The sequence below is a fragment of the Miniopterus schreibersii genome (assembly GCF_964146895.1).
Source record: "Miniopterus schreibersii genome assembly, chromosome: 1".
Taxonomy (NCBI): domain Eukaryota; kingdom Metazoa; phylum Chordata; class Mammalia; order Chiroptera; family Miniopteridae; genus Miniopterus; species Miniopterus schreibersii.
The window spans coordinates 196,375,177-196,518,994 of NC_138101.1; the positions used below are offsets into that span (position 1 = coordinate 196,375,177).

General features: G+C 46.2%; 1 protein-coding gene across 3 annotated transcripts; it reads left to right on the top strand.

The window, feature by feature from the left end:
- Nucleotides 1-3,186: 3,186 nt before the first annotated feature.
- VRK1 (VRK serine/threonine kinase 1) lies at nucleotides 3,187-72,804 on the top strand. Of its 3 annotated transcripts, none has more exons than XM_081143263.1 (13): nucleotides 3,187-3,305; nucleotides 29,108-29,272; nucleotides 34,256-34,311; nucleotides 42,303-42,372; nucleotides 43,286-43,373; nucleotides 48,156-48,264; nucleotides 48,380-48,472; nucleotides 50,429-50,561; nucleotides 51,341-51,461; nucleotides 51,751-51,809; nucleotides 55,544-55,722; nucleotides 67,036-67,123; nucleotides 72,391-72,804. In XM_081143263.1, exons 2-13 carry the CDS (start codon nucleotides 29,113-29,115, stop codon nucleotides 72,420-72,422), a joined length of 1,188 nt encoding a protein of 395 aa, XP_080999389.1. In that variant the 5' UTR covers nucleotides 3,187-3,305; nucleotides 29,108-29,112; the 3' UTR covers nucleotides 72,423-72,804. The 3 variants fall into 3 exon arrangements, with proteins under 3 accessions (XP_080999389.1, XP_080999391.1, XP_080999390.1); XM_081143265.1 differs by lacking the exon at nucleotides 3,187-3,305 and adding an exon at nucleotides 3,622-3,641; XM_081143264.1 differs by lacking the exon at nucleotides 3,187-3,305 and adding an exon at nucleotides 6,850-6,995.
- Nucleotides 72,805-143,818: the final 71,014 nt, after the last annotated feature.

A 143,818-nucleotide genomic window follows, 5' to 3' on the forward strand; every position in this document is an offset into this window, starting at 1 on the left:
CCAAAGTCCTTCCTGAAAGAGAAATAAGGGCTCTGGGCATCTGGGGTGAGATGTGACATCAAAAGGGGACGGATGGAGGAGCAGAAAGCAGGGGCAGGGTCCTCAGAAGACCCCCAGATACATTCTGCTGCTCACGCTCTGTTTTCCCTCCTCCCAGGAGGTCATATTTTCTTGGGTCAGTGTGAGGTTGCCAACACCCAGTAATGACACCCTAGCAGCTTTGTTCCAGGAAGATCAAAGCTCTTCTCACACATTACCTCGCCCACCTCCCATCACCTGGGCGGGCAGAGAACTGGTTGGGCCAGAGTGATTGCTCCCATTCTACAGATGAAAGCAACAAGGCCTGGGCTGACTCATGCGCGTAGGCAGGCTCTGCAGGGCAGTGCCGTTTGCTAGTGACTGCCACGTTTGTTTGAATTTCACAGACTGAGCTTGTGCCGTGGTCCAGCCTATACCAGCCTCTTCCCTCTTCCCCAGACTCCCTGTACTACTGTGGCCTTTCCGAGCTTTTGCGATAGGGTTACGGGGATTGGAGGGGCTCTGGAAATAAAACGGGAAAACCCATACAGATCCCATGTATAGATTTTGGGCTGGTCTGCCCTTGCTAGGCGGCGGGAAACTTTTATTCCTTGCATCAGACCTACTCGTGGGTCACCCTGTTTTATCCATGATGATCTGTTCGCCAGGAACCCCATTACCTGACTGTGGCAGTATTTACATACCTCTATAACAGCACTGAAATTACTTCTTTATAAGAAGTCTCCTCATGTACTGAAGATGTGCATAAAGGGGCAGCAACAACAAGATTTGGAAGTAGATTCAGGGGGCCTGGAATCATTTAAACTCTTTGAGATTTTTTTCACTTTAGGAATTGAGGTATTATATATATGTGGAAAAGCATAGTGTCTAACACATCGTAGGGCCTCCTTAAACATTAGTTTAACCAGAATCCCAGAGTCCACAGCCCGAATCCCTGGTTCACAGTAGGTGCTCAGTAAACATTTGGGTGGAGTGTAGGGATATTTTTGAATATAAGGCAGGACTATCGTCATGCACCTGTCCTTCCTGGTTCAGTGCTGAACTTCTAAAGCCCAGCCACAGCCAGTCCTCACCGGTCAACCTTCTGCACCACCCCGATCTCGACCCCAAGCTATCAACTCATTAACCTTCGCTGAGGATCTCCTGTGTCCCAGAGCTGTATCCTCACCTGCAGCACTTGAGAAGGGCTGTCTCCGCGCCGGCAGCTTGCACCGGTGTCCTGCCACACTCTGCACTGGGAATACATTCCAGCATGTGTGGGTGGCATTGGAGGTGTTGGCGGCTGCCTTGGAACACAGCTGCATTTAAGCAGCGTTTAAACAGTAAGCATCCGACCGAGGGTGAGGGAGCATGAGCTCTTACCTTGGAATACATTTTGCACTGTTGCTGATCTAATTGTGCTTTAAGGCCAGCCAGTTGTCACCCCAGTGTGGAAGCAGGGACAGTTTTCTGCATGTGTGCGGTGAGGTTAAGGAAACACGGTCACACAATGTGACATATACGTTCTGTTCCAAGGCTTCTTAGCATGTGTGTGAGTGTGCTCGTGTGTGCAGAACGTCTTTCTCGCAATGGATTCTGATCACAGTCTCGCTGGGGAATTCCATGCCCATAAGATGTGTGAATCTGGAGGCCTCTTTGCTGACAAATGTTCATCAAGTGCTCACCTTGTGCATGTTGTGTTTCCGTCAGGGTCTCAACGGGAAGCAGATGACACATTTGAAAGAGAATAATTTGAGGAAGGTTTATTTGCAGTGAGATTACTAGCAAAGATGTTGGGGTGGAAACCATAAGAATGGAACAGGAACTTGAATTTCAGCAGCAGCCCTGTGGTTTTTCATCTGAAGATCTGAGGCACAAAGGGAGGGCGGCGCTGTCACTGTGAGCTGGAGGGAGAGCCAGGGAGCAGTAGCCTTCAGCTAAGGGACCCAGCCAACTGGAGGTGAACTTACCGAGGATCCAGGGGAACACCTACCCTCAGAAACCTTTGTCTTTCTCTCCAGTCTTCTGGGAGAGGGGAGTGCTGGTTCTCCACTGGCCAAATCCAACAGAAGCCAGGGGTCAAAGGAACCTTGGAGAGGTTTGTCTAGCTTAGCCTCCTGGGGTGAAGGGCAGGCTGGAGAAGTATCGAGCAGGTGAGAGGATCTGGAGAGGCCAATACATCATCATGCACAATGCTGCACTGTCCAATGGACGGAGTGACTCAGGTTTTGTGGGGACTAAAGCTCGCACCGTTTTGGAGGCCTTCTTTAAGAAAAATCTTATGAACATATTTTACATGGCAAGTACAAAATCCAACCAACCAACCAACCAACCAAACAACATGTAACCACATTGTTAAGGCCCTTCCCAGGGTTTTAGAAGGAACTTGTACAAATGAGGCTCTGAAGCTTGTGTTTCATCAGCTTCATTGTAAATCTCCCTCTGCCCATGGCTTTGGTGATTCTGACCTAGAACACTGTCCCAGTCCACTCGCGCGGGCGATGGAGGCTTAGACAACTGATTATAAGTACAAAGCTAATTGTGGCATAAGAGAATTACAGATAAAATACTAGAAAAGGTTAGGTGGACACTGTAAGAGGCTTTGAAAGGCAGGTATGATTTAGACACATGGCAATGGGTGGGCAGAATAATATAATACTATTTACTACCCGTCACCTATTATGTACAAAGCACTGTCTATAGATTATTTTATTTAATCCTGACACAAACAGGAAACTGAGAATCCTAGGGGTTAAGTAACTTAGGTCACAAAGCTACAAAGAGCTAGGACTTGAACTAGTGGCTGGGCTGCCTTGCCTGCTCCCAGAGGCAGGCCCTTGTACAGGCAAGCAAGCTGCTGTGGCACACGCACGCCAGGATGGTGCACCAGCGTGGGAAAGCGCAAGGGCAAGTAGGCAGAGGAGATGCTCAGCCCACGGGAACATAGGACAATTTTTACGTCCAACCCGTTGGCCTTGAGGGGTACAGCGTGGGAGCAACACTGACTCAGAGCCTATAAACTACACTTCCCAGAAGCCCACGGGGGCAGAGGGACTGTGAAAGACTCCATTTCCCAGCATGCAGCGGGAGCGCGGGCCCACGGCTCCCGGCGTCCCGAGAGAGGCAGCGGGGCCCGCGCAGGCTCCGTCCCTCCCGCTCGCCGCCGAGCCAATGGGAAGGCTCCATACTGCGGGGTGTGCCGGGGCCGGTGCCTCGGAGGAGTTGCGAGTCGGCGTCAGCGGCGGGAAGTTCGTACTGGCTGGAAGGCGACGGCTCTGCGGCTCCGGGTACGGGGGCTGCGGGCGGCGCGGTTCCAGAGCGCGGGCGCCGAGCGGTGGCCACGCAGGGGGCTGCTGGGAGCTGGGCAAGGCGCGGGGTGGCCGTGACCTCCGGCGGCTGCGACGGGGGCCGCGGGCGGCTCGGCGCCGGCGTCCGGTCCAGCCCGGGCTCCCTCAGGCCGGGCGGCGGCCCCGGCTGCCCGCACGGGCCAGGCCGCACCCCCGGCTGGCCCCCAGACTCGGCTGCGCGTCCCGGGCGCTCGGGGCCCGGCCCGAGAGACGGGGTCTGTGCCCGCCCTGGCCGGACGAGGCCCCTCTGCTGTCCCGGCGCCAGCGTCCCGGAGGGTAAACACCACAGACGCCAACACGGTCCCCCGCAGATGCTGAGAAGCTTCTTGACGGGGTGGCCGGGCGATCGCGGGCGCGGGTGTTGGGGCGCCTCGGAGGGGGTGACGTTTGACTTGAGACCTGAGAGGGGAGAAGGAGCCCGAGTCCCTGAGGACGCCTCCAGGCCCGCCCTTTGCGTCCCCGCCCCGCCCCGGGGACGCGGCGCCGGGGGCAGCGCCCGCGGGAGTGTGACGAGGGCCCCCGGCGTCCCTCCGACTGCCCCTCCCGGTCGCCTCCCGCCCCGGCCGGCAGGGCGGCGCCCGTGGCTCAGGCCGCCGAGTTCGGGGGCCACGCACAGCTTCTCCCCTCCGTCCAAACAGTGTTTGGCCCTGGCCTCAAAACCCCCAGGGCATTCAGTTAATTAGCTTCGACCAGCGGCACCGGGGTCGCTGGGTAGCGACGGAGACAGACCAGGTTCCCGTTTTTTCTTATCAAGTCAACCGTTTTTTGTGTTTTCTCTGTATCCACCGCTCCGTTCCCTCCCCACCGCCCCTTTTTTGGGAACAACTTGGAAATAGCCAGTTTTGCTCTTGGGAGGGTGGTTGCTTTTAGGGGAACTGTTGAAGAGCATCTCTAATTGTTTTCTCTTTTTTTTTTTTAAAACGAATTGCCCATCTGTTGAGTCTGAAATTTACAAGACTAAAAAAAATAAAAACAAAAATCGTAGAGCAGCATTTATTTTTAAGAGTCGTGGATAAAGACACCTTAGGTTTTTGGACATGCCGAGCATGATACTTTTGGGGGCGAGTTCAGTCTACAATGGGAATCCGGCAACTTCAGAGGGAAGTAAGGGCTCTTGGTATAATCATTTTATTCAGACTGTGCTTGTGCTGTTCAAAATGGCAGGGAGCAATTGGAGTTAAACTTCTGGGGAGATAAGGCACCTAGAGAAGGGGTGTAACCCCGGCGGCCAGGGAGGGCTTTCCCCGCAGACGCTGCCGGGGTGGTGGTCTCTGCATCTCAGCGTTGCCCATGGTGCTGCTTTCATACAGTAGAACTACCTCGAATTTAATAACAATAAACTTGTGTTAAGCGTTACTGTCAATTCAGCACTAGTGTCTCATAGGAATCGAATCACGTTTCTCGTGTATGTTGGCTTCTTGTGCTCAGTGCTGCAGAAATTAGGAGAGGATATTTGTTAAACACATGCGAGGGTGCAGTAACGTGTCAAGCGCGGAACCTGGCGGACAGGGAGGTAGTAAGTGCCCAGGAAATGGTTATGGTTGTATGAAAAGCTTACGCTAAGTTTTATTCCAGGATGCAAGTGTGTCTTTTTAAAAATAACAGCAAGGCATCCAAAATGATGACAGCTCCTAAAATTAAATTTCTTGAAGAGGCCAGCTTTTTTTCTTTTTTTAAGAACTAATGTGAAATAATAATATATAAGTGAAGATCCCAGATGTCTACAAAAGGAAAAAACCCAAGATTTTTCTTTTGACAACTATATTTTTTTCCTTAAAGCCATCCCTGTTAAGATATATAATTTACTATGAATAGAATTTTGATTTGAAGACTAAAACTTACTGAAAATGAAGCAAAGCTTTACAATTTACCTTACATCAAATGAAGGATGACTCCTGAATTTATACAAATGTGCAAATGTTGGTATCTCCATATATCAAGCAGTGAACTTAATGGGAATTAAATTCTGTGTGTGTGTGTGTGTGTGTGTGTGTGTGTGAGGCTTTCAGGAAAATTGGTCTTAATGGGTTTTGCGAATGGATTGGTAACTGAATAGGACTGGAGAATATTTTTCAAACTGGTTGGATATTTTACGTGCTTGCTGAGGTCATTTTTCAGAGTGAGCAAAAATGGACTCATTTATTCAGCAGGTATCACATGCCTACTGTGTGTCTATTCTTGCAGTCAGTGCAGTCTATTGCTATCGCAGTGCTTTGTTGAAGCAAGTTTTCTTTGTTTTAAATTAATACAGGTTATTCTTTTTTGCTTTAGTTATTTAGCATTCAGCACACAAGAAGTCAATGAATGTGTAAGACACATTCGAAAAACTAGACTATTACTGATAAAATATAGCAAATATGGAATTTTTAATAAGAGGTGATAGAATCCTGACAAAGCACTTAGCTAGGCGGTATAACCAAGACATGTTTGTACTCTGTGATCAAAACTTTTAACCAAAACTCCTACTGATATGTACTAACTGACCATTATAAAGATGCAAAGAGGGCTATGCCCTTTGTTTCCCCCTCTGGGCTCCTGAATAATATTCAGGTATCTAGCATTCTGAGGTTGCTGTTTTGAAGTAATTTCATGCACTTTCCCAATTATTCCTGCTTCATCTCTCCCAATGTTGTTGTAAGTTTTTGCACTCAAACACAAACACTTTCTGTTATTCTTGGTCTGGGTGACATGTGGACAACACTAAAAACAAAAAAGCTCTCTAGAGAGCCTAGAGCTAATAGGAGTTAGATTTTTAATATTCACTAATAAATACTAATGACAAGAAACTACTTTTAGAAATATTCTTCGGTAAACTTATTAAGAATTTTGTTTGCCACAGTATCAACTTTGTCAGCTGGGAAAAATACATTGTGAATCATTTATTTAAGTCTTCATGTAGGTACATGGATGTTGATGATTCTTTGCAGAAACTCCTATCAGTCCATGGGTCTCTGGCCCATAGGAAGGGAACCAGTACTCTAGGATTTGAAAATCAAGATAGACACTGCTCACACTGGCAAATACAGGGTGTCCCCGCAAAAATGTATACACACTTTGGCTACCATTATAATTCCAATGGGTTAAATCTGAAAAGAAAAAACCAGTTGAGCTATCAGTTGTTAAAGTGTGTATACATTTTTGGGAGGGGACACCGTATATTTATGATGAACGTTAAACACACACTAAAATGTTTGTCAGTAAGCCATATACACTAAGTGCGAAAATATACTAGATGGAAGTCATATAATTAAATTGCCAGGTTATTGCCTTGCAATTTGGGAGTGTTCTGTCATATACTTTTTAAGCAAATGCATACTTATTGGAAGGGCACATTTGTCTTGTGGAGCTCAATATCTGGAACAATATAGTTGGTCCAGAACTCACTGAGAACTGGAAAGTCACTAGGATCAAGGGCGGCACCATCCCACTCTGTTGGGGGCCTTATAATTTCTTCCTGTGTACTTATTTTATTCTCTCTTTGCAGACTGGTGGTCTTGCTGCTGTTTGCATGTGGGGCAGATAGATTTGCTCTAGACCTAGCTCCTAGCTTCAAGAACCCAAGAGAGACTCTGTTACCTAATTGCCAGTTATATCTAAAATTTTAAAAGATCATGAAGTTAGAAATCTAAGGTAACTACAGCTTTATTTCAGGTTAATTACTTTTCTCAAATTGTTTTTGCAAGTAACAGCCGAACAAATGTCATTGTTTGATGGTATTATGTATAAATGCATTGTGGTCACATTTCACAATGCTAGGTGTTAGAAACTGCTGTTAAACTTTTAATTTTCATAGACTGCAAGACATAGAAACTTTTTCTACTGGCAGTGCTGCTTTTTTTCACTTCTTATTACAGTTGACTATATTACATGGCAACAGTCATCAACATAGAGATTATATCTCATAAATTCTTTGTTAGAGGTAATAAAAAAGAAATCTATTATTTGCAAGTCAGAAAAAAAATTTAAAAATACATTTTTTAAAAACTAAGGTTAGGTTATAACATTTAAGGCTTAACCTTAAAGTTTTTTCAGGCTTTTAGAAAATATTTTAGAAACTGACTTTCAAGTTTATATTACTTCTCATGTTGCTGTTAGGAATGTAAAATGGTACAGCCACTCTGGAAATTAGATTGGCAGTTTCTTAAAAAGGTAAACATACACTTCACATACAACCCAGCATTCTACCCCTGGACACTTATTCTGGAGGAGTAAAAAGTTTTATTAACACTAAGACCTATATGTGATGTTCATAGGGGTTTTGTTTATAATAGCGAGAAACCAGAAACACCCACACCACCACACATCCTCCAGTGGGTGAGTGGGTTAAATAAAATGTGGAATAACCATGTAATGAAACACCACTCATAACAGAAAGGAACAAACCAGTGACCCATGCACCAGTTTGGATGGAGCTCAGGGACATTGTACTGAGTGAAAAAAGCTAATTTCAAAAGTTGTATGAATGTATGATTCCATATGTATGCCATTCTCGAAATGACACAATTATGGAGATGAAGGATGGGTTAGTTTTTGCTGGGCTGGGGGTGAGGTGTAACTATAAAAGGGTAGCATGAGGGTTTTTCTTAGGGGTCGTAGAACAGTTCTGTATCCTGATTGTTGGGATGGTTACATGAATTTTTACACATGATAAAATGCCTTAGCACTATACACAATACAAACAAAAAGAATGTAAAAACTGAAATTAAAATAAGTAGTATAATTACTAATGTATCAATGCAATTAAGTTTTGATAATTGTGCTATGCTTGTCCATTGATGTCTTTACCACATTTTATTTAACCATTCACCCATTGAAGGACATGCGGGTTGTTTCTAGTTTTTGGCTATAACAAATAAAGCTGCTATGAACACTCACGTACAGGTTTCCATGTGAATATGTCTTCATTTTTCTAGGATAAATGCCCAGGAATACAGCTGTAGGGTTGTAGGGTAGGTGTATGCTTAACTTACTAAGAAACTGCCAGACTTTCCCAGAGTAGCTGTATCATTTTACAGTCCTATCATCACTATTTGAGGCATCCAATTTCCCTGAATCTTTGTCAGCATTTGGTGTTGGCGATATTTTTTGTTAACTATTATAATAGGTGTGTAGCGGTATCTCATCATGGCTTTAATTTTTACTTCTCTAATGGCTAATGATGTTGAACATTTTTTCATGTGTTTATTTGCCATCAATATCTTATTTGGTGACTTGTCTGTTCACATCTTTTGCCCATTTTGTAACTGGATTGTTTACTTCCTTATTTTTGGTTTTAGAGTGTCCTTTATGTCTGCCAAATACAAGTCCTTTGCCAGATGTATGATCTGTAAATACATTGTCTCAGTCTGTGGCTTGTCTTTTCATTCTCTTACAATGTCTTTTGCAGCACAAAAATAAATGTGGAATGTGTTTTTGGTGTCATGCATGTCTCAGAACTCTGCCTAACTCTAGATCAGGAAGATGTTCTATGTTCTCGTCTAAGTGCTTTGCAATTTTATGACTTACATTTAGATCTAGGATCATTTTGGGTTAATTTTTACATAGGATATGAGGCTTAGATCTTGGTTCTTCCTTTCCCTTTTGCCTGTGGATGTCCAGCTATTGTGAAATCATTTGTTGAAAAGATTACCCTTTCTCTGCTAAATTATTTTACTTTTATAAAAAAATCAGTTGGCCATACACTGTAAACTGCATGCCAGGATAAAGACAGGAAATGAGTAAGCAATTATGAAAATTAATGTAGATTTATGAAGGTATGACGTGGCTTGAGTCTTGGTAAAACTAAATGTATTTTTGAGATGAAGTGGGAAAACATTTAGAGAATTGCATGAGCAAAGATAGGTCCTAGAGAAAACAGGTAAGAACTGGCTGTTTTGGGGAGTCATCGAGTGAAGGGGGAGGGAAGTAAAGGAAGGGTAGTTGGTTCATGAGTATGGAGAACTGCTGGTTAGACAGTAGAGGTTATAATCAGTTTCCTTGGCTACCAGGAAGGATATTCAAGAGAAGTTGTTTTAGGGCCATGTCTGGCAATAATAGTTTGGTTGGCAAAACAGGATGTAACCAGGACCCTTAAGTTGACGTACCACTTTGTGTAACATATGCTTTTTAGAAAGTTAAAAAACTGGTGCCACTTCAGAATATTAAGTCCCTAGTATCTCATGGAAGAGTAATGGTAGCTTTTAGACTTTCAGATGGATACTGAGAACACTACTGGACTTTCTGACTCCTTCATACGAATGTTGCTTTTAGTAAGTTGTGCCTGTGGGAAGAAGAGCAGGTTTTGTTGTTTTTGTTTTGTTTGTTGGTGTGGATGACATTTCTTATCAGGCCTAATAAGGGTCTAAGGTGAGCAACATGAAATGATAAATTGCTCCAAAGGGGAAAAGTTAAAGGAATCACTCTTTTTTATTATGGCAGAGGGGCGACTCGGGGGTTATTTAATCAGCGTGTCCTGATACTTGTGTGTGAAGAACTACGCAGAAAATGATGACGACCAGCTGTTCCTCAGAACCACTGAGGGCCGAATAAGGACAAATGGCTCGGACAGCAGTACCAGGGAGCATCTGCAGGCAGTAAGGACATCAGATACTTCACTCCAGTGATCTAAAAGGGCGCAGCTTAGGAACATTGTAGTCAGGGGGACATGACAGGTGACAGTTCTCTAGTCGTAATTTATTGTGACCAAAAATACTCAGTTTCTTTTTCTTAGTACCCCAGAACTAATTATACTTTTCTTCTGTTTATCTGTGGGAATCTCATTTGGTTCCTGCTTTCTTTTGTTCATTTAAATGACTATCTTATATAGATTAGACTTCTGTCACTTAAAAAATAGAACTTATTTAATGTCAGACAGACTACTAAATATCAGTACATTTCTACTTTTTAATTTGGAGCATGGAAAAGTGTATTATCCCATTAAAAAAAATCAGTGACGACTTGATGAACAAAGGATTTTACTGCATAAGAGATTGCCATGACATATATTAATGGAAGATTGGCAGTGTGAAAAGTTTTAGGGCAACCACTTATTTGTCTTCAAAGTACCTTTTCTGTTTAATTTCCGTAGTGATTCTTTTCTACCAGTCTAGATCTTTTTTCCACCGAAATGTTGAGATTGACCAAGAATATTTCATTTGTGATTGCAACGCTTCAGTATTATCACAGAGAATTTATTTTTCTGTGGAAGAGCAAGCTCTTACAGTGCTATGTAAGCTGCCCATTTAAAACTATCATTGCTTGGCACCTATGCCCTGGTGACAGTTTGACCAACATGTGAGCAGGCTCAGTGCCATCCTGACAGATGGCCGTGAGCGTAGGCAGCCAAGAAACCATGTATCTGCATCTAGTGTATTTGTTAAGGGCAGGATTCCCAGTCGGGGATGTTCAAACGTCTGTCCACCCTGAGCTTTCACGCCTATGGATAAAGGGATGTCATCATTAATCTCAGCTTCTGACTGAGAGTCCATGGGTATATAAGAGCTACTTGGCTCTTACAGAAGTAGGCAGTTGGGGACAATCAGGATGATTGTTCTCTTCTTCATCACAGGACTACTTCAAATAACCCTTTCCCCTTTCTCCTAGCCAGCTAGGTTTGCAGTGAGTGCAGACCTGTTCAGACATTGTTCCACTATGTCTAGGATATGTGTGGCTTCACTTGCTGTCTAGAGTACAAAAGCTTTGACAGTTAATATGTATGGTTTGGACAGTGATGTATATAATTGGAGTTAGGTAGATCTGAGTTCAGATACTGATTGCTGTATGACATTAGGGCAACCTAATTTTACGATTAAATCAAGGTAAAATAATACCTATTTCATAGGGTAGTTGTGAGAGTTAACAGAAATATGTACATTAGTCACTTTATATAATATCTGACCCACAGTCAGTGTTCAATAACTGTTTATCATCACCACCACCATCATCATCACTTTAACATTCCTGTTTTTCTCTGGAGAGTTATCTGAAACAAGTAATCTTTTTAAAAAAACTCTTTTCCCATTATTCTTGAAAGTCATGTACTAGATATTATGACGTTACCTGGTCTACAATGGAATACCTCCAGTGACAGGGAACTCTGTTTCTAGAGTTTTTCAGCCCTGAGACTAGTGACATTTTAGACAGATTGTTCTTTGTTCTGGGGGGTTCTCTGAATTTTAGGATGTTCGGCATCATCCCTGGCTGGGGGACAAAATCATCTCCTGTTGAGAACCACTTTCTCTAGAGATAGCCTATCCTACTTTTAATAAAATTTTGACTGTTAGTAAGTTCTTACATTAGTGGACGTCAGCTTTCTTATTATCCCTCCCAATTCTGTCTTTTGGAGACATGTAGAACAAGGTGAGTCCCTGTTCCACACGTCCTTGCAAATATGTGAAGACAGTTACCAGGTCTTCTCAGTGTTCTTGAGCTGAAGCATCTCCATCAGTTATGCAGCTTTCCTTAGAAAGCATGATTTCTTGTCTGTTTACCACATTAGCAGCTTTCCTTCGATTAAATTCCATTTTTAAACTGTAGTGCTTAGAATTGAGTGCAGTACTTAGGCATGGCTCTTGTTCTAGTTATAGCCCTTTTCTTCTATGAATATAGGAAAGAATATTACCTTTCTTCTGCATACTGTGTTCTTAATATCAGCTGTATCCTTCTGATGACCACGTCATACAGTCAACCTAGAGTTGAAGAAAGCCCCTTGGTTTATTTAAACCGTATCTTCTGTTTCTGTGCATTTGTTTTGGTCCAACCATGAGCGCTCACATTTAGCCTGTTAAATTTCTTGTTCCTGGCTTTAGCTAACTGCATTCCTAAATCTCTGTCAACTCTGCAGTTCCCAGCTTAAAAGAACAAATAGATGATGATTCCCTCAACTGAGATTGAAAATACAGGAGGAGGGGTGTGTGTAAAGAGGATTGAGGATGGAAACCTGGGGAACCCCAATATTGGAATTCCTTTATTAGGAGCAGCTGGGTAAAAAGGAGACCAAGGGGACCAAATGCTAGTGGGCAGAAAGGCAGGATGAAAGTGAGAGGAGGGTCTTGGAAGCTGGAGTGACTGTATTAAGCACTGTGGTAGATACTTGAATGCAAGCTTTCTGCTCCTGTTTTTGTTTGCCCGAGATTTAAACCTTCAGATGATGGCACTTGTTGATTAAAAAGATTCAAAGACACATCAGCCAGATGCAGTGACTAAAAAATCAACTATAAGAAGACATTTTTTGAGACAGTTAAGATTTTAACATTTTATTTAGGTATTAAGGAATTATTAATTTTGTTAGGTGTGACAATGATATATGGAGGTTACATTTTTAAAAAGTATCAGAAGTATTTAAATATGAAATGATTTGATGTCTGGGGCTTGGTTTAAAATCTTGGGAGGGGCTGGTGGACTGGGGTATACAGAAGAAACAGATGGCCATGTGTTGGTAATTGTTGAAACTAGGTGATGTGTACATGGGAGTTTCTTATATCATTGGTCTATATGTATATAAGAACTCCTATAATAAGCATTTTTTAAAAGCCAATTGTTTTTCTGTGAATTTGCCTCTCCATGTCACTTTTCATTTTTCTTTTGTCTTTTTCCTTATAATAAAGGATTTTTAAGTACTAAGAAAATTAGCCTTTTGTTATATGTTTTGTACATTTTTAAAAAATTTTTGAGTTTGTTTATAGGAATTTTTATCTGGAGAATTTTTATTTTGTCAAATTTAGCAATTTTCCTTATGTCTTGAATGTTTTATTTTGTGTGTTGCTTAGAAAAACCTTGTCTCAAATCCTGGATAGTTCTTTTATGTTTTCATCAAGAATTTTTTAATGACTGTAGTACACTTCTGATAATACTTTGGTTATTTGGTAATCCTAATTTCCTTTTAGAATAGTTAGAAATATTCTCCCTTTGCGCCCTGCTGCAAGAGTATATAAGGAGAAATGTTTCTCGGGAGTTATCCCATATAGACTTAATAGTGAACACCCAGAGAAGTAATTGTAAACAAAGTTTGGTAGGTAATGTTACCCCCAAATGGGAGAACTAATGGGAAATCTATCATTTAGAAAGCTGTCAAAATATGCTGTGTTATATAAGAATATTAACAACATAGTGCAGAATTTCTAGTTTTAGAAAGTGTTTGCCTTACATAAAGAAGCATTCCTTTCAGCTCTTTCTTTTTAGGGCTTCTGAGGAGGCCTGTGTCACTTCCCTTTGAAGTCCCCTCCCTTCCTCCCTCCCTTCCTGCCTCCCTCTCTTCCTTTCATGCATTTTATGTCTCCATTCTCAGTGTATAACTTCCTGTAAACCATCAACAACCAGGGTATCTGATGAGAAAAAGGTGAGTATTGCAGTAATTTTTTTTAGGATGCAGGTAGGCTGGTTCCCCAGAATCTGTAAGAAAAAGATGTTTGAGTGTTTTCACAGACTCTGGTCAAAGGATATTGTAATGATGATCTCACATAGGTAAGATAATGCTTTTAGATGCAGGTAGGCTGTTCTCCTGAACCTGTGGGGGAAAAACATGTTTAACTTTTCACAGAGAACGGGGAAAGGGTATTATAATGAAGATTTATCATGTCAGGGAGATAGTGCACGATGGCTTAGGAACTGCCTTCCGAATTCCACATCTTCAGACTTGCTCCCCTCATGTATGATGCCTTTGCATAGGTGGAGCAGGAAGTTTCTAGTTTCTAATATCGGGGAGGGGGGAATCAATGAACAAATGTACTGCAGTGTCTGCTTCATGGGACTCCAGGAATGGATCACCCACCCACTACATCAAAACTCAGAGAAGTGAACAGCAGAGTCTTCATGGAATCCTTCCATTTGGAGGAAGTGGTGGCAGTGAGGTATCTTGGGCTTGTGTTTGAAATCATACCACACTGTGTGTTTTCAGTTAAAAATTAATTCTGCATGTAGTGTTCCTCTTTCAGATATCACTTAAAGGAATGAAAATTGGGGAAGTGTATTTGATACTGTATTTTAAAAATTTTATTCGCTACCAAAAATTTTTATAATGCAGCAATCATTTTCCTAATACAAGTAAAGATAATTATGGCTAGGAAGAAATTTTTCTTCTCCAAAGATACTCACTTCCCTTTTCAGAGTTAGATGCGAGAATCTTTACCTAGTTCTTCCCAGTGAAGGTGTGAAAACGTGACTAGTGTGACGATTGCTTCAAGGATTGCATTATAGTTTGAGTTTAGCTTCATGTTTTTCAGGAATAAACCTATGAATTTATAGGATTGTTATTTTGGGAGGTTCACTTCTGTATTCTTATGGTCTGTTGTGCTATATTTGACTCATTTTGTTAATGCTACTAAGGGTACCATATAGCGTGAATGTTTTTCATACTTTTATTCGTATTTGTGGTTCTCTGAGTGAAACCAGGGGTCTGATTGGGCGTCCCTAACAGGAACTCACAGTTCACCTTCCTGTGTCTCAGGTTTTTATGTTAAATGGTATTGGTAATGAGTATATTTTTATTCTTCTTGATATTCTTACTGTTGTGTCTCAACTGTAGGATTTGTGTGGACAAAATGAAGTAAATATATGAAGACCCTTTGTATTATTGGGAAGCGGCTATATAAACTCAAGATTCAGTATTTTATTTCTTAAATGATCTCTTAGCACTGATCAGATACATTAATCAACTTTGATTAGCTGGCTCATTTGTAAGAGAATTGTGTTTAGATGTATTGCTTTCAAATTGTTCCTGATGTAATTTAGCTAAAGAGGCGATGAAGTTCTTTGTTGACCGATTATCTCTGGTTTGATTTTATTCTTTAACTTACAGTAGTTTGGCAGGAAGCCGTTTACACCAAAATATGCAATTACTTCTTAATCCCAAATAAGTTTGAAATACAACTGAGTGGTTTTGGTTGGGAAGCAATAGGGTGGAAAAAGTGATTTTTTGGCTCTTCCTGTGACATTCATCCCCTAATTTATATATTTTACCGACTTCTAAAATGAACTAAAGGGGGCTTTTATTAACATGATCTAGTCCAGTAGAGTGGTATGTAATCTGCTGTTACATGGAAGTGAATGACTTAATGAGGAAAGGCAGATGTACTGGAATACGTAGATCAGTTGTCCAGTCTGTGTGCCACACCCCTGTGCAGCACTACAGCATAGGGACGTCTGGTGTCCTGTGGAGTCGGCCCTTTACTGTTTAAAGTTCCACTGGTAATTACGATGGATAGCCAAGATTGAGAAGCACCATCTCATACCATGGATAGTTATCAGTAGAGTTTGTACGTCTGCTCTGCACTTTCTGGCACTGATTGAAAAAGAGGAAACAGGAGTTTCACAGCTCTTAATATCTCAAAAACTTACGTCCCTGGAAGAGGCACTTTTCCCCACCATGAAACTAGTTTGATTTTGTAGATGTCTACAGCTGCTCACTGTCTTTAATAAATAGTTTTATCAAGGATTCAGAAACATAGTTTACCTGGAGGGCTTTTTATTGATCCTTGTTTGAGGCTGATGGAATAATACTAAATTATAACTGTGTGACGGTGTTTCTGCATGAAGCTAGTGCAGCTTCCTGAGTCCAAAGGTTGCATTTCATTCATGTTTGTATTTCCAGCCCCTCACAGAGTTTCCGGCACATATTTTGGAGGTGTTTTATAAGTGCCTTTGGAATAAATGAGTTCAAATGTTTAATTTCCTGGTGAACTAAAGTGCCATGAAGACAGAGCTGAGGAAATCTAGAGTAACAAACGATTAGCATGTTTCCTGGACTGTCAGTCAAATATCAATTGTTTCTTCTTGGCACTGAAGACTTTTTTTGGGGGAGGCTAGCTTGTGTCAAGTTAAAAGAATGAAAGAAAACCTCTTTATTCTGTAGCCCTCTGTTTAGTGTTCCAAAGTAAGTGCAGCTTTTTAAACTTGATATTCTTACTGTTCAGTAAGGATTGATGCATTGGTTATCCCAGTAGTGACTCCATTGTAGTAACTGGTAGCTGTTCTGCCTTTTTTCCTTCCAGTCTGTTTGATGCATTAACCAGAGTGATGCTTTAAAAACACAAGTCAGAACATGCCACTTCTCTGCTCAGAACTTCCCCGTGGCCCTAGCCGGTGTGGCTCTCAGTTGGGTGAGTGTCATTCCATTCACCAGAAAGTCATTGGTTTGATTCCCAGTCAGTTACATGTCAAGGTTGCAGGCTCAATTGCCATTAGAGGGGTGTGCAGGAGGCAGCCAATGGATGTTCCCTCATTGATGTTTCTCTCTTCTTCTCCCTCCTCCCTTTCTAAAAACGAATAAAAACATATTTAAAAACAAATTAAACAAAACAAAAACCTCCCCATGATTTTCCATCTTACCCAGAATTAAAGTCAGTGTCCTTACAGTGGACTGTGCATTGGACTTGATCGCCGTGCTGTGCCCTTTTACATCTCTGATGTCAGCCAGTGTGCTCCCCTGGCTAATTCCCGCAAGCTCTGCCAGCCTTTTTGCTGTTTCTAGAACAAGCTAGTCATGTTCTTCCCTCAGGGCCTTTGCACTTGCTGCTCCCTCAGTGTGGGATGCTCTTCCTCCAGATAACTGCATGACTAGCTTCCCTCACTTTATTCTCAGGTCTTTGTTTATGTCACTTTCTTGTGAGGCTTTACTAGATTGTCTTTTAAATTTCACCCCCTCTACCACAACTCCTTGTCCTTACTCTATTATTATTATTATTATTATTATTATATATTTATATAATAATATATAATTATGTATAATATATTATATATATTTTTTCTTGGACATAGCAGGTTTTAATTTTTTAAAAATTGTCTCTCTCTCCTAAATAAAAGCATAAGCTCAGCAAAGCAGGGATTTTTGTCTGATTTTCTTACTGCTTTATTCTCATCTTCTAGAACAGTCTGGCACAGAGTATGTACTCCATAAATATTTGATGAGCAAATGAATTAATGAAGCAGGCATTACACACTGTAGTAATGTAGAATTCCATGGGACTCAGTATTTATTTTTATTTGAAATTAAAATGCGGTATAGCATTGTGAAAGTTTCTGTTTCTTGTTAAACAGTTGCAGACCATTCACTCTAGTGAAGTGCTACCAAGTTACACTTGTTTAATAAGTTAGAGGAGAATAGGGCTTATCATATCCTCTACTTATAGGAGTGGAATTTGCCCATTACAAACCCGTTTCTACCTTAAGGTGATGTTACTGACAAGGGCATTTAAAATTTTGGATTTATATAAAGTTTATGTAGTTTAGTCTATAAATTGAGTGGATTTTGAGAATCGAATAATACATATTAGCAAGAACTATAAAAAACGTAAAAACTGGTGAGAAATTGGCCAGTGGGAGAATTCTTGACTCAAGTGTTCAGAGTATGATTTTTATTTTGATTGAAGTATTGTGAATTAAAATGCAAATATAGTACCTGTTCCAAAAGAAGTATGTTTACCCTTTTGTAAAAGTCAGAGTCCATACAGTGGCCTTCAGGGCTCACTTGATTTGTTGCTCCTGTGTTAGCTCTCCGACGTCTCCTTTCCCCTTGCTCATTCCGCACCAGCCACGCTGGCATGCGCCTGCCTTAAGATCTTCGCCCAGCATATCTGCCCTAGATGCTCACATGGCCAGCTTCCTCACCTCCTTCCAGTCTTTGCTCAGATCTTACCTCTCAGTGAGGCTGACCATGACCAGTTAATACTGCAAGCTACCCCCTTCCACCTTGCACTCTATCATCTATCCCCCTTGATGTGCTTTTCTTAGTTTTTAAACATAGCACCTTCATTTTCAAAATGTTAGCTCACTTATCCTTTTTTAAAATTTATTATCTGTCTCTTTCTGCTAGACTATAAGTGTCAAGGGAGGACCTTTGTTTTGTTCCTTGAGGTATAGCAAGTGTCTAGAACAGTGCTTAGTATATGGCAGATTATCGATAAATACTTGTTGAGTGAGTGAATGAACAAACCATTACTTGTCTGTAAATTCACAGTTAATCATTATTCATTTCTGTGAAAATTAGTACATCAGAAAGTGGAACAAACGCCTTGAAAGAACGAGCTGTTACTCATTGCTATGTCTCCCCAGGTGTCTGGAGTGTGCGTGGCCTAAACAGTAGAATGAAAATTGGATAGTATTGTGACAGCAAAGGAAGGAAGAATGAACTCAGTGATGAGTGCTGCTGAGCAGGCAAATGAGATGATTCAAATTGTCATTTGGATTTTGTGCCCTTAGCAAGAGTAGTTAGAGCGGACTCAGGAAGGTGGAGTCCATGAAGAGGGCCGTGGGGTGAGTGTCGGCAAGTACAGACAGTTATTAAGACATCGGGCATGAAAAAGGGAGAAGCAAGTTAGGGTGGGAGTGGAGGGGATTCAAAAACATTTTTTAAAGAAATGGGTGGGCCATGAGCATACTTAAAATCTGATAGGAAGGATCTTGTTGAGGGAGATGTTGAATATATGAGAGAAGGTAATTAGTAGTTAAAGTTCTAGGAGTCGGAGGAGGTTCGATACGAGGCAGAGAAGGACCTGGTGTTTGATAGAGGAGGACGGCTTTCCTAAAATGTGACGGTGGGAGGGAAGGAAGGCAGGCCAGGTGCACAGTGGGGCTTCATGTGGGGACAGGTGGTTTGGAGGTTTGGGTCTTGGTAAGGTAAGAAATTCCCACTTAAAGCTTCTGCTTTTTTTTTTTTTGTAAACTAGGAGGTGAGTCATCTATTAAGAATTATGAGTAGGAAGGTGAATTATAGTTTTGAGGAGAATAAACAGGGTTTGACGTAGTCATTGTGGAAAGTAGCATGAGAGTTTAGTTGCTGGGCTTTTAAAAGGAGTGGCTACATCCACTGCAGTTGGGTGATCATTAAGCGTAAAGTTAGACTTCAGGTACTCAAAGGAAAAAAAATCTTAACTTTTTGCTGTTTAATTTTACACATTTTTTGAATTCCTACCAAGCGTAGTATATTGTAAGATAGTTCTCTTTTCAGGGAGGTTATAAACTTACAGGGAACGTTAATCAAATGCAAGAAGAGGTAAGAACAGTGCTAAAACCAGAGGCCATATCTGACTGAGGAAGAGAGAGATTTGGTGTAGAAAAGATTTCGGTAAATGTAGATGGGGGAGGGCTTTACACTGTGAAGAGTGGAGATAAGACTATGTCGGTACCATGTTAACGGAATGGTGAATGGCCCAGTTTGTGCAAGAATATCCTTGAATCAGTGTATCTGGGCAGTTTGAAAACAGAAGCTTATGGCTTTAAAGAAAACTTCATGAAAATATATGACCCTTTCACAGGAACTTACATGCATCCTATTTTAGGGAAAATGTATGGCTAGGTATCCAGTGGGTGACAAGCTTTATACAGCATTGTCCTTTTCCAGGTTGGGTGTGATGAATTCATAGAGCTCATTAAGTGTCAGTGGGATTGTTTGAATCATCCAAGCTTCTCTCCCTTCAGCAGAAGGTTAAAAAAAGAAATGGTTCCAAATTTGAATCCAGAACTTAGAAGATGCCAGTTGTCTAAATACAGCACTGTATTGTGATAAATACAGCTATTGACATTTTAAAAATCTCTTCACAAAACTATTTTAATATTCATAGCAGAACTTTTTTGGAATGTTATCTGAAAAACAGGACCATTTTATTATCAGAGCTGACTATTAATTAGGGTATTGTTTCAGATATAAAAGTTGATCTGCCACTGAAATTCTATTTGAATATGTATAGTTTCAAGCTTGCTTTGTGTATTTAATAACTTTAGTACCGTAATTACTCTGTTTACAATTAAATTTTGGTGAATATGCTAATATGGAATATACCAGTGAGGGGTTTCAGCAAAGGGCGGTGTTGATTTGCATTTGGATGTGCTTTCCACTTGCATCTGCATTTCATTTCATATCAGTGGGAAAAGAAGTGGTCCAATTATGTAGTGGATTATATGTGATGGTAAACTTTTTCTTTGAACATCTCTGTTGGATTGGCTGTCTTAAATAGTGGGTTTTCTTTGCTCCAAGTGGGTAGAAATTATGCGGAGAGATTTAAATTGGTTGAGGTTTGTGCCCTCTGGTGTATTCTTTAATAGAAATCTTAATGTAGGTATTGATTCATTATTAGAAGTCACCTATAATATACTAATGCAGTTGTTTAATTCAAATTAGTATTTTTAGTTCTTTAGAGAATTCACTGACTTACTGAAGCAAGTGCTATGGCTATGTTATTTATCATAGTTTTTGAGCAGGGATTTCTGGTTTCAAATAATTCTACTTTCTTTTCAGAAACCACCTGAAAAGGAACAAGGAGATTGAGAAACACAGATTTCATGTTCTCTAAAACTAGGAGACTTCTGTAACCCTGAACCAGAAAATAAGAGAGGCTGCCAAATGCAGTGAAGGTCAGATATAGGGGCATGGGAGCATGCTGAAAAGGGACACTGGGGTCTGAGACACAGATCTCAGACAAAGCTGGCAGATTAGTGTCTCTCCAAAGTGGCACACCCCGAGGGGCCCAGCCAGTAAGGTGGAAGAAGAATGAATAGGTGTTGACCGGAAAAGGGCTTTAGGCAACTTGATGGTATGATGAAAATGTTCCATGTGTCTCGATCCAGGTGGTTGTTGCTCAGGTGTATATGCACGTGTAAACTTTATCAGTCTTGTGCACATTATCATTTTATTGCCTCTCAAGTCCAAATTCACCTTTCTTTGCCCTGCTTGTGATACTTGAGTTAGACCCTGTAAACATTTTTTCCTTTCCAGCTCAATGTTAGGTTTTGTCACTAGAGGGTAAGGGAGGGACACTGCAAGGCATAATGGGAAAGGGGCTTCTCTTGTGATGCAGTGTTCTTTTCCTTCTCACTTTTAAGGTGTGACTGCTAGCCAAGCTTACTCTCTGTGACATTCTTTAGCACCCCAGGAGGCAGCATGTTCCCACAGTACCCCAGTGGGCAGATTCCTGTGGATCTGCTTTAGCCCACAGGCACCCTAGAGAAGCCTGCCACTCAGTGGGCTGTAGCCACAGGTTGTCCCACAAAGAGTTCCTTTTTGTGTACTTTCCATTAGCCTTGTAGGTATTAACTGCTTCCTGCATTTGCTATGCTTTTACCCCTTTTAGTAGTTCACCATCTTTTACAAATTAATAATTTTGTATATTAAATTTTTTTGTTTAAGTTACTTGTGTATTTTTTATCTCCTGACTGGCTCCTGACTGCCATAACATATGATTTGTATAACTTATGGTGTTAATATTACATAAATAAAAAACAGAATGAAATATATCATAAGCATACAACTTGATTAATTTTTTTGAAGTGAACACACAGTTTAAGTATCATCCAGATTGGGATATAGAGCATTCCTGTATCCTCAGAAACTTTCCCCTGCCAACTCTGAGTCGTGTCCTCCCCCAAATGGTATCTCTATTTAACTTCTATCATCATGGATTAATTAGTTCTGTCTGTTATTACACTTCACATAAGTGGAATCATACAGCATGTAGTCTTGTGTGTGACTTTTTCTAAACAATGTTTGGGAAGTTCATCCATTTTATTATATGTATTTTATTATATGTATATGTGAGTTTCTAGTGCTTGACTATTTTGAATAAAGCTGCTATTATCATTCTTGTAGATGTCTTGGTAGACACGTTTTCACTTCTCTTGGGTGATACACAGAAGAGGAGTTGCTGGCTCAGTTAGCCACTGCCAGTCAGATTTTCACAATGGTTGAAGCAGTGTTCAGTGTATGAGAACTCCACTTGCTGCATCCTTGCCCGTACCTCGCATTGTCAGGCTTTCACAGTTGAGGTTTTCAAAACCTTTAAGGACTAGATCATTTAAATGCTGTTTAAACTCTATATTGTGGTAAAAGAAGAAAAACTCCTAAATTCTTTTTATGAAGTGAGCATAATATTGATATCAAAACAGATAAATATAGTAGAAAAATTTACTTATGTGTATCAATTTTATTTCTAAATAAAATAATAGCAAGTAGAATCTAGCAGCACACTGTAACGATCATAACCTTTATTAGATAATGACTTTTTTTTTTAAGGAATGGTTATCATGTTAAATTTGCCCTGTGCAAGTTAGTGGCATACCAAATGCAAATTGCTTAGGTCTTTTGTTTCTCTCAACATTTTAAAGATGTGTTATTTGACCAAATGTTTACTAATCTACTACCATTGCTCCCCTGCACCCAGCAGAAGCCAGCCCTTGATCACTGGCACTTTGCTGAGGTTTTTATCATAAATGGGTGTTGGATTTTATCAAATACTTTTTCTCCATCTATTGATATGATCATGTGATTTTTATCTTTCATTTTGTTTATGTGATGTATTACATTTATTGATTTGCCAATATTGTACCAACCTTGCGTCCCTGGAATAAATCCCACTTGATCATGGTGTTTGATCTTTTTAATGTGTTACTGGATCCAATCTGACCATCTATGTTTATTAGGGATATTGGCCTATAATTTTCTTTCTTTGTAGTGTTTTATCTAATTTTGGAATTAGGATGATGCTTGCCTTGTAAAAAGAGCTTGCAAGTCTTTCCTCCTCTCAAATTTTTTGGAATAGTTTCAGGAGGATAGGTGTTAGTTTGTTGAATGTTCGGTAAAGTTTGCCTGTGAAGCCATCTGGTCCAGGGCTTTTGTTTGCTGGGAGTTTTTTTGATTACAGCTTCAGTTTCATTAGTTGTTATCGGTCTACTCAGGTTTTCTGATTCCTCTTGATTCAGTCATGAAAGATTATCTGTTTCTAGGAATTTGTCCATTTCTCCCAGGTTATCCAATTGGTGGTATTATCCTTTGTATTTCTGTGATGTCAGTTGTTACTTCTCTTTCATTTTTGATTTTGTTTATTTGAGTGCTCTCTCTCTGTTTCTTGATGAATCTGGTTAAAGGTTCATCAATCTTGTTTATCTTTTCAGAAAACCAGCTCTTGGTTTGATTGATCTTTAGTATTGTTTTTTTAGTCTCTGTCATATATTTCCACTCTGATCTTTATTATTTTCTTCCTTCTACTTTGGGCTTTGTTTGTTCTTTTTCTAGTTCTTTTCAGGTGTAAGGTTACATTGTTTATTTGAGATTTTTCTTGTTTCTTAAGGTAGGCCAGTAATACTATGAACTTCTTTCTCAGAACTGCTTTTGTTGTGTCTCATAGATTTTGTGTTGTTGTATGTTCATTTTCATTTGTTTCCAGGTAACTTTTGATATTTTCCTTGCTCTCATTGGTAAGCCAGTCATTGTTTAATAACATGCTATTTAGCTTCCATGTGTTTGAATGTTTTGAGTTGTTTTATTGTTGTTTTCCAGTTTCATGCGATTGTGATCCAAGAAGATGCTTGACATAATTTCAGTCTTCTTGAATTTGTTAAGACTTATTTTGTGTCCTATCATGTGGCCTATCTTTGAGAATGTTCCATGTGCACTTGAGAAGAATGTATATTCTGTCACTTTGGGATGAGATGTTCTATATAGTATGTTGTTTGAGGTTGTTGTTTCCTTGTTGATTTTTTTGTCTGGAAGATCTATCCAGTGATGTCAATGCAGTGTTAAAGTTCCCTACTATGACTATTGCTGTCAGTCTCTCCCTTAAAGTCTGCTAAGGTTCTTTTATTAATGTATTTAGGTGCTCCTATATTGGGTGCATATATGTTTACAAGGGTTGTATTTTCTTGTTGGGTTGATCCCTTTAGTATTATGTAGTGACCTTCTTTGTCTCTTTTATGGCCTTTGTTTCGAAGTCTATTTTGTCAGATATGAGTATTGCTACCCCGGCTTTTTTTTGGTTTCCATTTGCATGGAATATGTTTTTCCATGCCTTCACTTTCAGTCTGTGTGAATCTTTTGTTCTGAGGTGGGCCTCTGTAGACAGCATATATATGGGTTATATTTTCTTTATCTATTCTACTACCCTATGTCTTCTGATAGGAGCATTTAATCCATTTACACTTAAGGTTATTGTTGATATGTACTTATTTATTGCCATTTTTTTCTTTATATGTATGTTTCTCTCATTTCTTCTTCTTACAGCCGTCTGTTTAACATTTATTGCAGTGTTGGTTTTGATGGTAATGTACTCCTAGTCTTTTTTTGTCTGGGAAGCTCTTTATTTCACCTTCAATTTTAAATGATAGCCTTGCTGGATAGAGTCATCTTAGATTCAGATCCTTGCTTTTCATTACTTTGAATATTTCATGCCAATCCCTTCTGGCCTGAAGTATTTCTGTTGAGAAATCAGCTGACATGACAGTCTAATGGGAACTCCCTTGTAGGTAACTTTCTTGTTTCTTGCTGCCTTTAAGATTCTTTCTTTGAGTTTAATATTTGCTGTTTTCATTATGATGTGTCTAGGTGTGGGTCTCTTTGGGTTCATCTTGATTGGGACTCTGTGCTTCTTAAACTTGTGTGACTTTTTCAACTTCATCAGGTTAGGGAAGTTTTCTGTTACTATTTTTTTTAACAGGTTCTTTATTTCTGCTCATTTTCTTCTCCTTCTGTTACCCCTGTGATGCAGATATTGTTACATTCATGTTGTCCCGAAGTTCCTTCAAGTATCCTCATTCTTTTTAAGTGTTTTTCTTTTTGCAGCTTGAAATGGGTGTGTTTTTTCTACCTTGTCTTCCAAATTATTGATTCGATCCTCTGCTTCGTCCAGTCTACTTTGAATTCCTTCTAGTATATTCTTGATACAGTATTCTTCAATATTCTTATTCATGGTTTCTATTTCTTTTTTCATGCTGTTGTAGTTCCCACTAAGTTTCTTATAATTCTCACTAAGTTCCTTGAGCATCCTTATAACCATTACTTTGAACTAAATATCTGATAAATTGCTCGCCTCCATTTCATTTAGTTCTTTTTCTGGAGATTCTTTCTGTTCTTTCATGCCAGTTTCTTTGTTTCCCCATTTCCCCATTTTGGCTGCCTCTTTATGTTTGCTTCTATAAATTAAATAGGTCTGCTATGACTTCCAGTCTTTGTGGGGTGGCCTTATGTAGTTGGTGTCCTGTGGGACCCAGTGTTGCAATGCCCTTGATTCCTTGAGCTGGATGCTCTGGGAATGCTCCTTATGTGGATTATGTGGGCCCTCCTGTTGTAATTTGGTCTTGCTTGCTGTTGGCCCGTTCATGTGTGGGACTGATCCTCAGGGTGGCTGACTGTGAGGTTCAACTCTGACCACATCATGCAAGTGCTGACAGAACAAAATAGACAAAACAAAGCAAAACAAGCCCCCCTGAAAAAAACCCCATCACCATCACCACCACCACCACCACCACCACCACCACCACCACCACCACCAAAAAGAGTAAGGAAAGAAAAATGAGAAAAGAGAAGAATAATAAAAGACAAAAGAAAAAAGAATAAAAGAAGAAAAAATATGAAAGGAAAGGGCAAAAAAAGATTAGAAAAAGAAAATGAGAATAAAAGTATAACAAAATAAAAAAGAAAGGAAATAGAAAAGGAAAGAGAAATAGGAAAGATTAAGGAAAAAAGAGAAGAAAAACAAAACAAAACAAAGCAAAAAAGAAGAGTAAGAAGAAAGGAAAAAAGCGAAACTTGTTGGTTCCTATTCTGATGCTGTCCAAAGCTGCCACTCGGTTTACAGGTTCCTGGCCTCCTGGCCATTTGTCTGCAGCTACAAGTGGCCCCACAGTATGTGGCTGCCTCTGCTCAGCTTGGCTGTGCCTGGGAAAAACCTGAATGACTTCTTCACATTCATGTGGAATGGACCAAAGTGTGAGGGAGGTTTTCACCTAAGCAGAAAGTTAGTTTCAAATACTAATGAATCTATTTTTCCTTTTCTTCTTTTTGTCTTTTTTGTTTGCAGAGAAGCTGATGATCTAGGACCTACGTTGAACAACTTCATATGAACTTTGTATTTAGTTTACTTGGGTTGGTGTGCTATAAGTTCCTTGAAGACTGTGGTTCTTCTGAGGAGGGGAACTGGATAATGTGGAAAAAGGTGTATTCCTACCCTATATCTTACACCATTGTCAGTGTAGACAGATCAGAATTTTACCATCAAAATATGAAACCATAAAACAACTAAAGGAAAACATGGGAGATACTTGAATAAAGTAATTTGGGTGAGGTCTAAGGATGATGTAAAATCCAAAATAAACAATATCAAAAGACAAATAAGTTGGGAAAACTTTGCAGTACAAAGAGCTAATTTCTTTACTATAACGTATAAGAAGTGCCTCTAAATTAAAAAAATGCTGCCTGTTGTTCACAGGAAGTGAAGTATAGCTTTTACTTGGGGGTATTTTCTTTCTTTTTTTTGTTTTGTGATTGGACAAGCTTATGGAATATGAAAAGATTTCTGGTTTTGATCCCTTGGTGATTGTTAATTATAGGAACAGTAATTTTTTAAATGTCTGTAACCATAAGCTATTTACCAATACAGAAAACCTTATCAAGCAAATAAGACTTAATGAATTATGAGGTACTTTTATAACCACCACTACATCAAGAAATAGAACTTTGCCAGCCAAGTGCCTCATTCTCATCACAACTTTCTCATGCTTTTCCAGTGTAACTTCTATTTTTTATGAAAGCCATTTCCTTTTCTTTACAGTATTGTCACTCAAATGTGCATCCCTAAACACTGAAGCTTAGATTTGCCTGATTTAGCTTTGTTTTACATGTTGTTTTTCAGTCTTTTTAAATCTAGTTTTTGTTTGTTGTTTCCCCATCTCTTCTTTTTTTCCTTCATTGAAGAAATTAAGGATCTGTGTACTGTAGGATTTCCACAGTTAGGGTTGTGCAGATGCTTTTCTGTGTTACAGTTTATCATGTTGTTCTGTTCTTTTCAGAGCCTGTGAATTGGTAGGCTTGATCAGATTCAGACTCTATTTTTTATTTTTTGGCTAGATTGTTTCATGCGTAGTGGTGTGTTCTTATTATATCAGGAGGCACATAATGCCTGGATATCTCTTATATTTTGATGTTTGTAGCTATCGAGGTTAGGTATCTAGATTCATTAATTCATTAGGAGGGAGAAACGGTGTTAATCTAAACCATTCTTAGTCATTTATTTAGCTGAGATTTTTATGTAAGAAGAACTTTCTCTTCATCTTCTGTGGGTTACCCAGTGGTGCAGTTTATCTCAGAAGAGAGGATAAATTCTTGCCCTTCGCTTATCACTTTTCAAAATTGAGCGGTTTTCCGTTTACCTTCTACAGGTGACCACTCAGGATTTCTTACTGTTGTAAACTCTTGGATTTACCCATTTTATATGTATTAATCAGTTGTGGTGGTTATCTTTGTAGACACAGTTGCTCATTTTTGGTCAGTGGGAACATCTTTCACGCTGAATCCTTAGACATATTTGACATCACTCTAGTAGTTTTTGATAGCTTCCTTGATATCTAGAAGCTACAGGTGTTCAAGTTTATCTTGTGCATTTGCAGCTTCGGACATGGAATCAGTCATTTCTTCAACCTGATTTCTTTTCATAAGAATTGGTATTTCAAGAATACAATTCGTGTACCAGGGATGCTCATCACTACTGGGTTGGTTATTGTTTCCAAGCTTTTATGTGAATGGGGTTATGAAATATAAAGGTAGGTAGCGGGGTGTGTGTGTGTGTGTGTGTGTGTGTATTCGTGTGGTTTTTGTAAAAGATAAGATACCTTCTGAATTAAATATATTTCCAGGTGTACACCATTTTTTAACCTTCTTTCATCTATATTTGCTTCCTTCCATATTTGAATCCTGATTTTTAAGGATACAAGGGGAAGACAGAATTAAAATACCACATAATCACTCACTTGCATTATTCCACATTTGTGCGTACAGTAGCCCTAGTTAACAAAACCAGCTATCACCACAGTATGAGTACTGGATAATTACTTTTTTGCATATGTTCTCTGATTTTCACAGTTGTACTATATCTGAACATATAGCCATTATGTATTCTTTTCCTTTATTGCCTTTGTTGAGCTTCAGGTTCTACAAGTAAATATCTATTTACTGCTCCCTATCAGTTCTTATGTTAGTCATTTTGGATATCCGAGGCTTGTTTTCTAGTAGATAGATTCTTACTCCCTTTTTCCATGTTGATAACACTGTGATGTCTTCATACTTGAAATTTAACTGAGTATGAAATCTTTGGTTTATGTTTCTATCCTCAAGTCTTAAATACGTTACTTTTCTGGCATAAAGTGTTGCTGTCAATGATGACAATCTGATTTTACTTTTCATATAAAATATCATTTTTTTGGCCTGGGTGCTCAGAGAATATTTTCTTTTACTATTAAGTTCAGTGATTTTATTAAGCTGTGCCTTAGTGTTGGTTACCCTGGGTTGATTTTTGTTAAGTATGTGGTGTGACCTTTCATTATGGTCTTCACTTTTTTTTTAAGTTCAGAAAAATTCCCTTTCCCCTCGTGTTAATTGTCTAGTGTTTTCAATCTCTGTGCTGTTTTCTTATCACATCGTTATTGACCTTTATAAACTCATTGCATTATGCTAAAGTGTGCATACTAATTGGGTGCACCTTTCTCCCTCAACTTCATAGAGCATTTTTGTTGTTGTTAAATAGCATTTTTAGTCGTAGGTGATATTAGATCACTGGAACTTTAGATTAAATATTTTCTTGAAAGTAATTGCATAAATCATTTTATTTATTGTTTTCTCTCCAAAATTAAGAGAGAATCCAATAGGGTTATAAATTAGAACAGGTGTTCTTTAAGTTTTAGAGTTAGTAGGATTTTGAATAGTGCCTGTATTGCACAGAAGCTTTCCGTAGTGGAAAATGTTTTGAACACTTCTAGGATTATAATTCTGAGTGCTGCTTTGTTTTACATTTTAGTGAAAATGCCTCGTGTTAAAGCAGCTCAAGCTGGAAGACAGGGCCCTGCAAAGAGACATCTTGCAGAACAATTTGCAGCTGGTGAGGTAATCACCGACTTGGCAAAAAAGGAATGGAAACTAGGATTACCCATTGGCCAAGGTGGCTTTGGTTGTATATACCTTGGTAAGTGTATGACTACTTCTAATGAATTGTCAAGCCAAAGATTTATGTGCTTTCTTCTAATAATCTACAGTCAATTTAATGTTATATGAGTAGGCAAAAATGCATCTCTGACATAGGAGTGGAAAAGAGGATGGTTGATTTAGTCACAGTTGAAAAAGAGAGTATCTGTAATATTGTCAGCGAGCACTATGGCTTTAGATTTTTAAGAAAAATCTAAATTTTTAGAAAATTTAGATTATATGGAATATATATATGTTCTTTTGAGATGCAAAGAAATTGATGTACATTTTCCCCCCCACCTCCACCCAGTGAGAACTTAATTCCTCTATTTTGGTTTAATTTGGCAATTTTCAGATCTTAATAGTTGTAGATTTTTCCCCCTTCCTATACAACCCTAATAGTGGTCGTTGTGGAATTAGGAGAATGATCTAGAAACTCATATTAGGCCTGATTTAATGTACTATTTTTTAGCATATTTACCTTGAAATTTTGGGGATCTATTGTGGAACCCTGAGATTCTGTAGGTTAACTAAATTGTTGATTTAAAAAAAACATTTTACCTGATTACTTCTAAAGCTGTCTGCTTCACCAAGAATATTACAGTGATACAACACATTTCATATTTGCTTTTGATATTTCTCTCTAACTTTTCTGTATTCTTACTCCACCTCTAATCTCGATTCAGTTAGTCATCATTAATTATTTAATTTCTGCCTGGAGGTTTATAAATTTTTGTTTTTAGTAGTGGAACCCCTTTTCTCTTTGAAGCAATATCTTTCTCAGAATACTAATATTGTAGTGTAGATTACCATCATGTGGGAACCTGTTTGAAGTGCAAATTCTCAGGGTCCACCCAGACCTGCCAATCAGAAACTGTAGAGGACCCCTGCATGCTGAAGTTTGAGACCCCCTGACATAGGTAAAAGAGCAGCTGCTCCTGCTGTACCTCCTCCAGGACCAATGGGCTGAAGTTGTTTAGCCGGTCTCTAGAGGTGTGTTCGTGAAATATAGTTTGAAAACCACTGCTTTACTATATTTCATAAACATGATTCCTTTGGGTCAGTGGGAAATAGGTGTTGATTCTTTAGTTTTGTTCAGAGCCAAACCCATTCCAGTGAACTAGGTTATCTCTGACTGAAGGTGAAATTCCTCATAAACCATGAAAGGTTAGTAGCTTTATGAGCCAGGTATATGTTATTTGACCGATTAATTAGCTGTCTCTCTGCAGAATGTGTGGGTTAGGACAGCCCATGGTAGGAACGGAACTGGTCTTTAAACAAGCAGGCTCTTCATTTTGTGCTAGCTACTTTGCTTTTGTAACCTTTGGCACATTGGAATTTGCTTTGCATGTGTGCTGGCTGTTTTATTCCTCTTTGTACTTTATCAGAAAGTGCCATCTGATAGTAAGTATTTTTAATATTTAATGGTTGAAAGATTTCTGTGATAAAACTCCACTGCTGTAAACCTGGGTTGATCAATCTGGAGAAGGGGTTTGCTTTAATACTGCCTACAGATTCTCTCTCTACAGCTGCCATATCGAAGGTCATCAGCAGTTTCTGCTCATGAATTAAACAGATTGCTTTTGAGTTTTCTTTGGGTATTTTCTGCAGCATTTGATATTGTTTATCTTTCACGCTTAAAAATTGCTCCCGTCGTCTTTATGACAACATACCTTCACCTGGCTTTCTCTACCTCTTGGGGTGTGTTTAGTCTTCCTCATAGGTACCTCGGTGCTCTCCACTTTCCTTTGGCTCACTTTATTCTGCATATTCTCTGAGTGATCTTATCCAGTCTCATGGCTTCTCTGATTTTCTCTTTACTGTTGGTTTCCAAATCAGAGTCTGATCTTGCCAGTCCTCTTCTCAACAGCTTTTATTTATAGCCTAGGACTTGACCTCCTCAGCGCAGGCCCATAGCTGGTGGCCTACAAGGGATCCCTATGTGATGTCCCACAGGCATGTCTAAAACTATCAACCTCTTCCATCTCCTGATCCTCTTGAGGTCAGGAGAAGATCATTTGAATGAATGACATTCCCAAGCCAGACATGGGGAAGGCTTTCTCAGGTGTTCCTTCACTCCAGTCCCTAGCACCTCATCTAGTCCTGTTGGAGTGACTCCTCAGATCCATTCATTTCTCTCTGCCTTTGCTGCCACTACCTTGCTAGTGCAGGTCATTTTCGTGTCTTGCCTGGATTCTCACTATAGCAGTGAATCTCCTCTGCTCAGCCTTGTCCCCTTGCATTCCATTGTTCACACTGTGGCGTCAGTGACCTAGACTGCTAATCAGATCTTATGACCTTCCATTTAAACATCTTTAATGTCTTCCTGGTGCCCTTAGGATAAAGTACCCAAGTTTTGAGAATGGCATACAGGGGCCTTCATACAGTCTGGTTCTGATAAAACTTTATATTCATCCCTTTTATCCTCAAAATCTATGCTTCAGCTGCAATGTGATCAGCTTGATCTTTGTATGTGATGCTGCTTTTGCTTCGATTTTCCAGATCTGAGTTTAGGGCAGGCATTACCTGTTATGGTTTCCCTGTGGTAATCCTTTCATAGTACATTTCCTGCTGCATGGAAATGACTTTTCCTCCTTCCAGAATAAACGTGTTTCTTGAAAATGGGACAGTTTTCTTACGGTGTTCCTAGTGCCTGGCATATTTTGCAGTACATATTGTTTGAATAAATTATTGAGCTTCTTTCCCCCTTACTTCGTTTGAATTGTACCGTATTATTAGTATACTATCCATGTTTTAATATTTTGTACACTCAATGCTTGCTTAAAAAAAATCGACTGTGCTTTATTACTAATTCAATATTTAAGTGACTTTCCCTGGCTGATCCTTCTGCTCATTAGCCAGTTTTATGACTTGGTATTTCTCCTTTAGACTGAAGTATTGTAGCTGCTTCCCAGCTGGTCGGTAGTTTCCTGGTGTCCTTTGCCTGTCCCTCCTCATCTCAACTTCTAATGTGAGAAAGCCTTAGGGCTCAGTGCTAGGATTGTTTCTTTTCTGTCTACACGCATTTCCTAGGGGATCTCTTACAGTTCCATGGGCTTTCAGTGAATAGCATTCCTAGCTTGATGACTCTCATTTTTTTTTAACTTATACCATTCTTCTGAAACTCAAGATTATACAGGGTGGAGCAAAAGGAGGTTTACAGTTGTGGGTATGTGAAACACAGAATTCTTGTACTATTATTTATTAATTATTATATTATTTTCCATACAAACAACATAAACCTACTTTTATCCCACCTTGTATATCCACTGCCTATTTAACATCTGAACTTTGTTGTTTAACAAGCATCTCAAACTTGAGACACCCACAGCACCAGCTCCTCTTGCAGTTTTCTCCATCTTAGGAAGTAGCATCTTTTTCTTTCCAGTTGCTCAGGCCAAAAACCTGGAGTCATCTTTACCTCCTTTCTTCCGCTTAACCTCCATATCCAATTCATCAACAAATTCTTTGGCTCTTTTTTGAAAATATGTTCACAATCTGGCCACTTCTTACCACCTTGTCTGCTGCCATTCTGGTTCAGGCCACCGCCATCTCTCACTGTGAGTACTGATCTCCCCGCCTTGCCCTCTACGCTCTGTTTTCCACAAAGCATCCTGAAGAATTGAGTCTGATCTTGCCAGTCTTCTTTTCAAAAATTTCCAGTGGCTCCATCTCATTCACAGAGCGACAGCTTTGTCACCTATCAAGCTCATTGTGTTTGTCCCCTCCTGCTTTCCTGGTCTGTCCTCTGTTGCTTTCCACTCACTTATTCTTCTCCAGCTACTTTGGCCTCTTTGCTTTCCTCAGACATGCCAGAGGCTCCCACCTCAGGCCATGGGTGCTGGTTGTCCTGGAATCATCTTCGTCCAGACTTTTATATGGCTCATTCCTTCACTGCGTTCAGACCACCGCTCTCCAATGACACCCTGTGGGTGAGGTTTCTATTACTATCTTCCAGTACTACCTGCCTTCCTTTCCTGCTGAATTTTTCCTCTGTAGCAGTTATCACCTTCAAATGTAGTTTATATGTATAGTTTTTGTTAATCCCCACCCGAGGATATTTTTTCCATTGATTTTTAAGGAGAGTGGAAGGGAGAGAGGGAAGAAGAGTGAGAGAGAAAGAGAAACACTGATGTGAGAGACACACATCGATTGGCTGCCTCCTTCCCTTCCCCCAACCAGGGCTGGGGATGGAACCTGCAACCCTTCCGTGCTTAGGCTGATGCTCTAACCACTGAACCACACCAGCCAGGGCCATGGTGTATATTTTAATTGTTGCCTCTGTCCTACCACTGAAATATTAGCTTCATAAGAGTAGGGATTATTTTTTCTTGTTCACTGCTAAATCAGTTTCTTAGAAACTTGCATATACTAGGTACTTGGCAAAAATGTTTGTTTAATGAATACGGGCAACCTTATATTTCTAACTCAGTGTTCTAGGGCAACTGTGCTTTATTTGCATGAAATAAAATGACAGCCACGTTAAAATTATTCTGGATAACAATTCAGAGTTCTAGTGCGAACATCCTGAATCTAGATGAGTTTATTCCCCCCAAACCAGTGAATTTTTTTGAAACTTTAGCTCCCTCTTTTCTTACTCCTACTTGAAAGGATTCCTTAGTTTATTAAATTTAAGAAATTGCATCAGTTATTGTCTTGGGAAATCACAACATACGTTAGCATATCAAAGACCATGCATACTTTTGAATTAAAGGTTTAACTTAGAATTTTTCATACTTAATTGATGATCATATTGAAGATACCAGCCATTGTAAGATGCATTTCAGTTTCAGACATGTTAAAACATAAAAAAAATTGTCTTAAAGTTTGTGATACATATACTGAAACACATGTTTGGGAACTGAAATTTATTCTATCAGGTTATAGATAATACAGACCTAAATGTTAATAAAGGGTTAGTAATAGGCTATTTATAATGATGCTACTTCTTGTTCTGATATTACACGTCACTTTTTTCAAACAGCTGATAAGAATTCTTCAAAATCGGTGGGCAGCGATGCACCCTATGTTGTGAAAGTGGTAAGAAAATACTTTTTCTTTTTTGTCGATTTAGTATAATAGTTTGTTTATTTTGTAAAAACCCTCCTCGATAACTAGAATTAATTAAACCGTAAAGTATTACATTTTTAATAATGTTTAATAACTATTTAATGAGGCACAAAAGTAGCTTTATAGTTTTAAATAATTTGAGTTCAAAAAGCCCCTCTCCTGTCTTTTGAATTCGAGTGGCAGTAGTATTTGGGGAAAAATAAAGCATAGAGGTATGCAAATGTGGAATAAAAATATTCAGCTCATTCTTTTTATTTTAGCTATATTTACAGTAGATGAGATGCCTTTTAAATTTATATCCTGAAAGACTATACTACCATAATGAAATTTTGCTGTATTTTATCTTGCACTTGCTTCTGAACTACTTGGTCACTTATTTCAGTGTATTTCCAGTTTTCTTCCCTTCCCCTTCTACTTTAGTAAATTAAATTATTTATTTAATTGTGATCACTTTGAACCTTCTTTTGGCTATAAGAATGTTGAAATTAGTTTGTAATGAGTAAAGGTCGGCAGGAGTACATCTGACATAAGCGTACTTGAACAGCCGGGTCAGTTTTAACTGCTATTTTTTTGTTATCAATATATTATGCATTTTTGTCAATATATTATGCATTTTTTGGCTTACCAACATTTGTAATTTCATTCTCTCAAAGTTCTTTCGGACTTATATAGTACATGTTTTAGTTACATAGAGGAGGTAACGGTATCTGTTATTTGAACAAATTACCACATATGTCCCTCCTCCTTTTTTTTTTTTTTTTTTTGCTAAGGGCTACAGAATTCTGGAATTAGAATTCCACCCCCCGTTTTGGTTTGTTTTATTTTACACTCTCTGCAAAAGGAATATATATGATTCCTTATGAATTAACTTTTTTGGACCTGAATTGTTTTTTTAATGATTGTTTTGAACATTTTTAAATTCAGGCACAGTTTTTTTTATAAGGAAGTATGTAGATATTAAACTATTTGAATACTGCAAGTACATATACCTTGTAATTCCCACCCCTGTTAAAATGTAGACTATTTCCATCACCCCAAAAAGATTTCTTGTGGCCTTTTCTGGTCGAACCCCTATTTCCTGCATCTTTAAAATAACCACTTGTCTGTTTTTTCCACTGTGGTTTAAGTTGTTCCTGTTCTAGAACATGGTATAAATCGTCGTGTGCAGTGTGTACTGTTTTGTCTCTGACTTCTCATGCTCAGCACTGTTTTACAGGCTCATCTGTGCCACTGGTGTTTCAGTTGATTGTTCAGTCTTACTGTTCAGTAGTGTTGTATCGTATAGACATAGTTTGCTTTCCGTTTCCTGTTGATAGGCATTTGGATTGTTTCCAGTGTTTGTCTGTTATGAATAAAGCTTCTATAAACATTCTGTACAAGTGTTTTTATGGATGTAGGTTTTTATTTGTTTTAGGTAAATACCTAGAATTGCTGGTATATTTAAATTTATAAAAATGTACCAGATTTCCAGAGTGGTTGTATCACTTGGTACATCCACAGTCATATATGTGAGTTCTGGGTGCCCCATGTCCTCTTTTAACACAGTCTTTGGGTTGGTTGGTTTGTTATTTAGCCATGGTATTGGAAGTGTAGTAGTGTCTCACAGTTTCAGTTTGCACACTTTTTTTTATGACTGATTTCGAGCACTTTTTCATTGTGCATATTAGCGATTCATACATTTTCCTTTGCAGAGTGCCGCCTCAGTCTTTTGACACTCCTCCATTCCCACTTTTTTTTTAAGTAACAAGGTTGTTTTGCTTTTTAAAATTTAGTAGTAAGAGAGGTGTTTTGGATACAAGTCCTTTTTCAGATATATGTGTTGTAAATATTTTCTCCCAGTCTGTAGTTTGGTTATTTATTTCTTAATGCTTTTTCTGCATCTGTTGAGATGTGTCATAGGATTTTTTTTCTTTATTCTGTTAATGTGGCAATTACATTGATTAATATTTGAGTGTTTAACTAACTTTGTATTCTTAGCATACACTCTGCTTAGTTATGGTGCATTGTGCTTTTTAATAACACTGGAATTGACTTGCTAATAGTTTATGAAAGATTTTTTCATCTTTGTTCATGAGGGATCTGGTCTTTAGTTTTTTTCTGATACTTCTAAATTAAAAAAATTTCTCATCTCCTTGCATGGCTTTGGTGCTAGGGCTGTTGGAACAATGTACCAATGTACTTGGTCTCCCCCCCGCTGTGTCTTCAATCTACCTTTTCACTCCTGGCTCCTCTGTGGAGAAAGCTGGGGCTGTCGTGGGCTCACTTTGTTTTCTGGGTGTTACAGGTCACTGTCTGTACTGCCTGTTTTATCTTATGTATGAAAATAGTTTCCTGTATTTTCCAGTTGCTTCGTCATGTCCGTAAGTGGAGGCGAAGTGGATGACTTTAGAGGGAGTCGCTGGTGCCCTTGTTCACGTTCCTTCGGGCCTTGTCATTTTGGACTCTTCTTCCTCACTTGTAGGATCTTACTCCTTTTGAAATACTTGGTTTGCTTCTGTGTCAGGAATGAAAATTCTTTTTTAAAATTTTTTTAAATATATCTTTATTGATTTCAGAGAGAGGAAGGGAGAGGGAGAGAGAGAGATAGAAACATCAATGATGAGAGAGTCATTGATCGGCTGCAGCCCGAAACCCCGGGCATGTGCCCTGACCAGGAATCGAACCCTGATCGCCTGGATCCTAGGTCGACGCTTTAACCACTGAGCCACGCCTGGCCGGGCTGGAATGAAAATTCTTAACTGTTAAATTGGGTCATTTGAATAGAATTGCAGAATATTAGCTGCATTTGTCTCTGATACAACTAATTAAAATACTGAAATCTATGGGTAAGATTAGTTTCTTCTTAGGATCTTTAAACAGTTTCCATTGTAAGAAGAGAGCAAGTTAAAAAAACATGGTTAATTCTGACTGCTCTGCAGTTGGCTGTGACCTGCCCAGTCATCTCCGGGCCTCTGAAGGGAGGTGTGCCGGTGCTATAGCTTCTGGGGGACCTGGCATGGAACCCTGTCTGTCTGCTGTGTAACCCAGGCTTCTTTAAACTGTACTTAATTTTAGAAGTATGATACTCTTCTTTATTATGGGTGATTCTAAGTATTTTAGTTGTGAGTCAGTGTCACTTCACTTTTACTATCTCTTTTACCTAGAGTTATGAAAAATGTGCAGTAACAAGTATTTTTTAACTGCTTAAGGTAGCGTATTATCTTATATTTCTAACTTTAAAGCTATTTGTTATTAAACCTGGTTTAGGGCTCTGCCTCTCCTGTCTCCTAATTTAGTTCTGTTTACTTTCACCTATATTACTCTTTGTAATTAGGACAGTGATAAATATTCAGCTGATTTCTCTTTTGCAGTTTATATTTCAGTAACATTTTCGGTGTGGTAGTTTGTTTGTGATCCTGGAAGAATGCCATAAACAAAATAACATTACTGACTTTCTCTTTCCTCTCTAAGGGAGAGTTTTGTAACTGTTTGTTCCCTGGTACCTGTCTTTTCTGAACTCCTTTAAACTCCCATAGCACTCATTCTATTTCCATTTATTTCCAATTTCGCACACCAATATCCTTCTCATGGCACTAATTGTTTTTAGTTTTTTATGTGTTTTATTTTATCTCCCTAACTAGATTTTAAGTTATTTCATGGTAAGGACCTGGTTTTAAACTTTGTTTTCTTTAAGCTGCCCTTAAATGCCTAGTTTATTCTTTTGAAAACTTTTTAGCCATAATTCCTACCACCTTTTAACTTCTTCATGCCACCTACTTCCATTTCTTGCTTATGCCTTTAGAATAGGCTTGCTTATAGTTTGCCTTCACTTGTTGGTAATGTTACGCCACAACTCTGTCCACCACTATTCTGTAATTCGTTTATTTTCAGAACTTTATAATATTATGTTGAAATGTTTCATCAAATATAAACATATAAAATGAGTAGTAGATCTTTTCAGTATTAAAATCTGAACTACTTACCAACATTTACCATATAAAATATTAAGGGCTATTAAAAATCATGTTTTCAAGGAATAAATACTTCTCTTTGGGGAAATTTTATAATTAATACTAAATAAGAGGCAAGATACAAAATTATAGTATAGAGGAAGTTTTATAGAATAGCTATGTATGTGAAGAAAATATATCAAAATATTTCCAGATTTTATAAAATGAGCACGTATTTTATTTTTAGAGAAAAAAAAATCTCAGCAAATGTTAAGAAATAATCAAAGGCAAATTGCTTTTTAATGTGACCTTAGACTTAATAATGTGATAGCATGTTAAACTGTGGTTCTCAGCTCCTCTTGTACTGTGTAAGCAGAATCTCTGGATGCATGGCCTGGTGAGTCAAGCTCCCAGAGGATGCTTTTTTGCATCAAGGTGCACAGAGCACCTTAATTATGTCTGGTGGAACTGTGTGTGCACCTTCATGTTTATCTTTGTTTGGGGGTCTTTATTTTTTTAATCCTCACTCAGCATGCTTAGAGAGAGGAAGGGAGAGACAAACATCCATCTGTTGCCTTCTATACTTGCCCCAAACAGAGATCGAACCCGCAACCCAGGCATGTACCCTGACCTGGAATCGACCTGGCAACCTTTCGGTTCACAGGATTATGCGCAACTGACTGAGCCACTCAGGCCGGGAGGTGATCCTTCTGTTCAGTAGGGGCATGTAAGCACCCTGTTCTGGTAGAGCTTCTGGTAGGGCTTCCACCAACCTGTGGGAGACTTGTCCAAAATTTGGTTGCTGCTAACATGCATATCTGCTGTATGAAAGAGCTCCAAATAGTTAACCCACAACTTTTTTACAGTTGACTTTGAAGTGAAGTTAAGACACACATGTTCAAGATACATGTTTAGGTAAATGCTAAATATATCCTCTCTTCTACTAAATGAGTGTGCCTGGTTTTGTTTAGGGTCTTAATCCCTATTGTTGTATGGGAGCAGCCTTGGAGTCCTAGTGCTGGGTCACCAGAGATGGTAAACTTGTGTCTCTGTCTCAAGATAACTGAGAGACTCTGCTTTTTATTTTAGGAAAGTAAATGTGCTGAGAGAAATGGTAAATTGATAATAAGTTGGATAATCAAGGAGAAAAGTTCTCTTTTGTGATTTCTTGTTAACAGATTTTATAATAATTAGTTCTTTGAGTTATACTCCCCCTTTGTCAGTGAGCTCATAGAGAGCTGGAGATGAAGGTCAGGCTTTTGGATGTTGGGTCCTAACAGTTCCTTATGTCATGGTCACTTTCCAGTATGAACTGATATAAACCTGTATTTAGAAGTTCTGTAGAAATAAGTTTGCAGACTGATGTTTAAGTTCCCTCACTGATGTTATGAGTAGTGACCTGAATTTTCATTTCATATATCATAATTTTTTGGTAGGAAGGAGAAGCTTTATGCAGCTTCATTTTTAAATGGCAGCCAGTTGCTTTTAGATGGTGCCATTGAAATATATCACATTTTAATTTTTTTTCTGTTGTCATCTTCATTTTGACACTTAAAAGTCTTAAAGAAACGTTTAGTGATATTCTAGTTAAAATGTCAGTCCTGATTTTTTCCCTAAATCTTGGCTATTATAGAGTTGGCAAAGTATTTTAGATTTGAAATATGTTAATAAAATTTAGTTAAGAGTGAAGGTAGTTTCTTCAACAGAAATAGCTAGCTTTGGCTAGAGTACAGTGCTAAGGAAGTAGCTCCTTTATTTTGTTATAATGGAATCTTACTGGATTAGAAAAGTCTGAAATGAGCTCAGAGAGCCTTCATGGGAGTGAAGCTTTCATTATAATAGCTCGATTTATATAGGTTGATTCTCATTATTATAAGTTTAATAAATTATTGCCTGAAGGACAGCCTGAAATTAAAGTTGATATGACATAGATTGAAATTGAATAAATCAGAATTTTATACTGATGTGTAATAAGCTGGGATTTGTCTTAGAAAACTCCTTTCAAACTTGAATTATATTAATGAGCTGATCTAAAAGTTAGCCTTTGGAGAGTGGTTTTACCAAAATTCCTCCTCTTGAATTTCCATTTCTTTCTTCGTTTCAACACTGAGTCTCTTGCTCCTGCTGAAGGCCTGTTCTCAGCCATGAGCTCTAAACATGCACACGCATCTGTCCAGCTACCATTGCTTCTGGGAAATGAGCCACACGTTCCGGTGACACTTGAGGTACTGAGTCTGAAAATTAGAGATTTGTCGTTCACACCCTAATATACTGGTTAGATTCAGCTTCTTAGGAGGTGATGATATGCCAAGCCCTTGTATACCACTCTTCCGAGGCTAGGCTTAAGTATACTTATCTGTACCACACAAGGCAAGCTTACTTTCTGGTTCTGATCCAGGTGTCATGCATGTTGCCTCTTTGCTTTTGAATGCTCAGTCTCAGCTAGGTCCTGCCTGATTCTGCTCAGTAGTTTTCCTAAGTACTTTAACTTGCATTCCTATTTTTTCTCAGTTATAAGAAATCTGAGGTATTAGAACTGTGTGTATAGAGTGGCTTTATTTAAACCTTAAGGAGAAAAATTAACGTCTAAGACAGGGTACCTTGAATGAGGAAAAAAGGACATATTTTAAGTATTTGCAAAATGCATAGCTGAAAACTATGTATTTTCACAAATATTCTCTCAGGAAAGGTAATGGGCCTCGTTTATCACTTCTGCTGCTCTACTGACCCTTGAACTGGAGCTACACAGATATTCTGTCCAAAATAACTTTTCCCCATACTTCCTAAAAGAAAAGCAATTCTGGAATTAGCTTAGAAATGTTAGTTTCGTCATTGGAAGTTTTCACTGCTTTTCAAAAGTTTTCTCAGATTCTCAATAAAGAGGATACTACCAACACAGAATAGCAAACATTACATAAATACTAACCAATTTTAATCAGACAGTATTTTCTATTTAAAAAGTCCAAAAATTATAAGATCTGACCCACCCTTCTATATTTATTTGACAAGATAAAACTCCCAACAGGCTGCTACTATTTCTTGCTTCTCAAATACCATTTTTTGAGTGTATGCCGCTTTACAGATAATTTTAACTGTTAATGTCTCTTAAAATGTGAAATGAATGTAGTCCAGTAAAACTGGTGGGAAACAGTTGTTACTGAGCTCCATTTTCCTTTTTATTATATTTATTTATTCTTTCAATTTTCTTTAAATCCTCACTTGAGGATGTGTTTTTATTGATTTTAGAGAGAGAGGAAGGGGGAGGGGTGGAACATCAATGTGAGAGAAACATCAATTGGTTGCTTCCTGTATATGCCCCAACCAAGGATTGAACCACAGTCTAGGTGTGTGCACTGACCAGGAATCGAACCTGCAGCCTTCTGCACAGGACGATGCTCCAGCCAACTGAGCCACCTAGCCAGGGCTCCTCTTGATTTTAAATTATCTCATGGGAAGTAAATTGTAGGGCCCCTTAGTTTGACACATGGGAATTAGTGTCAGAAAGGAGAGGCCGGTGCTTGATCACTGCAGTTCCAGAATATTCTTCTTCATGGTAAGGTTGGCTTCTGCCTGTCTTGATAAACTATATATAATTGTCAGGAGAAACACAAAAGGAATGGGATTTTGCCACTTATTGGTTAAGTATTGACATTTTATTAAATCTCAGAAATATCTTGTAGCCTCTTGGTGAAACAGTTAACATGGTTGCTCATCTTTTTTAAAAAAAAAAGCTTAATAAAGATAAAAAGTGTAAAGATTTTTCTTGAACTCTTGCAAAGACTGAGCTGTATATCTAATTTTGTATAATTTATCACTTACAGAATTGGAACTGGAGAGAAATATAATACTTAGGGACTATTCTGAGAATGCCTGAAATATTTCTAAAGAGTTTGACTTAAAGATAGTTAAAAACTTAAGTATCAAAACTACATTGATAAGAAAAATTGATTTGTTAGTCTTTTTTGAAGGTTCGCTGAAAATAACTCAATAATTTTGACGACTGCTAGTACTAACTCATTCCTGTGTTTTAAGGAACCCAGTGACAATGGACCTCTTTTTACTGAATTAAAGTTCTACCAGCGAGCTGCCAAACCAGAGCAAAGTAAGAAATACAGTACCTCTGTTTATACTTTTAATGTGACCACAGCTCGCTTTGTTTTTGTTTTAAGGAAAGACTAGAGCATTGCATCTCATATTATGATTCTTTATTTTTTACTTTATAAATATGTTCTATTTAAGTGAGATTTGTATGAAAGAATTCTGATTTCTTAATGAGTTTGTTATAAGATTTTACCTATATTGACATATAGACTAAAGTTAGTAATGATATATAATTTAGGAAATGTTAAAAATTGAAAAATAACTCTAATCCATGAGTATGACTCCAGGATCTCGAAATCTTTTTGGGTAGTTTTTTGAACTCTGGAGAACATAACCAGGGGTGAGGGTTGGGGTGTCATAATTGATGAAATAGAGCAGACTATCAAGGTAAAGAGCAGGGTGTCTTCTAGCTCCTCTGGGCCCTCCCCTCCCCTTCCCTCCACTCTCCACCCAAGAACCCAAGGAGTCTCCTAGTAGGATGGTATAGGCTTGGCGAACTCAAGAAAGCCTTCCATTTCTCTTAGAGCTTTATTTCCTGGTTGAGGACTTTTAGAATGAGGTATAAAACCTTTAGGTTGGGGTGAAAAAGAAGTCTTTCTATGGAAGCAGGTAAACATTTACATAATTAGGGATATTAATTGCAACTACAGTACTGTGGTTTGACTTTTTTAAGAATGTGTTTTGCAGATTTTTCATTGTAAAGACAATGTTTAGGGCAGGATAACAAAATATTGTAGGTTAATAAAAATGTTTTGAATTACTTCTTATGTATGGGCCATAAAGTACTGTTTACTTCCTTGTTTATGAATAAATAAAAGTGAAATCTTAGGTGTATAAGTACATTTTGCTCTTAATGATTTAAAAGACTTATGTCTGTCAGAATTGAAATCACAAGCATCTGTTTTAATTTTTAGTTCGGAAATGGATTCATACCCATAAACTGAAGTACCTGGGTGTTCCTAAATACTGGGGGTCTGGTCTACATGATAAAAATGGAAAAAGGTAAAAATATACATGTTTTGTTTTTCTCTTCTATTTTTGAGCATTCACTGTATAGTTGGGTTAGTGAAGAATCACACTCTGAGCACCTACAGTATGCTCCACCTTCTCTGGGCTGTGTGGAGTGTGCGACAGGCCAGCAAGATGTTATGGCTGCCCCCTGCTTTCCACAGCAGCGGATTGGGATGCACTGTTAGAAGGGGGCGCCATTGTCTGGAGAGTTGTACAGAGTGGTACCAGCTGCCTGGAACCCAGGTGACAGGTAGAAACAAACCCAGATGCGCCTTGCATTTTTTTGTCTTTAAAAATAAACAAGCAAACAAAAAACTCCATGTCCTTTATGTAAAAGGGAATCCTTTTAATTTGGCATTTTGTTAGATATATAATCTGCCCGCTGTAGTGTCTTGGTTTTTATGAGGTTTTAGTCTGGCTGGTGAGAAAAATGCTAACATGAAACATGTATGAAACAATTAGAACAGTTAAATGGTAAATTCTGTGATTCTGACTCTTATGGGTGTTAGGAGTTCAGAGAATGGAGAGAATATTGCTGGCATAGTTGAGTTGTAGAAAACCTCCAACAATTTGATGCATAAACAATACTTTTTAAATATTTGAACAGCACTTCATGGAGTAAGGCTGGAAGCTGAAATTTGAATAGATGTAGTTTGGAAGGAGTTTGAACGCTTTCATTGCAAATAAAGGAACCTGACTGAGCTCCCTCACGTAATTATCAAGGGCGCAGGTCTTCCTTGCCCTTCTGTCCTCACCCTGGCTGTGCTCCCTGTCGTGTGGTCTCAGTGGCTACTGCATCTCCAGGCTTTATATACGGAGAGTACCCCACAGCCGAAAATGGTGTTGCTTCTTGCGAGTTTCACGTTCCTAGCATGGAAACCCTTGGGAGTCTTGTGGCAGACTTCCTGTCATGTTTTCTTGGTCAGAGTTTCATCAGTGTCCTCCTTAAACCAGTCACTGGCGTGACCAAGGCAGTCACACTGACTCGTGTGGTGAAGCGTTTGGCCGTGTGGAAGGGACAGAAGCCTGAGCCAGACTGGGGCTCTGGTGGAAAGGGTGGAGTGGAGAGGCAGTGGTCGGGGGAGAGCCAGTGTCGTTTCCTCGGAAGTGCTGATTCTGGAATCCGTGTGTCTCTGAGGGAATGTGGGGTTCCCCAAGATGATAGAGGTAACACTTTGTTATGTATGGTTTTGCTGGAACAAGATTCTGTATTTTTATGAAATTTTCTGGAGAAATAGTGTAGATCAAGGATTGACTAAGTAAGTTAAGAGCCAGACTACCTGGTTTTAAATCTGTTTTTGGCTCTTTAAAGTGACTGGGTAAGTTACTCCTTTCTTCAGTTTTTTCATCTGTGGGATAAAGTAACAGCTGTGCACTTAATAAAGGGGGTTGAATGTAAAGCTCCTAGATTATATGTAAAATATATGTTGGCTTTTACTCTAGAGGGCTCTTTTATCCCTTAAATGTTAAGAACTACTGGTTAGAAAATCAGTGAAGAGGAGGGATAGCCTCTCAAGTGGGAGAGTAACCCCAAGCAGGGGTCAGGATAGGCTTCCAGCTGCTGTGTGGCTGGTAGCCATCCTTCTTCAACCAAGGAGAGAGTGTGCAGGTGAACGAGATGGAGGAAAGCTTGGAGGAGGAGACTGAGCAGAGATAGTGAGCCCAGAGGGAAGAGCAGTTTGTCTTTTGTGTGTAGTAGACAGTGAGAAAGAAGCTCTTGAACAAGGGCCAGTGACAAGGTGGTGAAAGGGCACTTGAGACTTGTTTCATGTAGTGTGCATGGTGAATTGGAGCCTGTGAGGGGACGCGGGCAGCAAAACCCTTAGAGGTAATTCGCTAGAAAGCAGATACATCTGATTGCACTCCTAGTGTACAGCATTGTATTCCTAAGAAACAGTGCACTGTTAAAGACTACATTTTGTAGAGATAATTGGAAGGGGAGTGTGGCTGAGGCTAGAGCATTTTAGAATAAAAAATTATTCCCCTCCCAGAATTTTAGTATAAACTACTGTTTTTAAACAACAATAAAGTATATCACAGTAAAACCTAAACATCACTGAACTAGATTACATTTGACTCCATCAAGTGTGGTTCTGGGTTAGTTACTGTTTCTTTATGGAGTTATTGTGAAGATGAAACTGGAACATGTAATTAGTAAAGGGTATTTTTCTGACACATAGTATGTGCTCAGGGAATGTTAGTTGCAATCATCATCATCATTTCCTTCCCTCCATGCCTCTCTCTCTTCCTTACTTCCTTACTTCCTTCTTTTGGTTTGGGAATGGTGCTTTTTCTTTCTTTCTTTTTTTAAAATACATTTTTATTGATTTCGGAGAGAGGAAGGGAGAGGGATAGAGAGAGAGAAACATCAGTGATGGGAGAGTCATTGATCGGCTGCCTCCTGCACGCCCTCTGCCAGAGATCAAACTGCAATCTCCTGGATCATAGGGTGATGCTCAACCATTGAGCCAAGCCAGCTGGGCAAGGGAATGGTGCTTTTTCTTACAGTTACCCATACCGTAATAGCACCTTATACAGTCTTATTACTTATTGTGTGATAGAGCAGAGAACCATTTAGATAGGGCTTGTGTGCGTGTGGCTCCTGTGAAGTGATCAGGGTCTGGGGAGGTGGTGGGGGTTGAAGGTTGACACTAAGGTAACTGAGGGAGGCTGCAGGGGAGAACTACCCCTGTATGGAGTAGAGGATGCTGTGGAGTGCAGGGCCCTGGAACCACACACTCGGGTTTACTTCTTAACGCAGCATTTACCAGTGGTTACTTACCTCCCAGCCTGTTCCTTCTGTGACATGAAGTTGCTGGAAGTGTCTTCTAAAATGGAGCATTAATGACCCCTAAGATATTGATTTACTTTTTAGGTTGACGCTTTTAAAAACAACCATTTTGGTTCTTTATCTTTGGTAAAGATATATAAGTCCTTTTTGTGTGTGCCAGAAATCCTTACTTTTCCCTGTAACTGATTTGAATTAATATATACACATGCACACACATATATACGTATATATACACACACATATACGTGTGTGTGTGTGTGTGTATAGTGCTTAGAACAGTATCAGGATCATAAAAAGTTGTTATCTGCTATCATTAAGTTATTTATACTGATTTGTATTTTCCCATTATTTGTGTTGTTTATCCAAGTTTCCGGGTAAGCAATTGTGGTTCATCCCCTTTTCAGACTGTTAACAGAGGTTATGTTTTTGTTACCCATATATATTTTATAATAATTTTATACATCACTTATTTGTAAAAAACAAACATTTACGCGTGTCCTTGGTAATCCCTCAGTCTTTGAAAACCTGCTGTACAAGGGAAACCAGGCAGTCAAAACTGTTGTTTCCTCTTTATTACCTTAGAGGTCGCGGTACTGGAAACTCTTAAATGAGTGAATACATTGCCACTGGCTAATTGTATGACTTCAGGCAAATCACTTTACCTCCGTAGACATTAGTTATTTATTAAAGATGTTCACACAAGATCTCTGATTCTCTTCTAGTACAAAAATAGGTAGAAATTGGAATTTATTTTTTGGCTTGCTGTCTTTAATGTTAGCTCTCCCTTCCTGATTGAACGTATCATACTGTATTTTTACTTTAGAAGCCTATAGCATGTAAGTGGGATGTTTGTGTCCTGCTGATGCTTATTTCCCTATATTTAGTGTAGTGGTAAAAAGCATGGCTCCGCCACTTGCTGGAGGACAGATTGTTTTCCTCAGTTTTCTTCTGCTGTACAGTGGGGCTCACAGGAGCATCCACCTCGTACCGGTGATGCGAGTGAGGCGGGTGCTCCAGTGCATCTGAAGTGCTTAGCATGGTCTGTGCTCATGCCAAAGCCTCAGTAAATGCTAGCTGCGGTTATTATGACGGTTGTTCACCTTTCCCCCGTCGGAAGATATCTTGATATATTTTTAGTATCTTGGTCTTGGTTTTTAGTGATTTATTGAGTATTTTAAACAAGTCAGATCTGGAAAACTTAATAGAGACAAAAGTGATCCTCAGAGCAAAAAATGATCTGTGTTACTGCAACCTATTGATACTTTTCAGTGCACACAGAAAATAGAACATGGTTATTGAGTCTTAGAGTTTGAATTCCAGGAAAGACCTCTGAAAGCATGAGGCCCTGTGGAATTTGGGATCCAAAGAAGTAATGTGACTTGAGTAAGGTGACATAGTTGGTTTGTGGCAAAACCAAGTATCTTCACATTTCTTCAGAGTATTTCTTCTTTCCCAAATCTTGTCTGTTAAGTATTTAATATGCAGTCCTTCTGCACCATTTTAGCAATTTTATTGAATTAGCTATTGTTACAGCATCACTTGACAGTTTTGATTTAAACAGAATGGTAGTAATATTGCTAAAATGTGCCTTAAAAATAGAGAAAAGCAGTGACAGGAAGGAAGCTAATATCCAGAAGCATACATTAACTTCGAGAAAAAAACCACAGATATCATTCTTCCTCAGATTGTTTTGTCTTTACTCTGAATGAATTTGTTGGATCTTTCTGTGGGTGTTACCTTACATTGCTTGTGGTCTCTTCTAACTAGATGAGACCAAGAGGAGGCCTCAGGGTAAAAGGACAGGAAAGCTCTCTAGCTCTTGAGAATTCTAGTTAGAAGAAACTGTTGCAAATGTTTGTCTTACCTTTCTTCTTTCTTCCTAAAAATTGCCTTGAAAATCTACTTTGACAGGAGAGTACTCATTGCAAAGTCAGTTTTCCAGAGTTGTATTTTGTTTTTTGACTTTTCTTGTTTGTCTTCAGTTACAGATTTATGATAATGGATCGCTTCGGGAGTGACCTTCAGAAAATATATGAAGCAAATGCCAAAAGGTTTTCTCGGAAAACTGTCTTGCAGCTAAGTTTAAGAATTGTATGTGAGCTACATGTTTCTTGTTTTTAACCCAGTAAAACTATTATGTTGAAGCTCAGTCCTCTGCTGGTTGGTGTTGGGTACTGCACTAATTTATTCTATGTGATGCTTTTAGCTTGATATCCTGGAATATATTCACGAGCACGAGTATGTGCATGGAGATATCAAGGCCTCAAATCTTCTTCTGAGCTGCAAGAATCCTGACCAGGTAGTTTTATAACTTTAATTTCTACTATTTAAAACCTGTTGTTTGAAAGCAGATATGGTTGCTTTGAACTTTCGAACTCATGCAGAAGTTTTACTTTCTGAAGTAGATATGGTAATAATAATATTTTTTCTTGACACTTTTCTCTAGTTAACATTCTACATTTTTGATGCCATTTGTTGGCACTTTATCAAGTTGGCTATTTTGCCCTAAATAATATTCAGAAGAAGTGCTTGTGATACAAAATGAATTTCAAATAGCTATTTGGGGGTGGAAGCTTAAAATTATATAGTGCACCAATGAATTATGTTTGCCTGTCTGCTTTGTCATTTTTTCATTTCCTTTGTTCAAGAAATCCATCAAATGTAAGTGTTCTGTTACTTGGAAAATTTGGTCTTTAACATGTTGATTATTCAAATCAGTTGGTTTATAGAAATATCTTAGCTGTCTTAAATTTGTATGCCCTTAGTGTTTGAAATTTAAATTTGCTTTTTTTTTAGTTCATTACATTCCCTTTGTAGTTTTTACTTTTTAGGGAAAGGAGGAAAGCTAATGTTATTTTACCTTTATTTGAGTTAGTTTAGTTGGAGTCAAGGGATCTATACATTTTTCTCATAGTTGTTTCTATGATTTTGGTTAGTAAGGTTTAGTTGACATTTCATTGTTGGGCCACTGTACTTACTCCATTCTCTATGTTCTCACTTCTTACCTGATCTTGTATGAGAAAAGGTTGTCAAAGCATTTTAAATGTTTATGTCAGTATTCCTCATTCATTTCTCTTTCCTCAGACCTGTCTTTAACTTCTTCTTGCTCAGTTTTTCCTTTTTTTTCTGTAGCTCCTCTTTCTTTTCTGTCACTCGTATATTTGCTTCTCCCCCGTCTTTGTTATGGTGGCCGTAGAGATCCGTGTGCATATACAGGAGAAAGTGGCTGTACTAAAGCATGCTGATGGAGCAATCTCAAAGGCTGTCGCAGAGTGTCCAGCCATCTTGTTTTAGATTAAAAACAAAACACAGCTAAGAACCTGAACAATAAGGATTCCATTAATTGAAGTAGACTGGACTTATGCAATATAATAAGTAATAGTACAGCCTGTTTCAGTTTATTGCAGTCGACTGAAAATGCTGCTTTGTTTCTGTGGACGTACTCTTGCAGCTCTGTTATTCTTTGGGCATGTGCTTTGGATGGGGTTATTTTTCTGGTATTAGATGTATGTGCTAGATCCATCCCCATAGTTTTATTTCAGTTCCCTCTTGTGACCAGCTGCATACATTTGTGAGGCAGTTCCCAGTATTAGGAATGTAATATGAGACTAAGGCATAGAAGAACCCCAGGCTTATTAGATTTGTATGCTAATCAGGCCCACATGTGCATGCCCACAGATATGTGTGTATATAACATTAAAATTTAGTTTTAATTTTGAAGACTTGACTTTAATATATAATATTTAAATGTAGGTAAGAGCCTCATCTGAAAGTTCTTTAAATCATTTTTATATTCTGGAATACTTCTATGAAGTGAGTTGATACTTGATTATTTTACAAGTGAAGAGCAGAGGAATGAAGACAACTAATGTATCATATGCCACCTAAGTTAGCGGGATTATACTCGAGTGTGGCAGTTGTATCGCAACAAGTACTGATGGTTTACTTAGTGCTCAGTTTTTTCAGACTGTTAGGAGAAGTATGAGGTTTATAACCCATGCTCAAGTTGAAGAGACCAGGTGATACTATCTGGACTGTAGCTACATGGTTATCTAATATTTTCCTTTAAATGAAGAATCTTTCAGAATTAAGTCTTTGCTGTTGTTTGTATATAGGACCTAACTTGTCTGGGGTGCTGTCGTATGGTTTTGTAGTGAAATCACCATTAAGTGGCAGTTTTTAGTTTCTGGCCTTTGAAGGAGTCTATGTGCAGCCATTCTGGCTTTAATTTTTCTTGGTGCTTGGAAATTTATAGGTGTACCTGGTGGATTATGGCCTTGCTTATCGGTACTGCCCAGAAGGAATTCATAAAGAATACAAGGAAGACCCCAAAAGATGTCACGATGGCACCATTGAATTCACCAGCATTGACGCGCACAATGGCGTGGGTACGTTGGCGGCAGCTGAACAAGAAATAAATACACAGCTAACCTTTCTTCCAAATTCCTACACAGTACTTAGTTCTGCATAAATAACAAAGTAGAGAAGATTGAAGAGGCAAGGTGGGATGGGGAAAGGGGGAGGCCAGGCTCCCATAGTTGTATAACAGGTACCTTGGTCTCTCCTGTGTCCCCCCAGCTTCTGAGACGCCAAGGTTTTAGCAGTGAAGGGGGTTCAGTCAGCTGCAGTGAGGATTTCTTTTTGGTTGCATTTAACCTAATCAGAATGTTGGTTGGTTTCCCCCCTAAAAATCTTAAGTTTCTCATGCAGCTACAACTTTATAACAGGTAAACTTGTATTTTGTCACCTGTTAAGCTGGTCTGTTTCTTCAGCAGTCATTTCTTTTTTCTGTGCCCAACACTGTGGGGGAGCTAAAATCCCCAGTTCTCTGGGCCTCTTAATAGCTCATAGCCTTTTTAATACTTTCAGGTTTTCCAAGGGCAATATTAAATGTGTCATTATTTTATATTTTATTTCCTAGATTAATAGTCTCAGTTTGAAACTCTGGAGTTTGCCAATTTGGGTTTTAAAGTAAATTATTGGTCGGAGGTAAATTATTTCTTTTATACTATCCAATATTCAGTACTTTTATTAAATGCAGTCAAAATTTTATGATGAGAAGCAAGGCTGTAGAGTTGACTGTTTTACCTTACTGCTTTATATATACTTGAAATTGCACCTTAAACACTACTTCAGTGTGCTTAACCTGCTTCTTTTGTGTTCACAGCCCCATCAAGACGTGGTGACTTGGAAATACTTGGTTACTGCATGATCCAGTGGCTCAGTGGCCATCTTCCTTGGGAGGATAATTTGAAAGATCCTAACTATGTTAGAGATTCCAAAATTAGGTAAAGGAGATTTACCAGTTATTTTGGGGAATCACCGTAAGGCACATGTTTTCCAGTGAGAATTTCGTTACTGGATCTGTAGCTTTAACTGATACTAATGTAGAAATAAGAAAGTACTTGTTAAACAAGATTTCTTGGTCTTTTGTTCAATTTATTTTAGAAGAATGTCTGTAAGCATATTTAGGATGTAGCACAGTGCTGCTTAATGTGCTATTTACTGCTATTAAATATTAATAACTTTCTATGGCATCAAGCTTCAAACAGTGACTCATTCTTTAATTTTTAACAGATACAGAGAAAATATTGCAGGGTTGATGGACAAATGTTTTCCTGAGAAGAACAAACCAGGTAGGAAAAGACTTCTTACCTATTCATAGGGACTTTTGTCCTCTGAGAGAAAACAAAGTCACGATGTCTGTGGAATGTTCCTTAATGTAAGAGTTAGGTGTGGTCATTATACTGGGACCTGCTCTAATCAAAAAGCACTTTCCTCTTCAGAAGGGGCTTCATTCAGTTGTTCATTGCTTTCAGGAAGGGAACCAAATTTCATTTATTCATGTGGCTGTTTTTTTAAATTGAAGCTTTATTGTGTGCCAGGGACCATTCTAGGCACCAGGGATACACCAGTGAACAAAACATAAAAATTCCTGTCTGCATGAAGCTAGTGCTTTAGTTGGAAGAGATACACAGTAAATAGATGAGTGAATTTTACAGTGTATTGTGTGGTTAGTACTATGGGAAAAAAAAGAAAGCACAGAATAGAATTAGGGAGTAGAGTGGGGAGGAGGGTTAGGGTTTGAAATGGGGTGGCAGGATGGCCTCACTGGGGAGGTACCATTTGAGCAGCTGTAGGAAGGAGATGGGGATTGAGCTTTATGGAAGTCTGGGGAGGGGAGATCTAGGCAGAAGGAACAGCAAGTGCCTGGTGTGTTTAGGAGTGCTTCCTTTTAAGCCACCATAAGGGCTTTGGTTTTTACTTTGAGAAGAGTGTAAGGTTTGGAGTAGAAAAGTGCCATGAACTGTCTGTCTGTAAGGGACATCTCTCTAGCTTCTCTTGAAGATAGATTGCTCAGGGAGCAAGGCAGGGTACAAACAGGAGCAGGTTAGGAGGCTACTGCAGTAATCCAAGCAGTGGAGGTAGCAGTGGAGGTAGTGAGAAGCAGTCAGTGTGGATGTAGTTAGAAGTCTTTCAAACCTTTACCTAGTTGGTCTCTTTTTTCAGGGAGGTCTACCCTGACCTTAAGCTGTTTAAAGTTGCAACCTACCAACCACATCAAGAAATGGGACATTATATGTTTCTCAGAATCCCCCCGGTCCCAGCCTGTTTCTCTGGCCTAATAAATCACTAGCCTAACTTCCAACAGCAAAATTGTGTTTTTGAATTATATGGAAATGGAATCATTGTGTGAACAAAATGGATAAAAGCCCCTGCCCTTATGAAATTGACATTCTAGTTCTATGTTAGAGTCCTTATCTTTCATTCATTATTGTGTCTGCGAAGTTCATTCACATTGTTGCATTGGTGTTTTGGATGTTTTTATTTATTTTTAATTTCATTGAAGAATAATTGACAATATAATTGTATGTATTTAAAGTGTACAACATGATCATTTGATACACATACACATTGTAGAATGATTACCAAAATCAAGGTAATTGACACATCCGTTACTTCACATAGTTAACTTTTCTTATGGTGAGAATGCTTACCATCTACTCTTAGCAACTTTTATGTGTACAACACTGTATTATTAACTATAGACACCATGCTGTACTTCAGATCCTCAGAACCCCATATTTGCACATTTAACAATAGTTTGTTCATTCTCATTTCTATATAGTATTCCGTTATATTTATATACTGTTATTTATATATTCTACTGTTGGGTTGTTTCCAATTTTTGGCAACTGTAGATTGCCAATTACACATATAGATGTATAGCTTATCTGCAAATAATTATTGTGTATCATATAAGGAGGAGTCATATTTTTTCCCAACCCCCTATTTATATCCAGTTACCCAGCAGCGCTTCTTGATAAGACCATTCTTGCCCTCTGTGCCACCTTTGTCTTAAGTCAAGTGTAGACTTGTGGATCTGTTTCCAGACTCTTCTCTTTCCTTATTCCGTCTATTCTTGGGCTATACTGTCTTAATTATTGTAGCTTTGTCTTAAGTCTTGGCATCTGGTGGTTTAAGTCTTCCAGCACTGCTCTTTAAATTGACCTTGCTATTTTGCTGTTCTTGGTCTTTTGCCCACCTATGTACATTTAAGAATCACCTTGTCACTTTCTCACACATCCCCTCTATCCCCAGTTTGCTGGAACTTTGGGTGCAATTGCATTGCCTTTGGACTGATTAGGGAGCTTTGACATCATTATAGCATTGAGGCTGCCAGGCCACTAATATGGTATATCCTGCATTTGATTTAGTTTTGGTTTCTTCCAACTGTGTTTTATAGTTTCCTCTGCAAAAAATCTTACCCATCTTTCATTGTATTTGATGCTTTTGATGCTATATTATGGGATGTATATATAAAGTATTTTCCAATTGCTTGTTGTTAGTATACAGAAATATATTTTTATATACTTACCTTGCTTCTGTGACCTTGTCATGTTTACCTATTTTAGTAGTTTTCTTTCTTTTTTAAAAAAATATATCTTTATTGATTTCAGAGAGAGGAAAGGAGAGGGGGAGAGAGAGATAGAAACATCAATGATGAGAGGGTCATTGATCAAGCCCGCAACTGGGCATGTGCCCTGACCGGGAATCGAACCCTGATTGCCTGGATCCTAGGTCGACGCTCAACCGCTGAGCCACGCCCGGCGGGGCCTAGTACTTTTCTTAAATAGATTCCTTATGATATTCTACATGCGTTATCATGTTTGTGAATAAGCTGTTTTATATCTTTCATTCAACTCTGTGCCTTTTATTTCTTTTCTTGCCTTGCTGTACTGCTAAAGCATACATGGCTTTTGTGCTGAACAGAAGTGGTGAAAGTGGACATCCTTGCCATTTTCCTCTCAGAAGGGAAATTTCCAGTTTACCAGGCTGGGTGATGTTGCTTTAGGTTTTCTATAGATTCCCTTGATCAATTAGGAAAGTTGAAAGGAGGGTTTTTTAACCCATGTATCTCAAGTGTCTAGAATTTTGCTTGGCACATACTGGATGCCTAATACATATTTGAATGAGTGAATGTGCATGTGTGTGTAGCACTGGGAGGGTCTCTTGATCGATTGGGCGTGGGTGTGGGCATGGGCATGGGAAGAAGAGTCATGGTCTGAGGCGTGGGAGGGTGGGAACTTCTCAGAAACCCAGACGGAAACCACAGGCCGCAGGTGCTAGGGGCAGTCAGAGGTTTAGATGTACATTTGTTGGGATTTGAGATGACAGTTGCACATCCAGGAGCCACTGTGTGAGACAGTGTATATACACGTCTGCAGTTCAGGGGAAGGGGCTAGGCTGGGGATAGACATGTGTGACTCAGTAGCCTGAAGACGGGTCTTTAATGTTGAGAAGTCTGGATCTTGACTAGTAAGATTCCTTTTTATGGACATGGTTCTGCCCCAGTGTACAGTAAGCCTTTTATCATTCAGAAGATGCTTTTTTCTTTTATGGGAAAGCCAGACCTTGTTTCCTTCTTCAACCTGCTTTTGGTATGTTTTATTTCCTGTTTACACAAAGAAACAAACAAAAAACATTGTCTATGCTATTCATTGTACTTAAGCACATTTTAGTTCATAATCTACATTCTAGGTCCTTTTGTATTTTTGATAGTTTTAAAACTACAGTTATTTCTGTGCATGTTTAAATTTTAAGTATGTCTTTTATTGTCTCACAATTTCACAAATGTTTTTTACATCGTATCTCAAAATATATTTTTTATTTAGACTATTTTCTGACAATTTCTGAGTTCAAAAGCATACTTTTCATTGAAGAAGTGATTGAAAAAACATTACTTAACAGGATACGCATTTTTTTCCTAATTTTACTATAACCACAAATTATTTTCTTAGAAGTAAGGGATAATAAATATGTCGTATTCATGATTAAAAATTACAGAATAATTGTGTTATTTTTTTAGATGAAATTGCTAAATACATGGAAACAGTGAAATTACTGGACTATGACGAGAAACCTCTTTATCAAAATTTACAAGATATTCTTTTGCAAGGACTAAAATCTATAGGAAGTAAGGATGATGGCAAACTGGACCTTGGGTCTTTGGAGAATGGAGGCCTGAAAGCAAAATCTGTAACAAAGGTGAATTTTGTTTTTGAATTACCCTTTAGACTTCCTGTGATTATAATTGCAACAAATACTAATTTTAGTAGAGTAAATCAGTAAGTAGCTCAGTAAAGAAAATAATAACAGACTGCTTGGCAATTAAATGTTTATCCTCATCATCTAAAGGCAAGCTCTTGATGATACAGAAAAATACATAGAGGGTTGTAAAAAAATGAACATTTATTATGTACAGTAGCAAGTGATTAAATTTTTAAGAAAGATTCTAACTTGGGATAGTGATATCTGATAGAGGGATTTTGACGAGGCTCTCAATTCATAGTTGTTGTTTTTCCCAAGTCAGCCCCTGAGGTTGATCTTGTCTCTCAATTTTTTCTTGTTTGTTGGTGTAGTCAAAGTATGTATTATTTGAAAATTGGTATTTGAAAAATTACCATTTGAAAGTTGTCTTGTTTGTTGGTATGTTTACCATTTGAACATGATTTTGCTCTTTACCAAAATGTCATTATGTAAAGCGATATATGTGCATACAGGGGGATTACTTTTTTAGAGAGAAATGTTAAATAATGAACTTTATGGAGAAGTATTGTGCAGCCATGTAAATAACTCCAGGTATCACTTTACTATTTAGATTTTATAGGTATGCATTCACTTTTTGCTTCATTATTGGTTATTTCTAATAATTGCTGACGTTGATTTCCTTTATAATCTGAAATTATTTAATAAATATGTCAGCTGCTTTTATATGGAGAAGGAAAACTACTTTTGGGAGAAAGGCATTTTTTACAGTAGTGACCAGCCTTACTGTTATTAACCCTGTAAGCGCCAGTAGCTTCCTTTGGAAACCTCATATTCCAAACTATGAGAAAAAAGGTTAAAACAAGTTTTCTCTATTTAAAATAATAAACAGCAAATTAAAAGATTTTTATAATTCTTTCTAGATTGGAATTTTGAAATTGGATCATGAATTTGACTTTTTGGCAAATAGTAGGTCTCTGTAATTTCATCACGGAATTGAAAATTATACACATTTCATCTATGTAGGCATTTTTTGGCCTTCAAGTTTTGTGTTAATTGCATCTACTCAGTTTTGTGGTCAACAAGTGTGATAAAAGCTACATTCAGCTTTGAAATGAAGGGTGAAATGGAAGCCTGAGTGGGATTTTTCAGTAAAGCAGTAAACTCAGAGTCTGTACACATGGATAAACATGCAGCATGCGTCTGCGCGCTCAGGACAGATTTCTTTACATTATATTTATAGCTCACTTTTAGTGTGTTTTTCTCTAAAAGTTTGCTGATTGAGAAGTAAAGATCTCTGCTGCAGTAAGAACTCGTCCAGTGCCATTCCTCCTTCCTTTGTAAGTGACTGTTTGGACCTATGTGCTGGAGAAAATTTGACTTCTGCAGGTTGGCTGACTTTACAGCTGGGTAGGGCAGTTTGCTGCAGAGCTAACATCTGTGACCTTATAATCCTCTGTGTCTTTGGGTAGTTCAGAAGGCTGGAAATGTCCTGTTGGATCATCCCCTACGTGTGTAAAGCTGCATGTGGGGGGAATATATGAATACCAAGTTGAACTAGTAGGCTTTCTTTATTAGTTTACTGCTTTATTTTATATTTTGTTTTTTGGTCTTCATGGCTGACACAGAGCTATTCTTAGTATTAAAAGTAAAGTTAGGTTTAGGTAAGATCATGAAGCTGCTTAATAGCTACACAACTATAGGTAAGTTATTAAATTTGTTGGCTTTTGTCTTTTTGTTTGTAAAAGTGAAAGAATTGAACCAGGCCAGTTTTTTTCCCCACTTTTTCTTCTTTTTTTATGCCCTAGAACACGTTTTCTAAATAAATTATAAATGCCACATGTCTAAAACAGGTAGAAGCAGAGCTCCACTGAGCGAAAAGCTCCCTACCTGGGAAAACTTTCTCTTTAGAGAAGTTAGTATTTCTTTTTTTGCAAGGGATATATAATCAAGATGTCTTTTTTTTTTTTGCTCTGGTTACCAGGAAGCTCAGAGCTAAATAGGATTCCGTGATTATAGAAACTACAGTATTAATTCTTATAATTAGAGTTTTTGCTCACTCCTCTTTTTCCTTTGTCTTAATTTTTTAAGTTTTTCAGGTTTGTTATTCACATCGTCTGTATTAAACTGTAGTTTTCGTTTTTGATCCTATTCATTTCTTGAAAATCCATTTTTAGAATTACAAAGGGCCTTAGAGATCCTGCGATTAATGCTAAACTAAGCTTTGGAACTGAAGTGTTTGACTCTCTTTCCATTACACACTGCTTCCTCCAGCTCAGCTGATTTTGTGTGACAGCATTTACATTTATAAAAATCTTTGCTAATGCCTTATTTTTTGTCTTTCTAGTTTTATTGAGATACAGTTGACATTCAGCACTGTATAAGTTTAAGGTATACAGCCTATGCTTGACTTAAATATATTGTGAAATGACTACCACAGTAAGTTTAGGGAAAAGATAAGAAAAATGTATATGTTCTTTGTATTTATCAGACTGGAATCTCTCTTGGAAAGGGGCAGGTGTAATCAGTTCAATATATGTTTCTCGTTATGTTCCTAACACATAACCATTGTGGTAAAACCTATAAGAATTGATCAGCAATGGAATGAAGCAAAGGTTCTATCCGTTTTTTATAGCCAGGCTTGATTATGATACAGTATATTTGGAAACTGGAGTGAAAGATGAATTTACTCACTTGGAAGAGTTTTTGGTCTCAGTAGCCTAAGGGTTTTATTTAAAGCACAGAATTTTGGGATGACAGAAAGCTGAAGAAGAAAAGAGTCTGATGATCAATCTGCCCCAATCTGCCCTTAAAAAGCACAGCCAAAGATTTTCATTGTTGATTAGAACTAAACGCTTTCATTAGAATCTGGCAGTGTAGTTCCAGCAGTTACTGGATTTAGCGTATACTCAAATCAACATTCAAGAATTATGTGTAAGGTCTGATTTATGTGCCTGGTCCAGGCTGGGTCTCTGGGGCTACAGAGATCAATAACATGTTGCTCCATCCTTAAAGAATTCCTTCCTGTCCCATCTGGGGTAAGAACAGCTTAATTTACTGGAAGGAACTCAGCAAGTTAATACCTTCAGTAGCTATTTTCCTGTAGGGTTTTGATGAAGTTGCTGCCCAGGCCAACCAAAAGGGGACTGTTCATTAGACTCTGGAGTGTCGTCCCTGTAGAGTCATTGAGTAGGTCTAGACTGGAGGATGGCCCTGCAATTTATGTTTTATTTGTTCACTTCCACACTGTATATATTGTTGCTCCTTATGAGTGGAATGCATACACCCTTCTTTCCATAAACAAAGTTTTTGTTTTTTAAAGTTACCTTATGCTAGTTGGCTTTTCTAGAGGTCCTCTGAAAAATCACTAGCCGTTTGTAAGCGGGTCCCTGCTGCCTCTCAGACTGGAATGTGGCGCAACGCATTGAGCAGGAGTAGCTCCTTCCTTCTCAAGGCAGCGGCCTGTGGCTGCTCTGGGGAATGGCTTCCTGTGCTTTGAGGTGCCTGTACCTCATGCAGTATTTAATTTATATCATGTGGCCTGTAGCTTAAGTTAGATTGCTCCAAATATACCCTCTAAATTTAGTGAAAATCTATTTAGCTTTTTCAGCATGATAGAATAATAGAGAAAAACTATACACACACACACACATACACACACACACAAACATACACATATATCCACACACATACATACATGCACACATACATATACACATGTGCGCTACACGCACTATGCATACCTGCGCATATATACACACATATATGCATGCACACACAGATACACACACACACACATATGCATATACACATATGTATATATCATTTTTTAATCTAATTCTTTTGTTGTCGTTGTTAATCCTTACCTGAGGATATTTTTTCCATTGATTTTTAGAGAGAGTGGGGGGGAGGAAAGAGAAAGATAAACCTCGATGTGAGAAACATGGATGTGAGAGAGACACATCGATTGGTTGGCTACTGCATTTGCCCCAACCATGGCCAGGGAACAGACCTGCAACACAGGTTTGTGCCCTTAGCCGGGAATCAAACCCGCTACCCTTCAGTGCACAGGCTGACGCTCTACCACTGAACCACACTGGCCAGGGCCAAACTATATTTCAAAGGTATAAATTTGGATTGTTTAAGTTGGTACATTTTTAAAAAATAAGGGATGAATTTTTAAAAGCTTTCTTTTGTGGAAATACAGTGTTATCTATCTTGCTCATAATATTGTTGTGTGGATTAAATGAAATATGTAAAGTGCTTAGAACAACGCCAGATACATAACGTGATCAATAAACGTTAATGCGTTATCATTGTTAATATTGTTTCACTGACTAAGTGTTCTCAAGTCTTTCTGGTTTATGTCAAGAAAATACACATGGAACTTTTGAGCTAAGATCTCAAAAATGTAAAAGTTCAGTTAATGAAATAGGGTATATTAGATAGGTATGAATGAAGACTGGCCTACCGTTTGCTTGGTGAGTGTTTTGAATAGGAGATGACTGGGAATTGGTAGAAGTTGATTTTTCAACAAAGAAAAAGAAAGATGGTAATTACTGTGAAATAAAGACTCCAAAATGCAGCTCTGTAACTCACTCATATTAAAGATATAAAAATCAAATTAATGAGTTTGAAGTTACCTATTTTCCCAGAAGCTGTTGATTGATACAGTAAAGGATTGTAGGTAGTTGACATAAGCAGAGGACTTTGAGTGCCGGAGAATTTGTGCCCACCATTTTCCACCTGTGAGTTTAGGAATTAGGTATTTTGTGGACATGGCCTTATTGGGAGGAGGTCAGGTAGCCTGTTTTTAATAAAACTGTAAGCCTGATATATTTTGTAAGAAACTTGTTCATGTATGGCTTGTAATCACTTAACTCCTTACCAGAACACACAGAGTTTGGTTTTCATTGAAATATTTATATAAATATTGGCCTTTGTAGTTTGCAGTGTTACAGCTTCTGAGTCTTATGCTTTATTTTGACAATATCTACCAATTTAGGTTATCATTGAACATTTATGTAGTACTCTATATTCTGTAAGTACTTTAAGTTACTTTATGTATACTTTACAGCATTGATGTGAGAGACATCTGCTTACACATGATGAAACTAAAATTCAGAAGAGGTTAGGTGACTTGTCCAGGGCCATGCAACCATTAATTTATTATGCATTTATATAGTAGTGTTTTTTTTTCCTCGGTGCTCAAGGCACTAAAAATCTTCTTGTAATTTGAGGCATAAAATATGAAAGACAACTGAAGCACAACTAGACACCCTCTCTTCATAAATTGCCCTTGAAACACCTTAACTGCTGAAAGTTTTTAACATTAAGGGTGCAGGTCATGATGCCCTCAGAGGAAAATGTGAATGAAGAGGTGTCATAGTAATTCCACCTTAGAATAGAGCACGGTGACATGCTAGTCTTCTAAGGCCTTAGTTTACTGAATCTGTGGGAACTTCTTTCAGTTGGTATGTGCCTATAGGTTTGGTCATGTTGGAAGTTTCATGGTTCCTGTGATATGAATGATATCAGAGTTATGAAAGGCCATTGTCACCAACAAGTTGGAAGTTGGATGTACTGGTTTTAGAAATGCTACTGGGAGGTCTTTCCAGGTTGTGATTTCCATTATTAAATGAGAACCTCATGAGTTAAGTTCTCATGCACATAATACTCTGGTTTCAGCTTGTTATTCAGCGCACTGCTCATTAACTGAGTGGTTTTCTAGGAAAACGAGTGACATTAGTGCTCTGAAGCAGCTCTTTTCTATCCTCAGCAGGCCCAACTTCTGACACAAACATATTTGCTCCTCATAAGCAAGTAGACACATTATATCTACTTTTTGAAAACAGTGCTTTTGCTAAAAGATGTATTGCCCATGGAGCAAGCAAGCAATTCTGATTGCCAACTAGATGACGTTTCCCCCCCATTTATTTATTTATTCTGACAGAGCTTAGAAATGCATCAGTATTTTTGAGCACGCTCATGAATTAGCAGTGACTTTGGTGCAGCACTGTCAGGCAGTCTGTTTTTCCTTTTTTCTGGTGTGTAAGAGTGAGAGAGCTTGCACTAGGGCAGAACACATATTCCAAACTTTGCTAGCCCTGTATTTAAGCACTTTCTTTTGCTGAACCCTTTCCCCAGACCTGTTAATAGTTGGAAAGATTACTTGAGTTTTACTCCCTCTTCCCGTCTCCAGAGTAGATAACTAAAAGTGTTGACAGGAGAGAGATGTAAATAAGACAACAGTAAGAGCAACAGAACAAAATCAAGGGTAGGCCGTGAAGTCACGCGTGTGTTACATTTATGTACAGCTTGATGCTTCATAGGAGGAAATTGCATGTAAGGGATCACATTGAATACTTACTTAAGAAGTAAGGGGACTCTAAAGTGATTTCTTACATAAATGCAGTTTTAGACATTTAACTTGTATGTCTTTAATGTTTTTATAAAAGCTAAAGTCACCCTTTTTCCTTAATCTTTCTTTCAGTGCCTGTTTCTCAGCTTGAGAATGAAGCCTGTAACAGTGGCAGGCACATGGTAGATGTTTAGTAAACAGGTGGTGGGGGCTCCACTCTGTTCAGATGGAGGGCAGGGTTACTGTGCAAGGAGATGCTCAGTGAGGGGTCAACAAGTGAAGAAGACCATGTCCTTGCCCTCAGGAGCATCCCTAGCAGGAGAGAAACAGAGAGCAGTGTGGAAATGGGCCATGCCAAGTACACAGACATGGGCTGTAGCTCTTCAGGGAGGGATACACCAAAGCGGAAGCACAACTGGAAACTGCGGCTTTGTGTGAAAGTCACACAGGGAGGCCAGGTAGCTCTGCGAAGGAAGCTGTAATAAGGACAGAGAGCTCTGAGTTCTAGTCTTCCACCACCAGCGGAGAAACACTGAGCAAATCCTCTTAGCTTTCTTCTGTCTCTAGCCTCAGTTTTTTCTGTCTATATTGTGAATTTTGACTAAAATCCACTGGTTTTGTAAATATTGTGGTGTAACACCTGTGTTTGGTTTATCTTCACAGAAGATACGTCCTATTTTTTTTTTTAGTTACTGTTGAGTAACAAATATCCTATTTTTGGTTACTATTAAGGAATGTAATAGTAATTTATGAAGTATATACTTTGCATAGTGACTTCAATCAGATAAATGAAATAAGGTTAACTGATTAGTTTAGACATATATTTATATTTATATTTCTTTGTTCTTTGACACATGTGCAATATCAAACATGTAACAATTTTAGGCTATAATGAGTTTTTATAATGAGCATTTATGACTTTTATAGTAAGGGGGAAACCCAGCAATGGTGCCTGAGTACACATGTCCTTTGCTGCTTCCATGACTGGCTGGCTTTTCTTAGACACTTTTGAAAGCATCTAGATGTGATCTTTTGAAGTTTTACTTGGGAAGCAAAGAATTGGCCTTTGTTTTTTTGCCTCTAAAGGTTTTTATTCTCTTTCCCATTAAAACAACTTAAAGTCTATTACTGGTCTCCAGTCAGTGTTTAGACTATTAGTAGATTATCAGTCTAGACGCATCTAGCTAACTTGTCTTCCTTTTTTTAACCTGGAAGTGAGAAACTGCTCATTAACTAAATTTTAGCCTAGCATATCTGAACACTTCAAAAATACAATGTGTAGCATGTGTGCTAATGCCCTTTGAAAGAAACCGAATTTTTTGAAGATAGCTGTGCTGAATTAAAAGAAAACTCTGTGTTAAGTTTTTAAGTTATTCTTGCATGTCATCAGTATTTTGGTTTCATTTGTAAATGCCAGTAAAGGTGCCTTTGAAACCTGGTCTGGCACAGACACAGTCAGAGATCACACACAGTCACTTTGTGAAGCTGTTTTCTGCTCAGAGAACCAAAATGCAGTCAGCTCTTTGTATCTGCACGTTTTGTATATACGGACCTAACCAACTTTGGATTGAAAGTACTCGGGGGAGGGGGGAGGGAATCCCAGAAAGTTGAATTTGCTATGTGCTGAGCACTACATGGAATCCACATGAATGCAGAGATGGTGGGCACAGCCTCGCAGCCCCTGTGCAAATACAGGTTATATGCAAGTACCACGCCATTTTACATACGGACTGGAGCATCCTCTGACCTGGGTGTCCACTTGGGGGTCCTGGAACCATCCCCATGGGTACTCAGGGACAGCAGAGCCTAAGAGGTTGACAGATAACATTCGAAGCATTTGGAGAGAATCAGGAGACAGAAGCTGGCCGCAGGTTGTTTGGAATTTTACTCGTTGCCTTATCAGATGAATAACATACTTAGATGTCGTTTTAAAAAAATATTTTATTGTGGTAAAATACACATAACATAAAATTTACCATTTTAACCATTTTTTAAGTGTACAGTTCAGTGGCATTAAGTACATTCACACTGTCGTGCACCCGTCACCACCACCCATCCCAGGATGCCTTTCGTCTTGCGAAACAGAAGCTGCCCCCATTAAACACTGCGTCCTCCCCCAGGCCTGGCAACACCCGCTCTCCTTTCTGTTCTCAGTGTGGCTGCTCTTGGCCCCTCATGTAAGTGGGATCATACACTGTTTGGCTTATTTCGTTGAGGTAATTCCCTTAAGGTTCATCCATGTTGTAGCATGGGTCAGAATTTTCTTCCTTTAAAAAAATTATGTTTTGATTGCAGTTGACATACAATATTCTATCAGTTTCAGGTGTGAAGCATAGTGGTTAGACATTTATATACCCTACACAGTCTTCACCCCAGTAAGCCTGACACCATATGTAGTCACTGTGGTATGATTGACTGTGTTCCCTGTGCTGTACTTTATATCCCCGTGGCTGTTTTTGTAACTGACAATTTGTACTTAGATACTATTAAACTTGAAGGGTTTTGTTTTTTCGTTGTTTTCCCAAACAACATACATTGCTGGGAAAGTTGGGCAGGAGACACCCAGCTGAAATTCAGTGCTTAACCCGATGCATACTGCTAAAAACGCAGGTGTTTCTTTTGTTGGTTGAATCCTGTCTGATTTTTGTTCCTGTGTCATTTACCTGCATGGAGATGAAGAAAGCTCCTTTTTATTAAATAAGCTTGAAAACAAGATGAATGCACTAGGTTCTTGGGTAGAATGTATTGGATGGCTCCCTTTATAATGAGCATTTAGAAATCTGCCCTCCTGAAACTGGAAAAAGCATTTTCTCCTGTCCGGAAAGCAATATAGTACTGAAATATTCCTCCTTAATTTTGGCCCGGACGAACAAAAGTGTCTGTGTTTATTCCTGCCTAATGCATCACAAATCTGCTGACATGCTAACCTTGGAGTCTTGGCTGGCGTTAATCAGGCCTGCGCACCGGTGGGAAAGAGGCACCTAATGCGCTCCATCAGTGCCGCTTGCATATGGACGCTCTCACAGGGGAGCTGCCCGTGCCAGCTGAGGGTTACCTGCCCACTGCAGTTGTTGTATGTAATTATCGAGCCAATCTGTTCAGCCCAGCAGGGCCTAGATGGTAATCACGAGGCAGCACTTTGGGGAAGAAGGGATATAAGGCTCGGCCCCTCCTCATCAGAGGAGGGCACGGCCACTCAAGCTCTTCTGAGGAGGAGCACCTCTGCATGCGAGTCTGCTCCTCGAGTGCCTTTATTGAAGCCCCCTGAGTGTTAGCGAGCCATCATGCTTGTGCTAGTGAGGCCTGTTCTTTGGGGACATGGGGGATCTGCACCCTCGTCTTTCGCAGCTGCCTTAGGAATCTGTTGAAACAGTGGGATCAGTTGTGATACATAGATAACAGTTCTGACCATTTGGAGTTTTATGGTAATGTGGTCTGAGTCAAGTTGGGCTTCCTGTGCAGTTCTCTTTGGAACAGAACCACGGCCGCCATCAGGAAGAGGAGCAGTGTGCTGTCAGCAGGTATTACACTCATAGCCACATGCAGAATGGCCCCGAGCAAGGAAAGTTCTCAGATGAGCTTTAACTTATGTTAATTGTTAGAAACTACAAATGAGGACATTCTGATGCCTGGTGAATCTGTGAGATTTGGGAAGTATCAGATGATTTCCTGAATGGTACACACTTATTTTAGGTAACCCAGAGAAGCTTTGAGTTAGAATTTGCATTTTAACACATTTAAATTTGAGACTGCATGGGATAAAGTTATGCAAAATGCAAAGTTTTAAATTATTCCTAAGGTCCTTCTATAGTTACACTTAGATATAGAGATGTTAAGTGGTTTAAAAACTTTGCACAGGAATGAACTAGTTAGAAAATGGTGTAGTGAGGGAAATAATAAAAGGGAAGTGAACGAACAAGGGGAAGAATGGGCAGTGGCACCATGTAACCCTTAGCTCTGAAGCCATGCTCGTCTGGAAAAATAAGTAGAAAACAGAAAAATGGTGGAAAACCCAGCGGGTTTCTGAGATTTTAGGAGAGCTTTGTAATTTTAAGATACTCCCTTTACAGTAAGGTTTATGGTCCTCTTAAACTTTTAATAAAAATATTCCAAAAGAAACCTCCCCTCACCCCCTCAGATGCACATTGTAAAAATGAGAGAAGTATCAGTGGCCTCAGAGAGTGGTGATATCAGGTTTATAAAACACTTGGCGTTAAGAGAGTTTCTGTATAATCAGTCCTGATGGTTAAAATGAGGCTATCAATGATGAATATGTGAGGCATGAAAGTTAGAAGTGAGTACAGCAATTGGGCCCACCATTTAGACTAACTGAATAGTTGAAGGTTCTCTAATCCCATTGTCTTCCACCCTTCCCTTGGGCACTGGCACCCACTACACTGAAGTTGCATGCAGCAGCCCCCCCATCTGCATTTCTCTTTCCTTGGTTTCAGTTACCTGCAGTCAGCCATGGTCTGAAAATATTAAATAGGAAATTTCAGAAATAAACAATTCTTAAGTTTTAAATTGCGCACCGCTCTGAGTAGCATGAGATCTCTCGCCACCTTGCCTGACACGTGGATCAGCCCATTGTCCAGCATTTCCACCACCCGTAGTCACTCAGTAGCCGTCTAGGTTGTCAGATCAACTGCCGCAGTTTCACAGTGTTCGTGTTCAGCTCACCCTTATTTTAATAATGACCCCAAAGCACAAGGGTAGGGATGCTGGCAATTCGGATATGCCAGAGAGAAGCCGTCAGATATTGCCTTTAAGGGAAAGGCATGTAAGTATAGGAAAAAATGTAATACACTATTATATAGGATTCTGCGCTGTCCGAAGCCTCAGGCTTCCACTATATAAATTCGTATACATACTAATATACAGTGAGGTTATATATTTACTTACTTGATCATCAGACCACATCTTTCTCTTTTTAAATTTTTATATGTAATAAGCGAAAGAAAGCAGCTGAGAAAAGCACAGAGGCGAGTGTTGAAGAAATGGAATGCTCAGATGCGCAGCTGGAAGAAGCCATGCAGACGCGTAAGTCGAACAGTCTGAACTGTTACCTTTTTCCATGTCTAAACACAGATTTCCTTTCCTTTCACTAAACAAGGGTTTAACTGTGTGGGTCATCACATTTAGATTTTATAGTAAAATATTGTAGAAGATCTTCTGTTTGTATAATGTGTATCACAGTGTCTTGTACACACATTGTGTAATTTACTGTTCACAGTAATCATGAAGTGGGGACCAGGAGCTTCTCTCATTTTGCAGATATGGAGCCCAAGACACCGAGCATTTAAGACAAAGAAATAGCGTTGCCCCCTGGCCGGGTGGCTCAGTCAGAGCATCGTCCCGTACACCAAAAGGTTGCGGGTTCGATTCCTGGTCAGAGCACATTCCTAGGTTGGGGCTTAGATCCCCGATCCTCAGTGGGGGCGCATATGGGAGGCAACTGAACATCGATGTTTCTCTTTCTCTCTCTCTAAAAAATCAATAAACATGTCCTCAGGTGAGGATTAAAAAAAGAAAAAGAGTCGTTGAGAAAGGGTTAGATGTAGAGACCAGAACTCCTGACTCTCAGGCAGGTCTTTCCATTCCCACACACCTGACTGGGGAGGGTGCGGGGGTCGAGGTCGGGTCCTCGGTTCATGCACTTCCCTCAGCCACCTAGCTCCACTTGCCCACACTTCCTGGTGGTTCCCCACAGAAGGCCAGCCCTTCTTTTCTCTCAACTAGTTCAGACGCAAGGAGTTAAAGCCTTGAACCGTCATTTTCCAAAGCTCTTGAAGCAAAAAGCAAGGTATGCAGTCACTAGATGGCTCCTAGGCTGGTGCTGCCATTACTCCCGTGGGGAGTGGTTCCAGCACTAACCTGAGCTAGGGCGGTGGCGCACAGGCCAGACTGGGTTGGTGGGCCCCCTCTCTGGTGTAGGCAGACCTGTGGGTGCCCCACAAAAGGGAACAGTGTGTCGCAGGTCCGTAAGACATGATTGACTAGACTCTAGGAAGAGAGATTCAACGCTGGCTATAGTACCATCTCTCCTGTCTGCCCTTTGTTTATTATTTTGTTGGTCCTAGATTTCTAATGGAAAAGGCTTATTTTAGGTAAAATTTCATTAAAGCATGAGCTCCTGATTGAGACAGGTCAGTGGTGTATTGTGCCCCCCTTCTGACATGGCCCCAGTGCATGCTGTGGAAGGCAGAGATTTCACTTTCAAGGAGAACTGTCTCCTCCCCTTTCATCAGCATTTTCTTCGTTATATATTATGGATAGAACATCCTTAAGATGATCTGAATTTACCCAAGAGAACACTGGGGTATCTGAAGAGTGAATGTATAGCTCACTCTGGAGCCCCAGGTTCTGAAGCCTCCCTGTCTCTTCTGCTGCAGTCCTCCATTCCCCACTGTTTTCCCTCCGCCCCTGTCTTGTTCATTTTGTTGTTAGGAAGTGAGGAGTCCGGAGGAGCAGTGCAGCGAAGCATGTCTCAGCCAGAGGCTAGCAACAGCAGCTACGACAGTGAGTGGGAGCAAGATTAAGCAGCATTTATAAAGTAGAGCAATAAGCTTACTTTAAAAAACTCCCTAAATTCTGAAACTGGCCAAGTTAGGTTAGCAGAGGTCCTGCATTCTTTAGTAAGGTTGACACCCATTTAGACCAAAGGGGATTCTCAGAAGTGCCCAGAGGAAATCTCCGCCTCTCTTAACTACCTCATTGTTACCTGAGCTCTGCTTACTGGGCATCGGAGGTATTTGTTTTGATACATAAATGATTTTAAATTTGACTGTAATTACAAAAATGTTTTTATACCTAAAATTTTAATTGAAGGTCCTTATACTGGTAGTTTTACTGTGAGAAAATGTATTAGTATTTTTGTTTTATTTAATAATGACAAAAGAAGAGAGTAGATCCCATTGCCAATTTAAGGGGAGCAATCCAGGTATCTTTGGAGATGAAAAAGATTATGAATCATCAGATTCTCCCTTTCACGTAAACTCAGAATTGCTCTCCTTAAGTAGTGCTGGCTGTCTTCTCATTGTAATTCACGTTTTCCCTAAAATATAAGGGTAGTGAAGGCATTTTACTATTTAAATATTTAAAAATGGGAGAAATACCACCAGAGATGGTAAAATAACCCCACAAAAAAACAACAACCCACAAAAAAGCCAAGGGGTCAGGAAAACGTATATATTTGTATTCATCAGTTTAAAATAACTTGAAGAAGGCACATTATTATGTTCGAATTTAAAAAAAAAAAAAGTAATCCAGTTCACTGAATTCTGCTTTAGAGCTCTCAGGTTGTGTCATAAACGTGTTTGAAGAATGCTTACCTCTAACAGCAGCTTTAGAAATGTCAGTTTCTTCATTAACAATTTTATTTTCAAACACAATTTATGGTTCACAATATGGTGAGAGATTTTTCTCACTGTGTGATCTTTCAGAATGCTGTGCCTGGCAAAATGGGAGCAGCTTTCCTTTAATATCTATTTAGACCACTTTAAAAACGTGTATAATTTTCTTGATACACCTCAACTCATTTCGACTAGTCGGGGGTCTATTGTGTGGGAACACATTCGGAAAGCTTTCAAATGTGTATTATGTAGGTTTCCTCAAAGAAAGGGGAGGGGATGGGGGGGTGTTCAGGAAGAACAGAGTCCTCTAATCCTTTTATCTTTATGCAAGGCATAGTTTTTACCAATTGAGGAAATTTGGTTATTTGCTGCAAGTAATTTCTTTCCCCCACAAAATGACAAGCCTTAGAAAACCATGTGTATTCCGGTATTTCAAAACCGTGCCAATATTTCAGAATTGGACTAAGAATTAGTCAGTGGCGCCATGATATTTATGGCTAGTATTGAATGGTCAGTACACAACAGTTGTCTTGCTGGTGTTTTTAGTTTTATTTTTGAAGTACCTTGGATTTGGACCATTCTTGAGGATTCTTTGATGAAAGCATGTTTTATATTTACCTCTTGAATATCTACGCTCTAGTCAAGAAAGATATTTTTAAGGGCTCCCTACATAGAAATTTTCCACTTGTTTTCTATATTCTGCATCATTAAAATTGTAGGAAAGTACCCCCAAATTTGTATATTTTATTTTTCAAATATTAACTTTTACACATAGTAATTTTGTGAATTGGAACTTTTACCAGTATTAGTGTATTATGAAAATGAGTATATATTTTAAATAGATGAGAAGAGAAATAGATTTTTTTCTGCAGCAATCAGAATTGATTATAAGGAAAATATTGAACTGATAGATGCAGCAAAGTGTTTAAATTGCATAATACTGATTATATAGTAAATTCCAGGTGGTGATGGCATTGAACTTTAAGTCTAGATCGGAGGGGATGAGCAGCAATGGTATTTAAGAGTGAAATGTCAAATTAGGACGTTAATGATACAATACTACTTGAACAGGCTGTAATTGTTGCGAACTTCAGTGTCCCTAGTGTGTGACTGCAGATTCACAATTTATTGAAAGGAGGTGTGTTGATTATTGACCTTGATCTCGTGATCCCATTTTGCCAAACTCAGAAGATCACAACACTCTCAATTATCTATGCCAAGTTAATTTTGAAATTCTTGAAATAGAAACCTAAAAATCTACCATGAGATACTTTTGAAAGAAGGCTGTATCACAGAAATTGAAGAAAAAACTCACAAGTTTAAACCAGCCATAGTTATAGGCTATGCATTTGAGTGGCAGAAAAAAAAGATTATTCATATACGTTTGAAATTTGCTTTAATTTGGTGCAGCGATTTTCCACCTTTGTCATCTCATGGCATGTATAACCTAATTACTAAGGTTCTGTGACACACAGAAAAGACATTTTTTGCTGATCTGACCCCCCCAAAATAGGTCTGATTTTGATTCATTCACACCAGACGGCTGTTGTTATGCTGGCTGCTGTCATTTTTTTATCTGACAATCTAAGGGAAAAGAGGCCAGTGCCCAACTAAACAGTCAGGTTTTGCATGTGTTAAAAATTCGTGCGGCGCACCGATTGAAAATTGCTGATTTAGTGTATGGCAGTTGAATAGAAACTAGAACTTGGAAAAATGGAAGGAAAAAAAAACCCCACTAATTTTTAAACTGCTGATCTTCCAGTTAAGTGACTAAATAAATCTGTAGTCAGAAAACCTTTAGACAGTATTTATTAGACATGTGTGATAGACATTTGGTCCCAGATTCAAACAATGTTGTGTATGTTTCAGAAAGGAAGTATTGATCTCTGTTGTTTGGGGGTTCATTGATTGATGGTGAGCTGCTGTGCTGGCCCTCACCCTGGTGCCATTGCTCTTCCCTGGCAGAGCACAGCACTAGGCATGATCAGCCTTAACTGTGTCCTCTGACTCTGCTGCGCTCTTGTGGGAGGTGGCGTGGGGGTGGTGGCTGGGAACACAGTCTCCTTGGTGAGGCAGCACTCCCTGCCCTCGAAAAGAATCACTGATTTATTCCAACCCAGGGACAGTCTGAGCAAAACTGTCCTAAGTTACTTAGACTAGTATCAGATGTGATGCTTTTCTAGGGGCCGCTCAGTTGGGATCTGTTTGATTCCTAGGGAGAAAACTTTGGGAATAGTCCAGTGCTCTCCTGCCTAAGGAGCACAGGTAACAGGTGTTAAAAGGCAGCACATTCAGAATAGAATTTCCTGCTTTTCATAATATCCATAACCTCAGCAGTTCCCCCAAGAAAGTGAGTACTTGCTTTGTTGCTATACTTTATGTCAGATTTGATGTTTTCAGTTGTGCAAGACAATTTTGGGGAGAAATATTTCAGGAGCAGTGTGAATTGGGTATGCTTTACCAGTGGAAGAGTTCCGATGGAACTTAGAAGGCCGACTTTGTTAGCGTGTGTATATATATATATATTTAAATATATTTTTATTGATTTCAGAGAGAGGAAGGGAGAGGGAGAGAGAGAGAGAAACATCAATGATGAGAGAGTCATTGATCGGCTGCCTCCTGCACACTCCCAACTGGGGATCGAGCCAGCAACCCGGGCATGTGCCCTGACCCGGAATCGAACCATGATCTCCAGGATCCTAGATCGATGCTCAACCGCTGAGCCATGCCCGGCTGGGCAGCATATTTTTGACATGTTAAAAAATTGACACAATTTTCTAAGATCTTCAGGGCATTAATAGTTGTACCTTTACGTATGAATTTCATCTCCACAAATCATCCTGGTTAATAAATTTTAAAATATTAATAACTATGTGTGGAAATACTTATCTGTTCTTCTTTTGTTTTTGTAAATTAATGATTATTGTTTTAAATGTCTTTATTTTTCTCTTCAAGGTTCAAAACGGAGAAAGAGAGTCCAGAAGTAAATCACATGCTGTGTGAGCCAGTTTCCTTTCCTTCCTTTCATGTGACTTTTCTCTTTGTTCTTTTTTGGGTGTTTTCATGTGAGTGTTGTGGGTGGGGTAGTGGGGAAATACCTATGTCTCTGAAAAACCAATTTTTTATTAAAATAAATGCTTTGTACAATTTATTAAAGGCTAACTTATAAAATTTCAAAATGTTTAGGTTACATGTACCCTTTAAGCTGTCTGTGCCTGTGAAAGGTCTGGATACTTACAGAGAAATTGCTGTGACGTGCACTTTCCCGTCGTGTGTCTTTCCCAGAATATAACATGCTTGACGAGTCTTTCCTTTAAAGGAAATAGGAAACTTAAAATAAAAGGGTCTTTTCGCTTGATACAAATGTGCAATTTGTTGTGGTCATAATTTTGGTTTTTACTGATTTTGTTCAATTCCACAAGCATTTCTTAAGCACCTGCTGTATGAAATGAGAGGTACAAAGGGAAAGGATATGAAAGAATGTGGGGTAGTAAGTAAGTGTATCTGTGACTGGTCAGATATATGTGTTTGAACGTTAGATTACATAAGGATTATGGAAGTGTGTAGGCTCTAAGGTGAGAAGACAGATGGTAATTGTCAAGTGGTGACATGATCACAGACTTTATAGACTGGCTTCATTTAAGGAAATCCTGTGAAATACATCTGTATATCTATATCTGTACGTCCGTTTAATGTATCTATATCTATCTCTATATCTTATGGTTTAGTCACAGGTTATTTTTCTTAAAAGTTTCATTTTTTGTAGCATATAATGTTTGTACAGTAAACCAAGCTCTCGAGAGTTTTGGTGATTAGAAATTTTAAGATGTGGACTTTTTATAGTTGCCCTGGAAACAAACTTGGAATTTAAATGTTTATGAACCATTTCAAGGTTTGCTTTGTTAGAGAACCTGGGGCTGATTGGATTTTCTAATGGTGGCAGGCCTTCCCCGTTGTATCACGTACAGGGTTTTAGGTGGTGTAGAGACTCACTTTTACTTAAATACTTAAGTATTTATTTTTAATATGTATTCAAAATATAAGTAGCCATGCCAAGCTGGTGATTTTCTGTACTGCTTAGGACAAGCCTAATATTTCAGTTTGTAAAAAGTGAGTTGATCTGAAGAAAATACTAAGTAACAATATGGGTGGGATGTTGACAGATAAAAAATTGTCCAGGTTGTACCAAGTTAGAGCAACTCTGGACAACACAAAGACTAGAACTTTCACTCTCTGATGTGGGCATTCAGTTGTCACTTGCAGCATTTATCCCTGAAGTGGTCAGACACTGAGACATGCGAAACAGACTGCAACTTCCCTGTGAAGGTTGGTCTGAAAGCCTCCCCAAGTTGTAGGGCTCTGTGTCTGCAGAAGAGGGAACTCGGCCCTGGGCAGAGACTTCTGCTGTCTGTGGTGTTGGATTGTAGTCCTCACCAGTGTTATGGTCCCGAGTTTATTTGTAACACCTAAATCAACTCTCAAGTTCTGTTTCAAACACATTGACGCCTAAAATAGGATAAACTGTGTGTGCTGTGTTTTTGTGTATATGCCTTAGCCCTTTTTATTTTTCAAAACACAAAAACGTAGCAGAACCTGTTGGTTAAATATTAAGAAAACAAATATTTCCTCACATATTGTTTTTAACAAGTGCTGGCATTTTCTCGAATGTTACTCTATTGGCAGGGCTGCAAAAATGGAAAACCAGTAGCCATAGTAGCCAGTCTGATTCTGCAGCTGCACCCCTTGTCTGCTGGCTTTCTTTCCTGGCCTCACACTGGTTTTTCTTACCCCCTTTTATTTTATTTTAAAATATTTTTATTGATTTCAGAGTGAGGAAGGGAGAGGGAGAGAGAGAGAAACATCAATGATGAGAGAGTCATTGATCGATCGGCTGCCTCCTGCATGCCCCCTACTGGGGATCGAGCCCAAAACCCGGGCATGTGCCGTAACCAGGAATCAAACTGTGACCTCCTGGTTCATAGGTGATTGCTCAACCACTGACCCACGCCCGCTGGATGCCTACCCACTTTTTTCTTTTTTTTCTTTTTTAAAAAAAAAAGTAAAATAATCTTGCCCTTATTTGGAGTTATGCTCCCCCCCCTTGTTCAGTTCTACATTTACTATGTTTATCTTGTGTTGTTTTTATTATTTTCTTTCCATTCCCTGCATTCAGTGGGGTTTGCCATTCTTTGTTCACCCTTCAGAGTTCAGCTTCCGTATCTGACATGTGTTTCCCGCACCATTTTGTCACCTTCTCTGCCGTTTTCTCAGGTCTATTGAGGACCGACACCTGTGCCCAGCTCCTGTCCTCACACAACAGGAGTTATGTGTGTTCCACATTTTCTAGGAAGCAACCAGTAAACCTTTGTAACTGACTAAGCCCTGAAGTGAAATAGCTTCTAGGTGTTCTTCAGGAGTCATCGCTAAGACAAACAAAACCCCACTGATTTCTCTGAATTACTGAGTTCACTGTGCCTGTAGAGACTCAGCTGCATAGCAGTAAGTTAGTGGTGGTAGTATAAATAATTACATGCAATTTCGAAAATGAAATATATTTTAGTAAACACTGCCTTTTTAATTATTCAAAGTGTGTGTATACGTTTTTTTGGGATCCCCTGTTTACATGCACTTTGAATAATTATTAATTCCAATGGGTTAAATCTGAAAAGAAAGAAACATCAATTGAGCTATGAGCTGTTAAAGTGTGTACATTTTTTTTGGATACCCTATATATGTATACTCGAACATTATATGCTTGTTTATCCTTTAAAATTTTATTTTTAGTGTCCTTTACTAGTCTGGCTGTCAAGATGTATTGGTAATACAGGGTCATTGTAGAACATTTGGAACATGCAGAAACTGTCCAAAGACACACTAGCCTAGCCACACTGCTGCCGCCCCTGACAGCCACTGAGAAGGTTCAGACACATTTTCTTCTAGTCTTTGTAGGCATTTTTATCTTTAATTATCATACTATATATGAAGCTTTATATTCTGCTTTTTAAAGATAACATTAAATAATTGCCATGTTATTACAGAGAATAAATGTAATTTTTATGTTTTTATAATATTTTTTCTTGGATTTATGATACTTTCATGACCATTTCCTTCATATTGGACATTTAAGTTTTTTTCAGTATTGGAATGGCATAAGGAATATTCTTCAATAAAATTGGGCAGGAATCTGTCCACATGTATAAATATTTCTTTAGATTTTCTAAAGGGAACCACTTGGCCCAAAGACTAGAGGAGTGGAAGAAGGTTGCTGATGCATATTATCAGATTGCCTTGAAAAAGTCCATCCCTTTGCACTTGTAAGTCAGAGAGCTTGGCTTGCGCTTCTGTCATCCCTGAGTGTTACTAATTTTTATACTTTGATCATGTGAGTTCTTTTAATAGCTAGTGAGCCTGAGCAGTTTTTATTTGTAAACTCTTCATTCTGGTCTCTCTTTGGTGTGTGTGTTTGTGTTGTTTGTATAGTAAGAACCTTAACCCTTTGTCACGTGTGTTGCTTATTTTTTCTGCTTTATTTTTTATTGCTATATTTTTTTATTTTTATGAAGTTTGATTTTTATCACTTAATCTATTGATCTTTTTCATTATAAATTGTGCCACTGTTTTAAAATATTTCTCATTGTGAAATCAGAAATATTTATCATGATGTTTTCTAGGTTTTTTGTTTTAATACTTCTAAATTTTTAATCCGTGTCAAATTTATTTTGGTGTGTATATGCCATGAGGCAAGAATCACAATGGATTTTTTTCCAAACAGCTAACCAGTAGCTTCAGTATCATTTGTTAAATAAATTTTCTCCCCCACCCTGGTTTGTGATAACTGCTTTGTTACAGATTAAGTTCTTATACCAGGGTCTGTTTCTGGACTGTGTATTTGATTTCATTGATCTGTCTATTCTTACACCCACACTACACTGATTTAATTAATGTCATTTAACTTATTAATTCTTATTTATTGCCCAGATCACATTAATAAAAATCAAAATGGAAAAAAAAACCTTACAATCTTGTCACCAGTACACAATTTAAACTCTTGTCCTTTGGCTGTTATTTTTTAGTACTGTTTCACGCCCACTTAATTTTTCATGGTTCAAATAGTTGCGTAGATAAAAGTTTTGTGGTTTTTGTTTTTTTCTTAAAGTGCACAGGTTACTCTGTATCCCTCTCATTTATGAAGCTCTACAAAGAGTACCAGGCACATTGAAGTTCTAATACTGGAAAAGGGTCTTTCGGTAAATGTGGCCTCCACTGTATTCCATGCAGTATCCCACTGACCATACGGTTTAGGTAGCTATCACTCAAGTGTTATTTTACAAGCAAATGCTTACCATTTCCAGTGTGCTAAGGATGTGTCATTCATCTAATGGTGAGTGTTCTTTTATTATGGCAGTAGCATTTTGTAATTTATGAGTACGGTTCTTAAATTTTTGTAGTTTTGGCTTGTGAAAAGTTGCCTGTGAAGTTTCTGCATTGAGCAAATGAGTTTTATTTATATACCACTGTAAATGATCTTCAAAAAAACACCACTTTTTGACTTAGTGAAGTTCAGCATTTGTTAGAACTGTCTGAATGATCAGGAGTGTGAGTGGAGATGATCTGTAAGGTCATCTTTGTGCCTGGAGTGTAGAGACAGGAAGGGTTTGGAACGCCTGGCTTGGGAGCTTGGAGGAGGTGGGGGGAGGGACAGTGTTCTGAGATCTGTTCCCATTTTTCTGTAGGTTGTGTTTCTGCTTCTGACATCTTTTAGACGCAAGTGAAAGTGGTCACAGTTATGTAAGTGAAGCCTAGACTGCAGCTTGTTCAAAAACTGAAGAACAGCTGCATTCAATATCCTTTCTGACCTTGACACAAAAATCTTAGTACAGAGTCTGTAATGCTCCTTCTTGGTGTAATTCTCAGCTGTGAGAAATGCCTCTACACACATTCCCAGACCTTCCTCATCAGGGTCCAGTGCACGCTAGTCTTAGAGGTCAGAGTGAAGCAGCTGAAGGGCCTGCTAACCTGAACGTGGTGAAGTGCTGTGGCAGTCTGTCACGGGGAAAGTGACAGCTGGGCGTGCATGTGGGTTCTGTTGGATAGCCTGCTGAAGGGGGAGAGGATGAGTTCCGTTCCTGAACTTTTCTAGATAGAGAAATGCGCCTTCAACAGCCTTCAGAAGACCTTTATGTTCTGGGCATTAGTTTCCACTCACCTCCACCCCAATTAAAAGCTTTGTCTTCATGCCTGTGATGAACTTTACAGAACGTGTTAGTGCTAGTGCATGAGTCAGCTCCCCTGGAGAAGGGCTGTGTGCGTCCTGCCCTGGTCAGCAGTAGCTGCTGAGGTACAGGAGCTGCTCCCTATACAGCAGCCCTCTCCCCCTGCCTACCCCTCAGATTCTAGTCCAAAAAGCCTTGGCGGTATTTAAAAGCTTATGACAAAAATATGTAATTTATCCTACCATTTATAATATAAAGAAGGGTTGGGTCACTCAGACACTTTTAAAGATGTACGTATAGTCACAGTGGGGTTCTCCCCCTGCCCTTTTAAGTTTCTAACCAGGTTTTTGAGAGAAGTTGTCTGTATTCCAGGTGCAGCAGCCCCCAGTAAGTCTTTGCTATGTCATGCAAAGTGCTCAGAAAGCAGAGGCAGCTGAAATTACATCAAATGGTTTCCAAGGCCCTGTCCTGTGGAGGTCAGAGGAGCCAGCCCGCAAGCACACAATTCGAGGTCAGGAATCCCAGACACCTGCTGTTCCCAGCGAGCTGTGCGATGCACACAGAAATGTTTGCAAGGGAGGGTCGAGCTGAGCGAACAGCCATCGTAATACCCATTGGTCTTTTAGCAGCAAAATTGTGGGGGGAAATATGAAACTTTTAAAAATAGTGGGGTTTTTTGGTGTGATTGTTGATATCCCCATTTAAATGAAGAGTCCCTAACAAAAGAAGCAAGCTGCCTTGAGACTGCATTTACCGCTCTTGATGACTCCAGTTGTGTGTAAATATTAGAAAACAGCGGGGTCCTGCATTCCAAGAATCACTTGAGCAGTGCCACGAAGACAAGTGTCCTTACTGGCATTGTAGTCCTACTCCCGGCCCTCCCGCTGTTTCTAATCTGTGCGCGCAGCCGTGAAAAAACTGGACTGACATTTACAGGCACAGCGGGGAGACACTTGACGAGGGAATGTTAAAGACTCCAGTGCCTCCGATTCAAAGTGGCCAACGCGCGCGCGCACACACACACACACACACACACACACGATAAATCCTCCCGGGCGCGCCGGCCTACACTTCAGCCGATGCTGTAACGAGGTGCCTGTAATGAGGCTCAGAAGTGGAGCATCCCCTCTACGCTCAACTTTTTAGCAGATATCCCTGTTCTTCAGACCTAAATATCAGGGAGAGCCTGACTCTGCGAGTGAAGGCGCTTTTCCTTTTGAACTGCTCTGTTTGGAGGGCCTGTGCCTTCCCTCCCCTCCCAGGTCCCTGCTGAGTTTTATAGGAATGCTCCTTGTGAAAGGGCGCCTCCCCATCCACTGAGTGAAAGCACAGTTTTCCCGGACCCGCCATAACTGGTATGTAAAGAGGGTCAGTTGCTCCGTGGTGAGTTGGGCAGACTCGCCTCCTGGTTTGTCCCCACACACTACCAGCCTTGCCCGCCGTGACACCAGCAATGCAATTAGGTTTGCTGCGCGGTGTCTGGTCGGCTTCTCAGCCGAGAGTTTCTTCTCCTGTGGGAACAAGATGAGACAGACTGTCATTTGCTATTACTAATTCTGCTTAGCACTATCACGAGTTTTTTTTTGTAATTAGCTATCTTAGTTGGCTCTTAAATTTTAATAGCCAATTGAAGCTCCGTTTTAGCCAAGTTCCATAGCTGAATTGCATTCAGTCCATTAACAGAGTTGGTTAAAAGGCTATTAAGACAAAAGCCAATGTAGGGTGGTTTGTGCTTACATCCTTGTGGTGGCGGCAGCACCGGCCTCCCCCGATTTCGCTAAAGGAACGTGCTTTCCTCCAGCAAAGTCGCACTGAAGCTGGACTCAGCTTCCAGTGACGAGAAGTTAATGTTGACAAGGTTTTTATTGAAAAATGTCCCTGCTTGCCCCACCCCTTTTTCCTCTTTATGAAGGTTCTCCTGGGGTTGGGTTTTGTTTGGTCAGTGGTCACGGAGGGTGGAAGAAAGGGCATTTAATATTCCCACTTAAAGTTGATGGGTTTTGAAAAGTGAATAATTGAACTGGTGTTTTTCTCCATTTCAGCTGATCAAAATTATTAGCTAAGCCATCTGAGGCACCTTCTGGTAGAATGGTAGTCTTGCTGGGTTTCGTTTGTAAGACATTTTGCCAGACAGTAAAAAAAGAACTGCAGCCGCGCCAGCACGTGGGCATGTGGCACTCGCGGCCTGGCTGATCTGCTTGTCGTTGCTGTTTCCTAAATTCAGAAGGCCGCTTCCCACACCCGGCTCCGCACCCTCACAGATGAACTTGGTTGTGCTCTGCATGGAGTTCCCCTCCCTCCAAAATGCAACAGTGGTCTGTGTTCCATTTTTCAAAGATACTTCCTTTCAAACATTTTTTTTTAAAAATACGTTTTTGTTGATTTTAGAGATAGAGGAAGGGAGAGGGATAGAGAGAAACATTGATGAGAGAGATGGCGATTGGCTGCCTTCTGTATACCTCCTACTGAGCATCACTCGTGTCTTCTGGTTCCAGTGTTGCTGTTGAGCAGACTTGAAGTCATTCTGTTTTCTTTTGGGGGCTTCGTTATTCAGAGGTTGGGAACCACGGGCTGATCGGCTAAGGTTTTTTTTTCTTTTCCTCTTCGCCCACCTACTTTCCTCCCTGTCAGTTTCCCTAGAGAAGATTCTTCCTACCTCTTACCCAGAGGGTTGAATTGTTAAGAGGTCCCAATTGTCTTCGCTTGGGCTGCTGTAACAAAAATATAGTAGACTGGGTGGCCTCTAAACAACAGAAATTTGCCCTGGCCGGGTGGTTCAGTTGGAGCATCATCCTGTGCACCAAAAGGTTGCGGGTTCTGTTCCGTCAGGGCACATACTTAGGTTGCAGGTTTGTGCAACCAGTCAATGTTTCTCACGTAGATGTTTCTCTCTCTCTCCCTCCCTTCCTCTCTCTCTAAAAGAAATCAATTAAAAAAAAACATCCTCCTGTGAGGATTTAAAAAAACAAATTTATTTCTCACTGTCCCGGAGGCTGGGAGTCTGAGAGTGAGTGCCAGCATGGTTGGGTTCTGGGGAGGGCCCTCTTCTGGGTCGTGATTGCCTGCTTGTGTGTTAACATAGTGAACATAGTGGAGAGCAGAGAGGGGGCAAGCTCTCCTGACTTAAAAGGCACAGCTGTCATTCATGAGAGTTCCACCCTTGACTTCATCTAGGCCTAGTCACTGCCCAAAGGCCCCACCTCATAATACTGGGCAGGGTTCAACATAGGAATTGGGGAGGGCACACAAGCATTCAATTCGTAACACCCATGCAGTGTATTGATTCTGCCTTTTATGCATTGTGCCAAGTCTAAGAACTCGGCCTAGCCCTAGATTCTGAAGATTTTCTTTTTTTCTAAGACTTATAGCTTTCTGTTTTACGTGTAAGTCTGTGATCCACTTTGAGTTAGTTTTTGTGTAAGGTCTGAGTTTTAAGCCAAGGTTCAAGTTTTTACATACAGATACCCAGTTGTTCAAAGACGATCTTTTGGAAACTGGCCTCCATTGAATTGCTTTGCATCTTGGTCAGAGATTAGTTGGACATATTTGTAAGCGGGTCTGTTTCTGGGTTTCCTGTCTATCTGCTGATGCACATGCTCGTCCCTTAGGCACTGCCTTGCTGTTGGATTACTGCAGCCGCATAGAAAGCTGCATGTCAGGGGGAGTGGTCCTGTCATTCCTCCCACTTTGTCCCTTTTTTTTCTTTTTTATTAAAGATTGTTTTAGTTATTAAAGGACCTTTTTATTTGTAGATGATTTTTAGAATAAACTCATGTCTACAGAATGTTCTCTGGGATTTTGCTATACCCCACCTGGAATGCACCTGCTGCTGATTTTCAGATAGCTCGAGATGGTGCTCAGGGAAGCGCGTTGCCAACCCTGTGCTGAGCAGCTTCTCAGAGTGTATTCCTGGACATGTTCTTCAGGACTCGGTAGGGGGAAGAACAGAATCCTAGAGACAAATGGCTCTCTGCAGCTTCCAAGAAAGCACGATTCTGCGTCTGGGTCACAGGAAACCCTCCTCATCACCTCAACCAGGAGAGCCCTAGCAGGAGACTTGTCCAAGGAGACAGCCTTTAACCGCAGCCGGACAGAGGCAGGCAGGGGGTAAACTAATCTCTTCTGTGGAGCAACTGTGTGATGCCAGACCCAAGGCAGACCTGTCCAGGGCACTAGCCAGCAGCCTAACCATGGGAAGCAACGCAGAGTGGTTCTAAAGAGGGTTTAATTGAACTATATGGCCATTAAAAGCCTCTCCTAGAATACTCTTGATTGTCTCCTGTTTATGGTGGTGGAAACAGAGAGTGAAAATGTTTGGATTGCTTGGTTAACATTTCTGTCTATGCTGTATGCTGCTATGCAAAGAGCAGACCTCGCCATTTCATCTCATCATTTGACACATGTTCGGCCACCACGTTCTGGGTGAGTAATGAATCCTGCTCTTGTGGGACCCAGTCTGGGAGCACCTGCCGAGAGCACCAGCTGGGAGGTGTTCATTCATTTGCAGACAAACTTCCCAGCCTGGGCCCTGCACAGGGAGCTTTTCTTCACTGGTCTCTTCTATTTCTTATAATGGCTGAGAGATTTGTCCCCACTTTATAGACGAGGACCCTACCACATAGGTCCCAGGCCACAGTGGGATTAGATATTTTTCTGTGACTTTGTAGACTCCCTGGGCATCCAGTGCTCTTTGCAACAGCCCCAAACTCAGATCCAGTCCATGCCTCTCATTTGAGATGTGGGAATTAAGGCTCTGTGAGATTAGGTGACGTGCTCAAAGTCTCAGTGGTTGGGGTGGGGTTGGTTTGCAAAGGGGCCCCACCCAAGGTCCCAGGACCCCTGGGTGGGAAAGGTGTCTTGCGTTCAGGAAGTTTACCGAGTGCCTTGGGATTGACAGCATGGGCAGTGTTGTGCTGATAGGTGCATAACAACAATTTTCTGGCGGGGTGTTGTGACTTGTAGTCTGCCAATTTCTGTGGTGTAAACTCTCCCACCAGGGCCAATTTCTAGCTTTGGACCTGATCTGACTGAATTCAGAGTTGGCAGGAGTGCCCAGGATTGACTCCCACCAGCTCCCCATAGGGGCATGAGGGACTCATGGCGAGGCAGAGGGAGGAGTAAAACTGTGGTGTAGTCAGAATGAAGGGAGGTGGGAGGGCCCTACAGTGTAGTCCCAAATGGGGGAAGGGCTGACCTCTGTGCACCCTTCTCCCTCGTCATCCTTGGCTGTGGTGTGCCAAGGGGAGTGTGGCACCCTCCCTCCTCGAAGTTCCTGCAGCGCGGTCTGTGCAGCCCTCGGAACTCCAGCCCTCCGTGGCAGGCACGCCTCACCCTCACTTCCTGCCCTTTATTGGCAAGAAACACGTTTCACCCTCTGCTTCACCCTTGTCTCCAAGGTTCTCGGCGCTGGGCTGATTGATAGATGGATAGACACGTCATGAACCAGCGATCTGCTGAATGTTCAAGGGAGGTCTGGTGGTTAAATCTCCAGCTCAGCACACGAGTCTCAGGCTCTTGGCTACATTCTGCTGTGGGAACTCATGTCCCCACCCAGGATGATGAGGTCGTTCCCAGTGGACCCTCGCATCTCCTGTGGTCCGCAGAGCGGCTGACCTCGCTGCTGCTCACCACTAGGAGGGGTGGGTGGGGAACCTGTGCCTTGGCATAACTGATGTACTTGATAAGGAATTTCCCTTGGGTAACTTGGCTTTTCAGAAGAGTCTGGTAGTTACAGTTCCCTTCTCTTTGGGAACATGGGAATATTAGAAATTAAAAAAACTGTCCAAGGTTACTACAAGGTTAAGGAATTCCCGTGAGTGTGAGGCATGAGGTGATGTTTGCATTGCATTATGTGGAAGACTTCACAAGGTCAAGGTTGTCCCCCTCCCCCATAGTCACAGACACTTTCCTGACTGGCAGTTGGGATCTCGGTCACACCCTTCATTCTGTGACGAGCATCTTGGTGATGCCTGGCATGTAGAGATGTCGGTCTCCGCCTGCAGCGATTCCTTTCTGATGGAGTAGCCTTGATTTCTGGGGTTTCTTCTCCAGGCCACCCAAGCAGTGGTTTTGGTCTGATCAAAGCTTCACCTGAATAAATGACCCAAGAGTCATCCTAGCTTGTCCCCTAGATGTGCATGTGTGTGGGTGCGCACGCGCATGTGCGCACATGGGCCCGTGCATGCATACGGGGAGATGGTATTGCAGGACCCAGCCGCTTGTGGTGGTTGACTGTGCATCTACCCCCTTTTCCTGTGGTGGTCAGAGTCACTTCCTGTGGCCTATGAACCCTTGTTTACCAGTCCTCTTCCAACAGTCTCGGTGCCCCCGGGCCTCGTTTCCATCCATCTTTCTAGAAATCTCTGTTGCTCTGGCTTGTCTTCTCTCTAATACGGGCTATTTTCTAAAAATGGTAGAGACTTACGACACTGATTCATGATTATATCCTGAGGGGAGCAAGAAGGAAGACTCCAGAAGGTGCTCTAGATGCTGTGCAGAAGAACCAGCTGGAAACAGGTGTGCCCCTCAGAGTTCATGTCGATGGGGACCACCCTAAAAAAACAGCTCATGTTTCTTCAGATGAGCTGCGCGCTCAGCCTCGCGTCTGCACCCTCTCCCCAAAGCCTTCTCTCCTCCTTTCCAACTAAGTGATTCCTGCTGATTCTTGAAGAGTCTGATTTCACTTCCTGAGAAAGCCTTCCCTGATCCCATCAGTCTGGCTTAGCTGTCCCTCCTGTTTGCTCCCTACTTATATTTACAAACAATGTTTTTTATAATTAAATACCTATATGTTCTCTTTTTCCAAAGAGCTTGAAGAAATACCTGAAGACTAATTGCAGACTTAATCCTTGATGTTCAATGTCTAGAACCTGAGACACACAGCAAATGAGTTTTTGGTGGGATAAATGAATTATGAAGTTATTTTAAAAGAAAATTGCTTTGCTCCAAAGGGGATCTGATACTTGGATGACCAAGGTTCCCTGTGTGCAGAGTTTGGAGATCACCCAGAATCAAAGGAGACAGGACGACATGCTGGCACCCATCTTGTTTCACAACCTCAGCTGAAATACACAGAAGTCAACAAAATTTAATTCTTTCAAATGACATACTATTGTATGCCTCTAAGCCTGATGGGTGAGATTTATACCTTTCGAATCTTCAGAATGAAAATTCAAGGACAAAGAGTAAAAAACAATGATTAGTCATATTATTTAAGTATGAAATGAACACAAAAGATTCAAATATACATGACGTTTTTATGCAGTTTTTAGAGACTGCTTTATATGTAATGTGGCAGTGGTGGGGCATAAAGAATTTTGTATTTTCTCTGTACCTGGGTGAAAGCCTCCAACACAGCCCCGAGGGTTAGCCGCTCAGAGTAATATACGCTCTTCCGTATCTTCCCAGTAATTAGGCAATTTTTATGTACGAGCTGGTTCATACCACGCGCACCTGCCCCATTCTGACCTTTCTTCCCTTTACCTGCCGCGCGTGGTATTTTGGGAAGTGAACTTTTCTTGGTGAGTGACGGGGTCGCACTGCTCGCCACCTCCGTGAAAAGCAGGACAGCTGTCCACCCTGTTGCCCTTGGGAGCAGGACCCACCGACCCTACCACAGCCCCTCCATCTGTGATCGCCGCCCAGAAATGCCAGTCCTCTTGGTGCCCTGTATGTCCCGGGGTTTTGTTTTCAATAGTTCACTCCATCTGTGATCCCCGCCCAGAAATGCCGTCCTCTTGGTGCCCTGTGCGTCCTGGGGTTTTGTTTTCAATAGTTCACAGCATGTAATTCTGAGAGCTGAGGGGGTCGGTGTAGAACACAGCGTCCCCTTGAGGTGGTGGTGCTGGACTGGGGGCTCACAGCAGCCTGGGCAGAGGCCCCTCCCACCCCCGAACACCAAGGTGGAAGGAGAAGAATCTTGTGATTGGCACCTTGGTCTAGAAACAGGCTCTCAGTTCCTGTCATCCATCTGGGTTCAGAATTGTGCTCCTGTGAAAGGGGCTTTGCCAACACTTTGAAAGGGCGACGCATTGCTACCCTCCCAGCATGGTCTGCAGAGGGATGTGGCTTTTAATGAATCACATTCGATATTGGTTGTGTCTTAGTAAGTATGTTGTCTATCAACGTAGGCAGAGCCTCCTAGAATTCCCTAACCCTCAATCCAGATCTTGGGATCCTAGACTCTCCTGGCTTGAAAATGAACATGTTTAGACAGGGGTGGATAAGAGCTGCATCCCCAAGGTGGAGGTGGGGATAGGGTCAGCTTAATCCCACTGAGTGGAAGTTGAGTGTCACCCATGAACCCTCAAGGTTCTCAGCCTTCGGGCACCAGATCCCCAGCCTGGAGTAGCCCAACCAGCAGGGTGGAAGAGGCGCAGGCTGGAGGTACACCTTCTACATGAGCATATTGCTTTGAATGTGCTCATGGCAGAGACCAGCACCCACCTTCAAGGCTAGATTTAATGCTTGGCGATGGTTCCAAGTTTTTCAGAGCCAAATCTAGCAACAAAATGGATAGTTGCACTGAGGCATATAGCACCTGGGATAAAAAACAATGTATTGCTCCAAAAACAAAACCATTATATGGCTCACGAATAGGCTCCAGTGGCCATTCTAAAATAATGCAATGAGGTTGGCACAGCGGCCACCCCAGCGCACTGAGTACGTGGCCTCTGATTGTTCTGATTTTTTTTTAATTCTCACTTGAGGATACTTTTTAAAAATTGATTTCAGAGAGAGAGGAAGAGAGAAACATGGATGTGAGACAAAACAGATTGGTTGCCGCCAGTACTCTCGAACCTGCGATCTAGGTATGCGCCCTGACCGGGAATCGAACCCTCAACCTTTTTGGTGCATAGGACAATGCTCCAGCTACCTGAGCCACCGGCCAGCGCCGTTTCTCTGATTCTTGATGGGTTTGTGCATCTTTTCATACACGTTTTGGTTCTTCCTCTGTAAGTTGCCGGCTCTTTTCCTGGGTATATTTTTCTGTTAGGTCTGTTCTCGGTTTCCCGTCAATTTGCAGGCTTCCCTTGCACATTCCAACTACTAACCCATTGCGAACTTAGATGTTTCAAGTACATGTTCCCCCTGTCCCCCGGAGCTCTCTGTGAATGCAGCTTGCCTTCCAGGTGCGGGTTAATTGCAGGCTCCCCCCGTGAAGTGAGATGACAGGAGCTCTCTAAGGATCACTCTGCCAGGACCCGGCCCTCAGTGTGCCCCCCTCCCTTAAACTCAGGTCTTCAGGGAGTTGCGTGTGAGGGAGCCTCGCACTGTGCTCACGAGACCCACTCGCAGCTGCCGGGGCTGGGCTGTTAAACTTTATGGTGACCTGTGTTCGAACTCTTGGGGGCCTCAGGTCACCTAGTATTTTCTGAGCGTCCAGTAGAAATTAGGCTCTGGGCTTTCAGGGACAAATGAGGGAGGCTTAGGCATGGCAGAGGCACACAGCTCCACAAAGTGTAACGTGAGGGCACAGAGTGGGGGTGAGGAAATCAAGAAGGCATCCTGGAGGAAGCTGCATTGTGACAGGGCCTTGAGGATAAAAGGCCTCACCCCCTTTTACTCTTCCCAAACTGTAAGGTCCTGAGAGCAGCAAGCATGTTGGAGGATTCTGCTTCTGAAGAGCAACCAGGACTCCTGTGTAGAGCCCTGCCCTTCAGAGGTGGCCAGCACGGTGACCAGGAGACTGCTGTCCTCACGCATCCCTGGCGGTCGTCCCTACTTTGCAGAGACCAGCACTGAGGCTCACGGGCTCACTGGGCCCGGCGGCTTTCCCAGGGTCAGCCTCTGAGACATGACGCTCTGCACACGGGGAGGGCTCACTGTAGCCACTCGTAACTGCTCCCTGGGCCTGAGCAGGCCTCGCCGAGGGGTTGGCAGCTGGTGCTGTGTCGTGTCACCAAGCTCCTCTGTCCTGGACCTGAGCACGCACGGCCCCACTGAGTCCCAAAGCTTGGGGTGACCAGGAAGATGGACCCTGCCCTTGGGGCCCCGTGGAGCCCCGTTCTCATGACGCAGCTTGGGGGTGAGGACAGGCCCTGGAGAAAGAATGGGTTCGACCCCACTGAGCCTTTTCTTTTCCCAGAAGGCAATGCCGCGTAATACTAATACTGCCATAGAGAAAAGTTCATTCCTGTTACAAGAAAAGGTTACAAAAGATACATATGGATAGAAAGCATATTGCTGGAAATGAAAAACAGTAATGAATAACATCCCACATGATAGTGACTAAAAGTGAAATAGTCCTCGGCTGTGGTTACAAGTTGAGTTCAAATTGGAGGTGCTTTGTAATGCTGATAAAATAGCTGATCTTTCCGGGGGGCGGGGGGATACACTGTGTTATGTTTTATCAGGTGGCTGAGGGGGGGAAATTAAATGCAAGGAAAGCAGCCTGGGGAGGACGGGGTGGGGGGATGGTGGTGGTGGTGAGTGGTGACTTCAGAGTCTCTGCCTTAGTGAGCCACTGACTAGAGAGAAGCTCTGAGTCACAGAAACACAGGCTCTGGTCAAAGGAGCGATTGTCATTTGCAGCCTAGTGTCATCTCTGTCCTTGGATCCTTACCAGAGGGGAGCTCCTCTGACCCTGCTCAGGGGCTGTTCCAGGGCCTGCCTGCTCACTTCCCGCGGAGCGGGGCTCACTGGAGTTGAGGGAAGGGTGCTGGGCCAGGCTGTGGGAGGCTCGGGCACAGGTCCCGTCTCCCCGCAGTTGACTAGAGATCGGGCAGCTTTTGGCAGTGCTGGCCTTGCTGGGCACCTCTCTGAACTCGGCCTGGACATCTTCCCCATGCACGAGTGCAGTGCCCATTTTTAGTTAACTGATTTTAAAAATGTCCTTTTACTGATTTTAGAGAGGAAGGGAGAGGGAAAGAGAAAGAGGAATATCAATCGGTTGCCTCCGCATGCACCCCGACCAGGGATCGAGCCTGCAACCTGGGCACGTGCCCTGCCTGGGAATTGCACCCGCCGCCTTTCAGTGCACGAGACGGTGCTCAGCCAACTGAGCCGCACTGGCCAGGGCACCCCCCAGCACTAACTGCATGTGGAAACGGCCTTTCAAGAGGTAATCAGGGTTCACTGAGTTCACAGGGTGGGGCCCTCGTCCAGTATGACTAGTGTCCTTGTAAGAAGGGGAAAGGACCCCAGGGGTGTGGGTGCGCAGGAATGGCAGTGTGAGGGCGGCCGTCTGCAAGCCAAGGGGAGAGGCCTCAGGAGAGAGCAAACGTGCTGACGCTTTGGACGTCTTCCCCTCCAGAGCTGAGAGATCGACTCCTGTTGCTGACGCCACCCCGCCCCGTCTGTGGTTCTTTGGTGGCCTTGGCAATCAAATGCAGAGAACGTGCTTGTTTTAAGCCCCTGTGTTTTGGGGGGTATCTGTTATGTACAGCTGTAAGGGATGCAGAGTGTGTAGGCCTGGGGGGGCTAAGAGGCAGAGCTCCGATCTGGGGTTCTGCCCCTGCCGCTGTCTCACTGGGTGGGCGTGGACCATGCTTTCCCGTCTGGGCCTTGGCATCCCTGTCTGCCAAATGGGCAGATCAAGTGACGACTGAGTCCTGTTACAGCCTCTGATGAGCTGCCTGGGTGAGTTCTGGGGACAGGTTAGTGCAACAAAGAACAAGGTTTGAAGCCTTATGTGTTCCTGGAGATGTTTTCTTAGGGTCTAGGTCGCCCCCTACTAACAGCTGCTGTTTAAGAAGCTCATTCTGAGTCTGGTCTGAGGAGCTTTACATACATTGTCCCATTAAGTTAAACCTTCCCAGAAACTCCAAGGGAAAGAGGCTATTTTTATAGCTAAGACAGCTGAACAGAGAAGTGGAGTGACTTGCCCAAGGTCACACAGCTGGTAGTGGGGGAGCCAGGACGCAGACCACAGTCTGACTCTCATGTGCGTGTTTCCCCTCCGTGTGGTTCATTAAGTCGGCACCTGGGGCAAAGGCGCATGGGTTTCATCTGTCCAGCCCCGACTGAAAGGCTCTCTGTCTGAGGGCCTCACCTCACTTTAAAGTGACCGTCCCTCCCTCTGCCTCTCTCAGACGGAGGGGCAGACAGGGAGCAGGCCACTGGCCAGCCATCTGTGCGGGGCCGGGGGATAAATGCAGTGATTGTTTCTCGAGTAGGAGCAGCGAGGATCTGTATGTCAGGACCAGGAGGGGGGAGATTAGATCTGCCCTGCGAGGTCCTGCGCGGGCCAGACCCGGGACAGATGGCCAGCCACTGTCATTCGATACGGGATGAGGCCAAGTCGAAGTTCAGGTTGAGAGGCCACGGTTCAGGTTTCCGTCAGCTGTCGGGAAAATGAGCTCCCCCGACGAACGGCCTCCCCCGGCCACTGGGATCCCCTTTTTCATTTCTGATGACAGCTTCTGTGTCCGATGGCCCCTTTTCCGTCACAGCCGTGCTGTTCAGTGGGGTGATTCACGAGGTTCTGGTCGCCCATACAGAATGCGCCTTTTATCGGGGTGCTGGCGTCAGGTGCGGAAGACGGCCACACGGTGCAGCGGCTGGAGCCGAGGCCTGAGCCACCGTCTCGTCACCTCCGCCACTTTGTGCCTCAGTCTCGTGTGCGCTGGGGATAAAATACAAACCCGAGAGTGTTTATGACGACGAAACGCCGACGAAACGCCGTCCTGTGACTGACCCGTCTAGTAGGTGCTCACTTAACGCCCACTCCTTTCCCCCTCACGCCTTCCTTCTGGGGAGTGATTTATTCATTGATGCGCTTGGTCAGCATGTGTTTATTGCGTGCCCACCGTGTGCCTGGCCTTCTTGGGGGTGCTGTGGTTTCAGGGACACACTGAGGGTCCCCTTGTAGCGGGTGCAGGCGCCGGGGACAGTGAGGGCAGAGGACGCTGTCAGGTGGGAGCTCCGTGGAGGGGAGAGGTGACGCTGGAGCAGAGGTCTGGATCTCCGCGTCTGCCCGATGCGCTCCGCAGCGGGTTCTTCGGGACGGAGCCCTTCGAGTCCTCCCAACCCGCGCTGCTGCTTTGATCCGAGCTGGCCCGGCTCCCACCGCCCGCAGGAAGGCTCGCCTTTCCCCACGCCCGCTCCAAATTTCAGCCTTACGAAATATCCCAAGCGGGGCTCGGCCAGGCTCCCCAGGAGGCAGGGAGACGGCGCTGTAAGTGTTCGTAATGTGTTTGCATCACGCAATAATTACACATAATTGCTCTGCCTCGTAAATAAGTGTAAAACATTTAGCAGCCTCTACAGCGGGGGAAGCCAGGGCGCCGCCTTCTCCCGCCGAAGCTGCGGCGTGGAAACGCGCAGGGACCCGGGGCTTCTCCACTCCCTGTGCATTCTCTGTCCCTCGCGAGGACGGTGCGCGGTCGCCTCTGAGCCTGTGAAAATTACGCCACCTTATCGGCTTATGTGGCTATATTCTCGGCTTCTCCACGTTCTCCCCCCACGGGAGTTCAGCAGCAGCAGGGTGCGGGAAAGTGGGGACACAGTAACGGTTACTGCCTATCAAGGGCCTATTACCTGCCGCCACTGGACGGGGCCTCGGTCGCCGCCTCTCCTCGTGTTCTCACGGCCGCCCCGAGACGGGCACTAGGACTTTCTCCCTGTTTCCCAGAAGGAGGAACAGGCTCCTAGGGTTTCAGAAAATTGGCAACTTCAAAGAACAAAGCTGGGGGTTCAACCCCAGGCTGCGTGGCCGTGCTTGTGACCGCTCACCACGTTTCACTAAATGTGACCCCCGACTCCTCTGCCCCCCGCCCCACCTCCAGCCCTGAGTGGTTGGATGGGAGAAGCTGGGTCAACTCATTTTGCTATTGTTCCGATGTTATGGGGTGAATTGTGCCCTCCCCCCCAAAGATACGTTCTCTAGGGCCTGAGAAAGGGGCCTTATTTGGAGATGGGTCTTTACAGAGGTAACCAAGTTAACACGAGGTCATCAGGTGGCCCCTAATCCAGTGTGACTGGTGTCCTCTAGAAAGGGGGCATTGGGACATGGGTACCCACAGAGGGAAGACAGTGAGCAGGCGCAGGGAGACCACAGCCAGCTATCTACCAGCCGGGGACGCTGGAGGCGTCCAGAAGCTGGGAGAGGCTGGGCAGGTTCTCCCGAGGGACCCGGGAACCGGCCCGCGCACGTACCTGGCACTGCCTCTGGAAATCCTCCCTCTTGGGGTGCTTCTTCCCTTTGCTGATTTGTAGCCGTTTTTATGTGCGCTCTGATTCTCTCCCTTGCCCGGTTACCGAGGGGCAGGCACCTCCTCCCGGCCCGTGGTGGGCCCTTCCACGTTTGGCTGGTTGGAAATTCTAAATCCGAGTGCAGTTTGGGTTTGTTCCTCCCACACTCGCCCTGTGGCCCGTAGTCCCTGTGACTCCCACGCCACCAGAGCCGGTCCACCTGGGCCCTTCCCACCTCTCCAGGCGCTCGGGTCCTCTCCACTACAGCTCACTCTGCCCCGGGCACTCCGTCTTTTTCCGGTTTCTGGAACACCCAGCCCATTTTTATCTATAGCCCGTGTACACGCTGCCCTGCCCTGGATTCTCTCACCTCGCCCACGCTGCCCTAGCCGCTCTGGCCCGTCACCCCCCACTGCGGCCCCTCGAGGGACCCCGGGAGAGCGTCAGTCTTTCCTGCTCGTCCCCCGTGGCCTGTCTCCTCCGCTGGCTCGGGAGCCAGGGGATGCTCTGGGCGCTGCTCCTCCCCTCGAGCCCAGAACGGCGCTCAGCACACTGTCAGGATTCACCCCGTGGTCCCTCCGTGGGACCTCTGCAGCTACACGGGGGTCTCAGCCTCCGGCCAGTGAATCCCGTCCTGCGGCCAGTCACACAGTGAAATGCATCAGCTCACTTGTCCCCAAGGAGCAGTGGCAGCCGGGGGCCGCCCTGCTTCCTGTGTCTGGGACCTGGACCAGCAGGCTGGTGGCAGGGAGGGGAGGTTGAGCGCCGCCCACTGAAGAGGAGATGGACTGGTAGGGGACACATTTGCGTGGGACTAGACTTCAGGGGCAGCCGAGCAGGGCAGAGTTGTCCAACTGGGGAGCTGAGATTTGCCTTCAGCAAGTTTTCTCTAATTTCCCCAAACACTGGAAGTGAATCAGGTGGACTGGAGCCTCTGCGAGCCTCTGTGGGTGGGATCTCACCCCTGCCAGGGTGGTTTGGCAAGTTTACCGAGAGTCCCTGGGTTTCTCATGCTGTCCCGGTCTGTCTTACGTGTCCGTCTGCTCCCTGCCACCCTCTGCCGAGCTGGGGAGAGCCTCGTGGGTGAGTCCTCGTCTATTCACACTGATGCCCAAATACAGCTGCTGATGGTTTGGGGCTTCTGTCCAGCTGGGGCCAGAGGGAGAGCTAGTCGGCCACCTGTCATCTGCGGACAGGCCCACCTTGGAGAGGAAGGAGGGCTGCGGCGTTCGCTCTCGGGCTCTGGTCTGGGCTGAGTGGCCCCTGGGCTTGCAGGTGGGAGCAGCAGGGCCCTTGGCCCCCGAGATCCCCTGTCAAGTAGCAGATGTCCAGTTCTCTCTGTTCCACCTGAGGCTTCCCTGACACCGCGAATCCGAATCAGCTGTGTCAGAGGGTAACCAAGGTAGCAGCCCCTCCCGCCTCTTCAGCACTTTACCCTGGGCGTTACCGTTTCACACCTGGAAGTTTGCAGCTGTCTCCTCTCTGGTCACCCTGCCTCCCTTCCATCTGCTCCCGTAGACTGTACACACGGAACCCAGAGCAATCTTTCCACCATGTAGACCTGTCCACGCCACTCCAACGCCAAGTTATTTACCACGCTGGGCAGTCCAAGCTCCTACAGGACATTTGATTCCCCCAAGGAGCTGCCCCAGCCATGCCTGTGGACTCCTCACTTCCTGTCTTACCTCTGTGCCCATCCATCCATCCACCCATCCATTTGTCCATCCATCCACTCACCCACCCATCCATCCCCCCACACAACCCCCCACCCCCGCACCCACCCACTCATCCCCCATCCCCCATCCATCCATCCACCCACCCACTCATCCATCCATCCATCTACTCATTTATTTTCCATCCATCCATTCATCCACCCATCCATCCATCCATTCATCCACCCATCCACCCATCCATCCATCCATTCATCCACCCATCCATCCATCCACCCATCCACCCATCCATCCATCCACCCACCCATCCATCCATCCATCCATCCATCCATCCATCCATCCATCCATCCATCCATCCACCCATCCACCCATCCATCCACCTATCCACCCATCCACCCATCCATCCATCCATTCATCCACCCATCCATCCATCCATTCATCCACCCATCCATCCATCCACCCATCCACCCATCCATCCATCCACCCACCCATCCATCCATCCATCCACCCATCCATCCATCCATCCATCCATCCACCCATCCATCCACCTATCCACCCATCCACCCATCCATCCACCCACCCACCCACCCACCCACCCACCCATCCACCCACCCCACCCACCCATCCATCCATCCATCCATCCATCCACCCATCCATCCATCCACCCACCCATCCATCCACCCACCCATCCATCCACCCACCCACCCATCCACTCAATAAAAACCCAACAGCACACCTTTATCCTTCTGACTCAGGTATAAAAACGTCGCTGTTTATTGGGACAAAAAACAATTCCAGAAATCCCATAGGGGAAATTAAAGACAAGAAAACAAAACGAGACTTTACCTCCCTTTCTTACTGCTATTTCTGTGGCCTCTTCAGTTAGTTTTTCATAGTGATACCTCTTGCTTTCTCCCTCTCTCTCCCGGTTTGCATTTTGCTTGGGGTAAGAAATGGTCATTTGCACTGCAGACGGATACGAAACCCACCCCTTTGCTGCTCCTGTGAGATGTCCGCCTGACGGCCCCACTTGGGAGATCGGACCGTCTCTCAAAGTGCTCATGGAAACGTTGGCACAAACACATGGGTAGAGTCATTTTGTTCCGAGCGCAGGTCTCCTTGAACTTGGTGATGTTAAGGAGAAAACAAAGAAACAAATCAGGAACATGCAGGAAGAGCTCACAAAGAACCACCTTATTTATCTTACACCCTCGAAAAAAATTCCCAGACGTTTGGAGCATTTTAAAAAAACAAAACCCAGAACAGAGGAGGGCTTTGTCCGTGTGCCGCTCCCTTCGGAGCGTATTTATTATTTATTTATTCTAATGATGGAAACCCCTTCCGAGGAGGCGTGGAGTCCTAATGAGAACTCGGGGCGTCGGGGGCGCTCCCAGCATTCCGCCCTCAGCCGCGCGCGTCCCCAGGCTCCCTGGCATGCATATGCCTCATTACGGACACATGCCCTGTCATGTGTTATTCCTCACTTAGTGACAATTTGTCACTGTCACCCTTGACATGTCACTCCCCTGCAGACGGATCTGACTCCGGTGCCAAGCCTGACACTTGGATGAGAGGCGGTGGTAATCGGAATTGAAATCGCGGGTCGAGAGTGGCTAATTTCGCTCTGACATAATCCTAATACCGCGTGAAACGAGGGAAGCGCGCTGTTTAAAGGGGGCTGGTTTCTGTTTTAAAAGCGGCCCCCCTCCCCTCCTGTTCTCCCTCGCTCCGAGTCTGAGTGTTCAATTATCCTGTGGGATAACGCTTTTATTTTTGAAGGATTAAGTCTTGCGTTTTAATAACATGCATTTTCAATTAAGTGCACCCGGATCCATGGATATAACTATTACTTAAACTCTAAGTAACGGTTGCAAGGAAAAATTAGGAAACATTGTGCTTTAGATAAATTACATTCAGATTAGTCCTTATTATAAATGGGATAGAAAATGGATTTTTTAGCTCCGGCTGGCCCGAGAGCCAGCGTTTGTCGCCGCTTCATTTGTTTAAATAAATTTCAAGCCAGATTGAAATCCATACGGCCTGACACTAATTGAACGCTGCCACATCACATCCTCACGTTGCATAGGCCACCGAGGAGTGAGTTTTTACTGGCGTGATTAGAAATATTCCAACCTTCTTACGGCTAAGATAGTGTTATTTATATAGTGATCCTTTAAGCTATCATTAAGAGGTATAACTCTTAATAAAACGCACTTAAACAGACCGTATGCAGGGCATGGCTGGGTTTTTAGGGACTGTATTTTTTTTTTCTCCTAAAGAGAGGATTGCATTTTTTTTCCCCCTTGGGAAGAGATTGTTTTGTACAGTATTTTCCAGTAGACACGGCTTTCCTTTGGCGAAGTGATGGGAACGCGAGGCCAGGTTCGTGCAGGTTTCTCTCCTTCCCACCTCGCCTGCCTTTCCCGGGGCTAGGAAATGACAAAGGGGGAGTCACCGCCACACCTGTCCCGCGAGAGAGGCCGGTAGCGGGCGAGCATGGAGGGTTCCCTGCGAGGGAGTCCCCTGGTGCTGGGCTCTGAGCTTATGCAACCAGAATCCAGCTTGCTGGTTTACAGTGAGAATTATGAATAGCGTGTGGATCAGAACTCTCGAGTCAGGACCGAGGTGTCCTCTCCCTGTGGGCAGACCCCACGAGAGAGGCAGAGCCATCAGCAGAGGGTTGGGACCACGGAAGGAACTTAAGGAAATGGACGTCCAGGGGCGTCTCAGGACACCACAGCCCAAACGTGTGCCCCTTTGCAAAATGCATTCGCTCACCCATCATTTACTGGGCAGCTGCGCTTTGTGGGGCGTTGGGAGCATCAGGGACAGAGCTGAGAGCCGAGCGGGTGACGGTTATTGACAGTGTGCGGATGAAGGAGACGATGCCAGGGAGAAGCAAGGCATGATGGGAGCCTCGCCAGAGCAGGGTGTGCGTGTGTGCGTGTGTGTGTGGCCTTTCCAGGAAGCACATCCAGGTGGAGACTCACAGTGCAGGTGGGCGTGCACAGCTGCTTGGAGGAAGCTGGAACAGTAGGAGGCAAAGCTTGGTGCTCAGAGTACACGGGTCATGGAGGAACTGGAGGAAGTCGGAGGGGCCAGGCATGCGGGCGAAGCTCCCCCACATCTGCCGGCCTGATGGGCCATGGGACAGCTCTGCCGTGGAGCTGACCAGTGCAGGCCTCTGGCTGGGCCATGGCCTCTGACCACTGCGTGGCCTCCTAAAACACGCAGGCCCTGATATCGCCTCCATGTGACTGGCCCCACTCTGTACATTGCGTTTGCTACAAAGAGGAAGAAACTGGAGACTCCCGCAGAGAAGAAGGCCATTCTGGAGCTGAGGATTCCCTCCCTGGCCTGCTGACTGCCATGTTCCTGGTTGGAGGTCAGTCCTGTCAGCTCTTAACCGCTTTTTTGTTGTTGTTACTCCTTACCTGAGGATATTTTCCATTGGTTTTTAGAGAGAGTGGAAGGGAGGGAGGGAGGAAGTGGGGGGAGAGAGCAGGAAACATTGATGTGAGCGAGACAGCAATTGGTTGCCTCCGGCACACACACTGACTGAGGCTGGGGATCGAACCTGCAACCCAGGTACGTGCCCTTGACCGGTAATTGAACCCGTGACTCTTTGGTGCCCAGGCCGATACTCTAACCACTGAGCCACACTGGCCAGGGCTGAACCACTCTTTATTATTCACTCACTCACTCACTCATTCGTTCATTTGATAGTGCGTGCCAGTGTCCCAGGCACTGGGCAAAGTGGGGGACAGTCAGTAACTCAGCCCCCCTGGGTTATGTGTTAGGGTGTGTGACAGCATTATAATGATAAACCCTGGAGCTGTGGGCGCCAGCTCCTGGAGGAGTTGATTAAAGCGAGGCCTGCAGATGGACAGGTCACCAGACGGGGTGGGGTGGAGCTGGGCTGGAAGAGGGGAGAGCACCTGCCGGGTTCTGGAGAGGGGAGAGGCCCAATGACTGCAGAGCCAGGAGACAGGGAACCGCTTAGGTAGGCCCTGGGTGAGTCAGCTGATGTCAGGGCCTCGGTGCCCCTATCCAGAGAATAGGCACAGTCATAATGGTGAGAGTCGAATGGGACGATGTACAGGACAAAGGACCCGTTACACAGAGGTGCCACGGCAGGCAGGTGACAGAGAGCAGCACCTTGTGCATCTAATGCAGCACGCCCAGCCCAAGGTGGAGAGGTGAGTGCCGACGGCCAGCTCCACCCACTGCAGCAAATCTCAGCAGCTGTGCAGGCTACACGCCCTATCCCCGTTTCCCAGGCGAGGAAACCGGGGCTCGGGAGGAAGCAGCTTGCTTGGGGACACTCACCTGGGGAGCAGGGTGGCGAGGGTGGCCCTGTGCTTCTGTTCCCTCCCTGGGCGCAGCCTCCAGGAGCTGACAGTCTAGCCCAGGGGAGCTGCACCAGGGCCATGGCGCCCCTGGGGGACATCTGGCAGTGTGAGGGAGCATTTCGGTTGTTGTAATGCACAGGAAGTCCCCTCACAACAAATAATTAGGTGCCCAAAATGTCAGTGGAGCCGAGGTTGAGAAACTCTGTTTTATTTGGAGAGAGACACCGAAACAGCCGCTGTCAGGTCTCCGCAATGACCGGGTGTCCGCGGTGGGAACAGGGTGAAGGTATCTTACATCTCAGCCCGGGGCTGGGTTGGGGAGCAGAGGCCTCCATGGGAGACGTCTTCCCAGGGGGGATACATCTGCAGTGAGACCTGGGTTGTGGAAAGGAGGGAGCACAAAAGCGGTTGGGGGGTGGGGAGGCAGCTGAGCCGCAGCCCAGGGCATGATGGGCCCGTGAAAACCACGGGCAACGTGCTATTTCCCGAGATAAGGCCTGAGGAGCGCGAGGGGGGCGGGGAGGCTGGAGGCCAGACGGAGCCTTTGTGTTCTCCCCTGAGGAGCTGGGGTGTCCTGGGAGGGCCATAGGGAGCCGGTGAGGGTGAGGGAGCAGGGAGGGCTGTGAGCAGGTTTGCATTCTAGTCAGAGGTGCAGCGATGTCAGTGGCCACACTCGAGGTGAAACCGGAGGTTCTGGGGCAGAGTCCGTACCCAGTCCAGCCGGGGGTGCTCAGCCATTGGCATCTGCCCGTGGGCGTCCCTGGGGACTGGCCTTTTTGGCTGGTCTCCGCTCTCACCATGGACCCGTTTTCCAGGCAGCCAGGGAATCGTGAAGACTGGCCCTGTGAGCCTCGCCCCCCGGGTGACTGTCAGGGCCCGAGCGACTTGGCCTGCACAGGTGGCATCCAGAGGATGGCAATTGATTCTGCGCCACCGAGGGGCCTGGCGTCCACTGCTCAGATGGTGGCCACGCTGGCCTTTTCCAGGGAGGGAGAGCAATTAGCTCCTGCCAGTTGAGCGCTGTTCCAGGAGCTGGCCCGAGAGCCGCGTCGCCGCCCTGTTTTCCAAACCCGGGGTTAATTGGGGGTGCTGCGTACTTAATAGGGGGCTGCTGAGACGGAGCTGCGCGGCTCTCCCGCCCTCAGGAGTCCATCAGGCAGGGACTGCAGAGTTGAAAGGGTCACACGGGTCTCGGGAGAGGGGACTCATTAACGGGACAGTAAGTTTCAATTAGCGGCACGGCCCAGAAGGACCAAGGTGCAGAAACAGGGTCCCCGGCCCTCCCCCCACGACGCGCCCACATCCGGCTGCCTGCCTGGCGCTGCACAGACACCGTCACGAACAACACAGACGTTTGCTCCAAAAACCCGTCCTTGTCAGCCCTGTTGTCAACTAGAAGCAAAACAGAAACAGAGACAAAACCCCGTTCAGCCGTTTAGGGGAAATACGTAAGGCCGCTTGCTCGCGCCAGGCGGCTGCTTCTCTCCACGAGGACAGACAACGCCAGCTGGGCGTGGCCCCGAGCGGGTGTCGCCTTGTCCGCCCTGTGGAGCTGGGGCCCCAGTTTTGGAAGGAGCGTTGTCTATAGGTCTGCACGTCAGCAGCTCCTGGTCTTTGTCCTGCTCGAGCACCAAGGACGCCCCCGCTGGCACCCGGGGAAGGCCCTCGACTCCTCCACCGGCCACAGCAGAGGTGGCAGGAGGGACCTTTCTCCCTAGTTCCCGGCTCGCCGCGGCGCTTGCCCGTGGCCGGTGCTCAGTGGCGAGCTGCCCCGCGACCGGGTGAAGGAACCAGCACCTGCCTGCATGTTCTCCACCGTCCAGCCTCTCTGATTTCTTTCCACAGAAGCAGTGGCCGCTCCCTCCGGGACCCTGCTCCCACCCCCTGCACACGGCTAGGCCCACGGACCACGGCTGGATCCCCGACTCTCCGTTCCCACCGGGAGACTGCACCCCTGATCCCCGTGGCCGCCTCCGAGGCCTGACCGTCCGTTCAGTTGGTTAAAACTGGGCAATGTGTTAAAATCCACTTTCTCGCACCCAAAGGGCAGAGGTGTCTCGGCTGCAAATGGGGCAGATTCTGAGAGAAGGTACCGGGGGCCGCGTGTCCCCCGGAACTAATGCCTGTCTCGGGCGTGTGCGCTCCTGGGTGCTGGGTGCTGCCATCTGGCCGTCTCTGTCCACACGCGAACCCCGCGCTCGCCCCGTCCCACGATGGCCGTGATAGCGGACGGCGGATGTTATTACCGTGACATCCTGAAATGATGTTTAGTGATGCAGCAGGAAAAAAATTAATTTCATTCATTGACAAGCTTGTCAATTTGCTCATATTGACTTTTTGATGCCTGCAGCACAGATGGCAAAGTTCATATACTATAAAATACATCATTGCTAACACTGTCTCGAGCCTTGCGCGTCTCCGGGAGCTGAGAGGTGGGGGCTGCTTCTTCGAGTCGGACAAACATTAAAGAGTATAAGGTCTCGCGTGTGTATATTTTATGTTAAAGACACCAAAGGCATCTTGAATAAGTCATCTGTGACTCTCCCTCCTCCCCGGTCCCCCCATCCAGTCCGTTGCCAGGTTCTGACTATTCTGCATAATACTCAGCTCCAGTCACTGCTCCCTCTGTCCTGTCGTTACTTTGTGCCTGGACTGCTGCAGGTCCCCCGGGAGGACTCCTCGCCTCCCCCCCCACCTCTCCCCACACCGACAGCACTGGTGTGCCATTCCTTCACTCTAAAGCCCGCCGTGGCTCCCTAGTGCCATCAGGTTAATGTTCAGTCTGGGTCTGTCCTTAGCCGGTCACCCCACGCTGCGTCCCTTTATGAACCTGTGGGTCCCTTCAAAGGTCCAGTTTTGCATCTGCATCAGAATCCTGTGTAGGAATTGGTTAAATAAAGATTCCTGGGTCCCTCCCTTGTAGATCTTGATTCTGGAGGGGTCTGGGAAATGGCATTTTATTTAATTTATTTTTTAAAAAAATATCTTTTATTGATTTCAGAGAGCGGAAGGGAGAGGGAGAGAGAGAGAGAGAAACATCAGTGATGAGAGAGCCATTGACCGGCTGCCCCCCACTGGGGATCGAGCCCATAACCGGGCATGTGCCCTGACCGGGAATTGAACCCCGATGATCTGGATCGTAGGTCGATGCACAGCCACTGAGCCACGCCAGCCAGGCAAGGGAAACGGCATTTTAGAGGAGAACCGGTGTCACTGAGGTAGTGGACCCTCAGACCTACTGGTCTGTCCTCCCAGCCAGTCCTCGTCCCTCATCTCTCCCCCGGCCCGCCCCGCACCCCAATCCTTAGCTCATCGCCCTGCCCCCAAGCCCAGGCCCCTCCCCCAGGAGGGGCGCCCTGACCGTCGCGGCCAGAGGGAACCTCCTCTTTACCCAACTCCCACAGCTCTCTAAGGCCTCACGGATCGGACGTCCCATCGTTGTCAAGATGCCCTTCACCCCGTGAACCAAGACAGAAGCAGGTCCTCGATCTTTCCTGCCTGTTACTCTAGTTTCACATCTCGGCCGAATGGCCAGGATGTTCAGTGTTGTTTCTGTTGATAACAGTTTACCTCCCTGTCGTACTTTAGAGTATTTTCAAAATATCTCATCGCCGTCATTCATCTGGCTGAAACGGGGCACCTGCTGTGTGGCCGCTGAGGTGCCCGGCCCTGGAGTTAGAGCATTGAAAAGCTGCTCTGCGGGGTGACAGATGAGTCACTAGGTACTTATGATAAAATAGACGCCTTTGGCCCAGCCGGTGCGGCTCAGTGGTCGAGCAGCAACCCATGAATGGTTACCAGGGGAGTGAGCACCAGGGCCTCTGACTTCCAGGCCAGTAGCTGCTTCATGAGGCCACAGCCTCTGTCCTGGGGGGGCTCAGCTGAGCACCTCTGGAACCCCCGCCCCCCAGATCTGTCCTGGGGGGGCTCAGCTGAGCAGCTCTGAAACCCCCACCCCCCAGCTCTGTCCTGGGGGCTCAGCTGAGCAGCTCTGGACCCCACCCCTCCCCCCACCGAGCTCAGTAGACTGGGGATTTCTGCGGCACCTGATCCCTTTCTGGCTCTCTCAGGTTCGGTGATTCTTGAGGAAAGCCCTGCTCACACGCAGGAGCTCAGGGTTTCCAGGGAAATCTCGGCTTCAGCGCCGAGCTCCGTTTCCTGCTGGTTTATCCCGAGAGAAACCTGAGCGCCGGGTGTCTGTCTCGGATGAGACTGATTTGGTGTGTCAGGGTGTCAGCCTTGCTCCCTCACTTCCCCAGGCTGACCTTGAATTTTCAGCAGTGACCCTGAACTCTTCCATGGAATTACCTTAGGCATGGCCCTTGCTTGGGACTTTCTCTGCAGCCACCCCGATCTTCCTGCGGGAGAGGTGGCTCCCCAGGGACAGAGAGGCGCCAGGGCCGACCTGAGAAGGTCCCTTGGGCTTCTATCCTATAATAGGGGGATTACAGGCAGCACGTCAGCCTGGGACTCGAGGCTCAGGGGAGCCCCGGGGTCCCTGATGTCAATTAAACATCTGCCCTTCTTCCCCCCCCCCCCCGGCCCCGAGATCGGAGTCCTGGTGGGCTCTGCCTCCCACTCCCACACACAGGATGTGGCAACGCTCTCTCGTCTGGAGCGACTGCCAATATGGGTTAAACGGTACCTGAGAAAAGCCTCCAATGCCGGCCTGAAGATTTGAATAGATTACAGCAAGATTTGGCACCTGGTTTGCAAATAGTAATGCAAACTGTTGTAAGACAAGACAGTGGCTCTGGATGTCCTTGTGCGTGGGCGAGGAAGGCCGGTCGCAGGAGCCCGCGTGGGCGCTGAGGAGGACGGAGCAGGTGGCTCGGAGGCGCGGGCCTCTGTCCATGGTGCTGAGCCACCCGCCTCAGGTCCCACCCCTTCCGTCCTGGTGCCGGTGCCTCCTGGCCCAGCTTTGCCAGGGATTTCTAGGCTGGTGCAGGAGAGAGTGAGGACCCGGAGGATGCTGGGCAGAGGCTGTGGGCAGCCCGGCCATGAGGGATGGAGAGGCAGAGAATCGCCTTTTTCCGTAACTGCAGTTGGCAAGGAAGTTCCTCTCTCCAGGAACGGAGGGGCAGTGTGTAGTCCGGGATCACCCACACGCTGCACACAGTAGGCCGGACTGCTGATCACGACCCCCAGCCCGATGCTGGCCCCAGGGTCCAGGCACACTGGTCCACCTTTCAGGGCCCAGCCTGAATCTCTCGGGAAGCTCTCCTGGGTCCGGGCAGAGCGGCCCTATGCTCCTTGCAGGTCTCACGTAAGCTGCCTGTCACTTTATATTGTGGCAGTGTGGCTGCCAGGGGCTGGTGGTGTTCATCTCCGTAGCCCAAGCGTGAGCGCTGGGCCCCGAGCAGACCAAAGGCTCAGAAGGTGTGTGTTGAGTGGATAGACCCCTCCCCAGTGCTACCCACCATCCCAGCCCTGGGATCTCCTGCCCGTCTACCCTACCGCCTGTCTGGAGGAGAACCGCCTGCGGGGACCCACCAGCGGACACCACGCCGATCGCCCTGCTCCATTCCTCCTGTTTCTAGGCCCTGCCACCTGTCTGGCCGTGCAGGTCCCTGTGCCCATGTGCTGTCAGATGAGGTGGCGCTGCTCTGCCTGGCCACGCGGGAAACCTGGGGCACGTGGAGGGGACGGCGTTTCCCGAGGCCGCATGCTCTGCCGTGGCGGCCAGTGGCTCCTCCTGAGCCTCGGCCCAGCCGGGTTTCTTGTCTCTTCTCCTTTGTTTTGAGGCAAGTTCTAAACAGCCACTGGTGCTGAGCCTTTGAGACTTGGGGCAGTTTCCCTTTGCTGGTGGGAAAGGACTCACTGCTCATTTCTGGCCTCTGCCATGTTCTAGCTACTGCTTTTTTTTTTTTTTAAATCTGTTTTTATTAATTTCAGAGAGAGGAAGGGAGAGGGAGAGAGAGAGAAACATCAATGATGAGAGAGTCATTGATCGGCTGCCTTCTGCATGCCCCCAACTGGGGATCAAGCCTCCAACCCGGGCCTGTGCCCCGACCGGGAATTGAACTGAGATCTCCTGGATCCTAGGTCGATGCTCGACTGCTGAGCCGCGCCAGCCCGGCGGGTTCTAGCTTCTTGACGCCTCCACACGGAGCTTCCCTCTCCCATGACCCCCACCCAAGTCTTTATGGCACAATGACTGTGTGCGAGGCCTCGCAGCGGCCCTCCCTGCTCCGCGGACGTCACTGTCCCCACTTTATAGGGAGAGCGGCTTGCTCCAGGTCAGAGGCAACGCCTGCTGCAGACGGACTGAAGCCCAGAGCGAGCTGCCGCCCCTCGAGCTCGCTCCTTTGGCCTGAAACCCCTCATTACCGATGTCTAGGGACCATCTGGCCGGGAATCTAGAGCAACAGCTCTGCGGGGAGGCGCCCACCCGGTGGTTTCTTCTCTCTGAGGTTCCCAGGGTGTGTTCCCTCCGCCTCTCAAACCGCAGTGCCGCCGTATTCCCACCTGAGGTCATTAGCCTCCGCACAGGTTAAAAAACAAAGTGTTTGTGTCCATTCGTCTAATTGCCCAGAAACCATCAAACCCTCATTACTGCCAGCCTAATCATCTTGAAGCCCAGCATATGATCCTGTCAAACAATTAGGCAGGCGGTGTGCGTTTGCCACACCTGCTGGGGGACGGGAGTTAACCCGGCTGGAGGCAGGGGGAGGGGGGAGGAGGGGCGCCGGGCTGCTTTGGGGAAAAGTGAACCATCTACTGTCGCAGGCCAGGCCCGAGACAAGGGAGCCAGCAGGCGCCCACCCACCTGCTGCTGGTTGTCTGCCATCCCCCCCTTGCAAAGCCACTAACAAGTGTTTCACCTTAATGAGCAGGGCGGACGGGACTCAGCGGTCGGAGGGGACATCGTTACGGAGCTACAGCCTAATTGTCGCCACTCAGCTTTCAGGGCCCAAGTGAAATGCTTCCCTGGGTGTGGGGAACAGCGCGGCCTGGAGGTTCTAAGAAGAGCTTTGAACCTGAGCTGTGTTTGTGCTGTTCTCGCTGGAGGAGTTGTCCCGCACTGTGGCCCCCCTGACCCGCAGGCCCGGGGCTCCTCCGGTGCAGGAAGCGACTCCAGTGGTCCTGCGGGGGGGGGGGGGGCTTTGTCCTCAAAGCAGCCTGAAATGCACCACAGGGCTCGGTGGGTGGCTCATGCAGTCCCCTGACTCATAAATAAGGGGCTCGTCCGCAGAGGTGGGCTCGCCCGAGTTTGCATCAGGCGCACAGAGCTGGGGAGTCGGACGGAGAGATGGACCGCGGATGGCAGGGCAGCAGCCATTCACTGAGCCCCTGACCTGTTCCAAGCGCAACTGCGGATTTGAGCCGCATGGTGCTCCTTTGAGTCACATACTCACGTTCTCCCCCATTTCACAGGCGAGGAAACTGAGGCACAGAGAGTTGAAGCAACACAGCCCGGGTCCTGTGGAGCTATTAAGTAGCAGAGCCAAGAGGTGAACCCAGGCCGTCGGGTCCCGTGGCCTCAGAGATTCCACTGTCTCCATGCCCTGCCCAGCCTCACCTGAGTGCCGAGCAGGAGTCCTCCCCAGCCTGCAAGGCTGTCCCTCGGTCACTTGCAACAACACAGCAGCAAGAAGAGGCAGCTACAGTGCCCTCGCTCAGCAGCCCTCAGTCTGGCAGGAGAACAGCAGGGGGGGGGGGAATGGGCAGTGGGCCTGCAGCCCCTCCCCAATCTCGGGGACGTGATGTGGCCCGAGCCTCGCCTGCCCCTGACCTCAGGGGGACGTGATGTGGCCCGAGCCTCGCCTGCCCCTGACTTCAGGGGGACGTGATGTGGCCCGAGCCTCGCCTGCCCCTGACCTCAGGGGGACGTGATGTGGCCCGAGGTCCCCCTCTGACCTCGGAGGCCTCACCGGTACCTGCGATGGTTGAGATCGGGACCCTGGAATCTGCACCCCGACTCTGCTGTGGGAACTTGGGGAACGTGCTGCAGCTCCCCGAGCCTGTCCTAGTTTTCACACCTGCAAGTGGAGATTAAACAGTGTCCCCACGTAGCAGAGTTGTGATGAGAATGAAGCGCGTTCGTGTGTCTGAGCTGCTGAGGCGGGGGCTGGCCCAGAGCGGGGGCTGTTTAAACGTTAACGGCTGAAAACTTTAGGACACTGCGAATTAATCGAAGCCGCGCCTCCATTTCAATACCTAAATCAGAGACCTTGACGCCTGAGGACTTGGTCAGCGAGGACCTCGTCAGAACTAACTGAGGGGTGCAGGGGCTCGGCGCAGCGACCGTGGCCTCCTGTGACATTCGTCCGACAAATCTCTCTTCACCCATCGATCGAGGGCCTGCTGTTGGCAGGCACAGTGCACGGCCCCTGGGAAAATTAGAGCATAAAATAGGTTCATTTTGCTCATGGAGCTGACAGTCTATAAACAAGCCAATCAACACATAGTGCACATGATTAAAAATATTGATAACCGTTGTGTTTTGATAAGGGATAGGAGAAAACGGGAGGGGCTAACTCGATGGTGTGGTCGAGGGGGCCCAAACCTGCAAGTTAAAGTCGCAGGAGGAGGCACAGTCACGGGGGCGGGACGCTGGGGAGGGTGCCGGGCCCCAGGGAGAGCCTGGCCCAGGCCCTCGGTGGGACTGAGCCTGGCAGGCTGGTGTTTGGGTAGGGATGGCGGCCCCGGCGGAATACCCTCCGGCTCTGGTTGGGGCGCAGGGACCGTACAGGATTCTCGGGGTCTCTAAGGACTGAGAAAGAGCCTGGGTCTGCCAGGGGGTGGTCTCCCTGGCCGTCCAGGCAGCCTGGCCGCCCTGCTTCCGGGCGGGAAAGCGAGGCCCCGGGCACCGAGGAACTGGCTCCAGTGGAGCAGAGACTCCGAAGGAGCAGTTACAGAAGATGAACTGCGGGCAGCCCCAGAGCCGTCATCTGTGGCACTTTCTTCTTTACTCTAGTTTTATCCTTGTGATCTATGTGAGCACTTTAGAATCAAATCATTCCGTATGGGTCATAGTGAAAACCAACTGTCCCAGCCTCCCACCCTCAATTCCTGTGCCCCAGGGTGGCCACGGCCACTGTTTAAGGTCCTCCTGCTATTCACCTCTGTAGTTCTAAAAACATTATACATATATGTAATAAATACATGTAATATATACATACACAATAAATCTCTTTATACAGGGTGTCCCCAAAATGCATACACCCTTTGAGTAATTACTAATTCTAATGGGTTAAATCTGAAAGGGGCATCAGTGGAGCTATCAGCTGTTCGAGTGTGTATAGATTTTTTGGGGCACCCTGTGTATAATGTCTTTCTATATATATTCTCTTTTTGGGGTCCATATAGAAATATTGTCCCTATCTCTCCACCCGTCTCTCTACTTACCCACGTTTCTGTCTGTCACCTGAGTGGTTCTGTTTCTCGGGAGAACCCTGACTGGCACTAGCCTGCTACCCTGGAGCCCACCCGCTCACTCGGGGCGTTAGTTGCCTCATCGGTGAAGCGGCTGTGCCCGCACGTATCTCACAGACTTGTTTTAAGAATGAAATTAGATCGTGCCCATTAACTACTCGGCCTGGTGCCTGGCCCGTGGAAAGCACTAAATAAGAAATATTTAATAGTCGTGACCACGTTTCCTCATACCGAAAGCAGCGCTCATTTGTTAGCTCTACTGTTTATTTCACGGGCCCCTGAGAAAGGAAAAACCCTGCCACCTGCTCGCAAGGACACATCACCCGCGATGCACTCTGGCTGCCAAAGAGGCTAAAACCAAGCACCTGAGCATGCGCCGTATCGCCCCCTCCTGCTTGTGCCGCCCGACCTCCCTGCCGCTGTGGGAGCGCCTGCTCGCAGGTTTGGCTGGAGTGAAGGGAGGTGCGCTTGGGGGCTTTCTAGATGTTAGTCCCTAGTTATCTCTCCGTGTGTAACCATGGTCCTTGGTACAAAGGGTGAGAGGGAACAGGGCCAGCACTCGCCAAGCTCCTGCCTGGCGGTACTAACATAAGCCCATTTTACAGAGGGGGAAACAGGAAACGGGGGACATGCTGCTGGTAGAGACGCAGCTTAATTTAGAGACGGGCCTAAGATGACCTCTGTGAGGAAGCGACCTAAAGGAGACCTGCAGGACGAGAAGGGGCCCTGGGGGAAAGTGAGGGAAGAGCATCGCAGCCAGAGGGAAGGGCCTGTAGGGATGCTCAGAGGCAGGGGAGGGCCCTGAGTGTTCCAGCCTCTGAAAGAAAGCTGAGGAAGCCTGCGTGGTCGGTGAGGGGGCAGAGAGGCACAGGATGAGGCCAAATCGCACAGGCCTCAAAGTCCCTGCAAAGGTTTGGATCTGGGCAGTGCAGAACCCCCAAGAACGGGGAAATACAAGCGGTCATGGAAAACACGAGATAAGTAATAATAAAGTGCGCTCTCAGGCAGCTGAGGTGGAGATGGTGGGTGGTGGCCAGGCAGGCGGCCTGCACTTGGCTAACAGAATTCATCACGCTCCGTCCCGCGCAGAGCAGGAATGACAAGCACAATAAGACATTGAGAGGCAAGAGTGGGTTTTAATTTTAGGAGTAGTCTGAGACGATACGGTAACGATGATAGCCACGTTGGCCCTGTGGATGTAAGATCTAAACAGGACACAAATTAAAGTCATAAATAATATTTAATTTGCTATAGCAATGCATTCTCAAAAGTCACATTGATGAAAAAAGTTATTAGAATGAATTAAATGAGGAGCCGCGTACGTCCGGAATATTTAGTGGGCCGGGGAAGAGCTGGCAGAAAAGAAACCCGCACGAGCTGGAAACCGGAGCGAGAGCGTTACGCATCCCCCCTCCCCGCACCCACCGGGCAGCACGTGCTGTGTTTCCGGGGCCGGTTAGCTAGACGGGAGCGAATACGGGAAGGCTGATTTCTAAGAGCTCGTGATCCATGGCGGCAGTTCCTTTAGAGCAGCTTTGTAAATGTTCCATCCGAGGAGAGGCGGTGCTCTCAGCTGCTACTGAGCCTCGAGCCACCGGGCTTGAGGGACCTGGTTTTGCTGTGACCAACGGTTTCTGCCGGGCATCCCACTTTTATGAACCTGGACTTAAATTCAGGGAGTGTACCTGTCGCCTGCTCTGAGCTGGGAGAGGCAGTGAGAGGCGCCGGAGAAGAGACTCACTTGGTCGCAGGACGTGAATCGGGCGCGGGGACCGCTGAGGCGGCCTGGCCTTCGTAGGAGGACCGCTAACCGCAGGCGTGGGAGAGACCGAGGGGCGAGGGGAGCCTTAGTTACCGACGTGGCTGTGAAGCACAAGACAAATATGTCGGTGCCGGGAGGGGGGGGTCGGTCTGGGTGAAGGCGGCCACCTGACAAGGTGACGCCCAGTGTGACTTTACAACCGGAGATGAACAGGGGTTTTCATAACAACACACTCTGTTCTGTTTCTCTGAATGGGACGGCGGTGGGTGTAAGCCACGCTGGGACCCGACCGCTCCACAGGGGGTCCCCGGATGAGCTTTTCCCACCCCAAACACAAAGGGTGTTGGAGGCGTCGTGTAAACCTCAAATATGCCGCCGGGTTGAACATTATGACTGACCGCAGAGCCCATCGGTCGAGAATTTAAAACCAGTGATGAGTGGCATCCACTTTGTCCCCAGAGAGAAGCCCTTAGGAAGTGTGACCGCGGGGGGGCCCCCTGCCTCCGGGAAGGTCACAGTCTTCGCAGAGGCCGTGACCCCCCACAGGCTCCTGGAGGGCGCCAGCTTTAGGCGGCCCACCCTCCCCCGCTTCCTCATTCACTTGGAAGGGGCGCTGGTCGGGCTTTCTCCACCGACGTGGCGCACGAGGGTCCCCCTGCGTCCCTCGCCCGGCCCCTCAGCCGCCCGGGGCGCCCGGTTCCCGCCGCTGGCTCCGTGGGGCGCCTCCCCTGCCCCTGCCATCGCCTGCCGCGGCCACCCCTCACCTGCCGGACGGACGTCCCTCCGCGCTGCCTGGCTGCTTCCCCTCCCCTCCTCCGTCTCCCACCCGGCCGCCCGGGTGATCTTTCTAACTGCGGATCAGATGCCATCAGTGTCCCCCTCAAAACCCTTCAAACAGCATTGCAGGTGGAGCAGTGTCTTGCAGGAGGTGACGTCACACACACGGAGGCGCCGGATCCAGGTGGCACGGACTGTCCAGCGTCACAGGAGGCGGCCTCTCCGCCGCACCCGCTCGCCCACCCCTTCCTGTTCCGATTCCTCTCCGGGGGCCTGGGCTCCTCCACGCCCCGCACCTATGCCACGTTCCTTCGGGGGCTCCTTGCCCGGACCTGGAGGGTAGATCCCAGCATTCTCTCCATGGCGCCCACCGCTGGCCTTCCACCCACCCACTCTCTTGTCTGACCCTTGCCTTTCCTCTTGGGGTTTCCTTCTGATTCTCGCTCCTCCTTGAGACTCAGCATAAGCACCGCCTCTTCCAGGAAGCCCTCCCTCCCACCCAGGCTGGATCTGGGGCCCCACCCGAGTGTTCCCGCTGCACCGGCACCTCCATCCTCTGTCACCCTCTCCACCAGGCGTGCTCCTGTCTCTCTCCCGCCCTGAACTGTGAGGTCTCGGAGGGAATGGACCACGTCCCATCCATCCATCCATCCATCCATCCATCCATCCACAAATGTCTCTTGAACACCTACTGTGTGGCAGGCACTGTGCTAGGCGCAGCAGATGCAATAGTGACAAGAACAGCCAAGACCATACTCTCACGGAAATTATGTTTATAACAAGATGTTGAAATAGAAATTTTGGTCGAATTTATTTTCAAATACTACGTCCCCAAGAGGCCAGACACGAAGACTTTGTTCCCACAGCCGGAGCTTGGGTCACCTTGGGATGTACATGCACGGCCTTGGGGTCAGGTGGCCTGCCCCCAAAATCAGCTGTGGTGGAGAACTTGCTGTGTGCCCTGGGGCAGGTAACGTAGCTCCTCTGAGCTGTAAAATAAAGGTGATGATTCAGATTCACGGGGCTGCAGTGGGGATTGGCTGGGGTTCTGCTGAGGGAATGTCCTTCGCTGCCCCCCCCCACCCCGTCCCTTTTTAGCTCACTCGTTCACCTGGTCTCACGTCTCACGCGGCATTCCTGAGCCCAAGCCCCCTGGGACGGCGTCCTCCGTTCCTCTCCCCGCGGGGTCCGAGCCACCCCCCGAGGACAGCGGGGCAGTTTGCACACCTGCCGTCAGTGCAGTAGGCCGCCCAGTTCCTCTCCGTTTCCCACACTGAGCTTTATTATTCTGCTAAACTACTAATGGGGTGGGAGCCGGAGAATCCTGTCTTTAAAAATCCATTAAAAAAACAACTGGAAGCAACCAGGTATCCTTCAACAGGCGAATCGGTGGACACCGTGGTGCGTGGGGTACAACTCGGGGATAGCAAGACATGACCCGTCAGCCACAGAGACGCCGCGAGGCTTGGGGTGCATGTTGCTACGCGGAGGAAGCCAGTCCGCGAAGGCCGCGGGCCCTGGGATTCCAACTGCGTGACCTTGGAACAGGCAGAGCTTGGCGACAGGGAAAGGACCAGGGGCTGCCAGACGGGGGGGCGGGAGGGCTGAGTAGACGGGGCACAGAGGGGTTTTAGGGCAGTGACACTACTCTGCAGGACACCATCGCGATGGACACATGTCATTGTACATTTGTCCAGACCCGGACACTGGGCAACACCACGAGCGGCCCCAGCGTAACCGCGGGCTCCGGTTAGTAAGGACGCACCGGCCTCGGTCCATCGGCTGCGACACTATCGCCAGGTGCTAACAGCCGGGGAAGCTCCGCGCCGGGCGAGCGGGAACCCTCTGTATTTTGTGCTCAGCTTTCCTGCAAACCTAAAACATACTCTAGGAAATAAAGTCTATTATAATTTTTAAAAGAAAAAAGAGGGATTCCCTGGAATAGCACAAGCCTCATGCAGCGAGACGCCAGGGCCCGCTGGGATCCGGCGGGAATTCTCCGCTGGGGAGGAAGCGGCCGCGGAGGGCGGGCCCGGGCCTTCCTCACACCTTCGCCACCAGCCCAGCGCCGCTGGAGTCACCGGCAGGGGGTTCAGGGCATCGTCCCGCAGGGACATCCAGCGAGCCCGGCGAGCAGCTGTGCATCTCCTAGCAGCTACGTCCAGTAAAGAGAAAGGCATTGCAGTGATATATTTGATTTTACCCGGTCGTCCGCAGTGTTATCCCTTCAACATGTGATCCACGTACAAATATTAATGAGATGTTTTACTTTCTCTTTTCTTGTGCCGAGTCTTCAAACTCTGGGGCGCATTTGACACTCACACCCGGCATGGGACTGGCTGCATGGCAGGGGCTGGGCGGCCTCGCGCGGCCTGTGGCTCCTGGAGTGGCCGGCGCGGCTTAGCGGCCGCAGGGCCACCTGGGCAGCAGGGCGAGTCGGGGAGGAGGGGACGCCTTCTTTCCGCCGGCGCCTTCCCTTCTTCCTTCCTGGCCTTGGCAAGGGTGTGCCAATTAAAAATTAATCTTTAGAGTTGCTCCCGCCTCACCAGCTCCTTGGGGGCAAGTGTCTGTGCCCAAGGCTCTGTCTGCACGGGGGAGGCAGGCCGGTCTCGGGGGGCTGCTGCGCGTCACTCTGCCACGGGGGCGGGCGTCCTCCCCCCTCCTCTTCGCTCAGCTCTGCTTACTCGAGAGGGAATGAAATGTCAGGGAAAACGGGCTCGTGGAGCTGCGGCCGATCTCTGCGGCACGGGGACCTCCTGGCGACGCCCCCGGAATGGACTGGGCCTCCTTCGCTTGCCGTCCCCGCTAAGGCGAGCGCCTGTCACCTGGTGTCCCTGCAGGTCCCTCCCTCCTGCGCCCTCAGCAGGCATCACTAATCCATCTCAGCTCTGTCTGGTGCAGCTCCTGTGCGATCCTCCGCACCCCACATGCTCTGCGCGGACAAGCCCAGCGGACGGGGACAGCCCCGGGTAAACCAGTTTGCTACCTGCTCTAGCAAACGGTTGTTTCATCTTCCCGTCATTGTTCCCGGCTCCTCCTGGGCTGCAAACTCCAGCAGATCAGACGGCTCTTTCCTTTCTTCAACACCCAGAGGTGCTACAGGTGGTCGGGCAGGTTGCTCACTGTCGGGGTTCTCAGCCAGGGGTGAGCGGAGCGTGACCCCAGCCCAGTGCCGCGCCGGCCGTTCGCCTTAGATGGGAGACGCCCGCACCCGGGTTCTGGGCGCCTTTTCTCTGCGTTCCCCCGAGGAGCTGTATCTGCGGGGTGTGGTCTGCGGCCGTCCAGCCTCCGGGCCTTTGCCTGTGCCGTTCCTTCTTCCCGGGTGACCTTTCCCTGACATTTTGTCTCTGTTCTTCGAAGTCCTGCTCCAGGTCCCTGAACCCTTCCAGTCTAAAGGTAAGACCGCGACTTCCCTGCATCTCTCACGGGGACTCGGTGAGCTCAACGACTGGCCCCAGCTAGTAGGGGCGTGGGGCCGGGACGCGGACCTGGCTGGGCTGGCACGGAGCCCACGGGCTTCAGCCGGCCCACCCCGCTGCTCTGCCCAGAGAGGAGGCCTTTCCCCCAGGGAGGCCCCGGGAGCCCACAGCTGCTCGTTGGGTGGAGGGCTGAGAGGTGGGTGCTGAGAGGTGGGTGCTGAGAGGTGGGCATTGAGAGGTGGGTGCTAGGAACTGCCCAGCAACAGCTGCTGGCGGGGAGTTGACTTGGTGCTTCTATGGCAACATGGGGAAGGCAGAGGCAGTAATTGGGAGAGACAGAGCGAGCCCAGAGCAGGCAGAGCAGGCCTGTCAAAAGTCCCAAGTGAAGCAGGTGCTTCCTATATTATTTTTCTGCCTGTATTTATTATTTATTTGGGGATGTGTTTTCCCCCCAAGCTCTTTCTGTGGCCGTGGTGAGGTGGCCCGCAGCGTGGAGCTGTGGCAACCTGGGCTCACCCTGGCAGCGCCCTGCACCTGCCTCCCGAGCACCCAGGCCTGGGGTCCCCAAAGGCCCTGATGGTGGACGGTGCCTTTTCTCGGGCCCACTCAGCCAGCCTGCTCAGGGTCGGAGCAGGTGACCACAGTGAGAGGCCCAGCCCTCCGAGGCTGGCAGGCCCACAAGCCAGGCTCCCCCAAAACACCAAGGTCACCGTAACTCCACGCTGGTCCCCTCTCAGCCTCAGGGCCTCTCTGGTTTTCTAGATGAGGGTCTGTCTGAATCCAATGAAAACTCCAGACCCTCTGTCCAGAAAACGTACTTCCTTACAGGCCTGTTAGAGCCGGCCCTGGGCAGTGTTGAAATTCAGTGGCGTGATGCACAGGAACTGCTTGGTCATGGGAGAGCTCAGTCAGAGCTTGTCACTATTACTGTCACCGGGCCTGGGCCTGGGAAGGAAAGAGAGGGTTGTTCCTCTGCAAGGAGGGTGCTGTGCAGGAGTGGAGGGTGCTATGAGGGAGCGGATCTGAGGCCAGTTCTGCCAGATGGAGGGAACCAGGAGGGCTGAATTCTCTGCGCGAGTCCCTGCCCCTCCATGGGCCTCAGTTTGCTCCTCTGCTCAGTGCGCAGCTCACTGCCTTTCAGGATTTCCTAGGCGGACTCCTTGGGTGCCCCGGGAGCTGTTGGTCTGGGATCAGGCTGCTGACTTGCAGTTGGAGGCCACTTGCTCCAGCTATGGGGACAGGTGGCTGAGAGAAGAGAAAAGCCACGCTCACCCCCATCCCCACCCCAGCAAGGGCCCCATGCTCTCCTCCTGGCGTCCCCCTCCTGCCTCGTGGTCCCCCCCGGCAGCCCTCCCTCTAAGCGCCCCTCTGCAGGCCTCACTCAGCTGCCAGGGCCATGGTCAGATCCCACCTCCCCCAGGGAGCCTGTGTCAGCCGGGGTTCAACCAGGAGGTGGAGCCACACCAGTCACCCCAACAGCGCAGACTCAGCATGAAGACGTTTTCACTTCACACCCATTAGCTGGTGCTATCAGCCAAACAGAAAACAAGTGCTGGCAAGGACGGGGCGACACTGGGACCCTTGTGCACCGCTGGTGGGGATGTCAGATGGTGCCGTGCACATCTGAGGTTCCTCAAAAAACTAAACATAGACCTGTCATGTGATCCAGCAATTTCACTCCTGGGTGCACACCCGAAAATGCAGGGACTTGAACAGGGTGTGCACACCCATGTTCCTAACAGCACAATTCACAAATAGGCAGACGGTGGAGGCAGCCCAGGCGTCCCTCAGCGGAGAAATGAACACACAAAAGGTGGTAGGTTCAAACAGCGGAGCATTACTCGGCCTTAAAAAGGGAGGGAATTCTGACTCAAGCTACGATGTGGACGAACCTTGGGGACTTTATGCTCAGTGAGATAGCAGCCAGGAAAGGACAGATACTGCGACTCCACCTGTGTTAGGGCCCTAGAACAGTCGGCTTCATGGAGACGGAAAGAGGAATGGTCGTCGCTGGAGGCTGGGGCTCGGGGGATGGGGACTTGGTGTTTAGCGGGGACAGAGCTTCAGTTTTGCAAGATGAGACGTGTGAATGTAGTTAATACCGCTGAACTGCGCACGTAAGAGTGGTTAAGACCGTAAATAGTATGTTATGTGTATTTTAGCACAGTTAAAAATAAAGAGGTGCTCGCTGCTATGAGAGGGCGTCTCGGGTCCCTGGACAGAGTACACTTAGCTACCTGGGACCAGGGAGGAGCCCCCCAGGACTGGGGAACGGAGGGGGAGGGGAGGGTCACCAGCACCTAGAAGGCGGGGGAGCAGGCCCTGCGGGCAGCTGGCATCACTGAGGCGAGGAGGTCACCAACCGCCTTGTTTGCCCTGAACCGAGGGGGTCCTGGGACGTGGGGCTCCCTGCACTAAAACTTGGTCTCCTCAGCCTGGGGCCCAGGGACGCTGGTCAGGCAGGTGTTAAAAAGTGCAAACTGAGTTCAGCTGCTGCCAAAGGAAGAAACTGCCGCTGGGTGGGGAGGCGGCCAAAGTGGAGGCGACACTCAGAGGACCAGGGTGTCCCTTCCTCCCCGAGACAGGCAGCCAGCAGCAGGCGGAGCCGGCCTGTGTTAGCAGGGTTCCTGCCCCACGTCACAGAGCAGAGAGGACAACGTATGGCTGGAGTGAGAGACAGTAGCCTCATGTCCGTCAACCCTGCGGGGTGACTCCGATCCCCACGACCACCAAGGTCATGGCTACCCAGCCGGGCTCATAATGTGTTGCTAACCATTTAACGTGCCACATGTTTGGGTAGTGGCCCCTGTCCCACCCCAGTTGGACTCTGCCTTCCCTGGGGGTAGGCTGGGACACTGCCTAACGCGTCTCAGCCCGAGAATTAGCGTACCAACGACCTATCCTGCTCGGCACCCCAGTGAGGTTTTCCTGCTCATGTCATTGAATTCTTGCCACAGCCCTGTCCCCGTTTCGAGTTGAGGATACGGAGCTCAGAGACAGGCAGTGACTGCTGAAGGCCACACGGCTTTGCAGGCAGCAGAGCCGGAAAGGAAGCTGGGTGCACCTCTCCGGCCACACACATCCCGCTGTGTCCCTCCAGCGCCGGCACTTAGTGGCCGCTCGGTTTCACTCGTTGGTTCCAGGTCCCACAGAGAAGATGAAGGCCTCCCGCCCGCTGGGAAAGGTGCCGGCTCCGGGCCCTTTCCTCAGGAGTTGGCTGAAGCCGGAGTTGCTCTTCTCCCATGTTGAGCTCGGATGTCTTCTCAGCCTCACAGTCCTCTCGCAGCCCTGCGGTGAGAATTAATCTCAGAGAAGGTGAGAGAACTGGAGACAAGCTGCTCTGAGTCCCGCATAAAAATAAAATCTGGGGATGAGTGATGTGGCAGATACATCATTCCCGTCGGACTCGCAGAGGCCTTTTTGTTTGTGTGAGTCTAATGCACGAGATATATGAGCCTGCTCCGGGTTGGGGTGCTGGGCTCCCCGGGGGCTTGCATGAGACGGGGGGCAGAGAGCGAGAGAGCGAGAGCGAGAGAGAGACAGATGAAGGGGGGCAGGAGGAGGGAGAGGCGGCCTCGGGTATAAAAATGACAGATGCCCTGGTGTAAAAGGTGACAACCTGCCTGCACAGGGAAATGGCTCTGTCAAGACAGCGGGGCACTTGGGGCCTTGAATTCAGAAAGGACCGCGTTTGGAGACGCAGGCTGCCCGGAGCGCCTTCGGCCTCCCAGAGCGCCCAGAAGTGATGTTTTGTAATTTTGCCGTGTGATCTGTGCGGGTTTATCACGGTGCTAATCGGCCTGATGATGACGGGGCCTCAGTCATTCCCACTCGGATGCCAGGTTTGAAGTCATAACAGGCGCGCAGGGGCCGCTGGGCTGCGCGCCCCAGGCGGGGGGGGGGGGGGGGGGACACACGACGACACACACACGCCGGCCCCTGTGCGCGCTGGGCTCCCGGCGGCCACGTGGGGGCCCCCGGGCTTCGGAAACTGGGCCCCACGGCCCCTCCCCGGGCCCCTCTGCCTCCGGGTCCCACAGCTCGAGAGGGGCCCGGCCAGCGCCCGCGGATGGACCCCGGTCCTTGCGCACCGCGGAAGGCCGCGCGCGGGGCCGCCGTCCTGGCCGGGAGTGGCCGCTCTCCACGGGGACGTTGAAAGCCCGTGTTGATGGCAATGCCCCCGTTCCCATGGACACCGACCAAGACGCACGGAGCGCCGCCGAGACCAGCCCTAAAGGACGGCCCCCGGCGGGCGGGGCCCCGCGCGCGGCCTCGGCGCGCGGCTGCGGGACGGCGTTTCCACCGCGCGCCCGCGGGTCGTTTCCCCGCGCGCCAGGCGTCGTAAATTGGACTTATAGCTCAGCTGCTGGCATAAATAAGTCCCTTTGATAGTTAGTGGAAGACGTTACGACACTCCGGGGTACAGGAGGGGACGTTGGCACTGTCATTTCCCCCCCAGCCCTGGCACCCCGGTGCCTGCGACGGAGCTGGAGATGCAGGGCACGCGCTCTTCATTACGGCTCGGGCACCGGGGACTTGTTTTTTTTTTGCAAGATTAATGAGTGCCACGGAAATTCTCCAGCGCATCTCGATAATTAAGTCTTTGTTTATCAAAAAACAAGTTATATTAGGAGCAGAAAATTCGCAGTAATTATTCATAATTCTAACAATTCAAGTATAGCTACCTCATTTGCCTGGGTAATTCTGCTTTTTAATTTCTTGCATACATTTGCATATTAATTTTGCCCGTCGGCTGCGGCAGGCTTGACAGTTTGCTACCGTGTGATGGTTTTCACAGGGGTGCGACTCAGTTGGGTGGCATTTCGACTGGGTGCAATGATAAATTATGAATTTTCTAATTTGCCGCATAATGGAGTAACCCCTTCCAACCCAATTAAAAAGAATCACCAGGATTGCTTTCTTTCTTTTTTTTTTTTCCGGTAAATATATATTTTTCAGGTATTTTCTCTCCTTTTCTTTGCTGTTCACACAAAAAGGAATATGTGGCGTGTTTTTTTCCCCTTCAAAGAAGGAAAACCTCACTAAGGCTGGCACTTGCAGCCTTTCCGAATGACGGTGGCATTCCATGCGTCAGAGGGGACTCAGGACCTCTCCCGATGGCACTCGGGCCTCTGGTGGGCCACCCCCAGACCCCCGCGGCAGAGGCATCCAGCCCACCCTGTCACTTTGGGGTGGCAGGGACGCAGGGGTGACTGGAGGTGTGGGGCGTGGGGTGATGGCAGCCAGCACGTGCCGAAAGGGAGAAAGGGTTGAGATGTATTCGAGCCTTTCAGGTTTTCCTGCCACAGATCAGGTACCACAGCTCTGCAAGCTCCTTATGTCTTAAACACAATCGACTGCAACAGAACCAAAACAAAAGCCAATAACCAGCCCGGCCGAGCCCGCCCAGGGGATGCGTGTCTCGCAGACAAAGCCGCCAGAAGGCCGGAGAGCGCCTGAAGCTGCAGCCGCGGGCTGGGCTGGAGTCCGTGGTCGCATTGGAGCAATGAGCTCAATGGCTTCGGGGACGGACAGACACCGCGGTGAGGGTGGTGGCGGTCCATTTCCCACGCCAGGCCTGCTGAGCTGAGCCCAGGATCCAGGCAGCGGGCCCTGTGCCTTCCCGCTCTTCCAGATGGTTCTGGCATAACGCACAGAACATCTTCTAATGGTGCAAAAAAAAAAAAAAAATTACAGGAAAGCTTTGTACTATCTTGTAATTCGGACGTAAAACAATTCCTGCAAGCAGTGGGGTCTGCGCGCAGCTTAGCTCTGCCTGGAGCGCCCCTTGGCATGAGGCGGGAGACCCGTGGCCTTTCTGCTGGCACGAACGTCCCCGGTCCCCACTGCCCCCATGTCGCAGATGCGGGAAGCGCTGTTCACCTGAGCTCCAGCCCGCACCTGCTGAGGGGTCCTGCTCCGGCTGCCGAGGATGCTATCACGTCTCAGCTGCAGGCCGACCTGTGGGCGTCATGGATGACTGCACGCGGGGGGATGCAGTTCAGTTCCATCACGGCCGATACTGCGACATTTTATGCCAGCCACAGACTCACGGAGCCTCTGGATTAGCGGGAGCCACAAAGACCAGCTGGCCTGCTGTCTGCAGGATTCCTTTGTACAACATCCCCGTGAAAGAATGTCCAGACTGCCCTTGCATACCTCCAGGGGTGGGGGACTCACTGCTCCCCTGCACAATCTGCTCTGTCTTGAGGTAGTTCCACTTATTCAAAGTCTCTTTCACATGTGGGGAGAAATCCAGAGCGAGAAGTCTCGTCCCTAAAGGCCCCAGAAGGACAAGACAAACCAGAGCTTCTCTATGCTGTTCTTTCTTGATTTTAGAAGTTTACAGTATTTCTTTTTCTAACATCTACAAACACCATCTTTAGTACATATTTATTGGAAAGTTCCAGCATCAGGCCAGCCTCTAGCAACAGTCTTCATCTATTTTGGCCTTTTTAAAAATCATTAAGATGTTCTTTTAATGTTTAGTCAATAATATCAAGTGGGCCTGAACTGTGTGTAGGCTCTGTGTCTGGGTGGGTGAGGAGAACAGGCCTGGTTCTGCCCCCAGGGAGCTTTATTCCTGTGCATTCTTGAGATGCCCGTGAAACAGAAAAACTGGGTCTTAATGTCATTTCCTAATTCTGATGCAGAATTAGAGCAGTAGCATCTGGAATTTGAAGGGCCTTGGACCCCTAATGTAAGACCTGTTTTAGGGTTGGGCAATTGGAGGTCTCGGCTGTAACATTTGTGAAACCGATGGGCGGAGAAGGCCTCATGGGAAAACTTCTGTGCAATTTGAAATTTTAAACAGAAGCTAAGAAGCACATGAAGAAATTCAATGCGACAAGAGACAGTCAGTATAACCATCACGTGGGAGAATTCAAACCTGAGGAAATAGAAATAATGATAATAACTGACATGTACTGAAGGCTGAGTGTATGCTAGGCATGGTTCCAAATGACTTTTATGGATCAACTCACTTAAACTCCACAAAAACTCTATGGAGTATGCATTATAATGACCATCATTATTAAGCAGAAAGAAAGAGAAATATAGTCAAGTCAACTCAAGGTTATGTAACTAGTATGTGACAGAGTTGGAACTGACCTAAACTGTTTGCCCCTGAATCCCTCATGCTTAACTGCTGAGTTGCTTATGCAGCTGTAGATAAATCTGAAAGGATTTAAAAGAAGTATGTTTATAATTCTCAACTAGATCAAGGTTGAAATATCCTTAAAGTAAAGAAAAGCTTATTAAATATAAGAAGTAATTACAGAAAATATTGGAAATAAGAGATAGAGTTGTTGTTGTTTTTTTAAGTTGAATAAAAGATTAGAAAGAGCTGGAGAGAGAATTAGTGAATTGGAAGCTACAGATGAGTAACATCCCCTCTCCTCTCTGAATGTGGCCTTAGAGAAATAGAAACAGCTAACATCGAAGAGATGTGGAGCCATGGGGAGTAGATTAAAAATTTCAAGTACTGTAAAAAAAATTTGCATTTAGACATATCATAGTGAACTTACGGAGTGGTGAAGATAAATAGAAACAAGCAAAGGGACAAAGTTGGTTCTGCTAGTTTTAAGCAGTTATAAGTGCTTTTATGTGCCAAATGCTGTGCTGAGAGATTCTTTTTTATTTTTTATTGAATTCAATTCTGAATCCCTTGTATTAGTTTTTCCATCTTAAAGATGAGGAACCGAGTCTCAGAGAATTTAAGCAATGGGTTAAGGGCTCAATAAATCTTTGCTGAATGAAGGCCCAACCCTAAGGACAGTCAATTAGGGGGTCATGGGTGGTCATTTCTCTCCTGTGAGCTTCTTTTAGTTTTTCCTCAGTTTTAATGAAAATGATAAAGCCAGTCGTTCTTACTTTACAGGACATAAACATATAGGCATCTTTAGGAGTAAAAAAGATCACGTGCTTACTTCATATGAAATGATATTTATGTGGGTCCTAGATTGCCTATTATAAATAATTCTAATGTGCAAATCCTTATAAATGCTCCCAGGGACGTATGTCCTAATATTTCTGCAGGATATCGTTTAAGAAGGGGAACTTGGGGGTCAAAGTAGTTTTGAATTCACAGTTCAGTTAGATGTCCCTGAAATCTCTTCCCCCCAAAAGCTATGGTTAGCAATTCCTTAGCACCCAACAGAGTTTGTCTCCCGTTTACACAGTGTCCTCATTACTCTCTGGAATAGTGAATAGAAGCATGATGGGATCAGAAGTAAGAGGACCTGAGAGGCAACACAAAAAGGGAAAATCCATAAGTCAGAGTCAATGAGGAAGAAACGTGTGCATTTCAATCATCCACCCACTCGTCGTGATGGGAAAAGGCCACAGGAAAGGCATCCACTCCGTCCAGACTCGGAGATGGGGCCTGGAAGGGGAGTCTTGTCACCGAGAAATGGCCACAGTGGGGTGTGTGGCTAGAACAGGGAAGCCTGGGTGTGGTGGGTGCTCACAGGTTGGCACCCGTGGCGTGGGGAGAAGTGAGGTCTTCCCAGAGGAAGAAATGTGTGAGCTGAGATCCCCAAGATGGGGAGGAGTTAGTCCGTCAGAGGCTGTGAAAGGGGTGTTTGGATGAAATTCTGTGAATCTGAGACTTAGAAGAAGCTCACTTATTACTATTAAATATCTATTGATCTTTGTTTTGTGATTTTTTTGGATTAACTTTATTTGGAAATTTATAGTCTCCCATGGAAAAAGGAAAGCTAGAAACCAAGGACCTTATGTTGTCAGGAATTCCAAACAATAGATCCTGGTGGTTTAAACAAATAAGGGTTTTATTTTTGTCAATTACTAAGAAATTTTAGAAGGAGGCAGCTGCTAGCAGGGGCTCAGCAGCTTAAGGATGTCAGAGTCAGGATATTTACAATTTTTGTGCTCTTTTCCTCATGGTGCCAAGATGGCTGCTGCATCTCCAGCTCTTAGGTCTGCGTCACCAGGAGCAAGGCTTAAAGGACATACCTCCCAACTGAGTAAGCTCCTTTTAGAGAATGTCCGAGAAAGCCCCACTCAGCATTTTCTACCGACATGTCAGGGGCTACCCCACTGCAAGGGAAAATGGGAATGTGCCTTTTTTTTCTTCTTTTTTTTTTGGTAAGTTGGAAAATTGCTACCTGCCAAAATATAGGGGTTTTGTTAGTGAGGAGGGATGGGAAAATAGATTTTGAATATTTATCAGCCATCTCTGCTGCAGACCCCTGTGGCCCTGCTTTTCTCTCCGTTCCACTGATGCAGAATGAAATGATAAATTGGACCCCACTTTTGTTTCTTGCTAATTGTTCTCATAAAATGCCCTTTTCACTCTGAGCCCATGGCAGCCCATTTCAGGATGTCTAGAAAAAGGAAAAAAAAAGGAACCGGGAAAATTCTGAGCCATGGAATATTTCATAAATTACAGCAAAAAAATGGACTTTTCTAAAAATAATAATCCTGGAAAGATCTTCTGTCTTCCCTCATTTGCTATGGTTTTGAGTTGGGAAAAGTCACTTTTAACCCTTAGAATACTGGAAGGCGTTAAGTCATTGTAATTTGACTCATCATGAGCATCACGAGAGAGTTTGTTTATGATCTGTATTGTCTTTTTGCAAACACCGCGGAACTCGAGTGTTTGCTTTGTCATTTGTTAGTTTATTATTTATTTCAGGGTTCCACTCAACAGCCAGACAGCTGGGTTAGGGAAATGCCAGTTATCAATTCCCCATAGACCTGAGCATTGAATTTTCCACAAAACTGGTTTGATTTTTTTTAAAAAATAAATTTTTTTTAAGCAAGGCAAGCTAACTAAATTTTAAGCAAACTTTAGACAAAGAAAATAATATCTTTGGCTGTGATGTGTATGGAAATCATGAGGGAATTTTTGTGTCAATGAGAAATCATATTTTTGAGTGAAAAGTTATTTTTGTTTTTTTTTAAAATTTATCTTTATTGTTGAAAGTATTACAGGTGTCCCATTTTCCCCCCGAATTGACCCCCTCCACCTCGCTCCCACCCCTCCCCAGGCCTTCACCCTGTTATTGACTGCCTCCATGGGTTATGCATATATGTATATAACTTCTTTGGTTAACCTCTTCCCACCCTACACCCCCCTTCCCTCTTTCCTCTGAAATATGATCGTCTGTTGCATGGGTCAATGTCTCTGAATCTATTTAGTTTGTCAGATTCTTTTGTTCATTAGCTTCTTCTTAAAGAAGACCCTTCAATTTTTCCTGTAGTGCTGGTCTGGTGGTGATGAACTCCTTTAGCTTTTTCTTATCTGTGAAGCTCTTTATCTGAACTTCAGTTCTAAATGATAGCTTTGCTGGGTAGAGCAATCTTGGTTGTAGTTCCATGTGTTTCAATACTTTGAATATTTCTTGCCACTCCCTTCTGGCCTGCAAGGTTTCTGTTGAGAAATCAGCTGACAGTCATATGGATGCTCCCTTGTAGGTAACTAATTGCTTTTCTCTTGCTGCTTTTAAGATTCTCTCTTTGTCTTTAACCTTTGGCATTTTAATTATGATGTGTCTTGCTGTGGGCCTCTTTGGGTTCCTCTTGTTTGGGACCCTCTGTGCTTCCTGGACTTGTAAGTCTATTTCTTTCCCCAGGGAGGGGAAGTTTTCTATCATTATTTTTTCAAACAGGTTTTCAATTCCTTGGTCTCTGTCTTCCCCTTCTGGCACCCCAATAATACGAATGTTGGGCCTCTTGAAGTTGTCCCAGAGGCTCCTTATCTTCATATTTCTGGATTCTGTTTTCTTTTTGCTCTTCTGGTTGGGTGTTTTTGTTTCCTTATGGTCCAAATTGATGATTTGATTCTCAGCGTCCTCTACTCTACTGTTGATTCCCTGTGAATTATTCTTCATTTCAGTTCTTGTAGCCTTCATTTCAAATTGGCACTTTATTATGTTATCGATTTTCTCAGTTATTTCCCTAATATTTTGCTTAAACATCCTTATAAACAAAATTCTGAACTCTGTATCTGTTAGTTTGCTTGGATCTATTTCATTTAGTTCCTCTTCTAGAGATTTCTTCTGTTCTTTCCTTTGTGACACGTTTCTTTGCCTCCACATTCTGGCTGCTTCCAGGTGCTTGTTTCTATGTATTAGGTAGAGCTGCTATGTCTCCTGGAATTGGTGGAGTGGCTTTGTGTAGTAGGTGACCTGTAGGGTCCAGTGGCTCAGCCTCCCCAGTCCCCTGAGCTGGGCCTTCTAGGTGCTCCCCTGTGTGGGCTGTGTGCACTGTCCTGTTGTAGTTGAGCCTTGGTTGCTGTTGGTGTCACTGGGAGGAATTGACCCACAGGCCAGTCGGCTGTGAGGACCAGCTGCAACTACAACCAAAGAGCCGCTGTGCTGGAGACACCCCTATGGAGCAGGATTTACTTCAGAGGGGCTTTGGTGTTCACCAAGTGCACCCCTTGAGTGTGTCTCTTGTGCATGTGGTAGGGCTATAATCCAGCGTGGTCGAGTCTGACCACCAGGTGCACTGTCTCTGGGGCCTCCCGGGAGGTGCAAAGTCAGCTTCTGCCAGTGCCTTGCCCAGGGCCACCCAGCATGAGCTACACAGCAAACCGTAGTTGGCTGCTGCTTGTGCTGGGCTTGGAGGTGCCCAGGAGAGGCCCAGCTATGAGCCAATGCAGCTGCCGCTAGTGCCAGGCTGGGGCCACTTATCAAGCCGTATGGGGCCCGCTGCTGCTTGTTTGAGAGATTTTAGGAAAGTCCTAAGCCTGAGGCTTGAGAGCCCACTTGCACAGAAAAGCCCCTGGAAATGGCCCGGATGAGCTGCAGGTGGGGAGGGGCGGGGCCTCCGGGAATCACGGGGCGGGGCCAAAGGCGTGAGTCAGGTGCTGGCGACTCAAACATGGCGCCTGCTGCCGGCTGTGTGCGGGGAGGACTCGCCACAGGAGCCATGGCCTCCGCCAGCCCTTCTGCCCGGAGGAAGCCGCCCTCCGCCTCTCGCCCGGATCTCAGGCAGGTTAGTTCCCCCCGAGTGTCCCAGGTCCTTTCAGGCTGCTCCCGGCGCTGGGCTCAGAGGGAGCGTCCGAGTGAGTCCGTGCCGGGCCCTTGAGAGGAGCTGCTGGGGCTCCCGCAGCCTCCGCGACCCTCAGGGACAGTCCCCGCTGGTTTCACAGCCCGAAGTTGTGGGGACGTCTCTTCCCGGCCCTGGAGCCCTGGGCTGGGGGGCTGCTGTGGGGCTGGGACCCCTCACTCCTCCGGGAAACCTCCGCCTCCGAGATTCCCTCCCGGGTTTAACCCGCAGCACCGGGTCTGGGCCCTCGGAGAGTCTCCGATTCAGCCCCGATCCCCCCGCGTCTCCGCCCCTCCTGCCGGTCTTGGGGCTTCTTCAGCTCCCTGGTTGTGGGGCTTCTGTTCAGCCGGATCTCAGGAGGCTCTGATGATGGTGGTTCTGTGTTTCAGTTGTGATTTTGATGTGGTTGCGGGAGGCGGCGGGTGCAGCTGTGACCTGGGCCGAACAGCTTGTTTCTTCCCCCGAGTGAAACGTTTTAAGGTCCAAGAGGCAATGGACGTTTCATCCACGCGCTTAGATGACGTAACCAGTCTCCACTAAGCCTAGGAGGGCACTTCACAGTCTACAAAGAGTGTTTCTGTGTGTTACCTCACGTTGCGGCTTCCTGGCAGAAGTCCTTGGAGAGAGGGTCATGAGTGGCTGTTCTAGCCCCGCGGCAGCACACCCCGAAAAATGTATGGCTCCCCGCTCCCCACCCTGAGGCTAATAATTTGATAAAATTGCCAATCATTTCAGCATCATATGAGCTTCCTTGATGTGGGGGCCTGGAAATTTCCTTTACGAGACCTTCCCCGCCAGGAGTTATTGGAAAGCAGTTATTTATCCACCCGAGAAATACCTACAGCGGGCGTAACGCCTTGTGCTTAGTACTTTAAGTACATACCCTCCTTTGGCCACTCAACAACCCCGCGCTTAGTCTCATTTCCAAATGACCCTGCGAGGTGGAGGGCTTTACCGCTGGCGAGACTGAGGGCCGGAGAGATGCAGGGCAGGGGGCAAGGAGCGCCTCACCCCTACCCTTGGATGCCCCCCAGTTGTGAAGAGCGATGCGTCAATGAACACAAAGCCTGGGGGGCCATAGGCCCCCCTCTGCTTCAATTCAGAACCAAGTGGGCTCTGATCGTGCCCTTCCCTGGACGGCGACTCTCAGAGGACCGAATGAGGCCTGGACCCCTACGCCCCATCCCAGCCCCCGATGCTCGGGGGATGGAACACGGAGCTGGACGCATAGGAGCTGCTGAAAGCTCTTTGGTTTAGTGGATGGTAAAAGGGATCAGTCAGTGGTTGTGGAGGTGACTCTAAGCATGCGTGGCCGGGGAGAAAGACCCAGGAACGGCCCTGAATGCCATGCGGGGCGTTCAAGGGGGAAAAGCGGCCTGTGTGTGCCAGAGGGGGGTGTATGTTTGCGTTGGCAACCGCTCCAGTTTCATTTTGACATCAGATATTTAAGTAAAGGGAAAGCCAGGGACCGGGTTGCTGGGAACTGAGCTGAATGAAGAAATGATGATGTTGTTTCACGACTATTGACTTCGCTCAGCTAACAAGGGGCAGGGTGCGTGTTTATGAAAAATGACATTGTGTGGATGGCACGGTGCTGAAGGTGATCACTGGGATTCTCCCGTCGTCGAAGGTCGGCACAGAGCCACGTAATGACCAAAGAAATCACAAAATGGGGGAAATAAGCTTTCATGGCTCACCAGTATTAACAAGTCAAAACAAATGAATCCCATGCTTTAATTTGATAATATTTTAACTCTGTCAGTCGTGAGACACCCCAGATGTTTTGAGTTTCATGAATACGGAATTGGTTGTGCAATTGCACGTTTTTAAAGATAGATATTTTCTGTGCTTCAAATTAAAAATTGTAGAGAAATTAGTTTTGAGGCGCAAAGCACATTATGTGCCGTTTTCTTGGGCTGATTACAAACGGGCCCATTTTCGTCTTATTACGCGATTCCTGGGTCCTTTTTTTGTTTAAAGAAGGTGAACCCAGTGACTTCTTGTTTGGTTATTGACCGAGGTTGGAAATATGGTGTGAAGTGGGCGTGGGGGCGGGAGGAATGAGCCTTTGCCAGGGTGTCCCGCTGAGGAGCGGTTCCCCCCCGGGTCCTCCCCGAGCCACGCGTGAGTTTGCTTCTCAGTCATCGTCCGGCGTGTCATTCGGCCGTGTCCCCAGCACAGGCACAGTTCCCCCCGGGGTGAGACCGAGACTCTCTAGCCCAGGGCCTGAGTTTGAGACACCCCCCCACACACACTGGCAGGTTTGGGCCTTGCCTTCTTTTAAGTCTTAGTTTCTTTGCTGCAAATGCTCATGACTATAGGTGACTGATTGCCAGTTTTGTATGTGTATGTTTTTCTCATAGCTTCCCCCGTTTTAATGCTTTTACTGATAGGGCAATAATAGCACTCGATCTGAGGAGTTAGTGAGATCATGTACATCCTGGGACATGCTAAGAGCTTAATAAGTGGTTATCACTATTGTTATTATTAAAGAGCTTTTGGGACCTTGGATAAGCTTCATAATCTCTCCAGCCTCAGTTTTCTCATTTCTAACATGTAATAAAAATAATGTATTTTTACTGTGACCCCCATATAAGCGATGTCACGATGGTTAAAAAAGACACGTGAAATCCGTAGACCACGCGCTGGCAGCCTGGACCTGACGTCCCCGTTAGCCGCCATCATCACCATCATCATGGGTCTGAGGGGGACTCTGAGGAAGCAGACAAGTCGTCACGGTGGAGGGTGAGGCGGAAGATTGTCCAGGTGGAGACTGGGCTGGGTGAGGACAGGCCGAGGAGAGACCAGAAAGAGCGATGGCTCGTCGCATCGAGAACGCAGGGCCCAGCACGTGGTTTCCCGGGACCGGAGCTGGGCGGCAGTGGTGGCGAGAGTGGGGCTGGTGGCCTCCCCTGGACCAGACCACAAAGGACCCCGAGGGCCAGCCCTGGAGTTGGCCTTTGTCTTGCAAACCACGGAGAGGCTTCCCAGGTGGCCGTGGGCACAGCTGGGCTTCTCTCGCGGCACCCTCGCTGCTCTCCGTCACATCCCTGGCTCGGACGAGCGCTCCTGGGAAGACGCTGTGACCTGCCCTTTCAATGTGCCTCGCTGTCAAGGGGCCCTTCTCCGACGACTGCCCAGGGGCAGTTACGACGGGCAGGGGTGGTGAACTCTAGGTCAGTGTCATTCAAGGCAGAATCCCACGGCCACCTGTGGTCTCCTTGGGACCTGGCTCCTTCCCGGCCTCCCACTGGCCATGAGCCCCCCGGCGGGAAGTGGAGGTTCTTAGGCCAGAGGATGAATAGGGGCCCACTTGTCCTGAACCCTGGTCAGGTCAGGCTACCAGCACGTCACCTCCTGACGCCCTCTCCAGCTTGCACGTGATGTGGACACATCTCAGAGTCTCTTATAGCCCAGGCAGCAGTGATATACGTGCAGGGACTCAGGATCCCAGACCCCCTCCCCACCTGCCCCGGGGCTCGCGCACCCCGAGGAAGGGGACCCGTGCTACATCTGTCAGCCTCAGATTCACGGAGCTGTTTGGGAGCAAAAAGCAAGAAAAACAAAACTGATTAGGGAAAGATCTGCTTTCAGAAAACCTATTTCTGTCACAGGGGGATAGATAAATAAAATAATGTTTCAATAATTTATGCATGCTGCGCGCGAGGAGACGTCGGCGCTGTGGAACAGGGACGCCGCACCAGAACAGCTGAAGTTGATCGCTGCTTTAATCAGTTCGGCTGATAATTCTAAAATAAATTGGAAAAATCAGTCTTGCTCTCAGCTTTTGAATGATGATGGGATGGTCGGGAGATGTGTGTTCTTTCTCCTGGAAAATGCTTGTTCTTTTCGGTCCCTCCAAGGACACAGCCCTCAGCCCCCACGATCACATCCCTGGTCGCCTGGCCTCACTACTCCACGCATCGCTCGCAGCTTTGACCCCCAGACCGGTCTCGTCGAGCTCACTGTTATAGAACAGCTCAGGGCTCCTCTGTGGACGAAATCGGGGGAGTGACTTGGGAGGTCTCTAGTTTGCAGACTGTCCCCACCTCCCAAGTCAGCAACAGCGGCAAAGACACAGAATCCTATTTTAATTCTGTTCAGCAAACACACTTCCTTGGCAAGTCGACTACCCAGGTATTAAGAGGCTTTAGAGAAATTAAAAAAAAAAAAGATTTTGAATGACGGGTGTGTGTGTGATTTGAGGTCCCTTTAGTAAGATGGGACCCACGTGACTTTGTTCAACACCCCTCATTCTCTGAGCCAGAGCCTGCAGGTCCCCTGGGACCTGTATAAGGTAAGACCCCCATTTCCCAGCCTCCTGCTCACCCCCTAGCTCCTCAGATATCAGGGGGGTCTGAGCAAACGTTTCTTCCAACCAAGCGCGAGAGTCCGTGGGCAGGAGGAAGTGCAAGGAAAACACCCCGAGTCTGCTGCTGGCGACAGAACCACGGGACAGCTCCACTCGACCCCATGAGTCCTTCTCGGAGGTGCCGCTGGGTCGGGCCCTGACGGAAACTCTGTGTTTCCGGAGTCACAGGAGAAATACTTGACTCTCAAGCGAACACGCCAGAAGCAGGGAAAGGAAAATCCAGGGCACGACCGGTGTCAGGGGGAAGCACCCCTGGGTCCCTACTTGAGCGGCCAGAAGACAGAGGCCAGAACAGTGTCCGGAAGCTCGGAGTCGCACACCGAAGGAGCCGCCGGGTGACATCCCAGGCCTGGTTCTGTAGAACGCGAGTGGGTGATGCCTTTCACAAGTGGTTGACCAGCTTTCTGTCACACCGGCAGTGACGGGGAGCTCATTACCATTCGAAGCAGCTTAGTTTAATGCCAGATGCCCCTCTGTTTCAATGCACAGAAATCTGAGCCGGCCATTTCCCCCGCTAGTCCTGAGCGTGACGTCCAGAGCCCTCTAAGGAGCGTCACTGACCCGGCCCCGCTCTCAGCAGCCCTGCGAGGTTTTGATGAGAGACGCTGCATCCTGGAGACTTCCCTTCTCAAGAGAAACGGCCCCAGTTCTTTCCACAGCCCCTCGTGCAACATGCTCCTGAGACCCTTCATCTCAGGCGGTCTCCTGTCTGCCCGGAAGCCTGGTGTCCCACCAGGGGCAGCCTCAGAGCTGCGGGGGCCGTCCTCTCCCTCCCCTTGTAGGTCACCTGTCATTCCTTTGACCCAGGTGGCAGTAGGAGGGCCCGATGAGCTGGCTGTGTCTCTCTCTCTCGAGAAGGACCACTGATTGCGTGTCCACCCACAGGAAAGCCTCGGGTGCCAGGGGCGTGTCTCTGTTTGGGCTCCTCCCATTTCTGTCCCCACAGGACCGACCTGAGCCGCCTGGCGTCAGTCCTACTCTCTCCCGCTGTGTGGCATTCACTGTCCCAAGTGGGTGCGAAGTAAATGTTTGGGGAACGAGTACAAGCCCCCCCTTCCTTATCTGTGGCTTCAGTTTCCGAGGTTTCAGCGGTCAGCGGTCAACCTTCATCTGAAAATATTAAATGGAAAATTCCAGAACTAAGCGAGTCCTAAGGTTTCAATTGTGCGCGCTCCTCCCAGCAGGGTGAACTCCCGCCCTGGCCTGCCCTGCCCTGCCCACCTTCCCGGGGCCGTGACCATCCCTTTGTCCGGCGTCTACACGCGTTACAGGTTCCCTGCCCGAGAGTCGCTAAGCAGCCGTCTGGGTTGTCAGACTGTCACTGTGTCTCAGAGCTTGTGTCCAGGTCACCCTCATGGCCCCAAAGCGCAAGAGTAGCGAAGCTGCCATTCGGATGAGCCAGAGGGAAGCTGCCGAGGGCCTCCTCTAAGGGAAAGGCGGGAATTTATACAGGGAAAAACTGCAGTGTGTAAGGGTTTGGCGCCGTCGGCGGTGTCAGGCGTCCGCTGGAGGTCTTGGAACGGGTCCCCGGCGCACAAGGACTGACGGACCACGGTCCAGACATTTAGCTGCAAAGTCTCGGCGCCCTCGACATGGGTCCAGGTGAGTGTTTTTTAGATAAAAGCCTGACTCCGGGAGCTCCGTGACCCCGCTCCACGGAGGGCCGGCCAGGCCGCCGCTCGTATCTCTCGCTCCTTCCGCCCGTCCGTCTCTTTCTGCCCGTCCGTCTCTCTCTGTCCGTCTGTCCCTGGCCGTCTGCCGGGGCTCAGCTCTCCATCGCCGGAGCCCTGCCTCCTCCGGCCCCTTTGTCGACACTGGATCATTTACATCAAGTTGACATTCGCAGCGTTTGCTCAGGGGTCTGTAATTGTATTCTTTCCCCGGTTCTGCATTGCCAACCGTGAAAATGGAACCTGATCATCCCTGACCAATTTTTAATGTACAAAATGATTTGGCTGAGATTCAAAGGGAGGCACAATTGAAATCAGGTGAATGATACATGTCGTTTTTTCAGGCCCTTCGTGCTCAGATTTGATTTTTCCCCCCCGGTATAGCCCAGAAGGAGTCTATTATTTTTACCGGTCCTATACGTGGTGCGTGTGCTGCGCAGGTGCGCGTCTGTCCGGACGCACGGACGCGCGTGTGCACGCGTTTGCTTCCATGAGCACCCTTGCACTTCACATGTGTGCACCTATTTAGACATAAGCAAACAAATATAATTATATTGTTTGCAATTTTATTGATGGCAATCAAGTTTGCAATGATCCTTAAAATGTATTCAAAACACCCAAAGGGCTGGCAGGGCCCTGCGGCCCGCTCAGGATTAATGGCTGGAATATTCAAATGAAGCCCGGGCACCTCTTTGTTAGCTCGGAGGAAGAGCTCTGGGGAGAAGGCCCTGGCCAGCATCCTCCCAGGGCCTGGAGGTACTAAGAGGAACTGTGCTGATGTCCTTTTGCAAATGCCACCCTAAGGGACGAGGCAGGAAGCAGGAATGTTTGGCTAAAAAGTATAGGAGACCCGGTAGGCTATGGGTCGAGAAGCCTCTCAGACTCCCGCCTCTTGCTCACCTTCGGAGATGCACCGGAGGGGACGCACCGGGCACCTGGCTCGGAGGGCGGGGCCACTGCCCCCGCTTCCCAGTTCTTGGCCCCGAGACTCGTGCATGGGACCGACCTGGGCAGGCGAGAGCCATGCTGCGTCTCCTTTAACCTCCTGGGCAAGCCCACAGGCTGGGCTCGCCCCGATTGTCCTGACAAGGATGCTGGGGCTCAGGGAGCTTCATCAGCATCCCCAAGGTCATCCCTGTGGTAAATGGTGGGTAGGATCGGAATCTCTAAGATGCTGGTTCCTACGCTGCAGGGCCCCTGTTGGGCAAGAACCCATCTTCTTCTCTTGGGCCCCGGGGCCCTGGTTCTTTGGGGACTGTCATAGGCGAGCCCCTGTGGGAGTCCATGAGGAATGTAACCTGACGGACAAGATGAGAATGCGGGGACAGAATTCGAGTAGGCGTTAGGGGTCTTTATTAACTTGACAATTGTACCCAAAGGGAATCAGCCATCCGACGGATGTCACCACATGGGGGGCGTTTGGGGTTGTGCCCGGGGCTCTGTCTCTGGCTCAGCCTGTTGCTTGGTTTCCTTGGCAGCTCGGACGAGAGGGTGGAAGGTTTCTTATCAGCTGGTCAGGGTGGGGAGGAAATGCTGATGTATCAGTTCCCAGTTCTAGGCTTGAAACGACCCCGATTCTTAGTCCGTGTCCAAATTATCAAGACAGAGCACACCCTGCTCAACAGTCCCTGACTCCTGAAAGGCTTGCCCAGGTCCCGAATATCTCAGCAACACCGTTGAACAGGCGTTTCCACGGAGGAAAGGAACTTTGGCTAATAACAGCCATTATTTACTGAGTCCCTGTTATGCCAGGCATTTTAGAAACGATCGGTCCCCTTAATTCTCAAGGTCTTGGGAGCTTTGCGGCAGCTGAACCAGGATTCGAACCCAGACATCTGCGTCCAAAGCTTGTTGTCCTTTTGCTGTGTCACGGCCTCCATGAGCCCAACCCCAGTCCTGTCTCCCTGCTCGGGGCTGGACTCGAGGGGCTGGGAGGGCGGGGGACTGGGAGGCTGGGTCACGGGACTTTGAGTCTGTCCTGAAGATGCCACCCACCCAAGTGTGGGCCCGTTAACGTCGGATATCGTCTCTGAGGGACTCTGAGCAGGGTCGTGCCTATTGCCACTGTCTGCAGGGGTGCCCAGCTCCCCCTCCTGACTCCCGTAGGTGGGGGCTGTACGGGGGGGTCCCCTCCCCATCCCCCGAGAGCCCCGCAGGCCGCCTCTGCCTGCGGCACTGAGCGGGACTCAGCCAGCCGCGGCCCCCTGACAGCCCCCTTCCCAGCTCTTCTCGCTTCCTGGCCTCCCAGCTCCTCAGGCCTGAAATTGTGGACGCTGTTGTGGTCATGGGTGGGCTCACAGGTCTCCTGTCTGTGAAAAGAAAACCTCCCACGTGTCTGACGGGATGACAGGGGCTTGAAATGCAAAGGAGGCTCTGGCCCCTCGTGTGAGACGTAGGAGGGGCAGCTGGCGTTTCAGGAGGCACGGCCGACACCCTGTCCTGTGCATGGGGGCGGCTGCCCGGCCAAGGACACAGCATCCCTGTCACGCGCACACACACACACACACACACACGTGTGCTCACGGGTGTGGCTCTGCTACCCCAAATCATGGGCCGATGGGCCTGTCATATAATGGCATGAATTCTGTGTGGAAGAGTAGTTGCACTGACGCGAGATTATGTTAAATTAGGCTTCTGATTTTACCACTCCTCTGCCCCGGCTGGTGTGGCTCAGTTGGTTGAGTGTTGTGCCGTCTATCAAAAGGTCGCTGGTTTGATTCCCGGTCAGGGCACATGCTCAGGTTGCCGGTTCCTCCGACTGCCCCTGGGAGGCAGCCCATCGATGTTTCTCTCCCATCGATGTTTCTCTCCCATCGATGTTTCTCTCCCATCGATGTTTCTCTCCCATCGATGTTTCTCTCCCTCTCCCTCTCCCTTCCCTCTCTCTCTAAAAAAATCAATAAAAACACTTTTAAAAAACAACATAGCGAAACGAGAAAGCCTTTACTATTTTAAGTACAAATTTCTTCCTTTATCTGTTTTTCGGCATCCAAGATCCTCCAAGACTTAAACCCAAACTCGTCTCGAGACCTGCACCTCCTGGGGCCCTGTCGCCCCCACAGCCTGGACTCCAGCCTGCCCGCCCTCCTCCCCGGGCCCTGCCCCTTCCAAACCGTCCCTGCGCTCGCGGCCTCCTCTGCCGGAGACTCGCCGTCGCCCGGAGGCTCCCTCGCCCTGGAGCAGTGGTGGATCTTTCTGATCACGTGTGAACTGTCTTTACTCTGATGTCCCGAGGTCCCGTTTCTCTGCCTCGCGCTCGGCACACATTGTGAGGGTTCATGGAGATGCCTTCAGCTTTGGAGCCCGGCCGCCCAGCTTCGGGTTCTGCCCCCGTTACTCACGGGCCGTAGGAGGGGCGGGTCCTGGAGCCTCCGGAGCCTCGAGGAAGGGTGAGCCCGACGGCAGGAGGCCCTGATGACTGCGTGAGAGGATGGGAATACCAATAATAGTAATAATAATAACAACAGGCGCAGTGTTGATCGAGCGGAGGGCCGGGTACGGAGCTCGCCCAGCACCGCTTCCTTCCCTTCATGCCCGTATCGGTTACAGAGCCTCGGTTTCCTCAGCGCTGAAACCGGGGTGGGATCCCCGCGCCTGGGGCTGCTGCGGGGGTAAAGGAACCAGGGCCCTGAACCGGGTCTGCGGCAGAGCCCTGGGCTAACTCGGTGCTCCCGGGAGGCTCTCCTGGGCACCGGGACGGGAGGGGCTCGGTGACGGTGACGGCCCCGGGCCCTCGGCCTGCGGTCTGTTCAGAGAGAGGGCCGCGTGCACCCGGGCATCAGTAAGGCCGCGTGGGCAGGGCGCTCGGCCCCACTGTCGTCACGGGTCATTTGTGACGCCATAAATATTTTGCGGAAAAGAATATGACGGTGTGTTTAGAGAAACAGCCTGAGAAGTGTCAGTGGACTTTGTGTCTTTAAACAGCTTTTCTCTTGTCGTCAGGGATGAGCTTCCCTCCCTCAGACCTCAGAGGGAATCAAGTGCCGCTGGGCTTGGCAGGGGACCGGGCCGCATGCCCGTGGGGGGACCCGGTGTGGGGTCCCTGGGCCCCTCCTCGTGTGGCCGGGCCCAGGCCAGGGCGGGTGTTTGCGCCGCCCCTGACGGAGGGGGCCGGCAGGGCGCGTGGTGACTCTCCCGGTCGGCCCGTGGAACACAGAACTTAACGAATTTCTTTAAGAAGCTCTGAGCAGCACCAGGCCCCAGTTCAGTTGCTGCTTATTGATCAAAGCAACTTAGTCATTCCTCGTGGATCAGACTTTTGAACAGGAGATCACCTTTAGATCTCTTTTGGACGACAGTGCGAATCTAGCTGACCTTTAAAAATCTGGGTTTATTTAACTTATTTTTTTGGATGTTGGGTGTTCTTGCCGTTAATTGGTCGGCTCCCTAACACCCTGAGTGCCAAAGACAAGGGATGTGGTGACGTTTTAAAAACATGCCTCTGCCCGGCCGGGCGTGGCTCAGCAGCTGAGCGTCGACCTAGGATCCAGGCGATCGGGGTTCGATTCCCGGTCAGGGCACATGCCCGGGTTGCGGGCTCCATCCCCAGTCGGGGGCGTGCAGGAGGCAGCCGATCAATGACTCTCTCATCATTGATGTTTCTGTCTCTCTCTCCCTCTCCCTTCCTCTCTCTGAAATCAATAAAGATATATTTAAAAAAATAAATAAATAAAAACATGCCGCTTTCTTGCCTCCCACGAACGCCCAGGGACGGCGTCCACTCACTTTCTAATGCCTCGCGCTAGCGCCTGCAGATGACACCCGGCCCTCCAACCACGTTTAACTGAAAACGGCAAATAAACGTGGCCCGGCTGGAGCTCCATGCCCGGCAGCCACCGGACACATCAAAAGGAAAAGCGACCGGTTCCTGCCCCCCCACGCGACCGTCCACGAGGCCCTTTCCGTGTGTAACGCCGAATGTTGCTTTTGGAGTTGCATTAATTTTTGTGATCATTCCTTAGTAATTAACATTGTATTTCTGCTGATAAACCCCATCAATATGGTGATTTGATTAGCAAAACATAAAACTACTCATTAAACTCCAATTATGTTGCTCAGGTATAATTTGGTTTTGATTGGTTGGAAAAGGCGGCTGTGTTGCCTTCCCCAGCCCCGCTCCTCTTGGAGAGTCTCCGGGCAAGGCCGGTGGCCATGGGAGGCCTGCTTAGCAAAGGCCCAGGTCTGTCATGCTTACCCAGCCCTCAGCGGCATTTGGGCGCCAGCCACGGGGGTGACATTTATGGAACCTAACAGAAACCTCCGGACACGCCACCTTGCCGTTCCTGGTGGGAGGCCCCGTCTTTAAGGAAATAAGGGGTCCATTGGCAAAAACGGTGCCGGTTTTTTTCTGCGCTAAGTGAATGGAGGTGAGTTTTCGCGGGCTGCCGAGCAGGGGCTCGCCAGCTGCATTTGAAAACTTGATTTTGCACATATCTCTTTGGGGAGAACCGTGCGCAGACCTCTAGCCCGCTTTGCACAAGGAACCTGACCTGGTGAAAGGAGCGAAGGGGCCCCTCTCTCTGCCGCGCTGACCTGCGAAGACACTGGCATCGTGGATGTCAGCCGGATCGGCCGCGAGGAAGGGGGTGTTTCATCTGCGGGGTCAAAAAGAAATGTGAATGTTCACACTGTGAGGCCAACACTTATCCCGCGTGTGTCGCAGGGTGGGAGACGGTGGCTGCATTAGTGAGCTAGTTCATCCCATTTATAATGGGCCGGACACCGTGTTGGGCTGGATACTGGGCGGACGGGGCCGCACCCTCTTGGAGCTGGCATCCTGGGGGAGTAGCCGTCCCTGGGGGAGCCCCCGAAGGCCTCCCATCATTATACTTGGGAAACGGCCCAAGGTTCTCAGTGTGGGACACAAGGTCCCCCCCCTTCCCTTTACCCTCTCAGTCATCAAACACTCCTGGCCCCTGCTGTCCTTTGAGCCCCCGGCCTCGAGGTCTTCGCACAGGCTGTGCCCTCTGCCTGCAACGCCCTCCCCCCGGCACTCGCCTGGCGGGATTCCTCGGCTCACCCAGGCGAGTTCCCCGGGCGAGAGCGCTGTACTCTGCGGTCAAGTCACCTTCTCGGGGACATTTTCAAGGATTGATCTAAATAACATAGCAGCCTCCATCGGCCCCGATCCCCTCACTCCGAATCATTTCCTTATAGCACTCAGCACTGCTGGGAATTACATCATGTCCGTTTGTCCATCTGCATTCACCAGTGGAATGAAAACTCTCCGAGGGCAGTGACGTTTTGGAGGGTTATAGCCTAACTCTTAATATTTTTATTTTATTTACTTATTTATTTATAACCCTCACCCAAGGACATGCTCTTATTGATTTTAGAGGGGGGGAGAGAGAAACATCGATGGGAGGGGACTGAACCCGAAACCTGGGCACGTGCCCTGACCTGGAGCTGAACCCACGACCTTTCCATGTATGAGACGATGCTCCAACCTACTGAGCCACACCGGCCAGGGCCACATATCCCATCTCTTTACAGACTGTCTGAGCCTGACAGTCCTGGGCTCCCACCCTCCTCTCCCGACAAGAATGGAACCCGGTCCTCGGGTTGATCGAGGCGTCTGGTCGACGGAAACGCAGCGACTGGCTTAGGGGTCTGCCTGGAACATCAGACCCTTTGCGGCCCTTTTCTGCTGAATCTAAAGGAATGGAAACAGCTGTCTTCCCAGGAAGAAAGAATGAGACTGGCACGGGGAGGGGTTGGCGTTGGAGAAACAGAGAAGAGAGAAAGAGTGAGCAGGAGGGAGCCGAGGACAGTTTTTGAGCTTTAGACCCAACCAGGCCCGGTGCTTCCATTTTAAGGATCGACGAATTTGTTTTTCCGGAAGCTCATCCGAATCGAGGTTCTGTCACTTGCAACCAAAACAGGCCTTGATACTACAAGTGGGGAAATGATCTAATATTTCTGGGGCTCTTCCGATGATCTATCCCCTAGAAACCGACACGGGGCCGAGTGTCTCAGGCCAAGGCGGTGGCCGGATTCTGGCGCCTGCATCGTGAGGCCTGCGGGTGGGACTTTGCTGGGTGTGCTCTCATTTGGAGAGGCGAGACTGTGGCATCCGCGTGGCCGTCCCACCCAGCGCCACCTGGGGGGGCGTCTGTCTTCCTTGGCAAGGTGACGCAGCCGGAGTCCGGCTGGGGAGGAGCCGCGAGGAGGAGCGCTCTTTGAAAACACAAACAGTGTAGGGAAACGGATCCTTTCTCTACAAACACATTTCGTTGACAGAGTAACATGTACGTCCGTTCAGAAGTGGAAGATGCAGTTGGCGAAGTTCCCGTTTCATCTTGTGCCCGACTGCAGGGCCCTATCCCACAGTCTGATTTTCGGCCACCACCTCCTGGAAGGACACGGCAGGGTCTTGCATCCCCAGACCGCGGGCAGCTCCTTATTTCCTGGCTGCTGGGCTTTGGAGGCTGGGGGTACCTTAGAGACCCTCTCGAGCAAACCCGCAAATGTCGTGGGTCCAGGAGGTCGAGGGGCTGACCTTGTGGAGGTGTCGGTCGCTCCCTGGGGAAGGCTTAAGGTTCAAGGGCGCGGTGTCCTAAGGATGCCTCGCTGGACTCCTTGGCCCAGAAAAGCCGTATTTCTCATCCAGACACTCATCTCTCGTCACCCATCCGTCTTCCAGGCATCCATCTCCTGGGTGCCATGGTGACAACTGGGGTGAACCATTTTGGGGGCTCGCCTTTCTGAGAGAGGTGTTTTTTGGGGGCTGAGAAACTCTCGCTCCCAGTCTAGATTCTTGCTTGACTCGAAGCCGACTTAACCTGTGAGTCGGTAACATCGCGGGCCCCCGACGTCGGGAGGAGCGACACGCAGTAGAGCCCAGCTGCAGGGCACGGGTGCGGGGTGAGAGCAGACACCAGGTGCGGTCTGGAGGTCACTGGGGATTCCGTTCTCACCCATCGGGTTGGCAGAACCACCTAGTGTCGGTGAGGCTGGCGGGCGGCGGGCCCTCGCGCACCGTTGTCGGTGGGGATCCGATTCGCTGCGAACTTTTCAGAGGATCATTTCGTCAGCTCCGCCAACGCCCCTGAAGTGCACGTTCAGGGCCCAGCTCTTCCCTGGCTAGAAATTTCCCCTGAAGTCGTCAGATCGGAAGTACACGGAGAAGTGGGTACAGTTATTCCCTGGGGTGTAAAATCCTTTCCAACCACCTCAGCGACCGTCGGCGGGGCACTGGCCAGGTACGTTAGGGTCTGTCCACTCGGTACGATTCCCGCCAGATGGTCGAAAGCCGAGGGAGATGGTGAGGACTGCGGGAAAGGGTTCTGACAGTTATTTTGTTTGTAGTCTCAAAAGAAATAAGAAACTCAGAGCGGGAGACATTCTGATTGCCCGCCTGGCCGTGGAGGAAGGAAGGAGGGCACTGGCCGTGGGTAAGCCGCCCGGTGGCAGGCCCGAGGAGCCGGCGGGAGTTTCCTCCGTCTGCCTGAGCCGGCGAGGGTGGGGGATTGAAAACACGCCGGCTGAGAAAAGCCAATCCAGGGAAGAACATCCGGTTTGATTCCGCTCACGCGATATTAAATACATGCACATAAACCCACAATATATGTCTATATGGATGCAGAGCTACGTAGTAAAATTGCAAAAATGTGTGTGAGAGTCACACAGACCAAACTTCATGATAGCCGCTGCTTCTGTAGAGGGGACAGGGTGGGACGCGGGGCTTTTCCCTCCATTTCTGAAGTTCACGTCTCCCTCCCTTCCTTTCTTTTTTGGATCTGAAGCAATAGAATTAGACAAACATGTCTTGAATCTGGATGGTACATACATGGGTGCCTGTTATGTTATTTTCTGTATGTTTGAAAAATTTTGCCGAAAGCCAAACATGTTATGTTTCCCTTTTGAGTAAGCATATGTTAGGGTAGATGCTGGTGTCAGTGAAAAAATGTTTGTCTTCCTGGCGAGATACACATGGAACTGTTAGCAAAGTGTAGCTTTAGGGGGAGATAAAGAGTCAGATTGGGGTAGGGATGGAGGGAGAGCTTTTTGCATGTGACTTCACTGCTTTCTGTACTGTTTGAACATTGTAAGACACGTGCACCTTAGTTCCTGTCTGTCCGTGTGTCCGTCTGTCCATCCATCCTTACGTCTGTATCTAACGAGGGCTATCCGGGTATTGGGACTATCAGCCACTTTTGTTCTGGCCTTTTAATTTCTCCAATGGAAAACCTAGTCAGTGTTGGTTAAACGCAATAGTCATCGAGGAGCCGTTCAGTAGAAATTTACAATCCGTCTCTGAGCACGTGGCACGCCAAATTTCGGCAAAACTTGGTTCTGCCGATCGAGGAGATTTTGGTTTGTTTGTGAGCTTGCCCTGCGCTTTCAGGGCCTGAAATACCTCGTGAGATGATCGGTGTGGCCCCTCATTCCAGGTGAGGAGACCGAGGCCGAGGGGGCTGGGGGCCGGCTGCGTCGTGCTCGGCCCTTCTCGAGGCCGGAGCGGCGGGAGGCGAGATCAGGAGCTGGACGGCCTTGCTCCCCAGCGGTGCCTGCCTGAGACACAGGCCAGAGAGATGGGAGGCAGGAGGCGCCGTTCGCTGCAGCCTCCCGGTGAAGGTCGGGGCCTGCCTGCCTGCCTGCCTGCCTGCCTGTCTGTCTGTGGGTGGCAGGCTCCGTCTTGGCCGCAGCCCACGGGAACTCGGCCGTGTGTGTCACGTGTTCCTGGCGCAGGGGAGCCCGTGTGGAAAGACAGCGAGCAGAGAGATACAGCTGTTGTTGCTTATGCTCCAGAGAACAATTCCAGGAATTAATGGCTTCTAATCCTGCAAATAAGGTGGATCCGGCGCGGCGTCAGATTCCGCGCTGCGGGGCGCGCGTCGTTGCTCTTATTTCATAAATATGCTTATGGGGGTGCTGCCTGATCACTCGGCGGGGGGGGGGGCCGGCACCCCCAGCCTGCAGCTAAGGCCGTGGTCTGTGTACCTTCCCAGCCCGGGGAATAAATGAGGCCAAGAAAATCCTTAAGACAGCCCTTTAGGAGACAATGTCGGTGGACGACCGGAAGGACCTACGCGGAGTCCTGGTGCCAATGGCTTTGCTTCGCTTGGAGAAAGGAGCACGGAGGATACTTCACTGCAACAGCCTTTCATTTTAATAATAGCCTTTATGTACTACACTAAGAAGTATCGAAGTGCATTAAATGTAGCGGCTGATCCTTCCAGGGCCGGAAGCAAATGAGTCCTCCTGTGGGGGGCGCCGAGCGCAGGGGCTTGTAAGCGGCGTTTGCAACCGGGATGGGGCTAGGTTGTCTGGCCTTTTGTTCAGGGGTCTGGGGGCAACTCGGTGGGAGGGGCTTCTGGGGAGAAGAGCCTGCGGTCAGACTGTGGGGTGGGGGTGGAAGATGAGACCCCCAGGGAGAGGGGTCAAGGCCGCCGCTGGGAATTCCGTTCTCGTGGCCAAGCCTGAAGGAGGAGGCTGAGAGCGAAGATGGGACAGGCCCCTGGAAGGCAGGGCAGAGGGATGGAGGGCGGAGGGACGTGAGGGGCCGAGTGAGGAGGGGAAGGAGGGGAGTGCGGGGCCAGGAAGCCCCCCCGGGTTGTGCCGAGCGAGCGGGAGATGACTGAAGAACTGCCCAGGGCTGGAGCTTATGCCAAGGCAGTAGCTTGGCTTTGGGTCCTGGTCCCTTTCCCGACCCCAGGACACCCCTCCCAAGGACACATAACCCACTAAGACACCTCCCTTAGGCCCTGGAAGCCCTGCCCGGTGATTCATCCAGTGCCTGTCCTGCTCCGAGGAGGAATCTGTCTCCTTCCGATGGAGAATTCTCCACACTTAGGGGCACGGCCCTGAGTCTGAGTCCCAGAGATCGCCCCCCACCTCTCGTTCTAAGTTAAACATCCCCATTCCCTAAATCCTGCCCCTTTCACCTGCCCCAAGGCCCTTCTCCCTGATTCCCTGCGAGCCTCGGACCCTCTCCCAGCCCTGGCTTTCTTGCTCCCGTGTTTGAGCCCAGGGTCCTGCCACGGTCCCTGTTGGCTTCTCTGTCTGTACTTTTCTAAGGACCCTCTTGATCAAATTGTTTTCAAATTACTTGATTTAGGTGCCTACCTGTTTTTTTTCCTTGACCAGGGCAGATACCAAACCCTTCCAGTACAGGAATGGGTAGGCAGTGTGTTAGTTACCCAGGGCTGCAGCGACAAAGTACCGCTAACCGAGTGATTTAACCAGCAGAGATGGACGGTCTCAGCCTGGAGGCTGCGGGCCTGAGGTCAAGGTCCCGTGGGCCGGGCCGCGCTCCCTCTGGGAGCCCTGGGAGGCTCTGCTCCGGGGTGTCTCCCAGCTGCAGGTGGCTCCTCGGCTGTGACACCTCAACTCCACTCCTCACATGGTGTCCCCTGTGTGCGCGTCTGTGCCCAGGTTTCCCTCTTTATCAGGACATCGGTCACACGGGACCAGGGGCACCACACTCCGGTATGACACACCCTGACTTCATGCATTACATCTGACCCTATTTCCAAATAAGGTCACCTTCCGAGGCCTGGGGTGAGGGCTCCAACACGGGACTTTGTCGGGGACACATCTGGCCCCTCACAGATGTGAGAAGCAGACCCGAAGGAGCTTCCTCGGCTTCTGCATGACCTCTGTCCCCTGCACGCCAGCCCCGGGGGAGCAATTGCTATTAATGCCCTGGAGGCTAGGACTCCGGGCTTTTCTGTGCTCACGCAAACCTGGATTAGACTCCCACACACACCTCTACAGTATGAGGAAAACAGTTCCGGAAAAACATAGGTGCGTGGAAAAAAGAGAGCCTTTAAGACACAAAGGGGCAGCTCTGTGCTTTTCCGTCTGTTCGTTTCCCTGCTGACTTGCTTTCCTTTGTGGCTGGCGAGACCGGGCCGTGCTCGGCTCAGAAGCCAGGGGCTGGAGGGGGCCCACTCTACGGAGGGTTCTAGACCCCCGGCCTTTCCCGCAGAAGCCCCCCCAATGCCTGCTGGAGTCTGCTAACGGCCCCCTACACAGCCCGGAGGACAGCCAGCCTCATGCCTCCTCTGAGTCTGCAAAACCTTGACTTCTGACCGGGGCCTGGCCTTTGCTGGGGGGAGGGGGGCTCGGAGGGGTGGGGCGGGGGGCCCCTGTCCTGCTCGGAGCCTCCGGGGGCCGGGCCTCCTTGCCTTCGGCGTCCCCCAGCGAGAGCCGGCCGCCGACAGCACCGGGACGTGGCAATGGCCGCCGGCCGCGGGTATATCGCCCAGACGTTACTTTCGGGAGGCGCAGGCCGGGAGCGGAGCGGAGCCGTACATATGTTAAATTCACTTCGGTAACAAAGATTAAGTAGAAGTTAATAGCATCCCGGTCATGCTTGTGGAGGTAATCTCCTCTCTGAAAATTCAAAATTAGATTTAGAGGATCGAAGCAAACAGGGGGTGAGACTTTGGCGTAATATTTTAATCAAATTGTCATGAATGAGTGGATACAATTAAGAATTCTGTCAGTCACAGTGCCGAGGCCCTTTTGTTAGTCAGCGGTGGGGGGGGTGCACGGGCCATCGTGGGGAGAGATTAAACTTGACCTTTCTCGGGCTCCTCAGCTCTGACCCTCTGGCTGGGCTTTGCCTGTCAGATGGCCGTTTTCTAAAAAAAGGGTGTGTGTGTCCGTATATATG

Bases quoted from the DNA above. Each gene is read 5' to 3' on its own strand.
- VRK1 (XM_081143263.1), top strand. From the start codon at position 29,113: ATGCCTCGTGTTAAAGCAGCTCAAGCTGGAAGACAGGGCCCTGCAAAG. The intron at 42,373-43,285 runs GTAAGAAATACA...TTTAATTTTTAG, and splicing joins AGCTGCCAAACCAGAGCAAA to TTCGGAAATGGATTCATACC. The intron at 50,562-51,340 runs GTACGTTGGCGG...TTGTGTTCACAG, and splicing joins TGACGCGCACAATGGCGTGG to CCCCATCAAGACGTGGTGAC.